At 38.8% G+C, this 123,276-nt stretch overlaps 6 protein-coding genes and 1 long non-coding RNA gene across 12 annotated transcripts; 4 read left to right on the forward strand and 3 right to left on the reverse strand.

Annotated features, from left to right (window-relative positions):
* Positions 1–5,495: 5,495 nt before the first annotated feature.
* On the reverse strand, positions 5,496–30,488 carry LOC137133361 (uncharacterized). The gene is made up of 3 exons (XR_010915229.1): positions 30,354–30,488; positions 6,575–6,803; positions 5,496–6,438 (listed from the first exon to the last, which is right to left on the reverse strand). It is a non-coding gene; the product is annotated as an uncharacterized lncRNA (long non-coding RNA).
* LOC137133360 (potassium voltage-gated channel subfamily H member 7-like) lies at positions 30,411–61,462 on the forward strand. Of its 3 annotated transcripts, none has more exons than XM_067516889.1 (16): positions 30,411–30,820; positions 31,173–31,403; positions 39,355–39,510; positions 44,133–44,570; positions 44,761–44,781; positions 45,608–45,819; positions 47,264–47,689; positions 49,510–49,909; positions 50,112–50,312; positions 51,180–51,434; positions 53,106–53,311; positions 53,415–53,493; positions 53,640–53,801; positions 55,381–55,537; positions 58,051–58,231; positions 58,900–61,462. In XM_067516889.1, the coding sequence occupies exons 1-16, from the start codon at positions 30,745–30,747 to the stop codon at positions 59,179–59,181; spliced, it is 3,483 nt and encodes a 1,160-aa protein (XP_067372990.1). In that variant the 5' UTR covers positions 30,411–30,744; the 3' UTR covers positions 59,182–61,462. The 3 variants fall into 3 exon arrangements, with proteins under 3 accessions (XP_067372990.1, XP_067372992.1, XP_067372991.1); XM_067516891.1 differs by having other exon boundaries at positions 30,414–30,820; positions 59,108–61,462; XM_067516890.1 differs by lacking the exon at positions 44,761–44,781 and having other exon boundaries at positions 30,414–30,820.
* A 1,967-nt stretch (positions 61,463–63,429) lies between these two features.
* On the forward strand, positions 63,430–73,979 carry ifih1 (interferon induced with helicase C domain 1). The gene is made up of 16 exons (XM_067516047.1): positions 63,430–63,956; positions 65,219–65,390; positions 65,556–65,684; positions 65,970–66,035; positions 67,621–67,847; positions 68,378–68,588; positions 70,228–70,445; positions 70,960–71,061; positions 71,159–71,282; positions 71,388–71,603; positions 71,922–72,178; positions 72,284–72,433; positions 72,523–72,684; positions 72,777–72,970; positions 73,101–73,194; positions 73,465–73,979. Exons 1-16 carry the CDS (start codon positions 63,522–63,524, stop codon positions 73,660–73,662), a joined length of 2,955 nt encoding a protein of 984 aa, XP_067372148.1. The 5' UTR covers positions 63,430–63,521; the 3' UTR covers positions 73,663–73,979.
* Positions 73,980–74,692: 713 nt separating this feature from the next.
* Positions 74,693–83,177, forward strand: fap (fibroblast activation protein, alpha). Its single transcript, XM_067516048.1, has 26 exons — positions 74,693–74,750; positions 74,898–74,979; positions 75,440–75,529; positions 75,641–75,735; positions 75,832–75,906; positions 76,027–76,079; positions 76,252–76,324; positions 76,574–76,694; positions 76,767–76,921; positions 77,131–77,225; positions 77,354–77,483; positions 77,634–77,672; positions 77,752–77,850; positions 77,946–78,016; positions 78,122–78,175; positions 78,425–78,549; positions 78,726–78,776; positions 79,709–79,807; positions 80,477–80,546; positions 80,635–80,829; positions 80,970–81,024; positions 81,117–81,216; positions 81,769–81,827; positions 81,927–81,999; positions 82,193–82,266; positions 82,460–83,177. Exons 1-26 carry the CDS (start codon positions 74,748–74,750, stop codon positions 82,559–82,561), a joined length of 2,238 nt encoding a protein of 745 aa, XP_067372149.1. The 5' UTR covers positions 74,693–74,747; the 3' UTR covers positions 82,562–83,177.
* A 423-nt stretch (positions 83,178–83,600) lies between these two features.
* gcgb (glucagon b) lies at positions 83,601–86,191 on the forward strand. The gene is given in 5 exon segments (XM_067516050.1): positions 83,601–83,628; positions 83,631–83,690; positions 83,809–83,914; positions 84,774–84,926; positions 85,542–86,191. Coding segments are annotated over 5 exon segments (468 nt in total). The 3' UTR covers positions 85,663–86,191.
* A 1,948-nt stretch (positions 86,192–88,139) lies between these two features.
* slc4a10b (solute carrier family 4 member 10b) lies at positions 88,140–107,042 on the reverse strand. 4 transcript variants are annotated; one of them, XM_067517038.1, is made up of 26 exons: positions 106,688–107,042; positions 105,688–105,729; positions 102,289–102,370; positions 100,669–100,821; positions 100,399–100,537; positions 99,787–99,947; positions 99,439–99,624; positions 98,298–98,386; positions 96,498–96,655; positions 96,252–96,339; positions 95,577–95,723; positions 95,366–95,469; positions 94,391–94,565; positions 94,088–94,221; positions 93,672–93,917; positions 93,454–93,559; positions 93,007–93,168; positions 92,709–92,822; positions 92,474–92,635; positions 92,097–92,348; positions 91,865–91,933; positions 90,918–91,091; positions 90,564–90,683; positions 90,426–90,490; positions 90,222–90,334; positions 88,140–89,242 (listed from the first exon to the last, which is right to left on the reverse strand). In XM_067517038.1, exons 1-25 carry the CDS (start codon positions 106,733–106,735, stop codon positions 90,259–90,261), a joined length of 3,252 nt encoding a protein of 1,083 aa, XP_067373139.1. In that variant the 5' UTR covers positions 106,736–107,042; the 3' UTR covers positions 88,140–89,242; positions 90,222–90,258. The 4 variants fall into 4 exon arrangements, with proteins under 4 accessions (XP_067373139.1, XP_067373140.1, XP_067373141.1 ...); XM_067517039.1 differs by lacking the exon at positions 105,688–105,729 and having other exon boundaries at positions 106,688–107,040; XM_067517040.1 differs by lacking the exons at positions 105,688–105,729; positions 106,688–107,042 and adding an exon at positions 105,094–105,249.
* A 2,634-nt stretch (positions 107,043–109,676) lies between these two features.
* On the reverse strand, positions 109,677–113,655 carry tbr1b (T-box brain transcription factor 1b). Its single transcript, XM_067517042.1, has 6 exons — positions 112,853–113,655; positions 112,492–112,646; positions 112,181–112,302; positions 111,743–111,901; positions 111,361–111,422; positions 109,677–110,790 (listed from the first exon to the last, which is right to left on the reverse strand). The coding sequence occupies exons 1-6, from the start codon at positions 113,542–113,544 to the stop codon at positions 109,947–109,949; spliced, it is 2,034 nt and encodes a 677-aa protein (XP_067373143.1). The 5' UTR covers positions 113,545–113,655; the 3' UTR covers positions 109,677–109,946.
* Between the last annotated feature and the right edge of the window lie 9,621 nt (positions 113,656–123,276).

Consider the following 123,276-nt stretch of genomic DNA (forward strand, 5'->3'; position numbering starts at 1 on the left):
ATTAATTCTCCACGTTTTTGAAGTGATTCCATCTGTAATGTGACAGTATCTGGCTGCTAGCAAGACAACTTGTTGTTATTGTTCTCCCTCCATTTCACCCATTTTATCCTCCACCTCCTTCCTTCTCTAAGCATATTGTTATTCTTACAGTGGCACTGTCTGAGTTTTTCTAGGGAAGAGAAATCTGATAATACTGGGTGTCCTTTGAGATGGAGGCCAATGGAAGAACTCTGAGCACTGCCAAAAGCAGAGCTCCATCTGACCAGGGGAGCAGATGGTCAGGTCTACCCTGGGTCTGAGAACCAAGCGGCGACGTAAAACATTAGATGTCATTTTGCATTTTTAAATACATATCACCTCCTCCCACCTGCAGGATGTCAGAGTCCAATAGTCACAGCCAGCAGTCGTGCAGAGTGCATGTGGCAATACTGGATTTGTTTGTAAAAGACACATGGAAAAAATCAACCTGAGGTAAAAGGAGGCCAACACACTTTTAAATACTCACTAGTGAGACTTTTTAAATGCACACTGGTTTTTATAAGGGATTCCAACTTTAACACAGAGTCTAATAAAGTCATTTATTAATTTCTAGGCTGCCTAATGCTTAATAGAGTGAGCTAACAACATAAAAGTGTCACTGTACAAATGTATATAAAGAAATTAACAATGTATATCGAGCCCATAAATGTGTTTGATAAGTGATCAGACCCACTATTTATTTTCTACACAGAGTTGATATACAGTTAGTGGACAAACTCAATCCTTGAGTAAAAGGCAAAGCATTTGCCTAAAAACATACACTGCTACAAGTAGAAGTATTGTTTTTTTTTTACTCATGATGAGATACTAAGTTCAGGCTGTGAAATGTACTGAAAGTATTCCACTAAGAAAACAATGCATTTTAAAAAACACTGAATTTGATGTAGTTGATACCAGCTTGATACAAGCCTGGTTCAGTAAAAAAAAATTAAATTATAAGTGTATTTCCTAGTTATTTTTTAATAAAGAATATGCAAAAAGTAACAAGTAACTAAACTTGTCAAATGTATGTTTAAAAAAAGTGCAATATTTGTTTCTGAATAGTTGATGATCTGAATAGTGGCGTAAAGGTAAAACATAAAATGGAAATACTGCAATATTGTTACTTGCAATGATTGTGATATTGCAGTACAGTTTAAAGCCAGCAATACATTCAGATACCACTTGGTTTTCTCAAAGCTGAAATGTGTTCTACGTTCCAAAAAATAAATGAGGGAAATAAAACACATCATTCCATCACTATTTTCACACCAATTAAACCTTAAACCTCCCAACCCATGTGATCGGATCTAATCTGTGCTCTCATTCTATATCTTGAAATAACACTGCATTTTCTTAGATTATATTAAAGTAAGGGAAAATGAATTAGCAATAGTTTAAATGCAAAGAAAGTCTTTTTTTTTTTCAATATCAGAAGGTTTGTGGATGGTGGGGCACAGCTACTCATCTCTGTTGGTGACGAATTCCATTCATCCCAACAAGGCTCCTCAAGATACAAGTGAAGTGTAGGATTCTGACATTTCTGAAGTGAAATGATAATTGCCTTTAAAGACCAAGGAGGGAAATGAGAGAGGAGATGAAAGCTAAAAGGTTGAAACTAAAGAGAACATTACGATGGTGAGAGGGAAAGCAAGCCACAGAGACCAACCACATAAATAGTCATGAAATGAGAACGTTCTGCTTTGTATTGAAGTTAAGAAAGAAACATTCAGTGAGAGGCCAGCAGGCCAGACTAAATAATCCTTGACTGAGCCTCCCATTCTGAATCCCATATTAGCTGCCCAGATTTTAATGTAAATATGCCATTACGCTGTCATTACAGTGATCAGACTGCATGGCTTACAGGTCAGCCCAGGCACTGTTAATTTTGCAGGCAAAAGCTTTTTTTCTGTCTTTTGAAATGTTAATAACTTTCTATTAGTTAATGTAGCATGACTAAAATTCAAATTAGACATAATTTATTTTAATATCTGTGACTAGCTTGTCTGACCATTTAGCAATGGTCTCCCGCTGAATACGACGCTCTAAATTGTGGTAATTTGCATTCGATGGTTAAGGCACGCCTTGTCTCACTGTTGTGCCATTGTGAAGTCAAGGATGATTCATTTTTGCTCCTTGAGGTGCAAGTATCCAGAATTAAATAATGCCATCCGTCACATTTAATGCATGTTCACAGGGCTGTAATTCCTACAGTTGTTTGAAAATAGGACGTGGTTAAGATTTATTTTAAGTTCCTGAGCCACTGTCCATCAAATGCAACAGAAATAGTTTTCTCTCCTTGGTACAATATTGATGCCTGCAAGGCTGCACTAACCTGTTAGCAGGCCCACAGGCAAACAGTTGCTTTTGGGCACTCACTGACTCTCCACCTATCCTCTGTGTAATGTGTTTATACCCTCTCATTCCCAAGGTTACACCATATATATACATGGAAGATATATAGAGAGAGCCTATAAACATTGACTTTGCTGGAGTATTTCGTCTTCCAAAAGTGTTAAAATTAGACTTTGAAAAAGTGCATTTCTGTAAGACCATTAAACTTAATTAATCCAATTTCTGAAATCAATTTACTTGCAATGAATCTCTGAACCTTATTGGTATTTCTTACCTTGATGCAGGTTAAAAGTGCGGTGAGATTTCTGTTTGCCCGTGTGTTTATATTATATGTATAATATTTTGTATTTATTGTTATTCAGCAATGTGACAGCATTTTAATGCACAAAGCATGCCACGGTTCTCTAATAAAATGACATGAATCATTTGCTTATACCTTGAAGTTCTGTGTGTGTGCGCGTGTGTGTGTATGTGTACTGTGAAGGCTCATGTTGGGTATATCACACCTTTTCTCAGTCCCTTGATCCTGTTATTATGAATGATTAGTACTGTTGCAGTTCTGTTTAAGAGACAAGGCCACTGGGCAAAATGTGCCAACTTGTCTCAGCCACTTTTTCTGTTTAAAGTTTAAAATCACAGTATCAGATTTACTGTTTTAGGTCAGGTTTTACACACAAACAATTCTATTATTGCATTAGCATTCACAATCTGAAAGCTGCAAAATCATGTTTCTACCATAGCTGTGTTATGCTACAGTTATATGGGCTTAATCAAGCTAATTAGTCATCAGTCATGCTGATGGAAAATACAGTCAGAGAGGTAAAAAATTACTGTCAGTGATTAACACTTTTAACATGCACAGGAAATGAATATGAGTTCAATATGAAGAGGTCAAGAGGAACAAAAACACACCGTGCAGTAGCTACAGAGTGCAGCCACCTAACATACAGAACATATAAACTCTCTGCTGTTTTACACTAAATAGAGATTTTGTTTAGTTTTTAAAAAACTGACAATGGTCCATTATCTGCACAATATTGTTTCAATTTAGTGGCTTTTATTTCTTTCAAAATAACTAGAAATGTGCCAAGTATTAAGGTGATGAGTCGCAGGGGGAAAAAATGCAAATTATCAATGAAAATGTCAGCACAGGTTTCACTTAATCAGATTTTTTTCATTTACTTTTCATAAAATGTTTAGAATGGTTGATGGTAGCAATCCAAATTCGGACGGTGCTGAAAGTGGGTGAGAAGGATAGGAGAAGCCCAGCTGATTGGAAACATCTGGGTGATTGTAGGGAGCACTCCCACATCATGCAGTGCTGGCTGAGATTTGACAGTGCCCTCTGAAGTGACAGCTTTGACCTCAGCCAGTGTGCATGCGTGCAGCTGCCAGAGACCGGTTTGGCTGAAGAAGAGGACAGAGGCAGACGCTCTAGGCACTGGATGGTACCACTGCTTTTGATTGGAGTTCTGTTGACAGCCAACGTTTCAGTTGGGGTGAAATACAACCAGCTTGTTGATGCATTTGGTACCAAAAAAACTGACTATACAACAGCTTATCAGAATATTTGGGGCACATTGTTAAGATGTCTGCCATAACGTGTTGTTTTCTTTCTGATTAGCTGCACTGTGTTTTTTGGTCTTTCGTAAGGGAGAAATAAATATACACATTGTGATCACTGCCTGTGGATATCAACATGTCAAGGAGCCTCATGTCAGTGAAATAGAAAGTTTTCTTTTTTTCATGTTTAGAAATGTAATAGTATTTTTTTCTATGATATACTTGTGTCACATTGTTTACGGCCATGTACAGAGTAAAATGTATCTGCTTGAAATCCAGTGATTTTCAGCAGATGCACATTGTTATTCCTTACAGATGTGACTGGGAGAAGCAGAAACATAGAGAACAGACAATGTCTTACCTGCCTGCAACTCAGTGACAGACTGCAAATTCCAAGTATGTTAATTATGATTAGTGGAACATGTTTTGCTTTTGCAGAAAAGCATTAGCTTTCCACAATTGTTGTCACAACTGTTGTTTTCAAAATTGCATATTTAAAGGAACAATTACAAAGAGTATTTTGCTTTCCTTTTTGGCACACATTGGTATATTGAAACACAGCATTAGATATTTTAGCTCTGCATCATCACATAATGACATTAATATTAATGTTTATGATAATGCATTCTTTGTCAGGAGGAACACTCATTCATATTTGATTCATTAATGTAATGAATGCAAGGAATGATCAGATAATTATGTTCTTGTGCCCTTGATATGAAATGAGGAGTATTAGAATGACTTAAATTTGAGATAGGTATGCCTAAGCTGTATTAATCTATGCTGGAATATAGAAGCTATAAACTCTATGAAAAAAGACTGCAAAAAACCTACAGTGGTGTAGATTAAACAAAACAGAGTGAAATGGAGTTCATTTGCATCACCCTCCTCTTTTCAGAGGAGTTAAACTGCTTACCATTATTCAAAGATAGCTTTTAAATAAGGCCCAAATATGCGGGTGAAACCAATTTAACGAATGGCCACCAAAGACGTTTGTCAAATGATCTATATTGAGATTTTGACTGTGTAAGCCTCTTATCATAACTGCTATAAAATACACACCATTCTGTTTCAGGACTGAATTTCAGAGATAGGAAAATACAATAAATGTGACATTTTAAAGCTTGGCTTACTTGTTAATTACAAACCCATTTCAAATTGAACTTGGGGAACTTAATAAGTGCATATTTGTGTTGAGGAATGAGTTTCACACTGAAGAGGGAATGAATCCTGGCTGATGTGTTCAACAAGAGATCAACCAAAGGTCTGGTATTGCAGGTCATTTGATTTAACTGCTAATCAAGTTGTATCGCAGGTGCTTTCTTTATTTAAGTGACTTCCAACCTCTGTGCTCTTTAAGTTTTATCCAAAAGTAAAAATAAAACTATTTAACTTCATGTGTGCATTGTCTCAGCATTTGATGGAATGTGCGCGAAAGGCATTTTAGTAAACGTAACAAAGGGTTAGAGGAAAATCACATTTGCATGAAGCAGGGGACAATAAGGACAACATCACTCATGCAGAAGAGCTTAATTACCTCAAAGAAAAACAAATTAATGCATCTTCTTTAATTGTCTGCTGATAACCAACACAGAGGGAAGCAATCACTACACACCTTGTTCAGCAGGAGCAGTTTGCAGCTTGATATAGTGTATGTGTAGGTGTCTCCAAAGCGAGAACATATAGTGTTATATCTTTAGCACACATTCATTGTAAACTCTAGCAACCAGCATCCCACCTACAGTAGCAGACACACTGTGACACAAACACTTTCAGGTAGCACACTGTCAGCTGAAGGTGTAGCATAATTACAGTGCAAATTTAACATCAGCATTTATTCTTGTGTGACGTGAACGAGTCCACAGCTGGTCAAACAACTGCTAATGACATGCTACAGTCATGGTACAATGCTGAAAAATACAGAAAAAATCCCACATTTTTTATGGTTGTTACAAAAGACACATCAGTTACTGCACTTGTTAAAAACGTACTGACAAGCGTAATATGATCAAATTGTGAAGACAAGAACTGTCTCTGTAAATGACAGAATTCTATTATTTCACATTGTACACTTTATGTCTTCACAATGACCGTGTGGCATTTTAGGCTCTGTGTCTTGTTCTGTAAACATTGGACTCTCTACACACCACACGGTAAAGATGGATGAGCAACACTCCTCGGTTACTACAGCCACATTTATTTAGAAACAGTGGGGAGAGATTTGGAGGTGAGGAATAATTCCAGCCAGCGGTTGGTGCCCAGTTTGAGAAAGAGGAGGAGGACCACCATGGGGCACCTGACAGTGATGAAGAGCATGGGCACATGCTGGCAGATTCATCTTGAGCCACGTTAAGAGAGAGAGGGGCAGAGTGAGAGAAGGGGAGGGATGGAGCTCTGGAGGGAGGGCAGACAATGGCTGAACACAGGTTTAACAATAAAAACAGCATAGAGTGTTGTCTTTGAGGTTCTGTAGCAGCAAGGTGCTATAGCTCTCTTTGCAACCTGCAAGGATTGAGGCAGAGAGAGAAGAGACAGGGAAACAAAATGCACAGAGAGAGCTCTCGATTTTATGTGACTTACAAATTGACACAGGGTTTTCAAAACATTACCTGCTACTTGGCTGGTGTTGGTCAATTACCTGTCACTCCAGCATTCTTTTTATTCCCGACTTCCTCCACTGTGTCCCCTGTGTGGTATTGTGATAGGGTTGATGCTGATCACAGCCCCCAGCTCTCTGCGGTCCAGCCAGCTGTCAGACAGGAGCTGAGCGGTGTGTTGGGAACCCAGGGATGTAAACGAGTGCGTGCTGTTGATGACTGAAAGATTCACCCTTCTAGTTTGTATTTATGTATTCAAGCTGCCCTCTGCTGTTCGCATTCCCCATGACAGGACATGAAACAAAAGGAAAGTTCTATGTCAAATCTTAACTATTGCCCAAAGTCTACTGTATAATCACTAGCACAAACCCTAGACTTTCATTCATGTTCATTTGCTCAGTGATTTCTATTTTATGATTCACGTTGCTGTGTTAAACCTATGTCAGTGTTTCATTAAACCATTGTATTTGAGGGGTTTTCATATGAAGATTTAAACAACCACAGTGTGAGCAGTATACTGTATATAGGTGATTAAAGATCTGCAGAGAAAGCTTTTACTTCTCCCTCTAATTCTGTTTTAGCAAATCCATGCATCACATGTGACCAACAAGTCCTCCACCCTTATGGCCAATATAGGTTGTTTGTCTCTACCCTGTCAAATGAGCCACAGATGTATTTGTCAAAAGACTGGCCCCATGTAGAGTGGCAGGCATCTGTTGAACTTGCATCACTTGGTCAGGTTTAAGCAAAAAGACATCGCAGGGGTTAGAGTAGAGGCAAAAATCAACGTGGTTGAGTGTTTTTAAAATGTTGTGATTTTGCATAAATTCACAGCTTCGTCACATGACGTTTGTCAAGTCACTGGTTAAAATAAGCAACAGGATATTATTTTACACTGGACTTGAACTCTGATTTCCTGTGGAAAAGTCGTCTGCTTTGTTGAACCATGCATACATCCCATGCATCCCTTGACAAGCGGTTCTGTGTCTAAATAATAGGTGACAGTGTTATGTCTGCCACACGTTTTTCCACAGTAATACATAGAGGTTTTTTCCCTGCTTGTACAATGACCTTATTTTAATGGAGGACAGTCTCTGTTTGACACAGACTGGTATTTAAAGTGGATGATACAGGTTCAAAGAAATTCCACCGTTTTGTTTTAATTCTTGCCTTAATTCATTCTTTGTTATTCACATGAAAAATGAAGAAAAACTTTTAACAGCCTAATGCACATGTATATCTTTTAAAAAGAAAACTATCTCTTCTCCTTTTTTACAACATTATGTTTGACCTTATTGTAAGAAATGATGGCTTTTTTTTCCCTACCTGACAATTAGATTATTACATTTTCAGACATGTGCAGTCTGAATCATAATACGTTTCTGAAATTCAAGTGGCCCATATGCTAACTAGGGCTACATATTTAGCCTTTATATTAACATATCATCTGAATTCAGTTACCTGACACAATTGCAGAGATCAACACAGATGATGTGTCAGCTTCATGTATGTGTTAGCTTGTAAAATCGCCTGCACTCAAAGTCAAGTGGATGTTAATGCCCCACAGACCCCTAAGTCTGATTTCCCTCATAAAGCAGGAGCGCATTGGTGCAGTAGCTCCCCTTGCATCTTTTAAGAGAAAATTGTGGAGTTTAACCTCCCAATATTATCTTTCTTTTTTCTTTGTGCAGGGGGACAGGCAGATATCCACAAGGAATTTGGCACAGTCCACACAGTCAAGACGCTGATAATCCCAAGTCTTTAACTGCTGATAAGACAGTCAATTTAACATAATTATAAACCACTAGTATGAATAGTAACGATTCATTAATTCACTACATAGAAGAAGATGATAATTCCAATCTAACATCCATTCAGAATTATCACTCATGATAATGATTTCATTAAATCTTGCTCAGTTTTTGCCATTATAAACATAATTGTTACACAGTAAAAAAAAAACAAAAACAAAAAAAACAGTTTAACATAATAAAATCGTAGAGAGTAAATTAAAGGATGTCTGTGCCGCATTAGAGAGGTGAGGCTGACAAATCCCTCTCTCAAAACAAATGCTGTTGACCAACACTATTATTACCTCCACACTTAATTACTTTTTGCTTTTTGGTTTAATTGCTTCAATAAAAATAATCTATAACGCTTTTTTAATTACACTTTCTGAATGACCTATGTAAAGAGAATTTTATTATGTGTGCACAGTAATTACCCTGTCACAGTTCAGTTAGGGGCTATTGTCTAGCTATCCTTTGCATAGCTGTTACTGGCATGACCAGCATGCCTAAATACCTATTTACCAAGCTCGCAACTTTTTCAGTAGTTGCACAATGTGAGCACATGTGGTCATGTTTTGTGCCTGATGTTCTGTCGAAGAAGAAAAAACAAGTAAGCCGCAGCTGCAACTCAAACAAATCTGAGCAATATTTGTGTACAAACCCAATGGAAACTTTAGGTAATGATGTATTATGTGAAAAAATAATGATCTCCCTTCACATTATTATTAGAGCCTGACACACATGAGGCTGGTCCACACTCCAGTATGTTTTGGATGTGGAATTTGTCAGCTAATTGGTGTTTTTATGATTATAAATGAAAATGGGGAGGTGTGAATGATGAAACCACTTTAATTAAATGGCTGAGGAAGTTGTACAATATGTATGTTGCTAATGAGTTGCTAATACATGCACAGTGTGATGTTTTGTCAGTCTTAGCAATGGCATGCTTGCCTAAATGTTATTGTGCCTCATAATTGCTTTTAGTTCAATTTGGTTGATCATGCGGATAGCAAACCACACATAGGCTGTAACTGATTTTAAACATCATTTGACTACTTGCTGGCACTGCTTCAGAACACTCTCTCCATGGTTACACTTTGAGAAAACCAAACGTTGTTTCAACTAAACACTGGTGAATGATTTGAGGTCTGTGATTATATTAGGACTAACAAAATACGTATCAAGACTAAACAACAAACAATAAGCAGAAAATCAGGTAATTGTGTGATTATTATTGTGGCTGTACATTTTCATCTGCCTCCCCTCCCCCAGCTGAAGACAAGAGCCTAACCCTTCCTTTGTATGGGTGGCCTTGTCAGTCCTCATCCATTTCCCAGCAGCTACTGCCTTCCCAACTCTAACAGCAGCACATCTTGAGAATGTGTGTATCTTGATAATATTGCACATTTGGCCCTTGTTACTAGCTAAAATAAATAGCTAAAAAAAAAAAATCTATTTTTGAATCATGTTTTTTCTTGGGTTCCTGTGGACAGAAAATAATTAATTAAACTCATGAATCAGACACAATACTACAAATAACCGATTGCATTTTTTGTGCATAATGTCTAGCTGTTTCCCTTAGTATATACATTAGATTAGATTTATTTGGCCTGAAAAAATATTTTTATGACAAAATGTTTTTAAAGTTACATATCACGTGTTCGAATATATATGTTATATAAATTCAAAACAAATATATAAATGAAAATACATTCAGTCTTAAATTTGACTTACACTCATGCCTGTATTTTTGTGCTCCAAGATTAACAGCCACAGCCATAAAACTTTTAAAGCTGAACAAAAAATAAAAACATGGAATTTTACCCTAAAAACCATAAAGACCATTTGAGCAGCTTGGCTATGCTATGACCCTGCTGTAACACTAGCATTGACCATGTTCAGAGAACTAACTATTTCCCACTGTACTATGGCCTCAGAAACCCAAAGCCTCAAAGCAGACATAACGTCCTCAGAATCTCTGAGCAAGGGCTGAGTTGGGAGCAGTGGGACAGCCTTGGGACTGGGGCCCTTCTTCATGCTGGCTTGCCAAAGAGCTGCCCAAAGCATAGACAATTAGAGGGGTCCCTGGTGCCTCTTTGCTCTCTGTGCACCTGGTGGGCTGCTCTTTAAGGCACCAGGGGGCTTGAGGAACTGACTGGGCCGACTTGGCTGGCTGGGCCAGAGGCATAGAGCTGGGGAAGGCCTGATCTCAATAATCCCTTTGCCCCAAGAGGCTGTCACACCACTCACACTGCTGGAAGCTAGAATGGAAATGGACCGAGGGCTTTCTGAAGCTTTTATCTGCTAGGAGAGCTCATCAGAGACACAAGACAGAGACATAGTAGGAACACACTTCGGTTTATAACAGAGTCGAATTGTTTGTATACAATTGTATCAAATTGCCTTTGATTTGATATGCACCACTGTAACACACCTTTCTCTAAGATGTTTATGAACTTTAATCCACACATAGACACTGTAAATAGACACTGTACTTAATTTGTATACACACCTTTATTTTGTGCTGACGCAGAAATAAAAAGTAATCATCACTAGTATTTTACACACTAAACATATTTGTTTTCAAGAGATCTTTTCAAAAAAAACCCTTTTTACTATTATTTTAATTAAATACAGTACCAAGCGAGTCTGGTGGATCAGTAGTAGTGCATTGGGTAGGGATCCAGAAGGATCCTCACCAGCTGTGGCCCTCTCTGCCACCGAAGGCCACCTTGGTGCCAGCTTCGAGCACGGATAAAATAGGAGGTTTGCAGCAGGAAGGGTATCCGGCGTAAAAACTCATGCCAAATCAACGTGCGGAACATGTTCTGCTGTGTTCCATTGATCTTAATTTAATTAAATAAAAGGAATACAAATTGATTTTGTTTTTGAAAAAGCTAGTAGTGTATGTAGTGAGTAGATGGGTCTCATTTTATAGAGTTCTGAGTCCAGCCTACTGAGGTTTACTGCATTGCTAAAGGTTTAGTTTGACCAAAACAAGCCCTGTAAAATTTTCTCACATGATGTGAGCAAAAGCACAAGGAGAAAGGAACTGCAGTATGTAGAGTTGTAAACATGACCTTCTGGAACTAGTAAATCTAGTGCACTCACGGCAACAGTCCACATGGCGTGAACAGCATTTCACTGTTATTAACATGTTCTCATACTTACAGCCAAACAGCACCTGATGCTCTGCTGCTTGTATTATTCTACCATCTAGTTATAAAACAAAGATATTAACAAAATAATTTCCTGAATGACAGCTCAGTCCAGACTGGAGTGTGACAGGACCCCGTTACCCATAGGATCGGACAGAAACTGAAAAGATATAATATTGTTCTGCATTGGGTTGGGTTATGTAGGATAAATTGGCATTACTGCAAATATTGTGAACTTTAGTCAGGTTTGGACACAAAAATGTGTGCCATCCAGGCCCTCTCTCAAACAGCTAGACATTGGAGAACCACACAACTTCAGAGTTCAGTCACGTTGTACAGTATGTACAACTAGAAGTGAATGTGTCTCACTATTCTTTCATATACTTATGAATGAGGAGTACATTTTGGTTCGCCTGCAGCATAACGAGTCCCAGCTCCACTGTCTGTCTTAGTGGAAGAAGAGGAAAACGACAGCAAACTACAGAAGAAAAGACAGAGTCAAGCGAGAGGCAGTCAGAGACTTTTTTACTTAAAAGATGGAGAGGAAAAGAGCAATAACCCCGTTACAGTTCTTCTTTGCTTTTTTTAATCTACAATTTCTTCTAGGAATTCCCTAGACTATGTCATAATCTATTGGCCTGTGGAGTATATATGATGTAGAATCACCTTGTTGTACAACTTAAAGTGAGCTGTCCCATATGAATATGTCCACAGTCAAAACCATTGGCCTAATTAGACCGTCATGCCTCAGAATGTGAGGGGAAACTTAGTGCAAATGGATAAAGGTCTTTCAGCACTGTGCCACTGGCTGTCTCAGTCCCTTAATGTATTACCACCTGCACCCTCAATCAGCACAGGAACATTTAAATGACTGCGATTCAGAGGAGACCAAGCTCCAAACTGGTGGGAAACACGCGAGAGGTGATTTAAGATATTGGCTATAATGAAGCTGACCGTTGGCAGCTCTGCTCTGAATGTGATGGGGGAAATTAGGGGTGGGAACAGGTCATAAACGTACATATATCGGGGGCAAGGCAGCAAATGAAATGCAGAGTAGAAGTCTACAGTCCAACATGCTGTTTACTTCGTGTCAGGTAAACATCAACCACAGTGAGCTTTGGGTGTCTATAAAGATGATATAATCAATGGTTTGTATTTGTTTTCCGGCAGCTGCAGTATATTGTGGCGTTCCCTTCCTATCACCTCTGACTGCTCTCTTCTCCAAGACTCCAGCACAAACACAGAAACAACCCTCCTTGATGTTGAAAATAACACTTTTTTAACCTTTTTTCTTAGGGTAATATATTTCTTTTAATATTAAGGAATAATGAATTACACAAAACCAACATGAAGTAAAATAATAATAAAAGTGCCTGTCTGCATTAGTTTATGATAGATAGGTAGAAAGCTCAAATCAAGGAGTAATGGAAAGACAATCTAGAGATGAGTAGATGGAAGACAGGCAACATCTGGGTATGGCTTCTCAGACTGATGGCTGCTAACTGATCCTTGTGATTGTGATTGACAGGCACTGACCACCACTCTACTGGCCCTGGCTTCTCCACACTGCTGAGCACAGCAGGTAGTGTGAAGGCTCGCTGAGATTCCCAATAAAATGGACATTACAGGGATAAACAACAGGCGGCCTCGCAGAGGTGAATGTTGGGCACGTAGCACTCCTCTATCACACAGTGTACCAGGGTTCACTGACTCTGCACTGTTTCGCGATTGCAGAATATAGAGCCAAACTCAGGCAAACATCTTATTGAGAAAGTCAAAAGGGCCTCTGGTTCTCTTCAGATAGGTTCTTTGGTTGAACAAGAGCTCACCCAAAAGGAAAGTGAGAATTAAATAGCTAAGCAGAATAGTTTGCATATTCAAATATACATGGAATTAGTTTACCAAAAAAACACAATTGATAGCTGCAACCACTAAAAGCTTGCTTTAAGTAAGTGTTTTTGTTTGTCCTTGAAATGGTCACATACTATTCGTGTGACTTCCGAAAATGAAAGTATATGTATAATGTAGGTTACATAAGTGTCGTCTTTATTCAGTAAATATTCCCACGAGCAATGAAAATAAAGGCTTAAAGCCATTTACATCTCTAATTTTCACATCCATTAAAGAGATGAATGCTTTGATACCATTGCAGTGTTTATCTGCGGTCTCTAGGGATTCATTAAAGTGAACACTCCTTTCAAAATATAATCTATGGCTTAATTAAACTTCGGAAATATGAAATTTGAACCCACATATCAGGAGAGAAGTTGCTGCTTTGTTGTTCCCTCATTTGCACAATATTTTAATGAACAAGTTGCTAAGATATATTGCCATTTGCATGTAAATAAAGCTTTTTCTCAAGCACTTAAGAGTTTTGATTTGGATTGTCTGTGTGTGTGTGTGTGTGTGTGTGTGTGTGTGTGTGTGTGTTTGTGTGTGTGTGTGTGTGTGTGTGTGTGTGTGTGTGTGTGTGTGTGTGTGTGTGTGTGTGTGTGTGTGTGTGTTGTAAGAATTCAGCCCCACTGACTGCTTAGTAAATTTCACAGCTTCTAGCTCTGGAGCTAGCTCTGAAGCACATCATTACAATGTGTGAAATTTTAATCAGAGATGTTGTGAAGAAACAGTGATCAGCCAACGAACATAATTAATGTCCTCTGTCATAGAGATTATGATGGCAAATTTGAATGTGCAAGTGTTTTAAAGAGCAAGGGGGAATGCATTAACTAAATTGCATAGCATGACATGAATGAGCCATCGTGCTTTTCTGTCACTTTATATACAGTATGCAGAGATATTCTTTATTATATAGGATGCCATTACTTCATTTTAATTGAACAGCATTTTGTTTGGCACAGGCCTACTGAACATTGCATTGGCCATGCATAAATTTTATACATGGCTACCTCATAGAGTACGTGTTACAATCAAAGCAGATTGCAAAGAGCAAGAAGCAACAAGTGATATGATGTATTTTGAAAACAGAGTAAACAAAAACAAGACTTTGTGTATGTACTACATACTGTATTTCTAATTATATGTAGTATATGCATTATAATGTGTGATCTTTATGTGTTAATAAAATATCAAATTTCAATATTAAGATGCAACTTTATTGTAAGAGTTGTTTTTCCCGGGGCATTTTTGCTTTATAATGCTCATTTGCTTATAAAAATGTTAATTGTGCATTTGCTTTTATTTTCCAGTGCAATAATCCCAACTCAGATTGGCTGTCCAATCGTCAGCTTTACTATAAAGAAAAGCAGAGGTTTATAGGGTGTTGCTGCTAAGACCAGGCATGTGCACAGCCACATTCACCTACTTGCCTTTGCACACACACATACTCGAAACCATATGCAATTTTATTTTACCATGCCTCACACACACACACATAGAATTATAGTTTGATGCTTAAGCCAAAAGTACTTAAAGTACTTCAAAACTCTACTTGACTAGACCATAATTCAGGAGTCATTGTCAAGGACCAAGTGTAATGCAAATCAAAGACTATTTCTCTATTTTAGAAATACTGTAAACTACATTTTTTCTTTAAAATGAGAGGCTTTACATTTAAAGAGTCCTTGCTCACAAGCTTTTTAACAGTACAATTCAAGGCAACACCCAAAGCTGGTCCCGTACATAATCACTTGCAAAGAGATAAAGCTGCTAAGTTATCCCAGTGGTCATATTGTGGGTGTTGTTAATGTGTCACTAATGTGTACATAAAAGAGAGAGAGACAGAGTGAGCAATGCTGTAAGGAAAGACTGTACACCTGGCTCTGTGCCCAACAGTTGCCAGGGCTGCACTCTCATTTCTGTCAGTCGGTTTTGTTTCACAAGCCTCCTAATCAATTGGAATGCAGCCCCTGAAATAGAACTTGGCACCAGACTCAACTGCTCTATTGTGTCTGCTGGTCAATGCTCGGAGAATACCAAGCGTCACTCATGTCACTTTCCAATTCCCCCCTTTAACAGGGTAAGCAGGGAGGACATTAAACAAATTTTACGTTATTGGCCTGCCAGCTTGTAAGATTAGGATTCCTACTGTACAGTAATTTACTCTGGAGTTGTTTGCAGTAAGTGTTCTGCCAGGTGTGTGTCCCTTTGTGTTTGGTTGACAAGCAATGTTAATGAAATCAGAGCTAATGACAGGGAGAATAAAGAGGAATTGTGAGGTTAGTTCGCCAATAGTCCCAGTGAGCAAAACTAGAGGAACCACATTCATTCTAATTTACTTAAGACAGCACTGAGTGGGATCAGCACCCAAGTACATTGTCATTAGTCCACTTGATACACTGTCAGGAGCCAGGATGCAAATTGCTTCTTTTTCTTACAATGGATAAACGGTGGATAAACAATCCCCAGCAGGAAATTTGAAAACTGATAGGCCATCGCCTCCATGACATGCCACTGCATCAGACTCTGCATGTTGCCATGTGTTCCCCAACTAATCAAGGGCGGCCTGCTTCTCATTGTCTCCATCTTAGCCTGCCAACAGTTTCATCACAGCCCGGGTTAACCAGGAATAAAAACACATTAGTGTCATGTTAGACTGATAAAGAGAAGTGTCTGGATTGGCGCTCCACAATGGTAAAAGTCCAACTGCGTATTGATTTGTGCTACATAAATCTTGTTTTCTGTCTGCACTAGTGAATCAGTCATGACCCCTAGGGTTAACAAACATTGTCGAAGCTTTCAGCTGCTGAGTGAGCCAACAACGCCCATGCATTGCAGTAGCCATGCCCCATCTTGTCATTTCTCAGCCTGCCTGGCTTTACTAATTGCTGGCAATCAACAGACAATATGATGGGGCTGAAAGAGGTGGTGGGTCTCTTGTGGTTTTTGGCTCTAACAAGGAGATTTGAGGCTCCTGCAGCCAAAAACTATCAACAATGGATGTGAATTGGTCAGCAGGAGTCTGCGAGCTACAACCTGGATTAATTGGCATAAGGGGATCCAGCATGGCTAGCGCCAGATCACATTAAGCTGATGAGATTTGACTCAGTAAACTTTCACAAAGGCAAATCCCTAGTTAAAGTGACTGAATGACAACATAGCATGTAAACATAACTACTTATATATTACGAGTCTACTGGAAAGACATTCGTGTATTGTATCAGCTGCTAAACAGTAAACTGTGAAAATGGGCAGATTAAACAGTCTTTTACAAAGGTCTTTTGTAGCTTTTTGATCAGAGGAGCTGAAAGCAACAGGGTACACAATGTGTAGGTTGAACAAAATAACAGCCACAGTATTTTGTGAGTCTCTCATGGCTACTATTTGTTTTAATAAGTCATGGAGACATCAGGTATTAAATTGTTTAATCTTTCAGTAGTATATGAAATCCATTTGTTTGTGGAATAATATCATTGAAGATATAATTACATTATCACAGGTGCTATCATCATCATTTATCTTTCTGACATTTCAAGACTTACTAAATGCCAAAGTGTTCCTCAGAGACAGGAGCCCAATCCTACATGACAATCAAATGCTTTTAATTATATGATCTTTAAATTCTAATAGTTTCCATCTGAAATCTCAAGGACAACAAGAGCTGAACTTAGCTTAACCTGGGATATCGTCTTGGCAAAAGAAATTGAATGGTGTGTTTCCTGTTCAATTTGCCCAAACTGCCTGAACAAGTGATCAAGCTAATTCTATCATATTGGACACACGTGGGTCCTTAGAGGCCATAAATGTTCATAAGTACAATTAGCTAACATTAATCAATACAGATGCTGAGAAGAAAGTCTGGGGTGTATGTCGGTGAGTTGGGAGACGCAGAAAGTTAAAGAGACAGATGATAACAGAATTAAACAGATAGATATAGAAAAGGGGGCAGGTGTGTCTCTGGAGGTCTCCACAGCAATGCTCACCCTGCTGCCAGGCACATTACACACACCAGAGACCTTATTTACCCAGCAGCCCTAAAGAGGCCTGGGCCCCAGCTCTTATTTACTCAGAGCCTGGGCAACCATCAGGTGCTGAGGGGATCTGGCCAGCAGCAAAAGCAAATACCCCAGATCAAAACCAACCATGAAGGAAGAAAGGGGCGTTCAGCCAAATTCCTGGTCAAGTGCTAATGTTTACTCTTTGGTCTGAAGGGCTATGGATGGACTCCATTTGAAGAACTCCAAACTGACACCTACAGCATACACCCTCAAATCTGATGGCTACCACTGTCTCATATCTATATATCTAGACTACCTGCGGTAATACGGACTTCTCTCGTCTTTTAAACCAGCACTGCCACCGGTCTTCAGGATCAGACATGGTGTCAGGGGAAAGAGAGATGAAGACGGAAAAAAAGGCCAGCTAATGACTAGCTCTTATGCATCAGTGCACTTACTAATGAGCTTCCAGGGAGAGGCTGGCAGAGCCAGAGAGAAAGGCTGAGCCGGGATGTGAGAGGCCTGGGCCATCACTTCCCCGCTGTGATCCCTGCCTTCCCACTCACAAGGAGCCAGGCTCCCAGCCACTAATGAGTGTTAGAGGGAAAGTCCAAGCTTGCGTCCACCTGCCAGCCTTCAGAGCCTAGCCTGCTGCAAGACAGTAGGGGTCAGACGCATTCCTGAGCTCTTAATAATTTACATCATATTGATTTCCTCACTGTTAGACACTCTCACCTGCATGGGCTCTCACTCCCACTTTCTCGCTATGCCTCTCTCCCCTCTCTGAAATGAGCACATTCCACCAGAGAGAGGAGTTAGAATGATACAAAAGCATGTAACTTTGCCCTGGCTCCAAACCAGTTAAATACAACATTCAATTTAATAGATTGTGCACAAGGTTTGTGTCAGTGGGGACAGTGGGTGCTCTGTGTATGTCAACCTCTGGAGCATGGGCCTTGGAATTGGAGCACTCATACTGGACCATTACACACTGCTGTGTGTCTGATGCATATAACATACAGTATTTGGTACAATAAAAGTTAAAACACACGTTCAACTTTATTTCACATGCTAAAAACAAATGACACCAATTATGCCCCATCTGCATGTTGTACCTTAACATATTTCATTTTAGAAAAGGAATGGACTTTTGCACAAAGAACACATAAAAAGCCAAATCAAAAGGTACAAAAATGCAAGAAAAAATAAATTATGCAGTTTGCATTCTGCTTAACCTCTAATCAAACTCAGAGACGAGAACATTAGTATTCTCCCTTTGTCAATATGATGATCTGTATACTCAATTCTTTAAATATTCATCAGCTCAGAACATAGACTTTTCCTCACTCTGATTCATAATTCAAATGATATGAATGTTACATAGGTATGCCACCACACCCCACCCCAACAAGAACAACTTTCTATCATCAGTACCACACTTAAGAATGACTTTTGACACCAGCCACCTCTTTTCATTGGAGAGGAAACTTCAGAGCATACTTAGTTTGCTCTTTAACACAGATTCCACACTAAGACGTAACTTCAGGGAGGAATAGAAAGCTTTTATGCGGCATTTTGGCACAGTTATTTACATTTATTTTATTCAGAAACAAAACCATATTCTATCACTTTAAGTAGGCCTATATTTTATTTTAATCTATCTATCTATCTATCTATCTATCTATCTATCTATCTATCTATCTATCTATCTATCTATCTATCTATCTATCTATCTATCTATCTATCTATCTATCTATCTATCTATCTATATATCTATCCTGTCTTCATTGTGTCATGTTTTGGTCTCTGGCTGTCTCTGTAGTTCTCACCCTGCCTCTGGCAGGCCTGGACAGACTTATAACCTCCCTCTGTTAATTCCCAGTGTGGTAATCTAACACACACACTGTGCCACAGGCTTGGTCTGTCCAGTGAGCATAAGTCTGAAACAATACAGCATGTTAACTTCAAGCTTGCCATGAGTGTCAAAACACAACAATGGTTGTTTGCATGTCTCTGTCATGATCCATAGCCTCTTTCATGCATAAATACCGAAACTTGCAAATGCCATAAAAGTGTTGTTCATGAGGGAGTCAGGTTCCCATAAAAATGCAATAAAGTGTTCTTACATTTAAAACACATTGCTTATTAACAATTCATAAGGACAAATATTATTGGAGAGTTTCTTATAATTAAGCATTTTAACTAAGAATGTGAAAGTATGAATGCAATTGGCTGACAATTTATATTCTTTGAATTATTTGTTATATCTTGGTAAACACTGCCCTCTTCTGTTTTACATGTTTGTAATATTTGTGTGCAACCACTCCTACAGATAACAGCTAAGTTACAATAGCTGACTATAAAAATAACAACATCACCCATGGAGCAGAAACCCCACAGAGGAGGGAACGCTGCAGTCCAAATTCCAACTCAGTGAGCTCATAAGTCAAACACGCACATGCCTTCTTGCACTGACCAGCCCTATCTATTCCTCTTACAAGTACATTACAGTAACCACTCTACAGGTTTTGAGTCATTTTATTTCATTTATGATGAAACTTCAACTCGTCATTACTTAAAGATACAAGAATACATATAAAGACTATATATTATTTTCAATGAAAAAACAAACAATTTATTGTCCGTGATAGATAAAGTGCAACAAGTAATTGATTGTACAGTGAATTGCATAGACCAGTGTAATGTTGAACCTATTTTTTCCAATGTTGGAAGAAACTTTAATAGGAGATAATACCACATATATCTGAACGTACCAACATTTTTGTCCCACTGGTAAAAATGTTATGCAATAACAAATTTCATTTCTGAGAATACTTAAAAAAATAAATAACTATAGACCATATGAAGCTATAACATTTCATTTGTTAATAGTCTTTTATCCTTGTTTACATAGCAATGATAACCAAAATCCTTCAACCTGTTCTACAGATTACCAGCCTCACATGAGTTACTTGCAAAGCCATCACCCATGGCTACATGGAGATGAGACGTAAAATAAGACTTTCATAGGAGTTGTAGATATTCTATCACTGGATAGGAATTATAAAATGGAGCATGAGAGATGTACAGTAAGATGCAAGATGAGGTTGTAAACTTGAATTATGCTAGCTATGGGGGTGCACATATAAATTATGATATTACAAATTTTATAATGCAAAAGCCAAGGTTAGATATAGATCAGTCTGAAATTGCCCCTATAGCTCAAACAAAAACTTCAGTAGGATTAGATCCATCCATTCATCCATTATCTGTAACCGCTTAGGGTTATGGGGGCTGAAGCCTATCCCAGACGTCAAAGGACGAGAGGAGGGATCCACCCTGGACAGGTCGCCAGTCTATCTCAGGGCAAAGAGTGAGACATACACAGACAGACAATCTTTCATACTCATTTACAAACCTATGGCAAATTTGGAGTCAACAGCTAAACTAACATGCATGTCTTTGGAGTGTGGGAGGAAACTAGAGTACTGTTTCCCACACAAGCATGGGGAGAACATGTAAACTCCACACAAAGGCTGTAGCTGCGAGGGGATATGAACCTAAGCTTAATCTTACATTAATATGGAGAAATATTAACATTACATTACCGCTTAACATTACTAACATTACTAATGTTAAGCGGTAAAAATGTCCTCCCCTATAAAAAAAATAAGGGCTTTTTGCTTTCAGTAGATTTATTAATAACCAGATGACAGGAAGCTCTATACAACAAATGTATGCAGTGTAATGTCATTTTACAATTACAGAGTGAGTTGTAGTGTTTCACCATGTGAACATCATTGTCTGCTGTTATCTTTTTGTGTCATTGTTGCTGTTCGGAAACCAGCCAGATTTTACAAGGAGATCACGTGCTTGTGTCATGTGTGGTGGGTGGTACAAAAAGGGAGCAGCGTACAGCTCTGGGTATAGGATTTACTGATGATCTTTGATGTAATTTACCACAATAACCACATGATGTCAGCACATGGCTATTTATTCCTGCAAAGTCTGGAACTCTGATGCCTTCAATTTAATAGTTCTTTTTTTTTTTGACCAATCCAATTATCTACCACATCATACAAAATGGTGAGATTCTAAGTTAGTGCTGAAAGTGTAATGCTTCAATTCCAAGTCCTAAGATCACTCTGCAAATTGTAACATTTCAGTGGAATGGAAATTCCATACTACCAATGTAATGAATAACTGGCATAAATGATAAATATTTTACAAATGAATAATTGTAAAAATTGTTTCATTTTTAGACAAAACATCCCCTTTTGTGAGGTCAGGGGAGAAAGAGATGTTTCTAGGATACTACAGCAGGAAATCTATGTTTGTTTCTGTATTTCCCACTCTTCCTCACTGACAAAGGTATCCCAAGCAATCAGGCCACTTATTTACCGGCTCCACAGTTTGAAAAACTTGCTGACTCCTCATGTACTGCATATGGTACATGTCTACTCAGAAACCCACTCCCTTTACAGAGAGTTATTCTCAGAGTGAAGTGTAATGCTGGCCTTGCATAAGTTGACATTTGCAGGATTTTGCAGGTATATACACTTTTATTTAAGACCAGGTTTTTTGTGTCACTGAGATACTACAGCTCACAAATATTCTTGGAACAGAAACCCATGCAACACTGCCTAAAAGCAGTAACTTCAAAAAATAATGCCACCTAATCTAGTTAAATATGATTCATGTGCAGAAAATCCTCAAGGGATGGCAAGATTTTGCCGAAGTTAGCCCCGAGAAGGTGGCAAACCTCGGTTTTATTTCTAGCCATTACAGATAATTGCATCAGAGATAAGTGCAATATAGCATAAGGCAATAAACATGTGAAAACTTGTCTAGCCTGCTGTGCAGTACAAAAACCTCACACTCCACTTGTGATTCGTAGCATACATGCACGATTTGTGACAGTTACATGCATTTGCTATTGTGGTAGATGGCTGTGACAATATGTGCATGAAAGTGTCAGTCTTCCTGATAATACTAGACTAGATCTTATTCTCAGTGCGGTCTCTACTACTTGATAATGTCCTGATTGGTGACAACATAAAAACAAAGGTGTTGGACCACCACATTACACCAGAGCAGCTACACTGCACCATGGCATTGAATCTTGGAGTCTTGTAAACAACTGGGCATTAAGACCTGTACCTTCTCTTGGTGTAAGCGATGTGCACTCACCCACTTCTAAAAGATGAATGTGTGACCATATCACATTTTTTCCACATCTCAGTAGACTAGTGCCTATAGTTTCTCCACCATTGAACTCTGAAATGTGTTTTCATCTTTGTAATGAGGGGTTTCCCTCTATGTAACTGTCAGCCCAATCACATCCTGTGTGCACATTCTCAGTCACCTGAAGAATAGTAGCTCATCTGTTTTTCTTACATATTGATCTGTGCTCATCAAATGTGCAGTGTCAACCCCATTTTTCAACCTTATTTACAGATGCCGTTCGCATCGATCTATATGCAGATGTCACTTTAGTCTTTGTGATAAAACTAACTCTCTTTTAAAGTCATTTAGACCCTTTTCTTTTGGTGTCTTGATCTAAAATAAGAATCATCTGGACCTGCTTAACATTTTTATGCATGCCACAGAGCATGATTAGATGGACAACAGCTCAGTTTTCTGTGCAGTGCAGCTGCATTTGTTATGTTGCTCTGCTCATGTCTTCACGTTTTTCCTTTATTTGTGCCTCATCTCTATGAGTGCAGCGACTCCGGTGCAGGAAGGTAGGAAGATAGAGGGGTCGTCCACCAATTCCACAATTGTTGGTTCGATCTCCGGCTTCTCCGGTCACATGTTGAAATGTGCTTGAGCAAGACGCCAGCAGCATAGCAGCTCACACACCCATTGGTGTGTGATTGTGAGTCCAAGTGGGTGAATGAGAAGCAGTGTAAAGTGCTTTGAGTGCTAATAGGTAGAAAACTGCTATTTAAGTGCAGACCATTTGTGTGTTTAGGAAAATAATACACATGCTCAGACTAATGTTATTAATCACAAAATCACCTCAAAGGTCATTGTTGATAACATTTCTGTCTTAGCCACCTTATCCTGTCAAATAAAAGTCAATTTATCTGACTTTCATTATGATGCATTTTCTATTAAAGCACTGACCCACAGGTAAGGCAATCGTATAATAAAACATTAATGTGGAAATCACCACCACAGCCACATATAAAAAGCAGCCCATGTTGCCGGGGGAGAGGAGTAGTGGCACATCTACAGGGGCACACCAGTTTCCATGGTAACCTCTGATAAGAGAGAGGATAACTGAAATGAGTTAAGCTTTCCACTGAGCCCTGCTAGCAGTGACAACAGTGGTAATGAACTCCTCCTAAAACTTGTCAGGGGCTTTTATAGATATTAATAATATCAACGTTACAACTCTCATTTACAACTCTCTTTTCACTGTCTCCTTTGGGAATATATTTCTTATAACCTTGACATAATTCAATTTGCATCAATTTCAGATCCCAGATATGATCCTACGTTTCTCCCTTTATTATCCTTTTTATGCCCACACCAAGCAAAAAAATAGGAGATCAAGCTGTAAAGACATCTCCATCCATTTATTATCTTTAACCACTTCTCCTGTTCAGTGTTGCGAGGGGCTTTGGCCTATCCCAGCTGTCATAGAGCGAGAGGTGTGGTGCATCCTTGACAGGTCAGCCCTCTATCTCAGGGCCAATACAGACAAACATACACAGACAACCATTCACACCAATTAATCTTTGGACTGTGGGTGTGTGAGTACCTGGAGGAAACTCACACAAGCACAGTGAGAACATGCAAACTGCACACAAAAAGGCTGCAGCCTGCAGGTGGAATCAACTTATAGCTATGAGGCAGTAGCACTAACCACTCCATCACCAACCTTGCCAAAAAGACATCTGCATACTCTAAAATTTGTCAAGATAGTGAGTGAATTCATCACTGTATGTTGTCAACAAAAACAGTGATAACAATATATAAATAATATTCAGTACGTTTTTCTGAAACAACTGTGTCTTTAGATTATTCACTGTAAGATTATTCACAGACTGAGAGCTGTTTGCTAAAACAGAGCAGAAGATATACAAGAGATGTTTTTTACATAATTAATCTGCAGGATCAGAAGGTCATCAGGCTAATTTAAAATAGCATTCTTTTGGTCAGCTTCAGATTTTAATTTGGGCATTTTAATTATTTATTAAGGTAAATTGTTACTTGAGGGGACAAAACTACAGTAGCAGTGTTCTTTGCATGTCATTTGGCATGAGAATAAAAACAGCTATTAAAGAAAATCTACCACAAAGAAAAGGCTTTAATGTCACTTCTAATAGTTTTACATGCACTTTTATCAATTCATATTGTTAATATGATCAGTGATGATTAGTAGTAACATCCGTTTTGATCCCACTTACAATTTGTTCATATAATCTACAAGAAGTCTATGCGGTCAAATGAACTGTAAAAACAATTTGCCCCCAGCAGGATCTGTGTAAGATATAAGGATCAGGCTTATTGTGTTTCTACTGCCAGTCTGATGAACAACAAAGGATGGCTGACCTGCAGTACAGTATAGAAGATGCCTGGCTTTATGATGATTCAGCAGTCACAGCACAGTCAAATGCAAATGGAAAAGCAAGTCACACAGGTAGTGAGTGGGTCAGTGTCAAATGACTCCGCACCCTATTTGTGGGTGGCATCATATGGAGCCTACAGTAGTGACTGCAGCTGCATTCCCATAGGGCCTTGCATTAGTTCCTCCAAAGTGATTACACAGGTCACAGATGCTGCAGTCTTTCTGACCCTGCAAATGAATGGAAACATGTGACATGGAGGAGTTTAAAATATTCTTTCAAGAGAGATCCTAGGGAAAATACCTGTTGAGGCAGTCATTTTGCATATTACATGGTTTTCCAGTTTGTTATTTTGAGAAACAAGATTTTAAAGCACGTTTACATTATGTAATAGAACTAACCTTTTTCCCTAGGCCCATAAAGACAAAAATCTAACCTCTCTTAGAATAAATGATATTGTAAAGTCACATATTGTACTGAGCCAGAAGTGCAGGGTGGCCTTTTTTAAATTTATTTATTTATTTTGTGTTCCATTTTTTCACTGAGGGCAGATGGTGAAGAACGTGTGCAGTGGCATATGGGGTAAGGCACAGCAGCAATGGCACTCTGGTGTTTTGCACTACTGGATTATTCGCTGAGACAGGACTGTAATAGTTTATATGGACAATGAGTAAGCCCTGGCACTGTACCTCATGGGTGTACGATGGGCCACAGCAGCAGAGAAAGTAGAAGGGCTGGGAGAGAGAAAGAGAGACAGAGAGAGCTGTACTGCCGTGAGATCTGGATTAGGTGCTGGATAGTGGATGCGGCTGCTGTGCCTGCTGCTGTTTTTCAAATTGCTCTAAATTCTAAGAGATTATGTAGAACAAATGAATGAATGACCAAATGAATGAATGGCAGTGTGATTTCCAAAGTAACCATACCGTATACAGAAAGGGTCAGTGCTGTAGCCCTTCAAAACCGCATTGTAAGGTAAAAAGTAATGCAGTTTAATGTCACACATTGTTGATCTTTATGAAGAAATTGTGTTTTCACTTTCAAGTAGTTTGGCTGTGAAGCAGCAGCTACCCGAGCAGGTAAAAAGAATAAATGTTTGCTGACAAAGAGATTTGAATCTGCTCCTTCTCCCCTTTGGAATCACTCATCTGAAGCACTCAAAAAGCTAAAATTAGTCCTGCAGACACAGGGTGATAAATATCATCTCCATTTTCAGCCAAAGACAATAAAGTCTTCATTGATGGAAGATTTGCTGTGACTATACATCTTGTTGGAGTTGCACCATTTGAAGATCAGGTACCATGCCATCGGAGACAACGGGGACACACCAGCATAATGAGACCTTCAGCATGTGGTAAAGGTTTGAAGTTTCACTTAATTTCATTCAGCATTGCTGAGTAGAGTGCTGTGTGCTCAGCTTATCTCTGATCTCAGCATTTGTCTCTTTACTGTAAATTGCACTGCAATGTCAGATATAATGTTTGAATGGGATGTTGTCTGTGCCATTTCTGGTGTTCACAAACAAACAACATATGTAACACTCAGCAGATATATGAATTACTTTTAGTCACAGCTAACAAAGACCTAAAGTCACACCTTTTCTTTTTATTCCTCACGAGTTGAGCTGGCAAAATATCTGTCAGAGAACAAAAATATTTTGAGTAAAAGTGTAATTCATATTGATTGTGGGACATAAGAGCATGGTGGTGTAGTCACCCCAGTATGTCTTTATCCAGTTTCCCATGTGTGCAGCTCTCAGTAATTATCACCCCTCACCCACCATTTCCTACCCCTTGCTTTTAATAGTCAGCAAATATGCCAGTATTAATCATGGGTGTTTACAGAAATCAGATGCACACAACAATTATATCTCTCACATTTCACACAAAACTGTAAGTAATAGTTTGGACACAGGGTTGTACAATCGAAAAGCTGTCATTTAAAATTTTATTCTACAATGTTTGGTCTAAAAAAAGTGGGAGAAAAACATCATGATTTTATACCTCAGATGTTAGCAAGTAATGGTTTTCCTGTGTGTTATGAGGAATGGATGTGAGCTGCATATTGGCTTAATGCAACAGTAATTTAATAAAATACAGCACACAAAGCACTATGGCCTGGGGAGGTCTGTGTTTATGGGTACAGACATGGAAGATTATCTTCCATGTTGCTTGGAAAGTAAAAAATTGCTGCCCAAGCTACCTTTTAAAGTAAACTCTTTTCCCAGAGCATTGCGAAAAAGAACACAAGCCTCAAGTTTTTGCCCCAATCTTGTAAATGTAGGTCAATAAAACTGAGGGGAAAAATAAATTCCTCGGGTGCCCAAGGCACCCGCACACCTGCAGCCCCACACATGGTCTCAGGAAGTACAGTATAACACAACAAATCACCTATTGCAACTACTGAGCAGGTGTATTTAAAGTGTAGAAAGAATAGAACCCTTTGTTTATAATATGTGAATATTACATGGCATGACAATTACAAATTACAACAAAATTAATCACTTATTAGGAGGTAATCATGAAAAACACATACACAAAAGCACTATGATACTGATGCAGCATGATCTTGTGTCATACAGTATGATCACGTCTGCATATGTGTATGTTCTGTGTTTTCTAAGCCTCACAGGTGATGACCTCTTAAAACAAACGTCAATGAAGTCGGTGCAGCATCTGGTTCTGAGGCATTTTGACCTAATAAAGACCAGAGTTGGATTGAAAATGTTTGCAGCTTAGAGTTAATGAGCTTTAGTTAAAATACTGGGACAGATGTTTCTAGACTGTAAGTGAGGTTTTACATTATTCATACATGCTTGGTTTTTCACCACCTGGCTGTTGGCTGAAGTTTTATTTCTCTCGTTTGATATCCCCCATTCATGAAAATCCCATGAACAATTGAGAAAAATCTGGTGTGTGTGTGTGTGTGTGTTCGCGTGGGTGCGTGTGTTTGTGTGTGTGTGTGTGTACAATATAAGCAGGCAACTGTACATCAGCAAAGTAAAAAAGTACAATGATTTACAGAAAGAGGTACTGAAACTGCAGCACCATGGACAGCGCCTCAGTCAACACTCACCTAATGCTACAGTGACATTAGATCTCAGCGATGTAATGGAGGCTTAAGGTAACTTGTTGTAAAAGGCTTAGAAAATTAAGGATACTCATTAAAATATAATTAGCTTGTATATCTGTCATACAATGATAAATATTGTGTTTGTATTAGGCGTTTAGTTTAAAAAGGTATTTGAGCTGAAATAACTGCATGTAAAACAGAGGCTTCAAATTGGAGTAACATAAAGCTGCACTTTTAGTTTCTTCGACAATTTTGCAATATCTAAAATCCACAGGTATGAGATTTTGTCAAAGTAGAAACAGATTTCTAGAAAATGATCTATAATAATTAAAAACAGTATTGCTGGCATTAATATTAAATTCATAAAATTACCTGGTACGGCCAGTTTGTGTTAAAAGCCACACGATCTCCATTAGTGAAATGGAGATCACCTGAGTGCAACTAATTTGTTGTAGTGATTGTAGTATGAATACACAAAAGCAGACACATAAGAATCTCGAATCTGGTTGGAGTACAGTAAAATCCATCATTAGGTAAAGTAAGGGACATGGAATATGTATAAATCTGCCAGGAGAGATACAATTAAAGAGAATTCCGCTGAATGAATTACAAGCTTCTGTGGCTGTGGTCGGAGGGACTGTGCCTATAACTGCTGTTCTTCACAAGTCAAAGCTTTATAGGAGAAGCATAAATATTGGCTAGATTGCAAGAAGGCATATGGGAGATTCTGGAGTCAACTGGTGGAAGGTTTTTAACATCAGAATGAGTCGCATTAGAATGGTTTGTTTGGTTAATGCTTGCATGCTTTGCATTAACCAAACACTGAACACAATCACAAACACATCATCCCTGTTGTTGGTGCATCCCTGTGGGGATGCTCCTCAGCAGGGGGCCCTAAAAAGGCTGGGAAGGAAGATCGCAGCAAAAAACGAGGAAACCCTGGGAAATCTAGGAAATGTGCCTTGGGAGAGAATTTGTCTTTCTGCAAGACGATGACACCAAGCATAAAGCCGAAGTTACACACAAATGGTTTAAAAAAATAAATAAATAAAATTTGTGTAATATTCTGGACTGTTCAAGTCAGAGCCAAGACTTTGACTCAACAAAGAATTTGGGCTGAACTTTAACAAAGCTCTTCACTTACAAACTTATATTTCACAGACATTTTGGAAATAATCATAGGGGCATTTACAGCTTTGTAGCAATATCTATTCACTTTAACAAATCTTTTTCTGTTGATCAGTCTAAGGACAACTTAAATTAACTATTATTTAGTGTTGTGAACATAAATAAATGAAGGTGAAAAGCTCCAGTGTAGGTGAATCTATTTCATGGGCATTGTTAATAATGGTGGTCTATAGGATGTGCTGCAGGGGATTTCTTTAGAGCTGCAGGGGATTTTCAATTAGGGTCCAGGCCATTCGGCCCTACATAGCAGCATGGCTGAGTGGCTGTGTCATATCCAGGTCTCTTAGTGCAAAGCCCATTTCCAGAAATCTTGGGACATTGTGTAAAACATAAATAAAAAAGAGAATGTAGTGATTTCCGAATCTGTCAACTTTTTAAGATATGTCACTGGCATTAAATTAAAAACAAGCATATATTCCTGATATGTTAATTTTGTATTTACAATCCCAATTAGATTTCAAATCAGGTGCACTCTCTTTTTATTTACATTTTCTACAATATCACAACTTTTCTGCGGGGGGGGGTTAAATAAACTGCGTCATCTAGAGAAGTTTTTTTACAGCATCTTACAACAAATTGTTCTGAATGACAGGGATCCTGTGACATCCACTATGAGGTACAGTAGCTACAACATATATATCTCAAATACAGTGGGGTTTAAAAGTTTGTGAACCCTTACATGTTTTCCTTGAATTCGGAACTACATCAATGGTTGCAAACCTGCCTGCTCCATTGCATATTCGAATCATGATGCGTGATAATATTCCTATGGTCTTCAGCGAACATAACTCTTCTCATTTAAACCGAATATTCTACTCTGGTCTCACCTGCCTGATAATTTCTCCAAGAGGCTGTTATGCATTATGAATACAGCACCTTTGAGTGATACTGTGATATGGTGAACATAAAAGTGTTGTATCATATTCAGAGGTTGATTCTCCTCTGCTTTGATCGTCATACGCCTACTTAATATGTTAAGTAGGCAACCCGTATTTCATTTATCATCACTGAGCTTTTAGAGCAAAATAGTAGATTTTTATAAAGGACTTTATAGAGGGCAACATATTGTAGGGTATACAATTTCAATTAAGAACACATTTGTACAGAGTTGGGTCTCGACGCACGAAGCTGTGACTGTGATCCTTACCGGAGGTGGGGGGAACCGAGCCCCCTGGGAGCAACGTCACTCCCCCTGGCATATCAACCACTGCCCGCTGCATGCGTCCAACACACACTGAAGAGGACGTCAGGATCGCATCCATCATCCACGCGACATGCTTTGCGAACCGAATCTGACTCAAAACAATCCTCCCCGAATCCTCGCGTTTCGGCGAGGAGGTATTGACACGTTCGGGGATTCGAGCGGGCTAAACAAGTCCCCGGCGAAGAAGTAGGAAGGTCATTTAAAGTGGGGAGCGCGCCCGCGTCGAGTATGGTCTGTGGTAAAGGGAACATCACAAAGAGCCAGGATCCGTAACTTCGGGATTCACTCAGAACGGCGCTTTCACTGAACATCGTGGGGTATTGTGTGAACAAACATGCCTGTACGAAGAGGTCACGTTGCGCCACAAAACACATTCCTTGGAATAATTATACGGAAATTTGAGGGTCAGAGTAAGTATGTAATTGATGTGCACATTAGATCTCAGCGATGTACCAGGTTTGGGAATACTACAAAGAAAGTGTTTTTTTATGTTTTATTAACACTGAGATCAACATGCGTGAATGAATGTACGTTTAGATGTTAGGATGAACTTTCACGGGAAAGCCACAGAGAGGATGAATTGTTGAGTTTCTGATATGAGGTTTCCTGAACATGTTCATTAGTAAGCTAAGTACTGTATATTTCTAGTTTTAATGAAGATGTTAAATTAAACCAGTTTGATTGCTGATTGGTTTGGTGTATGAGGAAACCCTGTGCTGTAGGCTCTGAGGTCAGATGTGTTTGCTTTTTCTCTTCATGCAGACCGGAAATTTCTCATAGCCAATGCCAGGGTGGAGAACTGTGCAATCATATACTGCAATGATGGCTTCTGTGAGATGACAGGCTTTTCAAGACCAGATATAATGCAGAGGCCATGCACCTGTGACTTCCTGCATGGTGACCTGACTGACAAAGAGGCCATCAACCAGGTGTCCCAGGCTGTGCTAGGGTCCGAGGAGCGCAAGGTGGAGATCACCTACTACCGCAAGGATGGTAAGTAACCTGGCACAACAGGATGGCTATCACTGCACGCTTGTAAATCAAGAAAGGATCTCTAGTGGCTTGTTGAAGAGCCCCCGCTGCATCTCCTCACATTTCCATTACATGTTGTTGCTTCTCCGTCTGATGTCCAGCACACCTCAGCCCTCATAAAGAAAACAGAGCTAGCAACTAGCCCTAAAATAATGTATTTCTGTATGTTTATGTTCTATGTGAGAGTAAACATATAACTCGGAGCCTTACTCATACATACCTCATTATGAGTAGGGGTAGGCACATATAAGCAATAATATATTAGACGTGTTTTATTTTGTCTCTTTTCCGATTCTTATTTAGTGGTACTGCATGTATTTTTGTGAAAATGGTACTGCATATGGTAATGTGTACCACACAGAGGAGATCTCGCTGTCAATGTGTCAGCTACAACAGTAAATAGCTCCACATGAGAACACTGTGAAACACAGAGGTAGAAATAGAAGACACATCTTTTTGGCACCTGCCTTGATTCCCAGCTTCCTGTGCCCGGGTGATACAGAAAAAACTATGGGCTGCCAAAATTACGGTGTGCAGCTCTTCTTAGTTAACTTGCAAACAGAAATAGGATGAAACAGTAGGTGCTGGATGAGGTGATATCATGATTCTCACTTCTTGGGCTTTAAAGGACAGAGAGAAAAAGAAAAGTAGTTGTGTTTATCTAATGCCTTGTACATTTTGTCATGTTTTTTTGACATTAGTATTGAGGAATCTGCTGGATGACTTTCAAATTAAATACACCGTGTATTTGATGGCTTTCAACAAAAGTGTACAGTAGCTTTAGTAGCCAGTGGATCAGTCCACTAATTCTTAAAATTGCAGTACATGTGATAGGGTAAGGCTTTGCCAGCTTTGCATAAAACTCCTCTCCCTGTAATGCTAGACTGGTGTTAGTCATTCATTTTTGGACAATCCCAGTCCTGGTATGAATGGTGTACTGCAGAGACAGCAATCCTGAATCAGAGAGATTTAATACGATGTTACCCATCAGGGGCATAAATCCCCGGATTGACCGCCTCCTGCCATGCACTCACATGAGCTTTTTTACGGTCAGCATGACATGGCTGTGCAGAGTCAGTTCATAAGTGCTCCTCTTGTACAGAAGCACAACAAGAGCAAGTCCTGCTCTTTAAATGTGCACCAAGAGAGCCCAACATTTTTATGTTGCATATTGTTGCTCTAAAGTCATGTTTGGCAATAATCTAAACACGTAAAACAGTATATGAGGAATATTCTTTACTATATTATATAGAAATATTTAAGCATAAGGAGAAAATAAGGTGAATATTTTTAATTGTGGGTTTGATTAGATTGTCGGCCATGGATACATGTTTAATCTACCATCAGCCTAGACTTGGGTTTTCTTTTTTTTTTGCGCTAATCATGATTGAAGCCAAGAGCCAGCTGCTACGCTGCTAAAATAGATTGTTTCAGAAACCTGGAAGACAATTACACAAAAGACTCTAGGGTCTGTCTGTGAGAGCACAAATAGCATGGTATTAGACAAGAAGGATTTTAAAGCTACTTGTATGTGCTATTACTCCATGTAAACGTAATTTGCCAGTTATGTTTGAAGCGTGGCACATGAGAGCTGCAGAGACCTTCCAACATAATTGTTGCTGTCTTGTCTTCACAATCCTCCCTAGAGTGCATCACACCTTCAAGACACAACTCCTAATACTCCTCAGAGGAATTCATAGTGAACGTGTGTGCTCATGAATAAAGATGTCAGAGCTGACAGTGCAGTGACTGGGAATGAGCAGCTTACAGAGTAAATGCATTGAACTCGTATGGATGACACGATCCACACATCACCACTGCTGTGGAGGAATGAAAGATTGACGGCATCCCTGAGAGCGATAGCGCTATTGATTCAAGTTTCTGTGCAAATTAAGGCTTACGCGAGGAAAGTGGATGTATTCCTTCTTTCGGCTACTAAATATATTTCAAGGTATCAGTCCAAATGCAAATCACTTAATCCTTAAAGCCCTTCATTTTACATTCACCTACTGTACGTCAGACATCACATGGGTATGTAAAAAAAAAAAAAAGAAAGGAAAAAAGCACAAAATCATGCAGGTACTAGTATTCTTCTTTTCTATTTTACACAGAGATGGAGTATTGGTTTCATCTCCCATTAATATGTTGGAAACATTTGTTTGTAACGTTAGGATTTGAGGAAGCTGTGGGCCATCAGGAGCAACAAAGCTTTGTCTCTTTTCACTGAAAAGGCATAAAAGTTAAGCTGCTTATGCATATGCTTAGAAATTAAAAGTAGTGGAACAATGGGGATCACGGGACAACTGCAAAGACACAAGGGCATGTTATTGTAATTTTTGCTCTCTCATCTTTGGGAACGACCAAGAAAGGTCGTGTGAAAAGATACCACATGTGCATTTTTCTTGATAATACATAATCAGCGAGATAAGTGCTTTCCCTTGATGGCTTTGTAAAGCTATCCTATTCCACGGGGTGTAATAATACTTTGTACCTGAATGTGTTTTAACAAAAGGAAGCTGACACCGTGCAGCACGCAGAGAAGTTAAATAGATAATGGCTAACAGTGGCAGCTTAGCTAACCGTGCTGAATGATCCAGGACATGTGGTATGCATAGGTGTAGGATTTCATACTGTAGATGACTCCCCATCGAGGGAACTGAAGGGCCACATACTGTACCGCCACTGCTGGTTTTACAGTCAGGGGAGCAAGGGCAGGGGGACACACAGAGCCTACAGTGCACAAGGTGTGCTGCAGACACTTGGATGACCACCCTCCAAAGGAGCACATCTATTTTTCAGCACGTGCAGCCCACCTTGGAGTCTGAGCTGAAAAACATACAGAGTTCACCTCAACGGTTTCATTTGTTAGAGAGAAAACTGCTTGTACAAGCAAATGTATCAAATTTAAGTTATCACTGTGGTGCTTTCTTTGTACTACAAGACAATACATCCATAGTCACTTCATTATTGCAAATTTTTCTTATTTATTTAAATGCAGCAGGGTGTGATATCATTTTTGCTCATAGCTAGAATGTGAAACAGTTTTACTGGTAGCGAGGAGGAGCAGATGGAGCTTTGAACAACGCAACAATGCAGGTCTCACTTAGCATTTGATAAGCTGTTTTCTTCTCTTGAGACACTTGTACCGGAGGTGGTAATTTAATTCCTCTCACTACCATCTGTGTATTTTTTTTAATCATGTACAGTATGATAACTTAATTTTTTTACTTAGATCGCTATCTGCCACCATGCGTGATAAATAAAACAGAATAAAAGATCGGGGAGCAAAACATCATGAATTGGTAACTAAACACAGAAGAACGTTAGTTTCAGCTGGAGCTGCTAGTTATCTCTGATGGCTCTGGAGACACTGATTGAAGATGAAATTAGGGCAGGCTGTGTGCCTTACAGCAGTCTTTACTCAGGCGAGCTATAGCCACAAGACCCAAGGACTCTAAACAAAGGGCTAGCTTGCACAGCCTCCCCCTACATGCCCTAGTCCCAATTGGCTATGCCCCAGTAATGTTGTGTATTGGCTTGAGCAGAATAGCCATAAATGAGAAGCATGTCAGATTTCATCATACAAGACTTACTACCAGGCGGTAGTTTGCGGCTGCACTGTTTAAAAGCTGGAGTTGTGGATAGGTCACTGGTAGAAAAATATAAAACAAAAATCAGTGCTTAACAATATTATTCATGTTTCTCCCTAAAGCAGATCAGCTTATGCAGATTAATAGCAAGCCTCAATACATCTGCATCGAAACGTGAGCTTCAAATAGGAAAAATAGGATTATAGGATATATAGCGGTATAAACACTACAATATATCTTAGCATTTTTAAGATATTTTACATTAAACTAAAACTCTGTTTGACCTGTGAGTCATTATTTTAGCACTGTCCAAAGTATCGCTGTTTTAATAATTGATGATGGAAATATAATCTACAGTAATGAAATTTCCATCTTGAAAAGGGAGCTTGCCTTAATACACTGTCCATTCATTCAAGCAGGTGTAAATAACATTTCTTGGCTCACAGGGATACATACACTCTATATAAAGGTCAGGGGATGAATAGATATCCACTCTCTCTCTGGTTCAAACTTCGCCACTGTCAACGATAGTAACCGTGTCCAGCAGCTATTTCCATGTTTGGACAGTATTATGTTTAAGTTTGCTGAGTTTAGTGTTTGAGGAGAATAGGAATGTTGGCTAGAAAAAGAAATCATATCTCATATCATATACTGTACATTAGAGCTTTTTATTGCTATGAAGCAGCATCAAATTTGAATCGTGTCAACTATAAAGATAGAGAAGACGTAAATCCAAAAAGCACTGAACAAAGCGGGCACCATTTTTCTAACAACTCCTGTCACATTAAGAATATAGCTTGCTGCAAATAATAATAATAATAATAAATAAAAGCAGCATAAAGAAAAATGCAGCACATGCGGAAACACTGCTAGATTGCACAGACAGCACAGAGCAGCACACTAAAAACAGGTAAACAACCTTCCTTGACTTATCATTTCAATCTTATTATTGATTGCATGGATTCTGGTATCACTGGATATATCTACCCCCACAGTGTTTGTTTTTTACAGTACTAATTAGCAACATGTTCATTAGTGTGTTATTCTACATGACTTGCAGCATTTCTCCATCTAAAAAGTGTCAGTATTTCCTCCAAGGTTTTACCATTCTATAACTATGTGCATCAAATGTACTGTAGTACTCATTATAGTTACAACAAGTTGTAAATAGGTCGAACTGCAAATGCATTATTATCTTCTTGTGTATCTGAAAAAGGCCATAGCTTCTCAGAAAACTGTCTGACAGTTCATCATTACACCTCAGCTGCGAAGTCTTATCTGCCAAGCAATTTGTTACTCAACGGGGGAGAGCAGCACAGATCCAGAAAATGTGATTTTTCCTTGTGAATTCAGTTTTTATTCACATATTCTATGGCTAAACAAAGTAAGACAATGACATTAGAGCTGTCTTAATCAGACCTTGGTATACATGTCAATGACATTGTAAATATAAAAATGATAATGGATTTTACATGGCCTTGATAATATACATTTTCCTAAAAGTCAACAATTAGTTAATTTATTTAACGGAATGCTTTGGAACTCCTTCGTTATCACTGATAGTGGGATAAACTGAACGTTTCATTGAATTCGAATATCCAAAAACAACGACAAGTGAACCTTTGAGTGCACATAATTATCCCCACCAAAATATCTCCAGTTAACTATTTGGCCAGGTCAAAAATAAGATGACTAACACAATTGTTCCCGCTCAATAGCGGAGCCAGTCTTTCCTCAGGTCATAAGTAGCTCTGCTGATCACACGGTTTGCTGTCCCTGAATTTAGGTGGAGGAAAGAATTAACCCGTTGTTTTATTCCAAACAGGTTCCCTTTGTTTATCAGGGTAAAAACACTGCAGGAAGACATGTAAAATTTCAAAATATGAAAAATATGATTAAATGATATCTTATCAGATTTAGAACTGTGAAGTCTTTGTTGATTTCACATAGTAGTTATAGAGAAGCTATCCTTTGATTTATTTTGGTAGAGGTGACATTCAGCAGGAGACCAGATGAGAAGAAACCCCCATGGCTTAGCTTTTCAGCATGACCATTGTTTCCCCATCTGGTAACATTAACTCCAGCCCAGTAATAATTCTCAAACTACCCACATAGTAGTAGTAAACTATAGAGTATAGCTCTGTGTAATGTACACATATGGAGTAATAATCAGCTTTTAACGCAACAAGACTGAAATGTTTGTTTTTTTGTTTGTTGTCTTCTAACTTGTATAGCATTTTGTTACTATTATTATTTTATCTCTAACATTTTAAATTTACATTCAGTACCTCAGTGTCAGCTCCAATGCTGTCACATGATTGCACATGGAAAGGAAGATGGCATTTAGAGAATGACTACTTTCAGCATGCAAACATGTGGTAATGCTCTTGAGAAGAACACATTTTTAATTGAAGCACTTATTGCAACATTCAGGAAACTTAAGGAGTTCATATTTAATACATGGCTTATGGCTATTTTTTCAGAAAACTTTGGGAGACCCCAGACACCAAGCCAATTTAGATCAAATATATTTGAATGCTTGAGCACATGGAGTGAAGGAGACATCTGCAGCTGTTTCCTCACATAAAGAGGATTTAAATTTGTATAAATACTTTCCATCTCACTTGCTCTCTATTTAGGCTACAGTAAAATATGATAAAATATTTTACTTTTTTATACGTCTTATATGTAATATTTAACATTTTATAGTTTCTAATATTATAAATTGGTCACCTGCAGCTCAGCAGTCAAGGTGTTGACGATGATGAACATGCCATTTACTATAACAAATACAGCTTGTCTTATTATATCTGAAGTGCTTAATGAATTTCTCTGTAGTTTTCTTAATATTTTATCACACCTAAATAAAAAGATCCATGGGGAGAAAACCTATCTGTATATACTTGTCCCGTGTGCCCAGTTTGAATTAAACTGAAAGTTTTATAGCTTTTCCACCAACTGTTCATTGTTGATATTGAAAGACTCACTCACTTTTTCTATACTCTGAAAAATGAGCAACCCAACAGATCATGTCACCTTTAACAGAAGGGACAACGTAGAATTAGGTGAATGATTTCTGGGAAAGTGCTTTTTTATAAAAAGGGGATTTACTGGGGAAGGACTTGCAGTTCTCCTGCTCTCTAAGCACCACTCTCATACTTAACAACGTAACATAACCAGATGCCTGCGATACCAGACAAGATGGGTGTAAAGTCCTCATCCACTGCTATCCCCCATCAAATCACATGGATTAGCTGAAATATTGAATTCTGCTTGTACTTGTATATTGTTTTGTTTTCTGTATTGAAATCACATAATCACATAATCATTTTGTCACTGATGACAATGCACCATTACTTCTGGGAGTTCTGATGCAGAGATCTGCATGAGAGCTCTGGCATTTTAAAGAAGACTGAGCTTGTTATATTTAGTCAGACAGCAAGTCTACTGCTAATGAATGTTGCTGGCAGGGTGTCTGTGAGCCCTGAGGAGATTACAGCAAACACTGGTAATATGTGTCCTCTGTGAGAAAAACAGCAAGCCAGACAGGAAGATGGAGAGACGTACGTAGAGTGACAAAGGGAGAGTTTTAGGATTTGGACTTTATAGGCCAGTGCTCAATGACAAACAGTACTGTTATCAAACTCTTTGGTCACTGTAATAATGTGTGTAAATTTCTACAGTGTTGTTAAGTGTCCAGTATATAGAGATTTTCATCAGCGGGCAGTTTTGCCTGCAGGCATCAATAGCTTTTGCTAACGCAGCTATAAGTGCAGTTGAGAAATGATGATATTCTAGGCTCAAGACTAACTTTAGATCACGGGCTGTTTTCTGCTCCACTGGCTCACATGATGCTTAGTCCTAGCGATTACTCCTATGAGCACAGCACAATCCTCTAAATTGGCTGCAATCTGTATTGCCTGTTCATCTAAACCATGTTTCCTACACTATACTGGGACTTTCCGAGTTCAGCAAGCTTAGTTATTTTTATACTGCACAATAAAGTGCACATAAATTATGTGCATTAGATACGAACTAACAAGCACATACATACGCTTTGTTTAACCTGTGGCCTTACTTATTTATTCACAGCTACTTCATGTTCTCGCACATGAAAGCACTGCCCCATTAATGAGCTGAAGTTATCATTAGTAAGCCATTAACCGTTTTTAGATTTTTGGTTAGTTATGACTCTAAATAATGGCCTGCACTCTGGCTAACTGTGTGCCTATAAAAGACAACTTGGGACAAGCTAAGCTGTCAGAGAAGGATAATGTGTGAGTCAGTTTTTTTTTGGCACTGACACTTTGCTTCTCTTTCAGGGTCCGACTTTCAGTGTTACACTCACATAATCCCAGTGAAGAATGAGGAGGGTGTGGTGATGATGTTTATCCTAAATTTTGATTACGTCCTGGATGAGGGGAGCGATAACTCCACAGAGAGGATAAGCCCCACATCCCCTACAAAGTCAGATCAAAGTAAGTATTTGATGTAACAAATTAGTGCAGGTATAAACTCAAGGCATGATGCTGTACCAAAAATGCATCATACTCCAGTTTGCTGTTTTGCACCTGTCGACGTGAGATAATCCAAATAGAAAAATGCCCTGTTCATCTGAAAATTTTGATTTGCTTCCCTGCAACGGTAACTGTAACTGTAACAAATATGTTGCCATCTTCTGTTGTTCTCAAAAACTGTGCATTATTTAGGTTGCCAGTTCTGTACAATACGACTTATGTGTGCAGCAATAGAATTCAGTGTGTGCATGCAAGGGGGGAATGGTCGTCTTATGTAACCTTATCTTGTTGAGAATGTTTAATTATTCATATCTGTTTTATGTCTTTGGGGGGAGCAGCATATACCACACGTCTTGTTTTTTTTTTTATTTGGATCTGTGTCAGGGGGTGTAAATGTCAATGAGTCTGTTCCTGCTTCATTGTGATTGGAGGCACTCAGCATCTCTGACCGGAGCTCAACTATCCACTTCACTCACCATCAATTCCTCCAAGGCACTGACATTCGGCTTCTGCTCTACTCTGTGTATGTGTATGTTGAATTCTGCCCACGTGCGTGTGCACATGCGAGTGCACAAAAGTCTGCTGATCTGCGCGCAAGCTGCTGTGCCTGTTGCTAACGTTATTAATCACCACTGATTGTTTGTGACTGTACTTCGGCAAGAGGACATGTGGGTAGATGGGCGAGATAAACATATGATGTGACTTGGGATTAGACAAAGTTTAGACTACATGCACGCATCACACTTTAGGTATGACCTTAACACTGTCTTTGAGAATCCCCTAGATAACAGCTGGGCATTAAAGTGTAATTTACAATTATTATTTATTATTATTTGACTTAAATAGAATTTTAAAGATACAGAGATTATTTTATTGAGGTTGCAAAGTATGAAATCCTATTATTACAGATATAGATTTTTGATTGATCATTTTCACGCAACACATTCAGTGTATCTTTAGATACATATGAAAGTTACATGTATAACCTGCATTCAGATCATAAGGATATAGTAAAAATTAGCATTGGCTCCATTACAAGTGTAATTTCTTTAAAGCTATCAGGTCTTCAAATTGAAAAGACACATTAACGGACTAAGAAGTTTGACATTTCACCACTTATAAACTATATATTTAGCACTGTACCTGAAGTTTTCCACATAGCCTAGTCCTACACTTTAGAGCAACAGCCTCTGAAATGTGATTTTTGGACATTGAGGGGCTAATTATGATCCAGCGTTGACAGGAGGGTGTAAGCCAGCAAGTGTCAGCTGGAACAGTATTAGGCATGGAAGAGAGCAACATGGAAGAGTTGCTTCCCGAGCTTCCATCTAGAAAACACTATTCAGCAAACTTCGCATGCCCTCAGGCCGCAAAACGAAAGACATTAGTTACAAATTGCACATTAGAAAGATACAGTGCCCTGGACTTAGGGATTTATATATACAGTTCAATCAATAACAGAATATGTATCATACATTGTGCAATGCAACAATGTGCTTGTGCAACTATGTAGAATGAAATTATGTTTTTGCCAACAAATAATAATCCTAAAAATGTTAATGGTACATATATAAGCACAATTAGCTAGATTCTGAGTACAGCATATTTTAGTTGTAGAGTATATGTCAAAATCTGACAGACGTCAGACACTTGACACTTTGTTCTATGACCCTTCATAATTATAAGCCAAGCCTAGAGGGAGCAACGCTTCTACTCTGAGCTCTCTGAGTTTTTAAGCATCCTCTGTTCCGTTTTTGTCTCATTCAAGTCTTATTCACAACTGATGAGCATAGCTGAGGCCTGAAACATAAATCAACTGGGAAATCAGTGGCCACAGGCACTGTTAGGCTTTTGTATCACAACAGCATGCTACACCATGCAGATTTCTGCCAATGCTGCATCAGTCCACCAGTCAATGTCATGCTCCATAGCTTGCCCTCACTTGTGGAGACTCTGAGATACTTTAACTCCTTCACTTGAAACAGCAACACACCTACAGCTACGAATCCACCAGTTTCTAGCATTGTACAAAATACCATACAGCCAATTCTCATATATTCATAAAGCATCCAACACATTTCTATATTTTTTGTCAATATCATTGGAAATAATTTAATAGATTTCAGTTTCATATTTAGATTATCGTGTAAAGTTAATCATTCTAGTATGATATCAAGGTGTGAAAACACAAGTGCATTAAAAAAGAAGTATTCAAGGTTGTTGAACCGACATAAGCACAGGAAGAACTCAAAACTGAAAAGCTAAAGCTCAACTGGTTCAAACCCATGACCTAAGCTGTAAGGCAGGAGCATCAACCATATCTGCACTGCTCCAATGAGAAGCAGCCCCTGTTTTACACCATGGGTCACTTTCATACCTGGAAGCTAAGCAGTTCAACCTCAATCTGACCTTCTGGCCACTGAGCAGCTCTACTGGAGCAGATACAGAATGTGTACCAGTGTCACTATCTTATCGTTGAATGACACATGCTAAGCAATCTAACCACATACGGTAATACAGCACAGGTTTATTGGAACACTACTGATTTTACAAACATATGCCAAAGCGCACGTGCCAAACTACTGAGCAATTTAGAACCTTGAACTGATGGCACCAAACAAAAAGTTATGTGATACAAAAGTTCTAATATATATGAATAAATGTGTTCATACTAAAGTTTTTGGATAATCCATGTATCAATCAACAAATATCTACTTGGAAAAGGTAGGGTACCACCAAAATTCATAAATAGGCTTCCTCATTTGGCCACAGTGAATATATGTAAAAATGAAATAGCAAACCATGCAATGCAATTGACTCCAAAAAGAAAGTTGAATATTTATAACAATGAAAATTTTAATAGGGCAAAGATTTAAATTCCCCTTTAGAAAATGTTTTAATGCTTTGTATGTCGTCCTCGCTTTGCCTTCATAACGTCTGTTAACCTCTTTGGGTACCTTTTGGGCAGTGTTTGTATTCTTTGAGGTGTAATTTTAGCCCTTTCTTTAAAGCATATTTGTCTACCATGTACATGTACAGCCTTCTTAAAATCTATCCACAGGTTTCCAATGATATTTAACTCTAGTTAATGAGAAGGCCATGGTAAAACATTCAACTTATTCTTTTTTACAACTCCTGTGTTGACTTCAGCTGTTTTTGACTGATGGTAGGAGGTTTTGCTTTTCAATCTTCTGATATTGGGCCAAGTTCATTCCTCCCTCTACTTTATGCAGAACTGCATTGCCTGAGGCAGAGATAAACCCCAAACAAGAAAAGCCTTTGATAGTGTTCCTCTCCTCTTAGACAATTTTTTCCCACCACATATACCTATGTGAATTATAACCAAATTATTCAGCTTTGGTGTCATCAGACCATATAATCTTGTTACAAAACTCATTTGGTTTTATCACAGTCTCCTATGTATGCTCCAAGTGCGCTGCCTTGTGTCTAGAAGTAAGCAATGTCTTCCTACCTGCTTTTCTCCCAAACAATCCAGACTTGTGCAGACTACACTTGAGTGTGTTGCCAGAACAACAGTAAAGGGGATTGACACAGTTGTCATACTGAGAGGAGACAGGAAGGTTGTCAATGCTGTATCTTCTGCCAGCTCAGGATGTCAGTAGGTTCCTGTCCAGGAAAACCGTTGAGCATCATGGCTCTACAGTAAGCTGCTGTAGCAGTAACCTCAGCACAGGGAATGAAAACAGATGGCAGTGATGTTATGTAAGGAGTGTGGTGCCTCACAAGTCTTTTTATTGTTAATGAGCTAAAATTTTCATTTTGTCCCAGGAGGTCATAAACATTTGCTACTGTGTCTATTCTGAAGATCCGGCTGTACACAAACATTAGGTTCTTGCCTTAACCACTGAGGCATAAAGGGTGAGCACAATCTGCTCCTCCTTATGCTTTTTGGGCACTGGAAAGAAATATGTTTCAGTATAGCCATATCAAATCTTCTTTTCTGTATGTAGAGTGAATCTATTTAATAATCACTAAAGCACAGATTATGCTATTACCAAATTTTGTTATTAAATGTCAGAAGCCTCAGTTACAGAAATTCTTGCAGACATAACGGAAAATCTGTACCCTATTTGCCTGGGGATAAATACACTATAGGCTCCAGCCCCCTTGACCCTGAACAGGATAAGCGGGTAAAGTTAATTTGTGGATGGATAAAAAAAAATACAGTATGGAAATATACTGTGTAACAGCTTCATTTAAGAAAAAAATGTGGTACCTGAAGTGCTTAAAAAGCTACAGCCAAAATCTGCTCATTTAATTGTTTAGTAGTAACCATGTTTTAGTATTAGCTGTTCTCAGCACAAAACCTAGCTTTAACAGGGTATGGTATGAAAAGGTATGAAAAAGGTATGTAAAGGTAATGTGGACGTGGGTAGTTTCTCGTCTCTTAACAATAAAGCCACATATTATAATTCATTTTGTGTTTATTTTTGCTTCAATTTACTGCTTCATATGCTTCAGAAGAAGAAAATGGATGGATTCTTTTTGGATATTTTTATTTTTCTGCGATATAGACTGAAAATATGAAAAGGACTCACATGATTGTATTTCATTTCTTTTAGGAAGGAGCAGATTCTTTCGCTTCCGACAGGCAGCATTGAGCCTAATGAATACCAAGCAATCTCTTCCACAAGAGGACCCCGATGCTGTAATGGTGGAGTCCCCCAAAGAAAATGAGGACTTAGTGGCCCTGCAGAGTCTTCCCTCACCCACAAAGAGTGTCTGCAGTCCTATTGAGGCGAACGACAGACATGCCCTGATAGGCTCAAGCCACCATTCTTCACAGGTTAGCATCGGCCCTGAACCAATTGACCATTCATCCCCTAAACTGCCCTGGGAGAAGCTGTACCAAACAGATCCACACCAGTCTTCTACCTCCCTGTCAAACACCTTCCCCAGAGGCAGCGTCAGCAGCATGAGGCGAGCGTCATCTGTCCATGAAATTGAGGGCTATAGCTCTAATTCCAAAAGCATATTCAGGGATCGGCATACAAGTGAAGGTATGTACTAGAACTTACGACTCCAATCTGTGATTTGGGGCCAACAAGGCAATATGCATCGATTGCAGATTTGTTTGACATAAAGATTTTGTTTTAGCTTAATTTTATCTTTACATTTGTTATTATACATAGATTAATTAAACTGTTTATTCTTTATTTTCTCTGTCCACAAAATGCTGCAAAATGCTAGACTTTGGTAGCCATGTCAGAGGTAATGCCATGACTTCATAGTTCCATGCTGTTTTAGAGCATGACTTCCAAGCAGGTCAATAAGCATAAAAGCTCTTATGCTCTACTAGATCTACTTATGTTGAATAGTGTCGGTTTCTCCAGTGTCGGCAGGCTCTAAAATGGTTTAAGCTTCAATCTCATCAAGTATTGCTTTTAAATATTCTGCATGAATGCATGCTTGTATTATGTGATACCCTTAGTTCTGATTGCCCCAGTCTGCCATGTTGGTAACATATTACATGTGTGTTAATGCATCCATAGAAAGTAATAATGATAGTAGCACAGTAGTAAAAAGCATATACAGTATATCTAAATTAATTCCTACTTTTTGTACGTTTGTAACTTGTAACACAATAATTGTGGTAGATGGCCTTATTCCCCACAGCATAGCTATAACAGCTTTAGTGGTAAAAACAAAAAACAAAAAAAACATTGGCTTTAGTTTCTCAACTATAACCTGATTCCAAAATAAAACAGAAAGATCAATTTGACTAAGTTGTTTAATCCTTTAATCTGTAGGTCCATGCTTGCCAAAGTTAAAACCGATATCACTATTTCACCCAATTAATAATGTTTGCTAATCAATCAATCAATCAATCAATCAAGTTTTTGATTATTGATTAGCAAATATATCATATTGTAATAAAATAATATCTATAATGTGATTGTATTTCAAAGTCTTTCTATTGATATCAGTGGATGCATTAGAAATATAGTGACAAGTCCTGTAGAAAACATTTATCTTAAAGATAGAATACCTTATTTCCAAGGGTGCTAATGTGACTGCAATTTACCCAAACCCTCAGGCCCTTTCAACCACGTGAAGTCCAGCTTGCTTGGTTCTACCTCTGATTCTAACATCAACAAATATAGCACCATCAACAAGATCCCATTGATTGCACTCACCTTCTCTGAAACAACTGAGAAGAAGACCCATTCTCCACCCACATCTGAGAAGACAATAATAGCACCAAAAGTTAAAGAAAGAACTCACAATGTTACGGAGAAAGTCACACAGGTGAGTCAGTTTTGATGTGTACAGTATTGTGATATGTGTGTATCTGTAGTCATTTTGAATTACAGGTAAAATGCAGCAGCCATCCTGAGAAATGAATAATGTCCTTGTCACTGCACTAATGATACCTAATTTAATCAGTGGGGGGTGTGCCCCCAGGGAGGGTTTTGGGTTAGGGTGATACACTGATACACAGCACATGCTACACAGTGCTTTTGACATTTGTTGCTGGCAGGTTAAAGGAAAAGCAGCTGGTGATCTCATGTGTTACGTGGGTCACACATGGCTGTTTACTGCCAGCTTGAGTCAACAGCGGACCAGTGACATTAAGGACAAGATAGAAGGGTAATTTAGACAGTTGCAAAATAATAAATGATAAATAACAGGGAGGTAAAAGGTCAAATGTTTATCCATCTTAAATAACGGATTCACAAGAGAGACAAGAAAGTCAAGTGACCCTCAATAGATTCATATTTCTGTAAATCAATTGCTCAAGGACAATGCAACAAGTAAAAAACTTACATTAAGGCTGCAACAACAGCTTTCAAGTGTCAGAACTACTCATTAGCGTTCAAGATGAATCACTCTGACAAACAACAAAATACAGATCAGTAGGAAAATTGTTTGTAGGTTACACAACTACATTAAAAATGCTAGTACTGCAGGCAACAGTTGCAAGAATCAAGCAGAAGTGGGGCCCCAGAAAGCTTACATTTTAACTTCTGTCAACACAGCTTTCTCATTCATAAATGAAGACGACTCACCATCATGATTAAATACTCTTCTATCTATTATTAAATATTAAATCTATAATTCACGTATTGAAGATAGAGGGATGTGCTGCCACTCTCATCCTCATGCCTGCAATATTTTCTGCCAAAAGAGAGCCCTCACTCTTTGTCTGTTACTGCTTATTAAGCAGAAAACATGGGACAACTCTGCCTCACAGAGCACATTGAATAATTTATCCTATGGACAGAGTTCATATGGGGGAATTCTAACAAATGTTTGCCCAGCAATGTATATGTGTGAAATATCTAGTAGTGCAAATATAGCTTTTCTCCACTTTATCAACTAGTCAGTGAAGCTCTTTCTGTTTTTTATTTTCAAAGAGTATTCATGTACCTTATGCTAACTGTGAGTCACACACCATGGTGCTAGGAAATAGGGAATCTGGTACCAGTTGTTTCCTTAACCTAATACAGTTTGACTGCAGAGCACTTACTGTACAGATTGTCGTAATAATTTCTTTCAAATCACTCTTCGGATTCTGTGAGAAACCCTAAAGGTTTCTATGATCCAATTATTAGAAAGATGGTCTGCAGCGAGAAAAACAATATGTATCAGGTGACAGAAAATACATCTATTTTTATGGGAAATCCAAGGCAACTAGGACATTGACCCAAACATTTCCCTTTCTGTTTGGACCCTCTTACCACTCCTCCAGGTCCTGTCACTTGGAGCTGATGTGCTGCCAGAGTACAAACTCCAGACAGCCCGCATTGATAAGTTCACCATCCTCCACTACAGCCCCTTTAAAGCTGTGTGGGACTGGCTGATTCTGTTGCTCGTCATTTACACAGCAATCTTTACTCCTTACTCTGCTGCTTTTCTACTCAATGACCAAGAGGAGCAGAAGAGGCGTGAATGTGGATACTCCTGCAGTCCTCTTAATGTGGTGGATTTAATGGTGGACATCATGTTCATCATTGACATTCTGATAAACTTCAGAACCACTTACGTAAACCAGAACGAGGAGGTGGTCAGCCATCCAGCTAAGATAGCAATTCATTACTTTAAAGGCTGGTTCCTTATAGACATGGTGGCGGCAATCCCCTTTGACCTTCTTATCTTTGGCTCAGGATCAGATGAGGTATGTTATCTCTAATGCATGTCTTACCTGTTTTTTTCTCTCAGGGAGCTTTTGTGCACATCTCCAACCCATGCTTGCACTATTATCTGTTTACTAAGTCCAGACTTGTGCCCTTTGGCCACTACTTAAAGCCTGAATCTCTCTGTCTTGGTTCTGAAAGGATTACTTTAAATTGCATGTTGTTGTATTTTTTTTTCTTTTTCTATTTTTTTTTTCTTTTTTGTATGGCCCTCATTCTAGAATCCATTTACACGGATTAATGGCTTACCAAATGGCAATCAATGATGCATTTATGTGAAGAGCAGGCCAACAGGGCTGTTTGCACAGCTTACATGCAGATGTGAGATGGCCATTGGTAGGCTGCCTGCCAGACTCGCTGGCGGGTTTGTTGGTAGGATATGTCCCCTCAGGCTCTGGATCCACTTCAGTTCTTTATCGTGCTTTGTACGCACTCCATTACACCAGAAAAGCTCCTGATTATAAAAACCATAATCATCTTTTCCACTGCTGCTGCTGCTGACTCAGTTCAGTGAGTGACAACAAATAAAAAATTGAAATGTTTCTTTACAAGACAGTAATAAACAACAAAAAGGTTCTAACATATTTACACATTAAGTTGCATGTAAAACCAATTCTCCTTTTTATTAATATGAATATTTTTTTATTTTATTTTCATTTTAAAATGTGGGAACACTAGTCATTTCCCTTTATGGACTATAAATAGCTCCACATGTGCTGCAGTGACAATCTGATACGTTGTTACTATGTACAGTATAACTTTACAGCTTGACTTTTATATTAAAACTGACAGTCACACAAAGTCCTGCTCAACTGCATTCTCATTCAGAAAAAAGAAGCAACTGAGATCCGGCAGATGGTTCTCACAAGGCTCATTTTATTCAGCAGCTTAATAAGAAGGTTTTAACCTAAAGAGCACTTGAGTAAACCTTTTAATTAGAGGGGAGAATATATTTCAAATACAGTAGATTTAAATCAGTGTATGGCTGCTTTCAAAACAACTTAGTCTTGCAAGAAGATTGAAGATACTGCGAGAGGTCTTACGCAAAATGGGCACCAGTATTTTGTTCAATATAATAATTATAGAAATGGATTTAAAAAAAGATCTGGCTCACATTGTTTCACTGAATATGGTGGAGAAGATGCTTAGGGTTTTTTTTTCCCAACTTTAACTCTTAAATGTTCTCATTAGAAAGGAGAAAGAAAGAGAAGAGCTATGAAGCTATATCATGTAATCCCTGTTTAGACTAATTTTTAATGAATTAGAAATTTTCATTAGATTGTAGAGTGGAGTGTTTTGAAGGTTTGTCAGATATAATATTTATATTAGATTTTTTTATATTTTGTATGCTAATAATAGAAAAACAATATATATACCAAGCAGTAAAACATCTACATTACAGTCAGTTGAGAAGCACAAGAGCTTTTTTGTTTGTTTGTTTTTATTTTATCTTTTTTTTTTCAAATTATGTATTTATGTACATATATAAAGTATATCTCTGTCTCATATCTATGTCTCAATATTTGGACAGTAAAATCAAGACAGAAACACACCAAACTGTTAGAGATTCCAGTTCATCTGCCCTGCAAGTCTAGTCGAATTACTGAATTTTGTGCAACTTATCTGTTTTGCGACTATTAAGAATGATCTGAGAACTCTGAAAACTGTAGCAATTTATTAAGTGACCCAAGTTTAGTTGTCATAACAAAACTATCAGGAAATATGTGGTAGATGAATTGACTAACTCTGTAGGGTTATAAATTGTCTGCTATTACAACTATAAACTGTAAATTTTGTTCAGACAACCACTCTGATTGGCCTGTTGAAGACTGCTAGGCTTCTGCGATTAGTGCGTGTAGCCAGGAAGCTGGACCGCTACTCTGAATATGGAGCTGCAGTCCTGATGTTGCTCATGTGCATCTTTGCCCTCATCGCTCACTGGCTGGCCTGTATATGGTACGCCATCGGCAACGTGGAGAAACCGTACTTAGAGCACAAGATCGGCTGGTTAGACAATCTGGGTGTTTCTATTGGGAAAAGATACAACTACAGTGATCCTAGCTCCGGTCCCTCCATCAAGGACAAGTATGTCACAGCACTTTACTTCACCTTCAGCAGTCTTACCAGTGTGGGCTTTGGAAATGTTTCCCCAAACACAAACTCAGAGAAGATCTTTTCCATCTGTGTCATGTTGATTGGCTGTGAGTATGTTCTGGTCTTTTTTCTACTATTTTGGTTTGAACAAAGCTTTTTTTACACAGCGCTGAAACTAGTTTGAGTAGTTTAAATATGTTATTCCCATTTGTTCACCCTCATCTTAGATACCAATGTTTCTCTGTGAAAATGCCAAGTAGTCAGTGGAATGTAACTCACCCCATTTATTCATCATTGTCTGTGTTTCAGCTCTCATGTATGCGAGTATCTTTGGGAATGTCTCTGCCATCATCCAGAGGTTGTACTCGAGTACAGCCCGCTATCACGCTCAAATGTTGCGGGTGAAGGAGTTTATTCGATTTCACCAGATTCCCAACCCACTGAGGCAAAGGCTGGAAGAGTATTTCCAACACTCATGGACCTACACTAACGGCATCGATATGAATACGGTAAAAATCAATAATCAGCACATCTATATGTCACTGTAATAGAAGCTCAGCATTTATCATAATTTTTAATGTGTTGTTTGATATGTTCTAAAAATAGCTTTCTTTCCTTTGTTTGCTTTTTTCTGGACTTACACATCTCCACTGGTAAGAGCAGGAGGTAAATACTTCTTATTACTGCTTAACATAAAAAAATTTCCTTATCATTATCATTACTCAACATGCTGTATAAATATTTCACTCATGAAGAAAAAACTACAAGTATGCATTACTAAATACTACTACTACTATTAATAATATTAATGATAATGAATACAGTCAGTTCTTTTCTCCAATGTGGATACATGCCTTAAAATCAATCATTGTTTCTTACAAATGAATGGACGCTGCAAAAAATTGGTGGCTTCATTTCTGCTTGCATTTATCAGACAATGTTCTTCTCTATTCTGTGTTACCAGTTCATAAATTCAGAGTTTAAGCCCAGATTGAGCTGGAATAGTTTGAAAACTCAGAGGGTAGTTACATAAACCCAAGTATCAGTTACATTTGTTATTAAAATCCCACAATATTGGCAATAGTTCATTATTGATATAATTTTTATCTGTGTATAAATGTAAGAAACGTAGAATTATCTATTATTTGCGATTGATCGTTTTCTTGTTTTTAATGGACACATGACTCGATATCATGTTGGTTTTCATTAAACATGTTCTCATCTGTTTGCCACTATCAACATTACTTACAACTGTAATTTTAACACGTTTTCTGCTTGCGGTGTCCAGTGGGTTGTGGGATTATTATCTAAACAATCCCTTTCATAATATCACAGCAAGATTGCATGCCTTTTACTCACCAATTTTCTCTGCATCACAGGTATTAAAAGGTTTTCCTGAGTGCCTGCAGGCAGATATCTGTCTTCACCTCAACAGGAACCTTCTTCATAACTGCAAAGCTTTCGAAGGCGCCACCAAAGGCTGTTTAAGGGCATTAGCCATGCGCTTTAATACCACACATGCCCCTCCTGGAGACACTCTGGTCCACTGTGGTGATGTGATCACTGCTCTCTACTTTCTGTCGCGTGGCTCTATTGAGATCCTGAAAGACGACATTGTGGTAGCCATTCTGGGTAAATACAGGCTCTTGTTAATTCAGTACTTCTGTGTTGCAACATTCAGGGGCAGATTGTTTGATTAATGATCCATGCATATTGCCTGAAGTATATTATTAAATCATAAATTCAACCTCTGTTGAGACAAAGTAAAAACCCTTCTACTTGAAATAAGGGCAGCTCAATGTGACATAATGGGAGTCCTCTCAAACCTGAATAATTGTCAAGTCATTACAGCAGCAAACCAAACCATATCATGTTCACTCACTTTGACAAGAAAAGCAAGGTGTGCCTACTGTCCCCCCATTTCTGTCCTCTGGGCATTAGGGCTGTTCATGTGACAGGTTTACGACTTTGACATTTGTATTAAGTGGCCCCAAGAAAGGTCGTTTGGCAATTTCAACGCCCATGGCGAAATAGCTGCCACATTTTTGACAGCACAAGGAAATGAGTTAAAGCTGTAGAATATAGATTATTTCAAAAAGTGCAGTAAATGACAACTCTGACTGCAACAAATGCAAGCTTTAAAAAATGAAAATATTTCTTTGTCATATAGTGATACTAAACACTCATTACTCTTAGAATAATGTGCTTTTCTTGTTGAGTGAACCACAACCAGGTGCCTCAGACCAAGCTATATATGGAATTATTCATGAGACGAATGCTCTCCATAGCAGTGCCTGACAGAATGGGGTTTCAACTTAAGAAATGATTAGGAAAAACTTTGGGGGGAATTAGCTGATCTAATAAATTAGCCCATTTGTATTTGATACCAGCATGAAGCTTCATAAGCAAATGTTGCTGCTGTTGGATTGTAAATTTATGTATGTTGCCCAATATCTGCTAGCAAATTGCCCCAGCTAGTGGTCAGCCAATAGTGCTAAAGCATTTCTCTCCTAAAATGATATCAAGTCTAACAAGGCTGGTAGCATTGTTCCTCAGGTGAGAAATTAGTATCCTACTCTGCCATCCAGGCTAATGACTATCTAATGGTTGTGGTGTGAGCTGTGTGTGGTGGAGAGAGACACCCACTCTGTGTGAGGCTGTCTCCTGTGGTCCAAAGGTGTCCAGTGCCTGCTGTGAAAGGCACGTGTGCAGCCACGTTATCACATCTCTTTTTCCTGAACCCCTGCTTGCAGTGTTGGCATTTAGTGAGGCCTGGGACCAACAAAGGGATTTTTCCTGATGCCCTTTAAACTAGCTCGCTAGTTCTTTGCAAAATGGACTCTCATATCACCAGAGAATATTGTAATCTCTATAGTTTGAAGCTTGTGAATGATTTCAGGAAGTACTAGGAGTTTGCTGAAGGACTGGCTTCATTATGTTATAGCAATTATCAACACAAATATTTTCTTTGAAGTACCTGCACAACAAGTAAAAGTATGTCAGTTACAATCAAACCCTCACACATCAAAGTTGCTTTGAGTTAGCGGTTATTCCTCAGCATGAATAATGGATCAAAGATTGAAAGGGAAGTGATCCACAAGCCTAGGGAGAACATCAACAGTGGAGAGGCTGTTTGATTTTCACAAAAAACAAACACATCTGGTGCCCTTTATTGAGAGCTGGGGAATAGACAGTAAATCCCTATAGAAAATTTATTATTTTCCATGGCTACTTGTAGAAGTTCATGCAGGTGTGTGTGTGTGTGTGTGTGTGTGTGTGGTTGTATATGTCTTTCACAACCAGGAAAAAATGACATCTTCGGAGAAATGATCCATCTGTTCGCCAAGCCTGGGAAGTCCAATGCTGATGTGCGAGCTCTGAGTTACTGTGACCTGAGCACCATTCAGAGGGAAGATCTGCTGGAGGTGATAGATATGTACCCAGAGTTTGCTGACAGCTTCTTTAACAACCTGGAGCTTACCTTCAACCTCAGAGATGAGTCTGCACAGGTAGTAATTTTACACTGGTGCTATGGGGCCTACAGGTTGCTTTCTTAGAAATGTACCCTTAATTGCATTAATTATTAGACAAATAACCATAACATTGTTGCAGCCCCCGAGTCCCCAAGGTAGCAACTCAAATGGACAAGGCACTAAAAGAAGGATCTCCTTCACACCAGATCTACGTATAGGTAAGTAGTAACTGATGTGCACTGGTTTAGTACAGGCCTTACTCAGCTTTGCAATTCCATATACAGTCTTTGCTACTGTTCACAGAGTCATCAATTTTTTTGTGGATTAGAGAACTGTGTTATTCCACTTTGTTGTTGTTCTGTAGGGGAACACAAGGAAGTGGTTAAGGACCTGGGGAGTGAGAGACAATCTAACTCATGCCTAAAGACTTGTTCAGGAGTCCTGCATCCCTCTACACCTAAACCCCCAATCAGAGAATCAAATCTTATTGTAAGAGACGGTTTGAAGAGAAGCCCATCGTTTGAAGGTAACATGTCTTGTTTTACGATTAGTTTTGCTCTAACTATATATACCAATAATAATAAACATTACCCGGATGAGGGCAAAAAGACATAATTGACAGATTGGGAAAGGTGATTGGGACTAGTGAGCTAGTGTTGGTCACAGCATTATGAAGGATGACAATGGCATTAGCCATTCCAAATTCGAGAGAGTTCTGGGTTTCAGGTGGGTTTCAGGTGTCTAATATTAACACATCTACAACCCCAATTCAAAAAAATTGGGACTATGTGTGAAACCTAAAAAACAGAATGCAATACAAATCGTATCCACCCATATTTCATTCACAGTAGAACATAAACAATATATCAGATGTTGAAATATTAAATGCGCTTTGGCCCAGAGAACACGGCTGTGTTTCTGGATCTTGTTCACATAAGGCTTCTTCTTTGCCTGATACAGCTTTAATTTACATTTGTGGATTGCACAGTGAACTGTGTTCACAGACAGTGATTTCTGGAATTGTTCCTGAGCCCATGCAGTGATTCAGTAGAGAATCAGTCCTGGTTTTAATACCTTTTGTAACAGATTGGTGAACCTCTGCCTATCTTTACATTCCAGAGGCTCGGCCTCTCTGAAATGCTCCTTTTATACCGAGTCATGTTACTGACCCATTGCCACTTAACCTAATACCAATGCTCCTTCATTTGTTTTTGATTTGCAGCAATTACTTCTTCAGCCTTTTGTTGCTCTTCTTCCAATGTGTGCTGCCATCAAATTCAAAATATTTACCATGAAATGATAAAGTATCTCAGCTTCAACATTTGATATATTGTTAATGTTCTATTGTGAATAAAAATATGGGTTGATGAGATTTGCAAATCATAAAATTTTGTTGTTTTTTTGCATTATTATTTAGTTTTACACAGCCTTCCAACTTGTTTTGAATTGGGTTGTATAAGAAAAGTCAACTTTCCACAGTAAATACATTACAGTATGTCTTACTGTAGTACTGTACTTAGTTGTTCTAGTAAAACAGAGAGCAATTTATGTTCTTTTTCTGGCCTAATAATCTTAAATACACAATAATACTACACAATAATAATAATAAAAGTGTTTAATTAACCATAACTGAACTTATTGAACCTATTGTCAATCTCCACTCCTTAAAAGGGAGAAACTAAACCTGCATGAGGGTAAATATAAGTGCTGTCTATGGTTAGGGGCCACACAACAGCCAATACAGATCCTCATATCTACATGGCTTATCATGGTAATACAAAGCCTCCTGCACAGACTGCTGCACCAGATAGGTACCATCTCTGTTTAAAAGCACAAAAGGCGTTCAACCCATATCACAGGACAGTAAACTGCACACCAGGTGCCAAGCAAAGATAACAACAGGGTTAGTTTGCTGCTAGAAAACATAGCATTAAGCAATTCTCCTGGTGCAAGAGCTTGATAAATTACAATTTTTAAAAAACGACACACAGCTCTGCTGTAGAGATTAATTGCATTCTATTTCAGTGGGTTTTTTTGTTCACTGATGACGTCGTACTGACCCACATATGTGGATGTAAAGCATGTGTGTTGCTTTTGCTGTCCAGATCTGTGCTATGACAAATGGGCCTGTAAGAAGCCTGCAGACTACCTGGATGAGTCAGCACAGTTACAAAACCTGAGAGAGGACGAGAATTCTGCCAGCGAAATCACATATGGAGAGGTGGAACAGCGCTTAGGTCAGCTTCAAGAGCACTTAAACAGGTATATATCTTCTGAAGAAATATTTAACTGGAGATTGTATGGAATCTTTGATATCATTTTGCTTCACTTCAGTCCACTAGGCACATGGCTATTTTTGTTAATAATATAAGTTTTCCTTCTTTTGAGAAAGCACACACAGCAAGGTGCAGACTAATGCGAATCTCAAGACAGATCTGTCAAAATGACATGTCGCACAACTCTTTTCCAGTTTATCACAGCTTTAGTTATGCTACCTAAATGAAGTAAATTAGTACATGTTGGTGATGAGTAGGAATTTAACTACAGTTACATTATTCCCATTACTTAGCTAATGGGAATACTTAGCTACTTTTAATTCTGTGACTTTGTTTATTACAGTTCATTATTCAAACTCAGTTTTTTGAAAACTTTATGCATTTGTTGTCTTTCCTTGAATGTGCTTGGGTGTACATTGATAGACGTACTTGTTTCAGGAATTTTATGGCTTTTGAAATATGTATGTACAATTATGTATACGCGCCACTTGAGGAAGAAAATGCAAGGATGCCTGGAAAGCAAAGGTCATGTAACAAAAAAAAAAATCTGGACAATTAACTGGAAGAAATATTGTTGTATTTCTACTGGGGTGGCTTAATACTAAACAAGAAACATGCGAGATGGCTTGGAGATACAGGACTAAGTAGGATGAGTGAAACTAGGTGTGTAAGTGGGCAAAGTCAAGTGACTTGGGTCAGAGAGCAAGGGGATCTGGAGGCAGACAGGAGAAAAGGAAGGAAAACCCAAAAACAAGACAAACTGAACAACCAAACTGTGACATAAAGCTCATGTGAACTGAACAAAGAGTTTTGATGCTGCTTGAGGGAGTATTAATACAAATAAATACACTTGCCTCCATGCTAATTCTGATGCGTAGACAGTTCTGCTGATCTGAAGCCTGAAAATACAGTAGAATTTTTTGCACTACCACAGCAGCTTATCTTTGGATACATTTTTTTAAATATTGGGTGTTTACACTGTTCACATGAAGGCACATATTTAGAAACCAAGAAAGTTTGTTATTAACAGCAGTCTATACAGAAACTGGAAGGCAGGAGAGCAGGTTTTTTTGTTGCACACTAAAATTTGGGATTATATTTATAATTTTTTTAATATCAAAATTTCAGTTGGTACTTAACGATCATGCAGTGCTTTTTTAAGTTGTCGCCTCCCACACTGTTAAAAGTAAGCTAAATTTTCACTGCGAACACTGGCAGCGTGTAGTTCATTTTTTAATGTACATGAGTAGGTGGAGGAAGGCAACCAGTTGGCAGAAATCTGTTGTTGGACACGGAGTGGGAGGCTGAATCTACTGGAGGCAGGATGTACCAGTGTAGAGTCGGAATATTTCAAACTTGGGAATGAATTGGTATAAAATGTTTGTTTGTACAATTTTGCATAGTGGTGTTGAGAATCTGACCCTGAGAATAAGGAATGCCAGAAACACCTTGGAACAAGAGCCACTCACAGTAATTGAAACTCTATATACTGTCTAATGTGCAGCAAATATGATACCTTTTCAGAATAAACACATTAGACTTTTATACTTATTATATTCTGTGGCTGAATGGCTGACCATAGTTTTAATGACACACCTGCTTCCAACAGGCCACTTCACATAGACAAACAATACAAATGAACAGCAGGTGATATTTTTACATGGGATTGTCACAGTATGAAAGACATCATCAGGGTGCCTGGGATAATAGGCCAGCTCATTTTATTAAGACAAATAAAATATTTTATCAACTGCACTGTAGCTGACCTTGTTTTTTTCACTATTGCTAGCTGGCTGCAGGATCCGCAATATTTCTCTGTCTTTTTTGTGTGTATATGGCTTTGACTAGTCTGAAGAGATATGATAGGAAAACTGTTGGTGCAGCGGCCTCTTCAACAAAGCCATTTATATAGCCAAGAAAATTTTGTTTGCTGCTCCTGAATTGAATTTCTATTGTGCCCTTCACTCTCACGCATCTTCACACATATCCGAATTTAGCCTTCAAATGCTTCCTCACTGCAGTACAGGAGCACAGTAAACCAGGAACGTAATCAATTTGACATTGTCTATGTATATTAGATAGAAAAGAGATAATTAAAAGGTTATTCAGCACTCCCCATTTCTGCCTGGAGCTCTAAATATAGAACTTGGAAGACATCTAGCCATAATTAGATTGACCAAATGAGTGCAGTACAGTCATTTCCACAGTAAACGCTGAATTCACACCTCCTACACAAAACTCATTATCACTCCTAGCAGAAGCAGCGTCTTTCGTCTACTACTCTGGCTGGATGTGTTTCCACCTTTTTACCATCTCTTAATTTATCCACTGTTGAGGGGAACAAGCTCCATCTAGTGCTCACTTCAGCACAACTGAGTGTGTTTTGAGTGTGAGGCTTTGCATGGCCACACTTATTATCAGAATCAGAATTATGCATGTATCTCCTATTCTCTCGAAATATCTCTCTGTCTCACTCTGGTCCTCTCTGTATGTCTTGAGGCTGGAGTCTCATCTGTTGTCAGATATTCAGACCATCCTGCAGCTGCTACAGAGACAACCAACTCTGGGACCTCCAGCCTACAGCGCTGTGACTTCTAGTCCAGACTATCACAGACCTGCTGGGAAGGTTCAGCCAGTTGTTCTGACTGCAAGCCATTTTTTCAGCCATACAGGAACTCAAGTAAGGATGTTCTCACCTTATTTATTAGAAGCTTTTTTCCACACAGTGATTGAGGTTATTTCTGCACATACAGTGCACAGTACCGTAATCATTGTATTTTTGTCTACACTGAAGTTGTGCAACAGGTGGTTGTTACAATCACAAGTCATGTCATCACCAAGAAAAATCTCTATAATCTGACAGTTTCCCACTGTTGCCTGATGCATTGCTCCTATCTGTTGCACACTGTTATTAATGAGTGTCTTAATTGGTTCTCTGCCACAGTGTTTGCTGCATCCGCCAATCTAATTTTTTTCCTCAACTCACAAATTTACCGGAGACCATCAAAGCTGTCTAAATGATTTGTCAGTACACGCTGACATGAGTACTAAAGATTTTTAAAGGTTTTACATATTTATTTATTAACTAAGGCTTATGTTAACATACAGTAGTTTGTAATTTTTTTTTTTCCTGATCTTAAAATTATCTTTTGGCTGTTCAGATTTTATAGCTCACACATGATTCAGAACCTTTTCTTCTAAAATACGAAGCTACCAGATTGATTATTTTTGATATTAATCGAATTAATTATTAAACCTTATTTGACTTTTATTACATAGCACGACATAGGTCAACTTAACCCAGTCGAGGAAACTAAAATGTACATGTTCTGCCACTTTTCTTGTTAGGGTCCTAACCATAAAATGGAGAACACCATTCAGGAATCCAAAGACTCTATGTCGAGCTTGGCCAATGCGAATACACCCATCGAGGACAGCCTTACAGCATCGCTTGTACAAAGGCATTTAGAGCCACAACAGCAACAACAACAACAGTCTGCAGTGAACCTTATTCCAACTGAAACCTCTTCTGTCTGCTCTTCTTCTTCCTCCCCAGTCTCTCCTGATTCCATCCTCAACACCACTGGACACCACAGACCTGTCTCAGATCTAGAGTTTCCAAGGCCATAAACCTTTCAACAGCACAGTGTTCTACTATCTGAGTTGTAATTGCTAAGTAGCAACTTTTTATCAGCATGCTGGCACAGACAGCTGTATTGTCAATATGTGATGCCTTTGTAATAGGAATAAGTTTGTTTTTTTTTTTTTTTTTTCATTATGCATGTGGATAAAACACTGTTCTCCATGGTCAACAATGTCATTGCAGTGTGTACTGCAGTCATCAGTATAATGACAATGGTTACATATTGTAATTGCAGTTCTATCAACATAGAAGACCTCTGACTGAATCAATCATTTTCATTCTGACATCTATGTTGATGCCCAACCAGCCAGGATGAATGTAATTCGACTGGCCCTGCATAAGGTCAGCACCTCCTCAATCAATCCACCGTCACCTTGTTTTTATAGAACTAGCATTACAACACCAAAACGCATGTCTGTTTCACTGGGGCTATTTACTCTGATGGGCTCTGTCCTGTGACTTTGCTGAAGATGTTGTGTCATAACACAAACGGTTACTGTAGTCGGTCGCCAGGCTAAAGTAAGTCAGATTCAACATTGGTATCAGTGCGTAAGCTGAGACCATAAGTACCAGTGCACCAGTCTACATTCACAAATGTATTTATGAACTCAGAACAAATGATGGCCACGTCCTTCCTTGCATAAGTTCTTGTGAAGCAAGAAGAGCTAACTGACCTACCTCACACTTCCCAGGTCTACCATTACCCAACACTCCAGTGCATCACATTACGTAGGTTGCTTCCTGGTGTCAGCTGCAGAGCCAGGGTAAGCCTGGCTTCCCAGCACTCAGGCCACAGCCACCACAGCTTACCAGTCTGTGCAGCAGATGGAGGGTGGCTAAACAAACCAGGAGGTGCAATGGCCTACCACAGTATGTGTGACTCGAGCCAGCTGCTCCTCAGCAACCCCAGGTAAGGCATCTGTGAGTGCTGAGCATGATTGCAAGGATCCAGGGATACACCAAAAAGGAAATTTGGGTAGGACTTTGCCAGCACCCCCGTCAAACCTTTTCCACCTTCTCGTGGTTTTAGTAAGCAGATGGAAAAGTTATCTCTCCAGAGTCAGTCATTACCAAACACAATGCAACTGATCACTCAGGTTCCTATACCTCAGAGTAACAGGCAAAATGACTTCAAGGGATAGATTTGTTTTGACTGTGCTTCGAGACAAACATGCAGCCTAAAAGTTGGTAAAAAAAAAATGGGTTTGAGTCAAAGCTTGCCAAACTCTGTACTGCTTTTAGTCTTCATTACCACTATAAATGCATGAAAATCTTAGCTGCATAGCTGAAAGACATATGGTAAATTTACTCGATGGGACAGAAGATCTTGCCTGGTAATGGCCACATGAACACCCTCAACAGTAACAGAGGAACAGTCACTGCTGCTGCAGAGCCTGTTAAGAGTCTAAAGCCTATGTGGAATACAGATACACACTCTAGTAACAGGCTTTAAAAATTGTCTGTGTAGCTTTTAGTGAAATAGAACATTATTACAGAGATCTACAAAGAACAGTTTTCTTATCCGTAGTTGTACGCCTGTCTTCTCTGAAGTGTGACTCAGGGGTTATGGACAACTGCACTGCAATATACAGAACAGTATCCAGTATACTGTAGTTTTCTTCTTTAATGTGCATTATTTCTGCTGTCACTGATGTGCACCTACTGTATTACATTGAGCCAACAGAACACGACATACGTGCATGTCCAGGCAGATAGGATAACATGGAGAATTAAAAGCATTGCTGCTGTTATCCCACAGCTGGGGCCTGACAAACAAGTGTGATGTAGGCATTTCTATGAAACAGTGCATGTTTTATAATTAAATATTTATGGGTTTTGCACTGCATATGAGCCCAAAGTAGCACATTACAATATAAAATGATGTCAGCATACTTGTCTCTTTTAGGGTGCACTTAGACATTGTGAGGGGAGGGTGGGAGAGGAATAGGGAAATGCATGGAAAGTTAGTTCTTTTGTGTAAACAGGCCCCAGAGAGGGTCATGTGCCTATACAACCAATTCAAATGCTAAGTCAGCATCTTCATGTATAACGAACAAAACATAATGTTTCCCATGTGCTGTTTTTGTTGGTAATCTACATAAAACATTAAATATTGTTAGATATTTGTTAGAAAATATATACATCACATTGCCAGATGTAAAAAACTGTATTTTTTTTAACTGAGCAAATTATATGAGAATCTCTTTATCAAGAAAGTATTAGTATGTTTGTTTTGAAGCTGTGGGAGCAATAAATTAAAACACAGTGCTAGTTGTGTCACTGGCTTTCCCCTTCTTACGCACATACAGCACAATTTACAGTTATCATAGGAAAATACAGTTACAGTATGTTGTACAATTGTTGTACTGTACTGCACACTTGTTAGAGGGACTGTTGTTATTATAAATTGGGAAAATAATGTGTAGTGTTGTGTAGTTTATATAGCACATATATAGCTATAATGTCATTAGGTACACTTTTGACCACATATATTCATGATTGTTGCTATGCAAAGATTGTGTGGTAAAGTAAAAATTGGGATTCTAGTGGGAATACCACAATTGCAAGATACTGTAATACAATTATTTCCCTTTGCTTTTGTAATACTTGTCAAAGATTTAAATTATTGATAAGGTGACCTGTAAAAAGTCCTTTCTATACTGTGTCTTTAACAATACTTTCATTTTTTTATGAGGTTCTAGTTTGATATCCTCATCTTCAAAGGTAATAGTAATAGCCAGGGGTAGGAAATTGGTTCATTTACTCAAGTACTGTGCTTAAGAACTGTACACTTTTAAGGAATTTCTGTTTTATGTTACTTTTACTCCACTACAAAAAGAGTGAAAAAATGTCCTTTTTTTTAGATACTATTCATTATTTTTGCAGATGTACAGTAGGTTGTCATAATCAACTAATAAATCATTAATTATTATTGCATTTATAGTATTTTAACTACAGTGGTAAAAATTATCTCCCCCCTTAACAGTGGTGTCATTGTTGTTCAAAACAAGTTGCTATACAAAGTGCATTAGTAGAAGATTTCTTTGCAATAATTCACTTTTCAAAGTTTTCTTGGACCAGTTTAGTGTTTTCAACAGCATTAAATTCAGTACTGTTTAAAATACATAGTTTTCTAGGAGTACAAGGTATAACATTACACTGTGAGTGTAATGAGTGGGTTTCTAAAGTTGGCCAAAATAAAAATGCTGAACTATAACATGGCACTTACGGTTAAAGTCCCTGTACACGAACAAAGGCTGTTTCATTTACTCTGGCTGAGTGTACATCTCCTCAGGTTGATGCTTGGGCCACCTGAATTAATGGACGTGTAACAGTGGTAAACTGATGCAAGTTGTAAAGGTGATAAATACTTACTTAGGTACAGCACTGAAGTACAATTTGGTACTTTACTGGACTATTCCAATTCGGAGGGAAATATTGTAGTTTTGCTCCATTACATTGTTTTTACAATTGTAGCAAGTAGTAAAATTGTCCATATACACTCACAGGCCACTTTATTAGGTACAATCTTTATTATGTGTACAATCTAATGCAATCCAATACAGCAACTTTGCCATGAATTCTACTTTTACAACGTTATAATTTCTCAGTTTTTAGGTTTAGGCATTATAAGAAGAGGTGGTTCTAAAGTTTTGTCCCCATGGTTTATTTTAAATAGGGTGGCCAAAATATTAGAACCATCTCTTAATATCATGCATTCCCGTACACCTCCACTACCCACTACAACCTCAATAATAGAGAGTAGAATTATCTACTAGATTATCTAGTAGATTTCATGGCAGAGCTGCTGTATTGGATTGCATTAGATTGGACAGGTGTATCTAATAAAGTGACCAGTGAGTGTACATTATAAAAAATAAAATAATCAACTAATCGATAAAGGCTGTCGTACTATGGAGAAGCTGTAACTACATGAAGTAGTTCAAATAAGCTCCACCATTACCATCTGCTGTTCTTGTTTGCACACTTATTTTTTTTTTGTCAATAATTTTCACCTTTAAGTGAACAGCAAGTACTTGCACTTTTACATGATTATTGATTTTGTGTACTTTGGGGAAACACATGTACATGATGAAAGCAAACCCATGACAATGTAGGTCATGTCGTACGTGCAAAAAGCTACCTGCTCTGCCCTAACATCGACACCTAGTGGTCGGTTTCGTTCTTGGGCTTTGTTTTTGGAAAAACGAAAGTGAAAGTTTCGTTTTCCTCGACACTAGCACGGCGACTCATTACTGTTGTCGGTGTCTTGTCAGCACACTGCAGTGTAACAGCCCAGTGTAAACCTGGACCCGGGTGCGTCGTGATGGCGTCTTATGAAGATGAGATGTGCGAGCGTTTCATTGAAACTTTTAGGCCCAGGCTGCGACAGCATATTACCGTGCAGTCGCTCCTGGACCATCTACACTTTATCGAAAGCGAACAAAAAGAACTGATCACCCAAAAGCTGAAGGCCGAGGGTAACCGGGCGGCTGTGAGTTCCCTGATCGACGCAGTCGTCAGAAGACCACACAGCCCCGGCTGGTTCACGGCGTTCGTGGACGCGCTGTATCATTCGGGCTGTGAATATGCTGCGGAAATTATGCAAAACAATCTCCCCAAGCCTGAGGAGGAGGCTGCGAACGACTACTACGTCCGGCTTATCGAAATACTGTGCCCCATGCTGGTTAACATGAATACCGAGGAGGTGTCGGTGCCGTGTCACTCTGAAGGCCTACTCACAGAGGAAGATCTGCAAATTGTAAGTACATACTTGTGTAGTTGAACTGTCTAACCACTGCAGGTCACTTTTCATTTGATTTTGCACCTCGAAACGATTCAGTCTCAAATTACCACAGTATGTAGAGAGAACAGTCAACGCCTCTATTTTAAAGTGCGTGCTTTGTCTATTTTAACTGTTTAAATATACTTCTCAAGTCGAGTTCGCTTCTAATTCGGTAGCAAAGTTAGAGAAACATATAAACAAACAGTCGTCCTTAGTTTCTAAGACTTGGGAGTACGGAAGCCACGACGTTATGTCACATGGCCAATCAACGCGCCGTGCGTGTAGCTCAACAGTCCGCAACGTCGCGGGTGGTTGGGTAAAATGTTGATATTATTTCAGGTTTCTGTGGAACCTAAGGTTTTAAGTTATGTATTATAGTTTTATTCCATATACATAATTAAATCACTCTAATACTGTACTTTGTCACTCTACTACATGGATTAAACAAGCGTAGTTACTTTTCATATGAAGAACATTTAAGTCTGGGGGGGCAACTTACCACTGCGTCTCCTGATTAGTGTCACAGCACGTTGATGCCACAGACTAGATTGCGATGTTTAGCTGCAGGTAATCATCCATCTGAACCTGCTGTATGTTTATCTAAAAAGTGACTAGAACTTGTAGATCAGAACAGAGAAATAACAAATACCGTATTTCCCAACAGAGTTTGAAGTAAAAGTATAAAACAGCACAATAATCAAATACTTAATACTCCAATCTCCACAGTAACCATTATTATGGCAACTTCTAGCCAACCATTGATGAGCTTCAGTTGCGTCACTAGTTGGTCATGTGACGTGGTTACTTCCGTACTCCCAAGTCTTAGGAACTAACGTCTGCCTTAAGCAAATTCTCCGTTTAGCCTCTTGCGCCACCTATTGTCCTGAACGGTGTTAATAAGTAAAAGACGATGTTATTGTTTCTCTTTATCTTAAAAACTATTTACCAAGCCCCTACCGACGAGGTCTATCCATATAAAGCATGCATGATATGATGAATACAGTACTGTAACTCCAGCTTAAAACACTGTGTCAGATTTTGTAAATCCTAAACAGGTTGCATTTATTTCGTTTTTCTAAAGTCACACACCTGACCAGGTCTAGATCCAATTTTAATCTGTATGTCTTTGTGGTTTTTCACCACAAGATGGCAGACAAATGCACTCTTCTGTGCACTTTCTGAATATTCCACTCCACTCTGGACAGAAAAACCTTATGAACATAGTTGTTATGTTTTAGGTTAAAGCTGAAACAACAAACAGAGGAGCTAGGACTGGAGCTCGTGAACTTTTGAGAAGAATTGTGAGAGGTCGGCCAGTGTGGTTTTCTACATTTCTGAATATTCTGCGTGAAACTGAACACCTTGAGCTGTACAGGCTTCTTGGAGGATCAGATGAGTGTGATAAACAAGGTGACTCACTTTATAGCAGCTCACACCCATTAGTATTACAGCTTTATAGGGTTAATTAATTTGGAGATAACTCCTTATGAGAGTAACAAGACTTCTTTCTTATTTTAGTTTTGAATAATGATTATTTATTTCCAAAATGTTTCTTTTATTTGTTGTTACACTCAGATGAGAAGATGTCTTCAATGAAAGATGAACCCACACAAAGTGAAACTGTCACAACTGAGAGTCCTACAGCAGCTGAAAGCTGTGATAACCCAGAGCCTTTATCAGAGGATCCCCAGGATGAAGCCACAGGTCTTACAAAGCACCTTAAATCATCAGTAAACAAAACCATATACAGATATCAGTAATATCAGCTGAATTTGAAAATTCCACAGTGGACAGAAGCTCCGCCTTAGTGCTGTCTGTCCATATAGATCTACAGTTTGTTTTTTGTTTAGTTTTTTTTTTCAAAAGCATTGAAAATGTCCATAACCAACTATATGTTGAGATGAATAACTGGGACTTTTCTTTTTAAAAAAGCTTTAGGTTCCTGGCTTTCTTGACTCTGATTTTGAAACTTGGTCGATATCTTTTCAGACATGTACGAAGCAATGAGCACTAAATCCACACAACTGCCAAACAGCTTGGAGCTATCCAAATCAGGTGGGACCAATTCACTTGACTGATAACCTTGACACTACTGTCTCGAAGTATTTAAAGCATGTTAGAAATCCAAAAACCTTGTTTTTGCTCTGCCCCGCTAGCCCACACAAACATCACACTCACAGCAAGAAAAATTGATGTTGGGTCCGTAGTCATTCTTTAGTATCACAAAGCCAGAATGAGTGTAACTGGGACGTGCTGCAAGCGGAAAATTTTTGTGTCCTGCCTGTCTGACACCAAGGAATATGTTCCATGTGTGTACCACAATGAATCACACGGAGGTCTTAGAGGACAGAGCATAGCTAGCGCTTCAAATGAAAACCACATTGCTGGCTGTATTGGCAGATCTTAAAGAATTCTAAAGAGAAGTTTAAGCTGTGGAGTGTTCTCCCCTCTACACTTTTTATAGTTTATATCATACTTAATTTGAATATTATATTGCACTGTTTTGATGATACGTGGCACAAAATTTGGGCTAATGAGGCTGTGGAAATAATTATCTAAAGTGAAGAAACAGAAGAAGTCTCTCTTATTTTCTTAATAGGGGGTTACAGTGCAGTTTGTGGATCTTAAATTTTGTTTTACTAATCTAATACAACCTGAATAACAGGTTCTGTTTCTGTTCAAATGATATTCAACATAGTCTACTAACCTCTTTCAAGTTTAGATTATAGTAACTGCTGGTAAAAGCTCACAGGAATAAATAGGCCATTGTTTATTTCCTATTGTTGTTAAGGCTCCATGTTTCCATTGGTACAGACACGTTTACTTTATGTAGTTGTTCGAATGAGGATTTGAACTTTGGCATACTAAGTCTGAGAAGGAAAATTAAAAGCTGTCTCCACTAAACAAAAAAACTTTGTGGGGGCCTGAACTCATAAATGGGGGGATGTAGAGCCCTTATGCACACATGAGCAGAAAGGCAATAGTGAGGAGTACACAGTGTGCACAGTTCCTTGGTCATTTTTTATCCTTGGCCTAGACAGAGCAAATGAGTTATAACATGCCAACAACTTAAAGTCAGACTGAAGTACGTCATTAAGGATGCTGCCCATGCAAACAGGAAAATAAGACAAGAGAGGTGATGAAATGATGCAGTAGTAACAATCTGAGAAAATCAAAGGGACTGATCCAAAACATGCAGGTGTGTGCTTGAAAAGTTAAGAAGGTGCCTAATGTGTGATTATTTTTGGAAGATTCTGGCCATTTTTTTTAAAGGCAGCATTAAAAAGGAAATTCTATTACAAGACCAAAACCACCAGTGCCAAGCACAGTCTTTCCCTGCTAGTGATGGTAATTGTGGAATGCTGACACAGACAGCTGTTGGTAAGGCAGTTGACCATGGACCACAGAGTCAGTGGTTCAATCCCTGCTCCCTGCTACATGTCGAAGTGTCCTTGGGCAAGACACTGAACCCCAAGTTGAACTCCCGGTGGGTCAGGTGATGACCTTGCATGGCAGCCACCACCATTGGTGTGTGAGTGTATGTGTGAATGGGAATCAACATTGTAAAGCGCTTTGGATAAAAGCGCTATATAAGTGACTATTTACCATTTACAAAAGTTTTGTCTGCCCTGCATTACAGATGGAACTGACCCAGAAGCAGCAGCTGGAGGCCCAGAAAAAGCTAATATTGTTCTTCGAGATTATCAGATGGATGTTGCTAGACCTGCCTTGGAGGGGAAAAACATCATCATATGCCTCCCAACAGGAAGTGGTAAAACCAGAGTTGCAGTTTATATTACCAAAAAACATCTGGACTGCGGTAGGGCAGAGGGGCGATCGGGGAAGGTAGTCATCCTGGTGAACAAGGTACTACAACCCAAGTCCACTATACCTAATTTCTGGTTTTGCCCAGTTATGGTAACATACAGTACCTCTTTCCTTTTCAAGTCCTTTTTGAATTTCAGGACAAAAAAACAATCTTCCAGCCAATTTGCACATGTGGGTCAGCTCACCACACATTATGTTCCATATGGTTTAGATATTTCCCTGCACTTTGTTTCTAAAATGCGTTGCACTGCAAAAAAACATAATTTCTTGTTCCAGTTTGGATTCAAGATTTTCCAACTGTAAAATAATTTAGTTGAGATTTACAGCAGTTGAGGAAAAATGTATGTGACTGGAACTCATCATTGTGGGTCATTCTGTGGCTCTGGAAGGAACTTGTCATTGAATTCATAATACTGCAGTTATTGTAATGATAAATAACTCAGCAGGAGCTTTGCAGTAAAACAAACAATGAGACATTATTTTTATAAAATAAATGACGTGTTTTTGTCAGATTTTGTCACTTTGTTGCATCATCATAATAAATATTGATTTGCTCTGATATCCTACAGGTTCCTCTCGTTGAGCAGCATTATTCCACGGAGTTCTTGCCATTTCTAAAGCCCACCTATAAAGTGGAGAGAGTCAGTGGAGACTCCCAGCTCAAAATCTCTTTCACAGAGATTGTGAAAAAAAATGACGTCATCATTTGCACTGCCCAGATTCTGGAAAACTACTTGGAGAGGGATAACAACGGAGAGGACGAAGGGGTGAAGCTAAGTGGTAGGTTTTATGTTGTTATATCACTTATAAAACAAGGTTCAATCCTGTTCAGGAAAGAACAGTGTATCCGTTACACAATGCTATGACTTCCACGTACATTTATTTTATGGAGGTTTAACTTCATACAATTTCTAATTGTGTTTACATTGTTTTTCTGGGTAATTCTGGGTTAGATGTAAACATAAGTGGATGGGGGAAAAGAAAGACTGAAAGCAGGTAATAAAACAAAACTCAAACATTTTACAAGAAAAGGCCCAACAGAAACAAAGAAGGTGGGTCTTACATCCCACTTTGTGTTAACAGACACTGAACATGTGTGTATTGTAACCCCACTCCTATCTTAGTTGTCCTATTAAAATGAATGAACTGAAAGTTAACCCTTTACAAATCAGCCAGGTGCTTTAGGCAACAAACAGTCAGGAAGAGGGCGTATAGCACACACAATGACAAACAAAAACATGTGCAGGCCAGTCATACAAGATTACTACAGTAAGTGGGAAGTGAGATGTGCCAGATGCTGAATGAGTGAATTTCTCGGATGTGTGTGTTGAAGTGGGGGCTGGATCTAAAGTTTGCACCATTCAGGAAAAAAAGAACCCATAGTAAAGACTAATAGAGAGCAGACAAAGAGGGAACACGAGCCTTTCTTGTCTCAATAGTTTTAAGTTTAGTTTCTGTAAGCACGTTTATAATTAATTATGACCATAATATATCTCCAACCTTCATCTAAAATCTGTCCAGGCTTAAACCAAAAACCCTGACAAGTTTTGGAATAGAAAGCCACCCGGAGGACTCATGGCAGCATCTCCCCTGTTGATAGCTGACAGGATCTTGTCAAAGTCTTCCTGCTCTGCAAATCCTGTTGGCACTCAGCAGTCCAAGGTGGAATAGCCACCTCAGTGGAACATATGCTGTTTATTGAAACGCCTGAAAGCATGTACTCCCCCAGCCCCCCACCCCCAAAATCTCCTGGTTTCCAGGCCACATGTCTGTTCAAGCCATCAGCGTGTGGCTGATCAAACCCTCATGAGAACTTCTATCACCCATACTACATCAAGCTGCCACTCCATACTTTTTTCCCCTAGGGACACATCTTTATCACCCTGGGCAAATTTGTTCATTTGAGTGATTAGAAATTATTATAAACCACCTTTCTTTGTAAACTACAAATTGACTGGAGTAGTTTTTGAAGTACACCATTTTTACCAGCATATGTTACTGTGTGGCCTAAAGTGCTGCGTCAAAAGTGCCTGGAATGTGCTGGTTTGTGTGGGAGGGTTTCTGTTAGTGAAAGATGCTATAATCTGTGAAGCAAAATCACCTCTGTTTATTTAAGAAATATAAATAAATAACATAGAAATAGAAAGGCTTGGTTAAGAAAATTGTTGTCTTTCTTACAGAAAGCTGTAAGCAGTTTAGTCCCTGGGTGATAATGTTACAGTTACAAATGTCATTGTTATTGTTTTACTAAACAATATGCTTTACGAAGAATCACTGAACATTATCCAGCAGTCTTGATACTGCCACAAACTGGGTCTTTGTCACCCTGCTTTGCTTTGCATGACAATTTCATCTTTCAGTACTTCATTTACAGTCTACATTCTTTATTTATTTATTTTTTTGTCCACTGCTCATGCAGATCTGACGCTGATCGTAATAGATGAGTGTCACCATACTCAGAAGGGAGGAGTCTACAACCACATAATGATGCGCTACCTGAAACAGAAGCTAAAGAATAAACGCCTGAAAAAGGACCAGAAGGAGCCTATGCCCCTCCCTCAGATCCTGGGCCTGACTGCCTCCCCAGGGGTTGGGGGAGCAAACAAAATGGAGAAAGCAGAGGAGCACATTCTGCGAGTAAATACCCTTCTTGTCTGTCTGTTCCCTGTGTAGACAGAAGTGTTAGTACATGTGAGGCTTTATGCAAGTAATGTTAGCCAATGCAATCTGAAAAATATATAGCCAATTCAAAAATGTATCCTCTTTGGCACAGTCTGAACAACAACCTATCAGCATAAATAAATATATTGCTGTGTTTTTGTTATATTGGATGAAATTTTACAGTTTTAACTGTGTCCACGCCTTTTATATTTATGTGTAACTATAAACAGCAGTCTCTTATTCATCTTTTGTTCATCTAAACCCTGCCCCAGTTTCTCTGTCTTAGCCAGCGAGGAGCCTGTTGATTCTGCCAAGATATTTCCACTGTTCCACACTACCCATGCACACAGGGCAGCCATAACATTTCCTGTACCTCTAGAGAAAAAAGAAATTGAAAACAGCATTTTGGCTTTTACTCTGTGTTAGGCAAGCAGAAATCTAAAAGGGTGACGACACACTCTAACGCTGTAAATCTGTGTTCCTTTCATAGATTTGTGCAAACCTCGATGCTTTCAAAATCATGACCAGGAGCCTTGGGGAATACAAAAAGGATCCTAGGAAGATCACTCTAAGTGTTGAAGACAGAAGAGAGGTACATTTGTTTCTTAGATAGCCCCATAATACCATTTTAATAGCTTACAGAATGACAAGAATGATGCATTTTTGCATAATCTTATATATATGTTTAGGATCCCTTTGGTGATGTAATTAAGAATATTATGAATGCCATTCATACCCATGCCAAGCTGAGTCCCACCTGTGACCTTGGCTCTCAGAATTATGAACAGTGGGTTGTTCAATTAGAGCGAAAAGGTGAGCACAACTTATAGCCCATTATTCTCATTTTATGGAATATTAACTACCTGTCCATCTTAAGCTGGCTCCCAGTGATGTAAAGCCATTCTCAATCCCTTTTAGCCTCAAAAGAGGAAGACCAGACAGTGCGGGTATGTGCGGAGCACCTTCGACAATACAGCGAAGGCCTGAATCTCAGCAACACCATTCGCATGCATGATGCCTTTCATTTCCTGAACAAACACTACGAGGAGGAGATGAAGAAAAAAACAACTGTAGACGAGGAGCATGAAATACAAGTCACAGAAACTGAAAGATTCCTCTTCAATTTGTTTAATGGTATTGTAGTATTTGACATCTCATTAATTAACAGTTTGTTTAATTGCTCCATTGTATAAAATTGACAAGTTGCTGTTTAATGGAAGGGTTAAGTGCCAAAAATGCAGCATAATCATTTGAAGTGCTAGTAGGTGGATTTTGGCTGTCATGTTTTTGGTACGATGGGATAACCTGCTGCTTGCTATAGCTACAGTAAACATTTACCAGAAAAACAAGAGACTGAGAATAAAACAAATTCCCAAAATGTCACACAATTTCTTTAAATTCAAAATAATACAAAGAAATGACCTCAATTATTTATAATCCATTTTTCTGCAGAAAATAAGAAAGAACTGGAGAAGCTTGCAGGCAATCCCGATTTTGAAAATGACAGCCTGTCAAAACTGAGAAGTAAAATTCTTCAAGAGTTCAGCAGCAGGGAGGAGGCCAGAGGGATAATTTTCACCAAAACACGTCGGAGCGCTATCGCTCTAAGTCAGTGGATTCAGGAAAACCCCAAGTTTGCTGACATTGGAGTGAAGGCCATGTATGTCATCGGAGGAGGAGACCAGAGTGTCGTAAAACCAATGACCTCCGTGAGTGCACAGTACTGAAACTACCCTACATTTGCCTCTTGCATCATACACACTTCCAATTCAGTTTGAACATAACCATAACATAATCCAATATTTCATAATCAGGCAGAGCAAAAGGAGGTGTTGAACAAATTCCGTAGTGGAGATGTCAACTTGCTGATTGCTACAACAGTGGCAGAGGAAGGTTTGGACATACCGGCCTGCAATTTTGTTATCCGATATGGCCTTGTGACCAATGAGATCGCTATGATTCAGGTCAGTGATGTCAATGAAAACAGCACCCTGTTGTCATCAATGTTAGGTTTAGTAATTCTGACACTTTCTTTGTATCGTTATGTTTTCAGGCTCAAGGCAGAGGCAGAGCTGAGGACAGCAGTTACACTCTGGTTGAAGTGAAGAACTCTGGGGTGGCTGAAAAGGAGTCCGTCAATGAGTACCGCCAGAAAATGATGAACAAAGCCATTGATAAAATCAGAGCCTTAAATCAAGCTGACTATGAAAAACGGGTACGTTCACTTCAAACTTGTTTGTGTTCATCAAACTGAAATCCCAAATTGCTATAGGACTATTGTCAGTGAGGTTTTTTTTCTATCATTAGATCACAGAGTTTCAGATTCAGGCTATAATGGAGGAGAAGGTGAGAATGACAAAGAAAAGGCAGAAAGACATGAAAACCATGAATCCATCTGAGGTGAAGTTTAGTTGCCGAGGCTGTAGCACAAAGGTCTGCACCGGTGAAGACATCCAGATCATCGAAAACATGCACAGAGTCAATGTTACATCACAGTTCTGGTACGAGTTGCATTTTTGAGTCTTAACTCAAGTCCTAACTGGACATTATTCTGAGGCTTTTGTATGTTTAGTGATGTACAAACTGTGTCACTGTGATGATTAGTTAGTTTCTTTTTTGTTTTTTTTACAGCAAACGTTTCATTCGGACAGAAAACACATCCCTTCAAGAGCGACTTCTAGATTATGAGACTCAGGGCTTTATAGCATGCAAACAGTGTGGGCAGGTAAATGCTTGTGTTTTTAGATTTTCCTTTAATTTCCAAAGTTGTGAATTTCAGATAAACTGTTAAAAACTGTGGGAAAACTCTGCATTCTGCATTGTTATACAGAGAAGAGCAGGAGATGAGTCAAGGTCATAAACAATTATATACATTGTTATATATTAGCCCATTGCCTTACTCTTACCTGGGAGCATTAAGTCATGTTTCTGAGTAACCCTTTATATACTACCATGTCATTCTTTGTGCTGTTTTAACTCTTATCCCCAATTGCAGAGATGGGGTTCGATGATGTCGTATCGCGGGATTGAGTGCCCGTGCCTTCACGTGAAAAACTTTGTGGTGACCTTGAGCGGGAAGTCCATTAGCAAATGCACTAAGTGGAATGAGCTCCATGTGAAATTTCCTGCCTTTGACTATGCTGAGCATGCGAGCAGGGTGGCACAGAGCTCAGATGATGAGGAAACAGAGTAAATCGCAACAACATAGTCACCAGTCATCAAGAAAACATTGACCTGTTTTGTTCTTAATTGTGTGGCGTGTACAGCATGAAATACATATCCCACTGATCCTTACACTACACATAATAATATCTGGTGTTAATGGTGGATTTGAGCCTGCTTTGCAAACATGTTTATCTTTAAACTCCTCAAAGGGTTTTTCTTAACTTTCTATTCTCTCAGAATACAATATGATTTTGCCATGTGATTGTTGTGACATGGATTATATAAAATGTATGTTTTGCATTAATGGCAAAAAGATGGAAATAAATAAAAATTTTAAAAAATTCCTCTCAAACCTGTGCGGCCTCTTGGGATGGGAGCAGCTGAGCCTGTGATAGCCCCTCAGAGCCCACCTGTCAACACACATGCCCACAAACAGATGCTGATGATTTTCCTTAAAATCCAAATGTCAGTGAGTCACATTGAACTATTTATAGAACAGCCTTTTTAATAATTGTTTAGCCTACAGGTGGAGGCTGTAACCTATGACCTGATATGGGGTGTGTACAAACATTCAGAGCCTAAGTGTTTAAACTGTCATGTCTTGCTTTTGCTTTCGTATTGTAAAAAAAATGATCCACAGTATAATGAAACTCTTCCGCTCCTAATTATGAGTGAGAAAAACAACACTGATGTTATGGTTATTTCCCAAATTGGAAAATAAGAAAAAACGGACTGAAGTGGCACTTTTTTGTGCTTTCGTTTGTTCCGTGACTTGCGCGCCCTCTCAAAAAAAAAAAAACACTTCCTATATACCAGCAAGTGATGCGCTCTTGGAAAGTTGTGCTGGCTGCAGTCTTGAAGGAGTCATCTCTGTGTGGTGTCGGGCTGCTCTGTGGAATGCTGCGGATCGTGTGAGAAACCTTCATAAAAGTAGGAGGAAGCTGAGTTTGCTTTTGTTGCCACTTGTGTTTAAAGTCCCGATGTTGTGTAGTGAGAGTACGTTGACTACCCTGCCCGTCCAAGAAGTCACTTTAAACCTAATGTCAGGAGGATTTAGGAGACTTTAGAGGATTATTAAAGACTGAGAGCTTCACTGCGACTTCATCAGGATCAATGGTCAGTAATCGATTTCTTATCATGTTGAGGAGTAAAACAATATTTGCAAAATATTTACTGTGGACAGTGTGGTGCTGAAACAAAAAACAGAAGCGGTGTTGTGTGTTTTAAGAGGGTGTTTGCAACTTTTTGTTTCACCTTTTCCAGGGCTGCGGCAAGGTGCTGTGGGGGGTGGTGGGGGCGGCTGTCGTCACCATATTAATAACAATCCCAGCTGTTTATATCAGCAGTAAGTTATAGATCAGTCCTGTGTGTCCCTCTCTCTTTCTCTGTGTCTGTGCTGCTTGATGGAGTCCAAAGATAAAATAATCAAAAACAGCTTGTGTAACAAGCTGTAAATCATAATTAGGCCTGTGTGTGCTAGATCACTTTCATGAAGACTTTTGTTCGCATTTCTGTCAGTTGCTTATGTTTTTTCTTCTTGAAATGTGTGTATATTTTGTAGTTATGAAATTTACTTGTGTTAGTGACAAAGTTGTGAATGGACGGAAATCATTGATATGTGATGATATGATAAATTGCTCTTATGCCTATGAACAGTGTAATGACATGCTGCTTGGAATTCAAATAGCGCCACCCAGTGACACACTGATGTATGATTTCAGATTTAACAGCTACAATTTCCCACTCGGGTTCTAACATATTGTTGTGATACACATTAAAGTCATGTAACTTTTGCATAATTTCAGAATCTGGTGCAGCCCAAAGGCCTTTCACACTTGATGATTATTTCAATGACACCATTAGATGGAGATCCTACAATTTGTACTGGATATCAGGTGCTGTATGACTCCCGTCAGATCACCTCTGTTTTAAGCAACATAATATATGAATCTTCATATTGTGTGCAAATCATACACAAGCGTATTTGTTGTCCATCCTTTCTGCAGATAAGGAGTTTCTGCATAAAACGAGGGATGGGAATGTCTTTCTTCACAATGCTGAAACGAAAGAGGAGTCACTATATTTGAGCAATTCAACCTTTGTAATATGCATATATCTTCAACATGACCATTTGGAAACCATATATTCTGATTTGTGTTAGATTATACTAATATTTGCCCTGTAATGGTCAATGTAGGCCCAAGTGGATGCCACAGATTATTTGCTGTCAGGTGATTATAAATACATCGCATTTGAAAGCAATTACACCAAGGTGAGAAGCCCGTCATCTCCTACCAACATAGCTTTGAATGTCTGCCTTAATAAAGTTGTAAATGTCACCTAAAGTCTGAGCATAACTAGGTCTGTAAACCAGTTTTGTGTTTGACATCAGAAATGGAGACATTCATTCACAGCCTCATACTCCATCTATGATAGGGAGAGCTCGTAAGTAGCCATGTTTTATTATGAAAGTATGATTTTTAAAAATCAGAATTTCAATGTAAATGGGGTGTCATCGTAGCAACATTAGTGCTCATTAAATTGAGAAACAAACTGACAGAAACCTCCACATATTTGGCACTGACTATCATCCATTAATGTGTATGTTTTGTTGCAGAACCTTCCTTACATCTGCGAATCTTCCAAGTGTTGTACAGTACTTTACTTGGGCCCCAACAGGAAACAAATATGTGAGTTTATACCATTTTGTCCCATACCCTCACATTCAGGTTAAGTAGACAGTATTGCAGATACTTCACCAGTTTGAAAGAATAATTTATTTGTAGGAGAGACAACAGTGGACTTTGCATTTGGCAAAATAAATATACATTTATGCAAGTTGGAAAAACGATCTCTGATGTGGTAAATCTGAGGATGAATTTAGATCATATGAGTTGTTTAAAAAACATAAAACACTTCAATTAAATGTTGTTTTGCAGGCTTACGTCTCAGACTTTAACATTTTCCTCAAATCTGATGTCACTGCCAAAGTTGCACAAGTGACGCACAATGGGAAAAAGAACGAGATCCTTAATGGTGTCCCAGACTGGACATATGAGGGTATGTATTGTTCGTTGTTTTAGAAATGTTCATCTTTGTGTCTGTAAGTGCCTATTTTTCCAACAATTTCAGAGGAAGTCTTTGCATCCAATGGGGCATTGTGGTGGTCAGCAACTGGAAAATACTTGGCCTATGCAGAGTTTAATGATACAGAGGTTCACAAAGTGGAGTTCTCCTGGTATGGATCCGAGCAATATCCTGAAACAGTGGCTGTTCCGTACCCAAAGGTGGGATTTTCATGTGCCTTTCTCAAACATGGAACGTAGTTATTTACAGGCAGGATGCCCATTAAGAGATCAGATGCGCTAAAAGTTAGTATATATTTATAAAGCACAGATTAAATGGGCAGTTCTGAACTCCATCATTTACTGTCTTCGTGCTTTGGTGTTGTATAATTATTCATGAAGAGCGTGTCATATTATTGTATTTGCTGTAGGCTGGATCACCTATTCCCAAGGTGAAACTGTTTGTGGTTGATGTCACAAATCCATCTCGCCGCACACAGGTAGTTGCTCCTGCATCCCTTACTAGGTGTGTATACCCTATTGCATCGTTCACAGTATCACTTAAATCATACCACATTTAAAGCAGAGGCAATACAGTAGATTCATAGCCCATCTAATGTGAAAACCTTGTCACCTTCTGTTGCCTTTACTCAGGGATCACATTTTGTGCTCAGTGACATGGGTCACGGATGAACGTGTCGCTGTGCAGTGGCTCACAAGAAAACAGAATTTCGTGGTTGTACAGATCTATGACTTTGATGGAAGCAGCTGGATAGAAAAACAGGTTGAAGTCAATTTTGCGTTTTTTTTTTTTTGTTTTGTTTTTTTTGGTCTGGTCTACAAAACTTAATGGTTTCCAATTAGATAATCACAAGGATCACTGACATCATGTTCATGTAATTAGATGCTAATAAACCGTCTCTACTCTGTACAGAAATTTGATCAAACAAGCACGAGCGGCTGGGTTGGTCATGTAAGTTTCTAAATTCATTGTAAATTGTCAATGAATTGTTTAATCTGGTGCATGACTATAAATATATCTTTTCTTTTAGTATGTGCCCTTACCTCTTTTCTTCGCTGAAGATAAACTTAGTTTCTACAAAGTGATGAGTGACACTCAGGGCTACAAACATATTCATCATGTGAAAGATGTAAGTAACATTAATTGTTATGCATAGTTTACTGTCCAGTTATTTTTCATATTTTTCATTATGGTGTTGAGTGTTACACTGGGTGTTTTGTGAAGGGCAAAGCAACACCTGTCACCTCTGGGAGGTGGGAAGTCATCTACATATCCAAACTAACCAGAGATGCCATGTGAGTGACATTACCACAGACTCTCAAAGATATTTTATATATTCCTTAAATAAATGTTGGATGACCAATACATGTAAATGTGATGTGTAAAATTGTTTTCCACAGATATTTTGTAAGTAATGAGTACCAAGGAATACCAGTAAAGAGAAATCTTTACAAGTAAGAAATTCTGAACTTATATGTTCAATTGTTTTTTTTTATTTTGCAGTACTTGCAGTTTCATTTTTCGCTTTTGTACCAGTTAATGTCAATATTTGTATGCATTCACGGACCCTGGGAAGGGTCCGTGAATGCATAAAGCAAACACATTAGTAGGTGTAAACTGGGATCAATAGAAGAGTGATGGCACAAAATATAACAGCATTAACTGAAATAACTGAAGTGAGTCGCTACTTGTTTGTTTTTCAGGGTCATGATTGGAAGCAGCCCATCTGCCCGTCAGTGCCTCACCTGCAATCTGAATAAAGACAGGTGTCAGTACAACTCAGCCTACTTCAGCTTTAACGCCTCCTACTACCGAATGGATTGCTACGGTCAGTTACCCATTGTTTTCTCTTAGGCAATAACTCATCCACGGTTCATGCTTAGATATTATCTGTGCTGGGGAGCATCTGTGAACAATAATCTGATAAGACAATGAGTGTGGAACACTTTACACATTTGATGTGTACTCAACTGTTAATTTGTTCTCTGTTTTTGTTTTTACCAGGCCCTGGATTGCCCATCTACACGCTCATGGACAACAGGGGCCCGGGAGCACGTACGTATATAGAGGGACTTCATTTCCTTAATAGAAGTAAAAAGCGGTAAAGGGAATAAAAACACAAGGGGCCAGCAGTAAGGTGGGGAATCCAAAAGGTTGATCCCTGAACCATAAATGAAGAGCATTCTCTTGGTCATTGTGGTGATTTTAGAAAATGTTGGAAAATTATACAGCCTGAATAAGGCTGAAAGCTGAAAATGCAAAGAAAATTTTGAGCATAAATAAAGGTAGTAATTATTGTTTATATTGAAGTGAATTTTCACATAGTAGTTATCCCAGGTGAGCCTTTGAGCCTATTTATTGCAATTGAGTCATTTTAATTTGATCGTATATCACCCCACTTTTTGAGCCATTCAGTTGTGTACAGATACAGATTTATTAAAATTTACATGTATAGTTTTGTTTTCATAAAATGAAACTCTGCAATTGTACTGTTGCACAAAACTTATTGTGCAATTAACCGAACTGAATTCTGCTTTTCGTATTTTCACATCTTAAAATGCTTGGAAAATGTATACTGCATATTCATCAAGAAAATAGATGGACCACACTTTGAAGAAAGGGTTCAGGGATTGTTTGCTTTGAATTTGGCGTTTTGCATCCAGGGACAGAATGTGGTCTGTGCATTTACATTCCTTTCCTAATCATTTGTTGCCCTTTGTAAGTACAGGTATGAGTCAGTATAGCCTCATTGATAACACTAAGCGATTTCTGAATTGTATTTTATTTTGTAAATTGTAAATGTATTTTGTAAATATGTTTTAAGTTTTTTATATATATATATATATATATGTGTGTGTATATATATATATATATATATATATATATATATATATATATATATAGAGAGAGAGAGAGAGAGAGAGAGAGAGAGAGAGAGAGAGAGAGAGAAGGAGAGAGTATAATTTTATTTTATTGTCTTTTTCCAGAACTCTCCATCCTTGAAGACAACAGTGCACTGGAAAATATTCTGTCAGAATTCCAAATGCCACAAATGCAGTATGGCACACTAAAAATTGCAGGATTTGGTGAGGCCTAACATAGTCTGCTTTGAATCATTTTATTCTTGCGTGTTTCTCCATAAAAAAACATAACAGCATAGTTAAGTATCCAGTCCTCCTTTCTTCTACCACACTAAAAAGAAAACTAAGTATTACATATACCTCACTAAACTGCACAATGTGTATTATTAGTTTTATTATTATTCTGTTTAAAATTATGACTTTGTATGTATATTTTTATGTGTAACGGCTAATACAACACAGACATTTCTCTTTGGGGATTAATAAAATAGATCTATCTATCAAGCACAAGACCATGCTACACTTGGGTACACTGAATATTGGATAATATTATTACAGAACAGTATTTCAGAATCACAACTTTATGTGTGCTCATAAACGCTAAACTGAAATTTCAAGTCAACACAGAAGGACCTTTCCTTTATCCTCATCCAGATGAATGTCAAAAGAGTCATCTGGTGTAACACTGTGCACACAGTACATTATTCTGAACTGAGAAGGTTGTGAAGTAACAATCAGCAAAACACTTGTATGAGTGGACGGAGACTTTAAATTTAGATACATTCATTCATATGGGTAGTTTAATAAATACTAATAAACTTACCTTTATTAGTGTTGATATTTATCAGAAACTTTATTGGATGGACATTTCATAACTTGTTTTCTCACCAACAGATCTTTGGTATCAAATGATGTTACCACCAAATTTCAAGAAGTCTAAAAAATATCCCCTTCTTATTGATGTGTAAGTAAATACTCCTCAGTGCTCCCTCCCGATATTAACCAAACAGTTGTTAACGTTGGATGATACATGCTGTCGCTGGCCTGTGCAGGTATGGTGGTCCTTGTAGTCAGAAGGTGGACTATCGTTTCAAGCTGAACTGGGGCACGTACCTCTCCAGTTCGCATGGGATTATCATTGCCAGCTTTGACGGAAGGGGAAGCGGTTACCAAGGCGATGAAATACTGCACTCGATCTATAGGCGCCTTGGGACATTTGAAGTGGAAGATCAGATAACAGCTGTGAGGTAACATGTGTCCGAACATTTAATCATTTCTAATGATTAAAGGCTCAGACACTCATTGTTGACTTTACCCTACTGGTTATGTTAACTTAAAGAATTATACAGAAAAGGGTTTTCTGAGACAATTTACGTGTGCCTTACAGGAAATTCATTGAAATGGGTTTTATCGACAAAGACAGAATAGCAATATGGGGCTGGGTAAGTTGCACTGTGTCTTCTTGCTCTCTGCATTTCTGGTCTTTTAAATAAATATTTTTACTTTCAAAAATGTAATATATTCTCGTCCTCAGTCATATGGTGGCTATGTGACATCAATGGCCTTGGGTGCTGGAACTGGACTCTTCAAGTGTGGAATAGCTGTAGCCCCAGTGGCAAAGTGGGATTATTATGGTGAGTACACAAGCTTGCATACTGTGAAATACTTTTTAAAGCCTACTTTTATGTCGAGTGTTGTATGTCTTCGTTGACATGATATCTGCTAAGTAATTAAACTGCCCTTTGTCACTTTAGCTTTAAGTTTTTGCTGATTTGCTGGCTACCTAACATATCATTCAATCTCTGGGACCACAAGTTGTGCAGGTCCACAGAAATTAAACACTAGGTGTTTTCATCATGTGAGATGAAATTCAGCACATTACCAGTGCCGGAAGTATCAGACATTAGACTTCAGACAATAACACAGCAGTTGTGCATCACCTGACAAGGGCTTTTTCCCTCAGCTGTGAAGAGAAATATATAAAGTCTTCTTTTCATATAATTTTTATTAATAATTTTTCTAATTTTTCACTAATACTGCACCTTCTGTTACACTAAACTTTCCTGTGGACAAGCAGAAGGTCGTACAACCAATATTGTTTCCCCTTCTACTTTGCTATTTCTTAAATTATGATATATTTCTTTCATGTTGTACAACTGTGGTATTAACCGAGTTTCCTTTTCCAGATGCAGTGTACACTGAGCGCTACATGGGCCAGCCATCAGAGAACTCAGATTCTTACAAAGTAAATATCTTACAGATCTGCTCTCTTACAGTTTTTTTTTTTACAAGTGACTGCCTGACTTTCTGACTTGAGGCACACATTTCTCCTTTTCTTAAACAGAATTCCACAGTGACAGCCAGAGCAAAGAATTTTAAAACAGTAGACTATCTACTGGTTCATGGCACAGCAGACGGTACGTTCAGTCATTTCATTCCAATACTCTCCTATTCAGTTTTAGATTTTCTGTCCTGAGTGTATGGAAGCCCTGTTCTCGTCAGAGTACCCGCTAACATAGTAGAGCCTTGTACAAACAAACTCTATTTGCCATGATAGAAACTTGAGCTTTGGTGTCAAGTCACGTAGTGAAACCATCATCTTTCCTGTAGACAATGTCCATTTCCAGCAGGCGGCACAGATCTCCAAAGCACTGGTGGCCGAGCAAGTGGAGTTTGAGGCAATGGTAAATATTGGCTCAGGGAAGTAGGATGACTATTGACCATGATGGTGTTGATTTAATACAGGTTTCAAAAGAAAAATGTGTGTCTTATGTGTGTCAAAGTCCAAAATATGTATAGTTTACAGTGCATTCATTCTAATAATGTTTGATAGAATTAAAAATGTTTGAGTTAATCTGATTCTGCTTTTGATTTCAGTGGTACACTGACAAGGACCACAGTCTCAGTGGATCAGCCTACCATCATACATACACCCTCATGAGTCACTTCCTGCAGAAGTGTCTCCTTAATCCCAAATAGATGTGAAAACATTTTCATGGGTCTAGCGCATGCCCTGTAGAGAATAGGTGCAAATTTGTTATTACACACTAGAACCACCAATTCTATTCATTTTACCATCCAGCCAGCAGAATAGAGTTGTTGTTGTTAAGTTGTGTGGACAGATTCAATGTAGCCGATAACCCTATTAATACATTTTCAAAAACCATTGTCAAAAGGATACTTACCAAAAAAAATAGAATAATATATTGAAGAAGTTTATTCTGTTTCTATAGAAAATAACTAATAGTTACCACATTACCACAATGTTACTTCTGTTCATTGCATTAGTTTTTTTTATCTTACTGATAGTTTTGACATGTCAGGTTGAACTTTTTTGAAGATATTTTTATGTTAATACTTGATTGCTCGTACAATTGAGCATTTGTATTTTATGTGGGACTTTTGCCAAAATATGTGACATAAAAATGTACTAAAAATCACTGCATGCAAATATGATGAAGACATTTTTATTTGATGATGATAACATGTTAAAGCTAAATTGCATTGCAGTGATTGGTTGGGGAATGATATCATTTGTGCTGCAGTCATGCTAATGAGACTCAAATAAACATTGTTTTAAAAAATAACAGTTTTGTTATTTTTTTCCTATAGATATATAAAGAAGTTGTATACATTTATTTGCACCAAATGAGCTTTTCACACACCTTAAACATATTCTGCATTTTTTCTTCTCTCAACAGGCAACACATTTCTTAATATAGTCACATGAAGTAACACATAACCATATGTGCCAGCTATGTTGAAAGAATAATGGATAAACATTTTAAAAGGGCAGGGTAGAGGTCATGTTTGATTGTGACACCTGAAGTAGCAGCTTTTATCACACAAATGTTGGTACTTTTTTATAAAAGTCAAATACATTCAGTGGAGTGAGACGGAAGCTGACTAATGGGTTGAGAGTAACGAAGGGAGTGCTGAGGTTTCTGTGACGGGGGAGTCACCTGGGAGAGTGCTCTTCAGCTGCACTATATAAGACTGAGCAGATGAAGGGAGGTCCATGAAACAGCTCTAGAAGCCACAAAGGACGGGGCACCAATCAGTGCACTTTGCAATCCCTCCCTCAGACGCTCAACAGGAAAGAAAACAGGTAAGAATATATGGACTTTGGTCCTTTCCAAAATGTAGAATTAAATTATAGACTCCTGCTCTTTATTTTTTTTAAAACTCTCACTGTTTTTCTCCTGCTTTCTTTAATCACCTTTCAGAAGCTCAGACAATGAAAAGCGCCCACTCTTTTGCTGGACTCCTGCTTCTCATCATCGTCCAGAGCAGCTGGCAGGTGCCTGACCAGGACACAGACCGAAACACTATGTAAGACTAACTTTCTGCTTTCTTTCTTATTCACACTGGTGTTTACCCTCTTCAATTCGATTCATTGCACAGAGAAAAAGCAGGTGTTACCATCTGAGAATTTTTTTGGCCCTGTGCTCTGCAAATCTATGTAAAACGTAGATTTTAATTTAATTCATATGTGGCTCGAGCATGTGCCTGGTGAATGCAGTGTAGTGTAGAACTTTACTTCAATTGGTAGTCAGGCTTTTGAGTGGCTGTGATTTTATTTTGAAAGTTGTTTTAAAGATTTTTAGTTTCTAAAAAAAATATCTTAAAGAACACAAGCAGATATGATTTGTGGCAACTTACTGACAGTTCCACATTTTCCAGTATCATCCTGAGTATCAGCTGCTGCCTTTAGGGAGCACAGTGCAAAAAGACATGTTATGTAGTTTAGCATCATATCAAATAAAATTCTTAATTAGACTTTTTTAGTTGATATTTTTATGTTTATTACTTTTTAATTCCTCCTTTGTACTGTTATTAAATGCTAAAGGGTCAGCTAGTGCATGCAATGAATCACAGCAACTGAACAAGACAAATGTATTATTATATTTCTTCTTTCATTTTGCTTGACATATTGTAGAAGCTCGTTAGCGATGACCTCTACATCAATGAGATCCAAATTTACAGTTATGATAATAATAATAATGTATGCATAGAATAACCAGTGTATGACGAAGACTCCAACAAGTAAAAACTCCCCAGGGGACCCATCAAGAGACAGAGAAGGACAGAGAAAGGTATGCAGATAGGCAGGTTTAAAAATGATGGAAGGGCTTGAAATGAGAGTATGTCCTACTCAGTGAAGTTGGCTGGATAACGTGTCCTTTTCTAGGTTACTGACTGAAAACATGATGACCGAACCCATTGAGCCCCCAAACATAAAGAGACATTCAGAGGGAACATTTTCCAATGACTACAGTAAATACCTGGAGTCAAGAAGGGCACAAGACTTTGTCCAGTGGCTGAAGAACTCAAAAAGGACTGGGTAAGTTTGTCCTGAATGTCTTGAGCTGGCCTTCAGGCTTTGGACGTTTTCAAATTTACAGAAAGTCAGTTTTGTGATATAGAGAGAAAACCAAAAATCTGGCTTTAATTGTTTTTAATAATGTAGATTCATTTCTGCGTCAGATTCGTGATTTGGGCAATTTAATTCCATATATGCAACTATCATACAGTTGCATATATGGAATTAAATCTATCTCTCTATCTATCTATCTATCTGTATATTTATATACTGTATATAGATATAGATCTAGATAGAGGGCGGCTGTATCTCGGTTGGTAAAGGCAGTCGTCCACGGACCACAGGGTCAGTGGTTCGATCTATAAGCTACATGTCAAAGTGTCTCTGGGCAAGACACTGAACCCCCAACAGCCCATTCCCATCCCCAGCTATGCAGTGCCGGTCCAAGCCCAGTAGAAATTGGCGAGGGTTGCGTCAGGAAGGGCATCCGGTGTAAAAACTGTGCCAAATCAACATGCGGACCATGATCCACTGTGGCGACCCTGAACTCAAGGGATAAGCCAAAAGTACAAAAAAATAAAAATAAAAATAGATATAGATAGATATAAAATATTCAAATGTTTTCTGTTTTTACAGAAGTCTATTTAGACGCCATGCAGACGGCACCTACACCAGTGATGTGAGCTCCTACCTGCAGGACCAGGCAGCCAAGGAGTTTGTGTCCTGGCTGAAGACTGGCCGAGGCAGAAGAGAGTAGACTCAACCAGAGAAGCCCACCACCCCCTGAAATAATGCAACACTTCTGACTGACATTAAACCATTATGTATTTCACCAAATCTTTCCTAAGTCATGCTATTAACATGCCCTCAGAAGAAGCCCTGTTGGCCGGCATTGGACGTATATGTCAAATCCAAACGTTACAGTCTGTTGTGTTAAATGCTGTGTAATTTTTTATCAATCATTGTCCTCATGTTTTATTTTTACATTTCACATTTTGTCATTTCTATTTTTTCTCCCCCATATATTTGTTGATCTGAATTGCAAGTTCCACAATGAGATCTGTAGATAGTCTCGATACCACTTCTTATTAATGAGAAAAGTCATATTTAGTTTTCAATAAAGAAATGTGTACAATGAGTTTCCTCTTTAGAGAAAATCCATTTTGAAATATTGGTTGGGTCAGGATCATCAAACATCAAAATGTACAGTCGGTGCATGGTCCACAATGCAAAACATACTAGTTTTACAATACGGGTTGTAAAATTCTGTGATACCAGCGTTTGTGTTGCCCATTGTTTTCTCTAAGCCTCCACTCATGTCACATGACACAGTTTTAAATACTTTCAGCATTAAAATGCACTTTGTTTTAATAATCTTCGTTTAGTGAAACTATAGGATGTTTCATTTATTAGTTATTAATAACATTTTGCCAGAAGAGTGTAGGAATGCAAATTGCCCTTTATGTTGCTATGGTAGTTGGTATAGTCAAAACTAGTATCATGGCTTTTACCAACTTCAGGCCAGAGTAGCATCCTCAGCAACCACATAGCAACAGATGATAACATAGTCAAAAAACGCAAAATGTTCATAATAACTAATAACCTAAATATCTTGTCCACTGAACAACAATTATGAAAATAAAGTGAACATTGCCCAATAGAAATGTGAAAACATTGAAATAGGTCAGGAGTGTCAACTATTGTCTTGGCATGTGAGGTGGCAACTGGCCAACTGAAAAGAATAGGCAACAAAAAATGGTCTCTCCCAATTTTCCTGCACATGTTTTGAAACTAGTGGGTTTTGCGTTGTGGACCAATGTAGCTAGTGTACTTTTGGATGTGAGACTGGGTTAATCACCACTGGTGTGGAGCTTCAACTCTCCCAGAGTATATGTGAAGATGATGTTTTAAGCACAAGATCCAGGTGTTGATGCGTTTTATTAATAGAAAAAAAGTAGTAGTTGCAACAAGAACACATTTTATACAGGGAATACCTAAATAACCAAAGGGTGTTGACAATTCATCCTAATCTATGATGACAAGTATCAGACCTAAATGTCAATATTAATGTTTCACCAAGAAACATAATTCGATAGCATGTATCACTGATTTTTCTGTCACAGTCTCTTTAGCCTCCTGCCTATGCAGGAAGAACAAACATCAATGAACACATCACTCTCCAGGGAGAAATGCGATTTGAAATTTCTACCAGGTAACTAGATGCTGTGTGTCACCTGTCAGCTGTTCACTGGAGTGCCCCGACAGCCTACCATGGAAGGTTATACTGAACCAAAGAACAGGAAATCATGTCAATCAAGTCAGACTCATTGGGAACATGGCTGGGTCAACGCTCTTGAGTTCCTCTTGGCGCCGGGACGAAACAATAATTCACATGGGCCAGCAGCTTGACATGCTCAGGGATGTGCCACCTCTCTAAGCTGTCATCCTTTGCATATCAGACCATCTGTTGATTACAAAGGCCCTGCCTACTCCAGTCTGGCCAAATCTCTGAGGGGTTATGATACTGCATGTTTCCTTCATTCCTTCATGACATTCCCCATGAAGGAACTACGTCAGTGTGTGATTGGATGTGTGCACCACAGCTGATCGGATATGTGAAATGACATGAGATACTATGGAAAGATTTGTGTTCACTGACGGGCAGATCTAGTTCGAATTCTTCATTGGGCTGGCCAAACTGGGGCACATATTTAAAATAGCAGCCTATTTTGAGAATAGATTCTGTGACAAAATATGTGAAAAAAAAGTAAATGTACATAATGATATATTTGAATCTGTTTATAATGTTCAGATATGGTCAGTTCTCTTGTGCTGAAGGTTCTACAGCAGGAACTACCACCCTGTCACTCTGGCAGTGGGTGGATTTTGGGGGTGGGCAGCTTCACCTGAGGCCACCTTGCTGACTCTAAACCAAATAATGAGCAGTTGGTTTTTAGTTTGTTTAGGGTTGTTAGTTTTTCCAAAAGTGGACTTTCATGTTTGACAATGGGCTATTTGAATAAAATGTGTCTAATCGGTAAAGCGCCTACTAGGCCTTAACGGCCATGAAGTTCCCATTATTGTCACCTTGTTAACTTGTGTCCTCTCCTATGATGTCGTGTAAAAACATGTAGATACTGTTCTTGCTTTCCGTATTTTGTAACCTTATTGTAGTTTTACCACATTTCCATTGTTGCTGTGAACACGGACAATGACAAGACAAACAAGTGTGCTTATACAAATTTATTAAGTTAAAACAGAACTGACAAGATATAGAAACTAAATTTGTTTTTAAGCTTTTTTTTTTAAGGTAAGCCCATCTCCAGGTCTTTGTGCACTTTCATATAAAAAATTTATTGTGTTATTGGTTATTAATCTTAAATGTTGAATGTGTTATTTATTAAACTTATGACAAACAGAATTTAATACCACAATAAAGTACATTATGAGATTATTCACATTTACATGTACAACACTAGCACCACACTGATACTGGAAACAAAACACTCCAAGTCTCCTTTAGGCTGCCAATTTTCCGGTAGCAAACATGGACTATTATTCCAAAATATAAATATAGATAAATACATTCTAAACAAATTTGTATTTTAACAGTGATAATCTACCAAAAAGTGCTATTGCATTTGGTTCTTTAAATATATATTGCCCTTCATTAAATACTTTAAAGCTCATGCTTATCTTAGTCTTGAAGACTCAATAGGTAAAATTCAAAATGTTCAGGTGTTTTATGTTTGTACACATTAATGTATGGTTTTCACTGTGTGGTCAGGAGTGAGTATAAGCTTTTAAAATATACAGTAACTACAACTTAATATTTCATTTCCCACCATATACGTTTTATATATGTCTATATAAAACTATGGAATGGAACAAGTAATTGGTATATAAATAAATAAAGAAGATATGTAGATGTGAAAGTATTTTAAAATGCAAAGTGTACATAAAATATAAACACACTTATCCATGAACTAAAACTTAAAAACAGCCTTTTAACGATACCAGCCTTTTACATTTTTGTGGTTTAATGTACATTCAGTGTTGCAATACAGTATCTAGGTTTAGAAATTAAAATGTGAACTAAACAACACATAAAAACAATAAAGTAGGTTTTACTGGTTCATTAAGAGGCAGGATAATTGTGACACAGCCAATAATACAGTCATTAATTCACACACTAAACTTGAAGGAGTGATAAACTGCAGCACATAATACAGATTGGTTTATGATACAGACTTACAACACTGTCCTTCATCTTCTCCTTACTTTTCTCATCTTGCACTTGCAGTGTGTCGATGCAATGCTGTGGGCATTGTGGTGCACTGTTAGAATCAGGAAAGAAAGCATAGATGTCACTTAAGAAATATCTATGTTGTGTTTACTAACCATTTACTATAATTTCTCCTAAGGAAAAAGTCAACAAGTACTAGACTTTCCAAAAATTGCAAGCCAAGGTCCCCGAGAATAAGTGAAGACATTTTCAAAGCAATCTGCTTATAGTAATGACTCTCATTGTGGAGATTTAATAATATATACTGTATGTATGTCACTTATTACATTATATGCTATGAATGAACAATCTTAAAATATGACAAGTAACTACAGCTAAACAAAATATGATGTATAGAAAATACAAAGTAAACATAAAGTTATTCCATTCATCCAAGCTACAGTAACTTGTTGCTGGCCAAAGCTTCATATTTGTCTCATTTGTCTCCCAGAAAGTTGAATAGCTTATTTTAGTATAAATCCTAAAGCTTAAGTCAGCATAAAGGCAACGGCTTCTGTTCTTGTTGAAAGATCGACAAACTAAACGACTGCCACAATTTACATTATGTTTTGTGACATTAAATACACATGAATCAGGAACATTATTAAACGTGTATATAGTGACTAATTAACATGTATTTGAGTTAAATATAAAAGATGTAACTGGACTCTCACAATGCTTCCTAGAAAGAAAACAGTCCCGGATAAATATAAAGCATATTTATCCACCAGAACAAGAAGCCAAAGACTTAATGAGCAAATGGCAGCCAACCTTGTAAATAAATTCTAGCACCGCTTTGTTACTGAAATGTTTACCTAAGGTTTTTCGTGCCCACGCATGATGGAGACACAATCATTATTTTATTATTAGATTAGAAGTTTCTGCAGATTCCCCTATAGTTGTCCATATTAGAGTGAAATGAATCCTGCTTTTGTTATTTGTAATAATCCACTGTAATTTTGTTTCTCTCTGTGAGCACTAACTTGAGTGAGTTTATATTTTTTCAAAAATTAAAAAAAAATAACTTTTACCCTAATGTTTTCCAGTTTTGACCCATTCTCAGATGTCTTAGCTGTTGGAGTTCCAAGTATTTCCAAAAGAACCTTTTGACATTTCATCTGTGATATTGATGATGGGTATTCCTCTGTGGTAATATAAGCCAGAAAATTATTATTAAAAATTAATTATCATTAAAATTACTTTATAAAATAAAGTTAACATTTATTATGTCTTACTTGTATCCCTCCAATGGCACCTGGACCACTTTTTCATCTTCTGCCAGTATGCTCTGCTCCTCCTCCTGGAGATTGAATATAGTTTCAATTTATGTGAATATTAATATGATGAAATTAATTATTTGTGTGCAACAATACCTCTTCAGCATCCTCAAGTTTCTTTTTCTTGCTTTCTGGCATGAGGTCATCCAGCCAGCTCAACTCTCTCTTTGTGAAGATACAGTCCATTAGTTTTCTGATAAACACCAGAGCCAACACCTGCAGCATGGACGTAAAGAAGGAGAAAGCCAAAAAAGTCATGCATGAGCTAAGGAGTATGTAAGGATGGGTTTTATTTAAATGGTAACCAGGCAGTGTCAAGTTTAAGTGAGGACACGTCTTCTGCATCAGAATACCAGTGCTCACACAAAGACCTGTTAACCTTCTAGTTAGGTGTCTGCTGAAAGGTGTGCTTCATGTGGGGCCATGCAGATGGAGGAACAATTTACACACCATCATAGGAAATACGATGGCAGCCTTGGAGGTCTTGATGACCCAGAGAAGAACCAAGCAGCTCAGCTGGATGGTGGTGAAGAGGTGAACCTTCCTTAGGGGTACATGTCGCAGATAAATGAAATCTGGCTGGTGCTTGGCTGGCATACCAAACAGTGTCAGACGATCAAAGAACTGGGGAGGATAAATGATGCAAAATTACACAAGTGATCTCTCAATTGCAAAGGGAAATTTAATTTCAGTAACAACTTGTAGGTCGTAAAATTCACAAACTCACTAAAACTGTCATCTATTAGCCATTTGAATCAAAAAAGGTCCATTTAACCTACAATACACAGTATGACATCTAGCTGGCAAAAAGTAAAAGGAAGTCTGTGTTTGCTCTGCATACCTACAACTCGCTGAAGCTCCTGAAAAGAATTTGCTTTGTCTTAATTTAAATATAATTTTCAAACCCAATAATAAAAAGTAGTCCAAAGTGAAGCAAATTATAAGTAAACAGGGCAATTAAATACCAGTCAGGTGTTCTGTAAATGCTCGGAAAACACTAGAGGCCAATTAGCACTTTTTATCTGGGCAGCCAGACAATATGAAGGCACTTCTCTATCATGGCTTGATGAGTAGTAACAGTGTACACAGATTATGGTAGATGGGTCTACAAATTAACAGCACTGAGGAGCTCTAATTTCAACCACGCAGATAATCTCTGTAATGTTGGATATTTACAAACCAAAATCTGAACAGGTGCATCAGATTTTTGGCGGTGAACGTCAAAGCTTTCATGCCTGGTGTGATTGTTTAATCTGACATACAAAAAATCTATATGAATAAACGTTTTCCATTAAATTCATATCAAATGTCAAGTTAGCCAAATCTTGAATCAGTACGCTTACAGTACAATGCGAGCAAAACAATTGCCACTGAATACAATAAAGATACAGTTTTACCTGGATGCCTCTGAGAGAAGATGCTCCCATGTAAAGAAACACTCCATACAACACAGGCATAGGAATGAACTGAAGAAAAAAAAAAGTGTTACACAAAGTATGTAACTGCTCCTTTTTTGCAGACGCGCTGAATTTAGAAAGTAATGTATAGTACTGGATAATTCATATTCTATAATATATAATATAGAAATATAGAAATTAGCAATGTTAGACAAAAAGGACAGTGTCTGACCTTGAGCACAGATGTCATGAAGACAGAGCAGCCCATGAGGGTAAAGATCATGAGGCCAGTAAAGCGTTGCTCTCTAATGCCGAGGAATTTGGGTTGTTCCCCAGGAGCTGAGCACTCAGACTCAAGCTTCAGGCTGTTGACGTGGGAGATGGAGAGGACGGTGGCTGCTACAAACCAGGGCAAGCCCATCAGAGAGCACACACCAAGCATCACCCCCACAATAAACAGATCCAGGTGATACCCACAGCCTTTCTGGGGGGAGAAAGGACCTTTAAGTTGGTGAATGAGCATTTGATGGACCTTCAGCACATCTGGCGTAAGATGCTACATGCAGTTTTACCACTGCAGTCTAGTTCAGCGCTTGGACAGAAAAGTACCTTGAGTTTGTGTTCCTTCCTGTTGATGATGACAGCTGTGATCTGCTGGTCCATGAAGATGAGGATGGTACAAAGCAGAGCTGGGACTACAGTTATGACTGCTGTCCACCAGGGATTGGGCCCCAGTGGGTTAATGAACCAGCCTCGATCATCTCTGGTCGGCTGATAAAAAGTTACTGGTTACATGTAGTTTGTAATTTTTTGAAAATTACTGTTATACAGCAATTTGTCTCACCTTAAAAACACTGGGAACCTTTAATTTTGGAGAGGGAATCCCAATGGCATAGTCGATTAAGACCATGGTAAGGATGGTGAAAAAAACAGCAAAGTCACTGATGATGGACCTCACCTGACAGAGATGAAAAATTATTCAAATGCATCCTTTGTTTTGAACTCAAAGAGAAGCAAACGAAACTAATAACCTATTTTCTCTCTGTCATGCAGTACATTAGCTAAACCACTAGAGTGCACCACTGTACCATGCGCCTTGTCTTCACGTTAGAAAGTTTAAAGAAGGTCATGTAGTGCCGTACCTTTGTAGGAAAGTAATTGCTGAACTTGAACTCCTTGAGAAAAGCGGACATCAAGACAGTAGAAAAGAAGAGAATGACACACCAGAAGAGGACATCAGGAACGTAGGGTCCATGAGGGCCACAGGCACTCCCCACAAACTCCCCTCGCTTTTCAATACAGTCCTGCAACATCAGACAGGGGACAGTTGTTTGGCATCGTATCATCAGCAGTACACTCAAGGTTTCCACAGACAGGGTTTTAGAACCAGTGGCATCCATGATAAACTTGTTTAACTATACAAATGTGCTTTTTTGCCATGAGTAATCCTGTAAAACCCAAACCATGTGCCCTTAATCTCCTCTTTTCAGTTTCCTCCATCTGGGAGATTATGGCACTTAAAGGTGGAAAAACTAAAAGTATTCTTTTCAGTCTGTCACTGGGTTGTAACCAAATCATGTGAGTCATACCTTGACCTCCAGGGCTTCCCAGTAGACTTCTGATACAGTGATGTTGTTGAGCTCCCAGTATTTCAGGGTACCATTGGTGGGGTCAGAAGGCTCAACACATGAACATCTGTGGAAGCACATGAACATCTGGGTGACTAAATAATCCCTCATCTGTCAGGGGTTTACTGTACTTTCACTTCTTTAAACAGTACACAGTGCAAAGATAAGGGCCCACATACGAGTACATGGTGAGCTCGTTGAGGTTGAAATTCTTTTTAATTGGATATTGTTCTCCCAAATGGATAAGTTTCTCCAAGGCCTCGTAAATAAAGATGATGCAGATGAGCGAGGCGAAAGCTTCCTCTGTAAAACGTGTGATGTAACAGACAAGGGAACTGGCATCTGTAGCTACCAGCATGATACAGAGGAAAGCTGTCCACAGACCAATACAGGTTCTCAGTGACAGATAGGACAAGTCATATTCCCTGCGTGGAGATAAAAGAGAAAACAACCCCTTTGCAACATATTTCAGGTCAAACTAAGTCATGTATTGGATTTTTACTGTTGGTAATGTCATCATCAGTATGAATTCTATTGTTGTTCTAAGGGAACAATACATCTTTTAAGTGTACAGTCACACTAAAATAAAGCATACTTGCAAAATTTGAACAATATCTTTTCAAATACAAGCACTGGTCCTGTACTGCCAAGAATGGTAAGGGGCTGCCCAGCAAATAGGCAATAGGCAATTCCAGTCAGTGAAGCTCCAAAGAGTGACTCAATGGCACTCTGGGGAATGGAAAGAGGACAGAATGATTATTGACCCAGTCACCATAATAATCTTTACCATATCGAACTACAATATTTGTCCTGTTTAATGTACTGAAAGGCTACTACAGTGCACAGTTAGATTTGGCAGAACACTCTGGACTTTTTGAGAAGAAAGCAGGTGATTTACTATGCGTCCTTCTGTTGCCTCGCCTAGTAGTCCTCCAAAGGTGATGACAGGAGACATGCAGGCACAGTAGAGGAACAGGAAAGAGGCCACACACTGCAAACTGATGGCATCAGTGTAGTCGGACAGGTAGTGGGGTAGCTTTCGCTTGATGTCTAGAAAGAGACCACCGAACCACCTGGGCAAATACAAAGATGCTTGTCACTTATGCTATCAAAGGCATGAAATATTGTCTACTAATAATGCTGAAGCCAGTTACTCCCCTCCTCTGCCCTTATCTCAGTGTGTAGCTCGCTGTGTGGTTTAGTGTGAGAAGTGTGTTAGACAGGGAACTCTAGCTGCGAACACAGAGTTCAAGGCAGGATGTTTCTATGGAAACCACTGACTACAACTACACAGCAAGTTTTCCCAGAAAAAGATGATCAACATTGCAGCATAGTTTTCAGAAAAGTGGTATTTTTCTATAGATGTATTAATACTTGCAGTATTGCAAATCATGTGACATATAAAGTTGGTGTTGAAATGCATTTATTTACCGACATTTCATCCAAATTTCCAGGTAATATTTAGAGTTATGTAGCAACATAAGTGTGTTTTTAATGCCAAGCCTTTTTAATATAAAGAAAAGAAAGCATAATAACAAAATCTCCTTTACACATTATATATTTAATTTACTTTGTTTAACATCCTCTGTTATTTATATCTTACAAAACGAAACAAAACAAAAGTGTACTACAGTGTGAAGCTCAGCAGGCTGAATACTCCAATGGGAAGAAAATACTGAGTGTAGCGAGTAGGCTGCATGACGCGCTGGCACAGCACTGCATTTCCACGATTTGGCACAAGGTACTTACTTAAAATATTATTTCCTCACCTCTGTATATAGACTATGCTATTCTACTGCTCATCAGAGTTTGCTTTAAACAAAATGATGGCACATTCATTGATTTGATTTGATTTGATTTGAGACTATCCCACCTTCCAGTGCGTTGCAGTTCGGGACCCCCGTGGCCACTATCCTCCTCTTCCTCATCACCCTCTACTAATCCGTTAGGCAAAACATTACTTTTCTTTCTCTTCTCCTGTTTAACAAAAAGTTCAGAGCAGTTTTTCAATCACATGTGTTTAGGACTCACATGTTACACAATTCCAAAGAAGAAGACAACCGGATGACTAATGTCCTACTAACCTGGGAAGGTACGTTTTTTGGTGGCTCTATTCGTACCGATGGGTCCCACTCTCCTGGAGGCAGGACCGTCACTTGATCGAGGAATTCATCAATCCCAGCAATCAGGTCATTTCGGTCTTTAGCTCTATAGGCAACATCATGGAACACCTAGACAAAAAAGCGCTCTGTAGGCTAAATGCAGGACATGTACATGTACAGGATGTAAACCTTAACCACAATGATCGAAATGGGAGCAGGACACACTGTGAAACTACTAGGATATTAAAACCATCCTGCAAAACAGTTAATGTTGTCCAATCAATCATTCTTCCTTCTAGTAAATATCCAATTTCCCTACATCCAGTCATTTTAGACAGTGTTTAATAAAGTTTTGATTTCCTCACCATAATGGGAGGCAGCCTAAATTCCAAACAAAAAACTGAGGACATGAGGGCTGACTAATCGCCAAAAGCATGTCATAAAATGTCTGTGCTGCATTTCATGCTGAGAAATGTTCCATCACTTTAGGAATTTGTTATGTTCTTCTGGACTGTGAATTTATGCAAAGTGCTTGCAGAAAATCCGAGTTAGAGCATCTGGTTGACATTCAAAGCAACCCACCCTCTTTTTGAAATCATATTAACTAAAGGAACGCAAGTGGATGGTCACAGGCATAAGGTGCAGGTGAATTATTACCTCATCTGTCATAAGTGTTGCAATAGACCTTCCAATCTCATGATATTGAGGCCCTCTCCCCAAGGGCCCCAAGAGAATGAACAGAAACCTAAAGGTGACAACCGATTGTTTTTTTTTTACTCCTTTATACATGCATCGTCATAACAAAATTTATTGGCAACATTTACTGTAAAGGTCAGAAATGACTGAGCGTAATTAGTATAAGACAATGAGCAGTACGCTACAGCAGTAAAATCAGCCAGTAACCTTGTGGCAATGGGGACTTCAGTCAACCCACTGAGCAGGACCGCTGGAGACAGGCGGACAAACGCCACCACCGGCTTGTTCAGGAACTCCAGTTCTCCCACTAACACATTACACGCTTCAGCACCTGCTGGGATCTTCTTCATGAAATGAAGGTCTATCTGGAAGAGAACGCAAGTACGGGGGTAGGAGTATCATAAAAACACCCTTTCCAGTTAGCTTATTGTCTAAGCGGCTTTGACTAAGAGCATGTTTCGTTCCTGTCCCAAAGTGCATTCTATAAATATGCCTTTTTTACAGTTTATCCTCATATTAAGCCCCAGATGCAATGGGATGTCTGGATTGCAGTCTAAATATAGCCCAGCTATCCAGACGTTGAGCACAAACAGATGTAACACTCAAATAAATCACAGATTATTATGATAAAATATTACTAAAGCTAACTGAAATATACGTTTTACTTTAAACTATTGCATCATATTTCATAAGGACGGTGAATCTTTCATTTCTCATAAATGCATACAAAAGCTGAACCATTTCCAATTGTTCAACCCAGGATAACTGAAGTTTACAGACATTTTTGGAATATCAAATGTGTTGTGTTGATGTTTCTCATAATTATGTGGGCTTGACAAATGTTGAAAGGGCTGTTTTTTGTTGCATCAAAATGTTTTGTTCAGTGTTCAATAAATTAACATTTTCAATAAATGTTCAATACATTCTGGATAACTTGATGGGTCATGACTTATAAACACTGAGACATTGCTGATTTGGAAGTTTTGGAGGTAAAATGTGTTTTTGCTAACGTGATGAAGTAAATAATCTGCAGCTGTTCTATAAAGCAGTAATGGTGAGGAGTAAGTTTACTTTACTTAAACACTGTACTTTAAGTACAAGTTTTAACTTACTGTTCTGGACTTATGGACTTAGTATTTTTACTGTTAGTGTTGTACTCTTGCTGTACTTTTACTACATTCATTTATCCAATATATTTACTTTATTGAATCTGATTCCACTACTAATACTGTGTTTGGTAGTTCTACAACAAGACTTTAAAGTGGCAGTTCTACTTGTAGTGGAGTAATTTTTTTGGCAGGTACCTGCATCTTTACTGGAGTGTTGATTGTTTGAACATCGCTTTCACCTCTGACACACAGGTCACAATTTAGAATGAACAGTTCAAGCTTTGACAAAATGTGAAGTTCATATACATTATGCAAAGAATATAAAAAAGGGTTTTATCTTTGTTGTCTGCGGTTGTCATGTGGTTGACACTGCAAAATGACTTTTATTTTACTTATGGTTGTAATCTAATCTTTTATAATAGATGACATTTCCAATAAATCTAACAACATGATGTTTACTGTTTAAAACACAAAACTTAAAAAAAAAAATATGTGCTAATATTCATCAAATATGACAATTGCATGCATGCATGGTGCTACGTGCAGACTCCTGTGACCTGAGAGCTGCACACTACAGTATAATCCTCAAGAAACTGCCATTTGACATTGGAATAGGACCATTACATTAGTAGGAATTGCAATACAGGAAATGTAAAAACACCTAATTACAAGTGGAATTCCAGCACTGACAATGTTTGGCACTTTATCTATAACAATGCATTGTGTTTTATAAAAGACTCTATCTTATTATTTCATTGACAAATAACTATTGTTGTTAAATTAATGCAGAAAAGAAAAATTGTCATATTTTGAAGAAATAAAAACTGCATTAAATGGAAACACTAAAAGCAACACTATGCAAATATTAACATGTGACTGTGCAATATGTGCACCATACCTTGCTGAAGTCCACAGAACTGTTTTCTCTACTGACATCCCCTTTCCCGTCTGGACATGCTAACTGAGACTGGGAAGCCGTCATCTGACCTGGAAATTCAGGTAGAGCAATTATGAATCTCTCAAAAAATGTCACTTAAGTAACCGATGATGTCACTGAATGTAAAAAGCCCAACCAAGTAAACAGAATATCTGTAGAAAGAGAAATGACAGTGAGCATCACACACAGACAGTTCACTTTCTGTTATTTTTCTTCACTGTCATTGTCCCATAAAATCCAGGCTCATGTTATTGTGATTACCGCCAAAATAGTTGACAGGTTTGGCCTAATTTCTGTATTCATTAAACGAAAGTTTTAAAAATGAACACTAATTATATTGTTTAATATGCTCACATAGCATGGAGCGGAGCTTATCGAAGAGTGTTGCTTTGAAATTAGCTTTAAAATAGCACAGCAGTGAAATTAAATTGCTCATGATGTGCCACCAAGACTTCTTGCGTACTAGAAAATTACTCAGTCTGGTGTGTTCTGTGTACCTAATTTTGATATCTAGAAATCTGGCAAACCTGAAGTTTAGAAAATGGAGTTGGCAATAATATACTACATTCTTGCCTCCAATTATAAGCCAGTCCTGGACTAAATTTATCCCAGAATTCAGTTTTTGTACTGTGAAAATCAGCAAACAAATTTATTTATTTATAGAATGTAGTTATTAACATTTTGGTTCAACCTTTACTCAACTTAACAAAAACAACCTGTTTTGAGTTGCCAATGTCAACACAAGCCAGGAGTATACTCTGCTCTACAATATGTTTTTTAAGTATAAGCTGGTATAAAGGCAGAGGCAGGCTGGAAAAATCAGCACCTGTTGACATCAGTGGGACTGTGGCAGGTGGGTGGGCAGATGGTGGGTGTTGGATGGAATCAGAAAACATACGCAAGTTAGGCCCATATGTGTATAACACATAGACATATTTCACATTTTAAAAGTATCTACGGTGGCCACATAGAATCTAAGAAAGCAGTCAACCTGAGTCCCCTTCTCATAGTTTTGGAGCAATAAAAAGATAAACAATGAACCCTTCCACATATCTTGCAACACCAAGTGAGACACGACTGCTATACTGAATGGTTTTCTCACCATTTTTGTCCAAGTGGAGCTCAGAGGACCGCCGACCCATGTCAGCAATGGAGCGTACAATAGGCAGGCGATTAGCCAGCTTCTTCTGGTTCTGGTGATGGTGCTGCTTCAGCAGTGTTTCCCGCACTTTCTTTCTAAGCTCAACCCCTAGGGGTGAATATAATTCCTGGTGGTCCAACACCATGTCTAATGTATACATAGAGCAGATACAATGTGGACTGCAATGAAGAAACTCACATTCCCAGAAACATTAAAACAATTAAAAAATCGAAATTACAATGGTTGTTCTAGATCAGTGAATGTTACTTAACACATTATATATTTTATCACTTGTTACCACAACGTTACCTGCGACCTCTTCAGTGCTATTGGCCCTCATGTCCAGCAGCACAGTGCTGTTGATAATACAACTGCGCAGCTCAAACAGGCTGTGTAAAGACAGAGTGGCTACATAGGGCTTACTCCATCGCTCTCCTCCATCCTCAACATCCTCCTCAAACTTCAACCACCTGTAACAGGAGCAGGAGTTACAGTCAGGAAAGGCCAGCAGACCATAAAGTGGCCAGCTACTGTTCAACATTCACTTATTCATTCTGGGTCCCTCTCTCCTCGCTTTTAGTTCTAAAATTTCTATATCACTCGTGTTTACTCATTCAGTCTACTTGCTTATTGCCTCGCGTCATATTATCACTCTAAATAAAATATTTGAACCATAAAACTACAAGTGAAATGACGAATAAATACTCCATGTTGTTGACCGCTGACAATCAAAGGTAAAAAAATAAAGTGACATAGAAATTAAAACAATGAATTGCAATTACTTAATGTAATGGAAACTCAAACATTAGATGCAGCTATATCTCTCATCAGTGTAAGTGGGATCATGGGTATGACCGGTCCATCAAATCAGAGCTTTCACAGCTGTACATGCGATGTAATGACATGTCTGTCTCGCAGTACCTCGCACTTTCTCTCCACTCAGAATCCTCTCCCTCCCTGACACAGATCTCATCCATCTCTGTGAAGAGGTCATGAGGTATATGCTCCTCATCATCATCCTCAGTGCCCAGCAGGAACTGTACTCTCTGAGAGGGAGTGTCTGGAGGATAAGGAATTGCACATGACTGATCCAAACTGAAGTGCTCATAGCAAGAATCTTAATGAGACACAATGAGCAAACAAACATCTTCCATGCTGTAATTAGTGCAAGTTCATTCTTTTGGCCAGTACCATAAATAGGAGACTCTCTACCCTCAACCAAGGTGAGGGTCTGGTCCCTGCTCCTTCTCTTGTGTTTGTTTCCATGGTGACGGTGCCTGCGATGGCTGTGGTGCCTGGTACTTCCCAAGGGGACGTGGACCCCAATGTAGAGAGTCCTGTGGCCTGGGGACAGTCCCATAGTAGTTAAAGGCAGATGAGCTGTAATGATGATCTCTGTGTGTGTGCGTGTGTTTCTGCGCATGTGTGTGTGGTTGTGGTGTGGCTGTACATTCAAACATTACTAAAATTTTACTGTAAGGTTTTCTAATAGTGATATTTGGCTCTGACAAATAACAAAAAACAAAAAAATGTGGTTATTTTACTTTTCAAATATCATGCATAAATTTATATGCATAAATGCTTGTTTTGTGTTTGTGCAGGTACCCGACTGTGTGGTGGAAATAGTAACAGAGGGAGTATGTCTGTTTTTGCACTAAAAAGTCAGCCCACTCAGCTCACTGCAGTATGACATGAAGATTCATAAAACCACACACAGAAAATACAGTGCTCTCCAGTACCGACACTGTGTGCCAAAGTCTTAGAAATAACACAAATATTTATGTTGTTCTTCAATAAAAAATGAGATTACTTCTCAGTTCATGTCTCAAAAGAATTATCATGTTTTGTAGCTCTTTAGTAGCCTAACTCACTAAGTGCCAGGTTTCCAGCGAAACATTGCCCAGATCATCACACTGCTTCTGCCTTTTTCCCATAGTGCATCCTGGTGCACTTCCCCAGTGAAACAACAAACACGCACACACACACATACACACAAATACACAGACACGTACATAATGTACATGATTTATCTGACCAGGCCACCTTCTTCCATTGCTTAATGGGCTTGTGTGTTCTGTCTCCTGTCAATCACAGCCGGTATCAACATTTTGCAGCAAATTGTGCTAGAGTAGATTTTCTGTGGGACCAGATCAGATGGGCTACCTTTTGCTCCCCACAGACTTAATTGTGCCTTGGGTCCCGATGATCCTGTGGCCTATTCTCTGGTTTTACTTCCTTACATCTGGTATGTGGTGACCATTATATAGCCAAAGTGTTCTGCCTATCATGCCTATCAAGGTTAATGCCTATCAGAAACTGTAACCCAGCTCTCTAACCATCACAATTGACCTTTATCAGAGTTGCTCAGATTGTTTCTGGCCAAAAGTGAACAAATCACTATGTGTGTACTAGTTAGTGATTCCAAAAAATAACAAATCTGTGCTTTTTATGTTACTTATGCATTTTATGATTAAATTTGAATAACGTAAAGAAAGGTTTCACTAAAAAGCTGTTAGTCATTATGTGTTTCTATGAGCACAGCTGGGGAAACATCCTTCAGATACACAAATTACTCTGTACTGATACTGTTTGCATCTTTGTTTTGTTTATCAATGCGTTTCAGGGATTGTAAAATTATTGATGTAAACTCAGCTCACCCACAGTTTCTGCCTCCCACTCTGCTCTTATCTTTGAAAAGCTGTTGAGAGGAAAGCAGCAGTTGTAAGGACAGAGTGGGAGGACTCAGCTGCAGCAGCCTTTTAGTGCTCCAAGCTCTTTGCGTTCAGAGACATTCAGCGTCAGTCGACGTACCTTCAAGATCTTCCTGCTCAAAGTTGGTACTCTGTTGAGACCGAGTTCCTCCTCTGTCCACGACTGCCTCATCATCATTTCTCTGTGGTAAACAGACACATCCAAATTATTAATTAGGTACAGTCACACATCATCTCATCAAACCATGATGCTGGAGATACAGAGTTCTTTGAGCATGTATATTGAAGTAAATGTTTGTTGACTTGAAGTTCCCTCATTGTCATGGGCATCATGCAAGACATTATCCAAATAAATAGCATGGTTGCCTTGGAAACTAATTGCAGGCTCATCTTGAATAGGAAAGGATATCATCCCAAACGGAAAACTTTTTATAAGAGTAACAATTAAAGTTTTACTTCTGTTCTTTGTTTATAGGACACCAAAGTAAGTTTGTATTTTTTATGTTGTTTGTTATCCACTTTAATACACTGAAGCTTTGCCATCTTTATGTGTCCAGTTACAACGATAGATTTTTATAGATTTGTTTCCTGAATTGAGAACCTTTTTAATCATTCATTAGAACAAATTAAAAAAATGAAGTAGTGATTTCTTTCTACAGCACTGAACAACCACACATGTGATATATACTGTATGTTTAAGGGCAAATGTTGTAGGACCAGTAAGTATTGCCAAAGCAGGTCGGCTTAGAGCACATAGATGTAGTTTGTTAGAGTCACTGAGAAAACAGGCTTTCTGTGGTGTGAATGTTGCTCTGCTTATGTAATAACTGAGAAAGACGATGACACTGAGGAGGTGGCAATAGAGACTCAGTCAAACCAGCAGAAATCCTTATTTGTCATTTGGATGCAAGGTACAAACTTAAACTGGGATTGGCCAAATTTATGAGAGCACCAGGCTGCACAAAAGTGACATGAGGACACTTACTATCTTTTTATTACCTCATTTTGTTAGGGAACCCAACCAACACACCCAATCACCACCTGTGAAATGTGCTAAGGTGATTAACTGGAGAAGTTAATAAAATAACACTTATTCGCCCTCTTGCCAAAAGTTACGGTCCATGAGAGTGTGTGTCCTTTCTGTAACTTACAGCCAGAGGACAGTTAGCTTAGCACAAAGTGGGTGCAGCAAGATTTTTAAGTACAAAACCTGGAGTTTTACAAGAAGTTATGATTTGGGTATCTCTTGCAGGGTGCAGTAATTTTATGAAGTCTCTGCTGGTTGCCTGGCAACCTCACAATAAAAACAAGAATCCAATGTGTCATTGTGCTCGGCCAAAAGACAGTTTGGCATATAACTCAGCACTGAACCACAAATTTTCATTTTTACAGTTATTTTATGATTGTAGCATGCTAATGTTAGCATCCTATTGTGATAAAGTCATTGTGCTAACAAGAATTTTAGACATCAGAAGAAGGCTTGAAAGCGTAAAACTCACAAAGAATCACAAAAGTCATGAGGATGGACTTACCAGAATCCAGGGTATTGGGGGTGTCTGAACAACTGACTGCAAACTTTAATTATATTTACTTATTGACATATACTGTAAATATTAAAAATGAACGCATAATAAAATAAGGTTAAACTCAAGAAGAGCTATTTTTATTGCTATCGATTTAATGTTTCCTGAACAAATACTGTAATTACTTAGCAGAGATGGACACAGTGTTGGTGCTGATTGGTGTTTTGTGCTGTAAATCCAAGCAGCGACAGTCAGTGTTTAGCAAGCAAAATAAACTTACAACAGTCTTTGATACATGCTGTAGGCAGTTCGGCTACATTTCCAAGGACTATTTGTTGCTTAACAGAGTCAGACTCAATGCAGTTATTACAGTAGGCATTTTTATCTTGCAAGATCACTTGATATCAGCCTTTTCCTAAACCATCTTGACCACCAGTTGACCATCAGAGCATTATGATAATGAAGGGCAGCTGTTCACAGCTGCAGTGCTCATGACGCTAATGCTGATAATCTGTCTGCAAATAAACAGGGCATGGATCCACTTCCCTGCTCAGATTAAACTGCCCCTATTTGTTACTAAAACACCAACCACATTAGCCTATATTAAATGTGCACTGTGCTCATGCAACACAGAACATAAACTGTAAGTCTGAATATCTGTGATATTCCCAGTGAAGAGTACAGTGGCAACTGATGTGACTCTTAAAGAAAGTTGTTTTTTAGTTAACTGTTTCTGTGTCATTTAAAGGAGTTGATTAGACAAAAAGATGCTACATGCCACACAACACACACGAGACAGATAGCAGATTGATATTGATTAATGCCATTTTCAGGCATGCATGCTGCAAAAAGGGCTCTGATCAGAACAAGATCAGATCAATAAATGGTTCTGCTCAAAAAACAGAAATCTTAGGAAAAAAAGCTGTATAGTCCCCACTGATGCTTTTTAGACTCATATTCAACTACTAACCAGACAAATCATGTTAAAGAACAGGCAAACCACGCAGCTGAAGTGATATCACAGGATGTGGCACATACTTGGACCTGATCCCTACAGATGGCAATGTTGGAACCATCAGTGGCAGCAATATCATTAAACGCACAGGCTTTCATGTGGCACAGAATACACCGTAATCCTTAAACATTTCTGCTATAAAACTTCAACATCCTGTGAGAGGATACGTTAGTGCTACATTTATGTTTTTCAGAGCTGCTGCTGTTTAAGGTGTTTTACAGCACTGATTCCTCATTGTGATGCACTTAATATCTGCATCTATTATAAGTGGTTCAGAAGGAAAAAAAGCTCTTTTTTTACTTTTGCACTAATGCATTGCACAATGACTCTTTGGGCAGACTTATCTTCAACAAAAGTTTTATCCTACCTGACATCTGAAGTGCCAAGGAGCCTCCAAGGTTTCAGAAAGCATGAGTTTTCCCTCTGTGTCCTCTGCTATACAGTCAGTGGAGTCAGAGTGCAGTGCAATCTAAAAGCCGAGCTCTGTGGCACTTCCCCCTGCTGCCCAGCTTCACACCATGCCTGATGCATGCTGATTCCCTTCTGCTGTGTCAAACAACTGTAATTTGTGATTGTGATCTATCGACAGGGCCACCAGTCTCATCGTGAGATTATAGCTGTGACATCATCTCTGCTGCCCAGCAATATTTTACTATAGACAAAGCTTCATTCATCCCATGCCTCCTCTCTCTGTCTCCTTTCTATTTAGATGTTTATGGAGTAGAACTATAACTATTGTCACGTCACATTATATCAACTGCATCACCCTTTGGTGAATGTTTCTGCAGCTCCACATGTGAGCTCCAGTCATGTAGTCCATTCCATGTTGATCCATTCTTTAGAATTTGATCTATTAAAACTTTTTCTTCTTAAAATAAAAACAAACAATAAGCTTCATGTTTCACTTTTTAACTTTGATCCCCAGTGATAGAAGCCACAAAATCCAGGGAATGTAACTCACCAAACTTCTGCGCCCAACTGATGAGGCAAGGGAAGTATTGAGCTGTAAGATAATAAGTCATCATTTTTACATCACACAGTTCACCAGAGAGGTTCATGTGACTTGAATCATCCACTCAAGGCGTTTTCACAGTTTCAAAAAACACATTTGGCTCCAAATCAGATCAGACCAAAAGATTTTATCTGAAAAATTATTTTTAGATTCTCAAAGGTTGATTGACTTCTAAGATAAGGTTGTGACCCAGCATTTGGAATCCAAAGCCACTAAGAGCAGTGCTAGATCAACGAAACTCTCAGCTTAAACCTCCAGCTAAATGGAAAAATCTGTTTGGTGTAATGTCAACTAATCTCTTCTGAAATGATCATGAAAGACCAATGGATGCTGGTCCACCGCTCTCTGGGAACATCCCACGGGTGACTTTATCTTCTTTTATCTGTTTTGGACCTGATCATTTTCTAAAAAGAACGTTTTAAAATAGTGTTTGACTTTGTGACTATATTTGTGTGTGACCCAGTCGCTTGAACGTACATTTTTGCAGTGTGTGTTCTAGCAGCATCTCCTGATGACACAGTTACACATGTACCTGTCACTGACCAGGTCACTGCTGTCTGAATTAATATTAATAGGACATACCTAAACATTTATAGCATATAGAAGTAATGGGACATCAGCTAATCACATACATCCATGTAGAACAGCTCTTTATTGATACATAAAGATGAAAGCCTGGTGAAAACAACTTTTGCATCCTGCCTCTAAGTCACATTTCGTCACACAAGCCGATGAAAATAATACATTTAAATAATTTGACCAGTGATGCGCAGACCTCCACAGGTACTGCTCCTCACCTGTAAGCACGCTGACTTAACCACTCTAGCACGTTTTAAATTTTCTAACATTGGCCTTCACAAAGTAGGCTATACTGATTAATCTGGACAGGTGTAATGAAATATTAATCTACGTAATGAAATATTTGTCCCAAGAGATCAGTGTTCTTTACCCCAGGCAGCAGTGGCTCTATCTGTGCGCCCGGCTCCTTGGTGTCCATCGCCTTCTCCGAGCGGTGGGATAGACGGAGCAGAGACCTGCGCTGTGTGTAATCCCGTCAGGTGAAACAGGGTCTGAGCAAGCGCCCAGCGGTCACATGTTTATATGAGAGTCGGACGGTCAGCAGCCCAGAGACGATTAGCGCTTCTCACAAAAAAAAAAAAAAAAAAAAAAAAAAAACATGCGCATCTCTGCTGAGGCGCACGAGTCCCTCTCGAAATGTTTCGCCTTTGTTAGACTCAAACGTGATGAAGAGCGAGTGACAGGAACAACTACGGAAATCAGCAGAGACTTTCTGCTGTGATGTGCACTATGAGTTTTACAAGTTATGCAACAATTTGTTTGCTCCTGGTTTTATAAGACTCTTGATTGCGTGAGCACTGGACCGCTAGTTAGGACTATTATAGCAGACAAAGCTGCAGCCCCACTCTCTGCCTCGCCATCTGGGTTTGGTATTTTTCCCCATACATTATTTCACCCATTGGTCACTTCATTGGGTCCAATTCTACTTTTACAGGGGTGGAATTTCTCAGTTGAAACTGTCATAAAGGTGATATTTCTATGTGTTTATTACTGAAGTGGGAGGGAGTGTGGGAGTGGTTCTAATGTTTTGGCCAGATTGTACCTAATGAAATGGCCAGTGAGTGTAGGTAATTAAAATTAAACTCCAAAAGCCAGACACTGACTAAAATCAAATATTAGAGCACTGGCATGGCCTGGACATATGCGGCACCTCTCCAGTTTGAATCCACGTCTTTCGTAGTTACTGTGTTGTCAGCACATTTGCACTTCTCCTCCCTTCTCCCTCCCTCTGAGCCCCAAAATCTGCAGTGCCAAATCTCTGTTAAAAGACTCAATCGCCGGGAAACGTATAGGGATTATTGAAGTTAATGAGCTTGAGAATGAACGGGCCTGGGCCACTCAGTCACCAAAAGATTACACAGTTGTAGATGTGTTGTTTTATAACGCTGGTATTGAAATTGTGAGTCCATGGTTTTAGCTTTTGATTGTTGCGGAGGGAGTGTTTACAAGCCTGTTTGTGGAGATTGCTGCTAAAAACACATTTGGCACTGTGGTTTGGAGTCTTGTTAACAGCAGGGATTCTTTTAATAATAGTAAAGCACCGCCATCTGGTGTAGCTCACAGTCCATGTGTAGCTGAATCCAGAGGAAAACCGCAGTTAGAGTCTTTAATTGAGCCCTACAAGCCCATTTATTAATAAAGATTTTTTTTTATCCATGCGCTTCGGATTTCTCGTAGCTGTCCCTGTCTGGACTGACCTCCTTAGGGCTCCGAGCTACAAACTGAGGAGCTGTTTGATTACAGGGCCTGCATTTATTTATCGCCATCTGCTGTTTATCCATGGAAAAGCTGACTGACTGAGAAACTGAGCATTAACACACACACAGACACACACACACACTGCCACACCTTTTACTGACAGCTGTGAGCTTCTCCTTCACATTGAAATTCCAATTAAGCGCACATTGAAATTATTATGCACACGGTTTAATTATATACGTTCTTGACGTCATTAATTTGATTTTATTATTGAATGTTCTTTTCATTTGACGCAATTAAAAATCAGATTATTTGGAAGAGTAGAATAGAGGTTGAATCATTTAATCGGCAATTACCAGCCACCAGCAGGCTTCTTAAAAGAAAAGAAGAAAGCTTTCTCTCACCACATAGGCCTACTTCATCAAACCAACTGTGGCTCTGCTCTGTCGCTTCCTTTGGATTCTGAACAAAAAAACTTGTCAGCTTCACAGTTTTTCAGTTTGTGTGACTATAACTAAAGAAAAGTTTTCACCCTCCTTAATTTCTTGGCTTAATGCGTAAAAGGCAAAGTCATTCTGCTGCAACGCTCCTTAATGTTGAGTCAGAAAAACAATCAGTCAGATAAATTATCTCTCAATTTTTCAAACGTTTACTTGGATCAATTTGAATTATGAACGATATAAAAGTTACACATTGGCAATATTTCCCATTTTAATTAGCCATTGGTCTATTATTGTGCCCTCTGTAACTGATTTTTTATTTAATTTTGTAGTATCGGCTTTGCTACGTGGAGGTCCTAATTAAGGAACCTTAACAAGGAATCTTAGAACCTATTTATTATCTATAATATTTCCAAAATTATATATTTTAAATCGATAAGCCTGGCGTGCTTTAAGCCAATGGGCTCGGTGTCTTTTTTTTTTTACACCATCATAACTGAGGCAATTCTGATTCTTATATTGAGATAAAGCTATTTATCACTTGCTGAATTTTGTGTGCCGCCCCTCTCATCACGGGAGCCCTCACCTTCACGGTTTCCTGCTGTAACCGCTTTGTAGACTGTTTCTTAAGCGATTCTCCACGTGATGCTTAAAAAATGCGAAAAATAGGCAGACATTTTCGTGTTTGTAGAGAGAATTTTAATGCAAGCATTTTTTTTTATATTATATTGAATAAAACATTGGTTACTTGTCCTGATGATCACATCATTTATTATTTTTCAGTCACATTACAGCAGATACAGAGATTTTCACAACAGCATCGCATACAGGCTATGAAAAATGACCGGCTGAAATAATCGAATAAAAAAGACTGCAAGTCTACATTAGCAACATTAAGAACTTCTTTAACCACGTCTATCATGGAAGTAGCAGTGATCGGTAACGCCATACATTTTTTGGTAGCCTACACTTTGATAGAGTACAAAATACATTTTTTTCCACTGACAGGGATTATTATGCCAGTAAATGCTACACAAGAACATTTCATGTACAGATTTTCAATATCTTTTTTTCTTCACTAACAGTTTAGGCTACTTAACAGAGGAGGGTTTGTTTTTTTAACACTACTTATGAATCAGATTAAATCTATTTTGTGTACATCCAATCACTATCACCAGATGTTCAGTATGTACATTATATTCATAATTACAGTGTTTTGACTTAACAGTTTGGAAGGAAAGCGCCCAGAAATCAGCAGTGGAAAAATTTACACTTTGGCCATGTGGATGTGGAGTTTCTTTCATCTTTTTTCATTTTTATTGATTAACCTGTAGATAGATAGATAGATAGATAGATAGATAGATAGATAGATAGATAGATAGATAGATAGATAGATAGATAGATAGATAGATAGATAGATAGATAGATAGATAGATAGATAGATAGATAGATAGATAGATAGATAGATAGATAGAAGAACTCGTAGTAGTTTTAGCTGTGAGGATAGAAACTGTAATAACCAATGTCCTTTGTGCAGTTCTTCTCACACTCTCTCGGTGCCAGCAGCTCAGACTTTAACGGGGACACTGTCTCTGAAACCGGCGTGGCAGAAGGTGAGATTCTTCTCCTTTTGGCCTGTTCAAAGATACCAGAATCGCTTGAATCGATGGATTTAATGGAGGACGGCGTCTCTATCCAGCTCGATTCTGATGTCATGTCTTTAGGTTTGGTCTCCTCAGAGGCGCCGATCGGTGACCTCTCTGTTGGGATGGAGTCACCCTCCTCGGCCAGGTAGTTAGTGCCCGCCCTGCCACCGAGAGAGTTAGTGGGCCAGCAGGAAAAGACCGAGCTGGATTTGCTATTTACACCACAGTACTGCGGCGGCGTGCGTCCTCCCCAGCCTGACGGGTCTGCGTAATAGCCAAGAGGCCGGTTGGAGCAGCCTGCAGTCGGCAGGGGAAGAGCCTTCACTCCGGCCGCTGCGTAGGACAGCAAGGTGGCCGCGTTACCGGCGAAATCAGCGGCGTCGTATGCCGAGGCAGCAAAGTCCAGTCGGTTGTTGGCAGGGGTGACAAACCATCGCTGCGGGGGGGTGGCAACACTGGGCTCCTCGGTTTGCTGCGGGGATAGCAAGCTGTTGCCGAGTGGGACGCTGCGCTCTGTGCCAGGACCAGTCCCCACGCCAGGGTGAAAGCGAGATTTGGCATAAGTGCTGACAAATTGGTCCTGCAGGAAAGAGCTAGGCATGGCATATCTCGCACCCGGCACGATCTGTGAACGCGGAGAGTCACCCGGTGATGGAGTTAGGCGGTCAATGTCGCAGCCTGTGTAGACACTGAAAAGATGGAGAGTAAAACAGAGAAACAATTCAGAAACTGTGCTGGTCATCAGAAAACCAAAGAAATGCAGGGTAACGTCAATTTCACCATCAATTATTTTGTAGGCTATATGGGATATCACATCTCCTGTCAAAAAATCCAACCGCCTTAAACGAGGAATAAATATTGAATCATGAAACGATATGTTGCCAAAAACGTGTAGTTTTGTTCAATTAGAATTTCAACAGGCTGAATCAACGAATCCAACGAATATTTTCATAAAACAACGTTTAATTTTGTTATGCTGTTAACCACTTACATTGTTAAAACAGAAATCCAGTGTTCCAGTTGCAATCGATCGAAAATTGATTAATTCACGATGTCTTTTTAGGCCCATTTTGAACAAATATCCAGGAAATATTCAGCAAAAATATTGAAATGCATTCAATATTTTGTTGTAAGAAATAGCCTGATTGTAAATTAGGCTTTATGAAAATTAATTACAGCAATATGTAATAAAACACGACAATCAGCATAATTACAAGTGCAGGCATGTAACACCAAAAATTTAAGAATAATAAACTTACGTGTCATAGTTGTCCCGAAATCCTTTAGCAAACGGATTGTGGTCAATTTTGAGTTGCGTGATCTGTGGAAAAGGTAACGCATTGATGAGAAGATAAAATACTTGCACAGAGAAATCCACCTGTAGCGTGAACTGCAAACATTTTGTTTAGTACTGAAAAATTGTGTGTGTTTGAGTCTGAAGGTTGAGATAATTTACACTACACTACTTTTTTTTTAAATTGAAATCCAATGTGTTTGGCTTTTGTGATAATGATAAACAATTCACAAAACAATTGAAAATAATATAAAATTTTATCTCTCATTCTAATAATATTAAAACCGATGAAATTGATGTGAGACGTCAGACTTTGCAGTGTTGTGTCAAATATTAAAAGGTCCTACGTCAGTGTTCTGGTAAGCTGTGACGGCGATGAACTGCGTTTCTGTGAAGGTGAAAGTCTGGACTCTTCCTGGTTGGCTGGTGTCCTCTGTCCCATCCTCGTTTACTTCCACCACATGGAGCCTGGGCTGGTACTTGTGGAGAGACTGGAGAACCACCATCTGGAGATTCAATTAAAAACGCACGTCAGAAACTCAATTTCAACTTTGGACGGATGATTGAAGCATGATCTATAAAAGCTGATCTATCTTAATGTGATCATTGTTAGTAGCACTGAGAGCACTGTTGCGCTCAAAACGACTGAGGCAGATACTGCAAATCAAAACAAAAAATAATAGTCTATGCAATAAACAAGTTACGAAAAGTAAAGCAACGTGTCTGCCATTGCACGTTTTAAGCTCACAGAAATAATCCAAACTCTATATATAGTGTTGCATTACCTGCCCTGTGTTGTTGGAGGCACCTTTGTTGTTTGTAAGCTTTAGCTTTCCAAATGATATTTCTTGTCGCATCCAGTGCGCACCGGTGTTTGGTGAGTCCGGGTGCATGTAAACCCTATTTCCTTTAAGGCATATGCAAAGAACAGAAATAATAAATCGTATTTATGACTGATAGCAGTTAAAGGACAGTTATAAAATTTAGTTTGCCATCAAACGTGTTAATCTGAAGGTCTAGCTGCGATCACAAACTTGAAATCACATTTTTAAAAGTAGTAATGCGCAATAAATATGAAAATAGCAACAAACAATACCTATTACATTTGTATCTGCTTTCCCACACGGAACCCATTTCCCTCCTTGAAATCGCCAGTGATTTGGATCAGCAAGTATTACATCCACAAATATATTGTAGTGCGCAGTTGGGTCAAGGCCAGAAATGTTGAAGCTTAAAAACGGGAACATTCGTCTGTGGGAAATAAAGAAAAGCAGATATAGAAAAGCATTTTATATAAAATAAAATTAGATTCCCAGTTTTTATCACTTGGTCTTGGTCTCATGCTAAGTCCATCTGAATACAACTGTGATTTGTAAATACATTTCATTTCTCAACCTAAAAAAAACCTTGACAGTAAAACCCGACTAATTCTTCAGGTGTATGACAGATGCACTCACCGCCCTTGCTTTGTGATGATCATCTCTGTTTGGTGCCTGTGAAACTTCAACCACAGGGCCCTGTTGCACAGATACACCTGCGCTTTCCCCGGAACCAGTCCTGCTTGCGCCGAAGAGAACTGGTAAAAAGCCCCTCCTTGGTAAGTGTGTCCATACTGTTGCGCATAAGGGTAGCCCGCTGCCGGGTAGGCTTGTGGAGAAGTGTTGGTGAGAAGGCTGTTGTAAGCTCCATTAGTTATGACCGGGTGATGGGCCATATAACGACTGGGACTTCCAATGGAAAAAGCCGGGTGCGCTGGTCCGTGCTGGCTCGGGTACGGGAACATGGCAGTAGGAGCTGCTGAGACTGGCTGTGGCTGGGTAGATGGAGAAAAGATGCACCTTTCTCCTGCAGATCCATCGAAATTATGACGGATGTCAGAGACTCCGTGAAGATCAGGAGAGAGTTTGCCCCTCTGGACGTCCCCTGATGCGTCCTTGGAGTCGGGAAAATTGTCTGCCTCTGACTGATTCGTCATCTCCCTAGAGTTTTTTTTCAGAGGTGAACTTCTCTCCAGGTTGTCACTTGCAGATATAATAGGATGGTCCTGCAACGAAAGCTCTGATCCATCGGAGCTCGAAAAGCCACTGCCCACATTCATAAATTTCTTGGAGAGATCACTCGCTGGCGAGATGCAATTCTCGACTTGCATAGCTCAATAGGAAGCCACTATTAGCTCAACCTATATCACAAGCTTTTGTACACGCCTTTCCTAATCTAACACTATGAAAACGCCTTGCTATGACTTGAGGTACCGAAGGCAGCAAATTAGACAACTGACACCATCCTGCAATCAGGAAGGATTTTCTTTCCATCACTCTCCCCGCTTTGCTAATGAAACAAGTATTGCCATTGGTTAACTCAAGGCTGTAATTTAATTAGACAGCTCTTAATTAGGACAATATGAGGAACGCTGTGACTAAAGTGATTTGTTTGTAGTGTGACATGGGCCTACATGTGATTAAAGCACACTTACTGACTATTTCTTATAAAATACAGCAACGAAAATAACCTAAATATGAAAAAGTGAAATGGTTATAAGGTCTGGTTTCTACTGTCAGCTATAACGCCGGCTGCGTTATTTACCTATTTATCCATGTTGTTTACCTATTTATGTGCTATGAGTGGCAAAGTATGTTTGGGCTAGAAACCAAGATATATTATTAACACGCCAAAAATGACAGTCCATAACAGGCAGTGCATCGGATGCCTTAAAATGTTTGTGATATAGCGTGAAATCATGGCGTCCCACTGAAGATGTGTTTATGAGTCCCAGTGCTGGTAAATATTTTATGCACTAAAGTTATGAACCAGTGCACTGATAACAGAGGCTGCAGTGACAAGTACAGCCTGTAGGTAGTAAAAATATGTTTGAGCCTCTGATTGTAATTTTTTAAACTATTTGGTTTAATTTGTTTTTGTCTTTGGGAGAAGTAATTAAGTGCCTCCTATTAAAACTCGTGAAAAGCGTGTTGTCACTATTGAGTTGTGCTCAAGAAAACTAAAAGTAGGCTATTAAAAATATTGAATTGGGTGTCAAACGAAGACAGGTCTCTTGACCAACAATTAGAACAAGGAGGGTGAATTTATCGTTAGCGCAGTCAATTAAATTTAAAATAGAAATGTGCAACGATAAAAACCCTTCATTTAATTACACGTGAAGTTCTCAGAGTACAGTAGGTTTATGAAACTTTTTCAGAAAGATGTCGATTCAAAAGGACTCGGGTCCTGGTGCATTGAGTGGCTGCAGTTTCGTACTTATTTTCCTAAAAGGATTATTATAAAGTTAACACAGGCTGCTGTCCGTGGAGGTGCTTTCATATACACACACACACATTCTATGATTGTAAGACGTCTCTAAATTACACTGAATTTATGAGGTTCAGTCCAAATGAACAATAATGATATTCAGTGCGACATTTATGAGGTATATAATGTCAGAGAGGTGTTAATTCAACACTATGGTGTTTTTTATTGTAATTTATGGACATTTATTCAGTTACATTACTGTATATTAAATGTGTTGTTTTGTTCCTTGTATGTAAATGAGAGTAGATAAAATACTATAAACAGATAATAATAAAAAGATGGACATTACCACTGACTGCACTTCCCTGAATAACTTTTGGCTTAGTTTTACTGTAGTGTCATTAACCTGCAAGTGTGCATAGAACAGTCTGATCCAGACAAGGTTAAGAGAAGACAGATCAGGGCCTATTTCACTGCTGGGTACATCCACAAGTTTGTATCTCTAATGAACAGCCCGGATTCTCTGAAAATAACAAGAGGGGTCATTACAGTAGGGCTATAGGGTCCAGCAATCTATTCTTGTGAAACATGCAAGCACAGGCTTGCCTGAGCCAAAGGAAAGGAGGCCACTCTCTGCTCTCCTCATTACAGGATTATGGTTCCATCACTGATCTTTAATAAGCAAAAATGAGCTTGCTTTTTTTTCCCCTCCTGAACAAACCAATTGTTGAGTCACCCGCACAGCAATTCAGCGTGTTTCCCCAGGTGCTCTTGTGCCTGTTTATCAGACTAAGTCCTTTCTTTCTATCGGCTCAGTCAGCCAGTGGACAAGACCAAAGAGGTGGGGGCTGATTTGTTATGCCCGTGGCCAGCCTTGTTCCTCTGGGAATAGTGCAGGTTAGGGCCTCTGCTTCCTCCAGGTTTGTGCTTTGACCAGCTGAGCTTTGTGGCCCACTGAACAGTGTTTATGCTATTTATACATTAGGATAATCATGGTTTTTAATTGAAATCCTGTGTATGTATTATGTCTACAAGATATAAACAACAACAGATTTCTTTGAAATATTTTACTTGAAAAATTTTTCCATTACCTGCAACAAGAAAAAAAAACATTTAATTATAAAAAAAACAACATGTTTTTCATCAAAGCACTTTTGGTTTACAATGTTCACCTGAACCTAAAACAATGTGATTCATTTTTAATTTTTTTCAAATGCTGTATCACCATTTTTTTTATTGTCGCAGCATAAGAATCTGCTTTCCACCTGGGTCTAATCTAATCAATGTGAATGACAAGGAGAGAAAAAGCCTGAAAGTGAGCACCAGCTTAGGGACTTTACCTAATGCCCAGTACTGTCACTTCAATGATGTGATCGCAGCACACAAAATGACAACAAAATTATAGCCAGCAAGGATATGGGGACATAGTGTGCTACTCCAGTCAGGTGAAATTGCTTTTTCCGACTATGAAATGGCTTGTCTCTTGTCGGATGGGTAAACATTTCCTTGTCAGGCTAGTAATAAGAAATGAGGCACACTGGGCTGAACTAAGAGGATAGAGCCAAGGTTATTTGGGATTCATGACAGGTAGTGGCTTATATTACAGCGACACTAAAAATTTCATGGGAATGCATTTAAGATGGCCTTTAAGTTATTTATATGTTGTTTGCCAGATGTCACATTGCAATTTCCATCAATAAATCAAAGTGAAGGATTTCTATCCTTTTTCGCGGGTTTTGATGAAAAAAAAAAACAGAACAAAACAAAACCTGTATTTACTTCAGGTCTTTAATTAACTAGAGTGACTAATCTGATCAAGTGTGGTGGTGCTTTGTGCTATGCTACCATAACTATTGCCCCCTGTGGTTTGCTGCCATCAGTGATCTGCTCTGTCAGAGGGAATCAGGGTGCTCTCTGACAGAACAGACAGCAGGAGGGCTGCAAAGGGGCGGAGTGGACAGTTGTGGCTTTTAAACCCTTATTAGCAGTCCTCCCTGGACACACCAAGACACGCGTCTACGCAGAAGTGCACTCCTACACCTGCTCATTATTGATGGCCTTAAAGGTCGCTCAGCTAGACCAGACCCAGCCGTGATTCTTTACCACACAGCTCACAGCAAATTAACCTCAGGACAGGTGATCATGATGCTTAGTGGAAATACGAGTGACATGACTCCTGTGCCAATACCATACCTGAGCCTGCAATGGAGAGATTGTTCGCCACAAAACAAATGTTTCTACACATGCTTGCTTATCCGAAGCCGAGCACAATAAAAATAAATGTAAATACTAGCTTATTAAAGTTGTAAATTTGCATTTTTGTAAATTCTATTATTTTAATTACATTTTGTTCGCTTTACTTTTCATTTATTTACACAGTTGTTGTTTTGTCATCTTGTGCACTTCCAAATATTCTACTTACTAAGTCACTCAAATCCATCTTTTTTCATGCAGTTTGTTAATACGCACAGCACAGTTCTGTGTAATGGTTCATCCACATTTGTTTCACATAATAATGTTTAAATTAGGCAGAGAACAAACAAAAACTTACATTTTATTTGATTTTGCTGTAATAGTGCTTTCTGAACTTCTGTCCCTGTCAGTTTTTTCCACATCATGCATGTTATGGAAATAATAGGCCATGAGCTATGAACTCCACACTGCTCAGCTGAGCTCTCCCCTTTACAAAAACTAGGATAACGTGAATACACTCGATGGTGTGTAAAATTCACGCATAATTATAAATGTGTGAATTTTATCTCTTACCAATTCTTTAGCAAAGTAACACATGAAAAATATAATAATCCTGCAGGTACTACGGTGCCTGAGAGTAATGTCTACAACTGCTGTTCTTCAATGTGTATCATTTGGCCTAACAAATGGTGGGGATATAATATCCAGAATCACAAAGTTAGCGGAAACTTCTTTTATCACCTGCTTCTGACCCGTTATCAACTGTTTGGTTGCTTGCTAGTCTCTTTAAATTTTTAAAGCACCTGTGTGTCACGGGGAGTGCAGTTGGGGTTTGTGACCATTTTGTTATTTCTGCTGCCATGCACTGTCAGAAGTCTGCAAGTGAAGAACATGGCCACTGTCCCTGGTAAGCCCTCTGCATAAAAAATTCAGACTAACTCTACTTTTTAAGCCATTTCCGATGAAAAGCACACAGGAATGAAACTGACTTATGCCAAATGAATATCATTGAATTGCTGTGATTGTGAGCTTGATGTTTGTAAGTTTGAAATTATTTATAAACATCAGTTCCATTTGAAGAGTGGCCATGCTATGAAGTGTGCACTTACTCCATTGAGAATACTCTGAGGTTTCCTGAGCACTATCAGCCTAAACCTGAACAATAGAAAACAGAAGGCTGCAATCCAGTAATTTAAGCTTTGCCTTTTTTGACGGGAGCCTACATTGCTTAGACAGGATGAAAATAAGTACTAATTATCCAGTCACAGCTGTGTCTGCCAGCATATTGTTTAATCGATAACTAGGTTGACATAATGATGAATGTTTAATCTAGAAACAACAACTCCAAAACCTGTTATCTGATTAATCAACATCCTGAGTTTAGTACTTAAATATCTTTAATTATAGCCATAATAAACTGTTGGAGCTATAAAAGGGATACATATACAATAAAACACAAATGCTGCACAGATCCCTTAAAAGAAATCAAAATTATCCGTTTGAAGAGAAAATATTTTGGGGAGAATAGGAGCAAACAGGCGACAGTCGTGTTACAAGAATAATCTTCATTAAAATCACAGGCAACAACACCAGGCCAACACACAGCTCATTGGGAATGCAGTGTGAAAAGAGAGGCCCACAGATTATCACTCTACGTAACTCATGTTTAATTTATCCAGGAGCAATATTGTCAAGAGCCCTACCATTCCAAAGAACTAGACTCTGATAAAAGCTGGAATAAGAGTTAGGGAAACCCAAAAATAACACAGGCTGTGAGTAAAATGTCGCAAAATGGAGAGAACACACTTGAGAGTGAACACATTAGAGACATCTCCGATATGTTTAGCACAGCTTCACAGCAGTGTAATATACCTGCTTTAGGATTGTTAATATTTCAAAAGATGACTTCTAAATGGAGTTGACTATAAAATGTTCACACAACAACCACACATGATACACAGCACTTAACCTTTGCTCTGATTTTGGTCTTTTCTAGAAAAACTTGCACCATCCTAACATTGTATAATCCTCTAATCTGTCCAATATGAGTAGAAAAACACTGGACCATAAGAAGTTACCCTAAACCAATTTCTGTGTGCTCAATGGTGTGTGTTTCTTCCTCCTCCTCTTCCTCCTCATCGTCCTCCTCCTCCCCATGGCTGAGAGTGAAATGGAATTGCCTCTCACATTCAAAGACAGCTCTAGGAAGGTGATAATAGAGCTACTCCCTGCTGTCTGCAGGCAGGAAATAGGAAAGTGGCATATGGGGCCAGGAACCAAATAGAGAGGAAATGTGACCAGGCAAGGGAAGGAAATAAAGGAAAGGTTAATGATCAGTTCTGAATTCTACAGGGAAGAGAACCATGTTCCAAGTTGAGAGGAAAAATAAATGTGACATGATTTATGTCTCGTCCGCTCACAAACAAACACGTGGAAACCAGTTTATTTTCCTGAAAAACTTTCAAGCCAATGGTAAGGCTGACAAAAAAAAAACCCAAATGTATGATAGTGACGTTAGCAAGAGGAATGTTTTCTCCATACGGCCGCACAAATGGATGTGCTATGTTTCAGAAATGGCACAGCGAAATGAACACATCACACAATGGCATTATTTCACACTGATTAGAAAGATGAGAAATGCAGACAGTACCGTATAATCAAGAAACAATCCATCTTCACAGCCTCACCAGTATGCTCCGACAAGTGTGAACTACTGGCTGGTGTCCTACTGTTGCCTTTATAGCAGCCCAACGCGGTCTCCGGCCTGCAGCATCTCCAAAAGTCTTTAGGAACTAATCCACCCCGTAAATGATCAGGAAAGTAAGCTGTTACTTTGGAACTAAATTAGACATTGGATACCATACACACATTCATGTATGAGAAAATAATGGGAGGGGGGGGATGAAAGGATAAATCATAGAGGCGTTTGCTGCAAATGTGAGTGAAAACATTCAAATTTGTGCTGTGAGTGCAATACAGTGGGTGTGTTATCATGAGGGACAGTGTGGACTACATTAGCAGGGGGTGAATTTGCTTTCAAATTTTCACCCTCTTACCACACCTTGGTTGAAAGAGTTTGTGCCCTTTCACCACAAGGCCGGATTCCCACCCTTTTCACCATCAGTTACATTTGCTGTAAAGACGGAATCAATTTTGAAGCAATTTGCACTTGCTTTGTGCCCCAACTGAGCTATGATAGCGTTCATTCTAAGTTGTCTTTTTAATTGTCTGTGAGGAAGTGGGTGACACCAAGGAAAGGATAAGATGAAATGTGACGGAAACTGTGGAATCAACTGTCATGCATAATGTGGAATTTAATGGTATTCCACAAGTCTAAATTGGTATATTTGTTGACACATGACACATGACTCACAATCAGCTGTAAAGTTATGAAGACGTATGTAATGAGATCAGCAGATTGGGAATAAATCCTGACGTACACAAATGAAAAATGAAAACTCAATTCAAGTATTTTGCTGTTGTAGCAACAGCTGGACACTAGATACAAAGAAACATCATACAGGCCGGCCTCTTCCAGATCTGACAGCTAGATCATTTGAAGCTGACAAGATAACACTTAAATGCAAAGGTGACATGACAGTGTCTTCAGAGCCAGATGGATCAATACTCAGTTGGCTCATCAGGATCTGAGCAGTGGTTCTGCAGCCATGTTTTTTTTTTGTTTTTTTTTTTAAACGCTGCTGTTTTGAAAACAGGCTAGCGCTGTCTGGCACAGTGTCTGCTACGTTATCAATGAGCAGATTTGCTTTCTTATGTTGCAACTGAAATATTGATTCATTCAATTTAACAAAACAGCCCAGGATTCCAGAGGAGACATAGAACTGAACATTTGTTTTTATTTTAGCATAGTCTTACTAGCACATCACCAGAACTCAAGATTGAAATTCTTTGCAAGGTGTAATGAGAGTAGCAGCTGGTACACTTGGGAAAGTCTGATCAAACTCTAAACTAGCTGGTGGCCATAATTAGGAGACTAAAATGATCAATGATCCGTCAACTTGTAGTCGCAGTCAAAAGGCGCTCAAAGAAGCCCACTTCTCCAAAACGTCCCCCAGTGAGACGGCCAAGAAGTCCCGTAGATCAGATAGAAAAACTCGGCAAGTTGCCTTGGTGACCATCCAGGCTGCACCGACTGGCACTATCTCTATTTTTTTCCCCCTTCTCCCATCTACATCTATACACTTAAATAAAAAATCAAATTCTATCTTTCAAATATTCAACAGTCCCTTTTCCATGGGAGAGGTAAGGAGTATTGTTGAATTATGCAGCCAAACGGGGATCTCCCAGAGCTGGTCTCTACAGGCATCGCTGAGTAGGTCTGATCCCAGTTGAGTAGCATCTATCATGGTGACATCATCATTCACACAAGGAGATATGATAAGACAGTAGTACACTACGATACTACTTGAGCCAACTCTAAAGCAGGCAGTGGTGTTACTCATTTAAACCAATCTACTGGCCATCTGTTGATGCTAAAATCATGGTCTGACTGCCATCTCTAAATCAAATACCATCAGTGTGCATATATTGCTATCTGAACCCAGACATGTTTTAGAGAAGAAAAAAAAAAATTGGTAGCTCGCGAGACACTCGCATATTCTCTTTTACCTTGTGCGATTCTGGTGGGTGTGTAAATGTAAAAACCACAGGGACAAGCAGCTAAGGAAGATGAAAACAACATCTACATGCAGCTGCAGCAGCAGCAGCAGCAGCAGGTCCCTACCTTGCAGATTAGGGCACTGGGAGCACTTTGCAGGTTGTTGTCACAGGTATGACGAGAGAGAATTGCGCTTTATATCCCCAGGTTACACAAGGTGTGAAAATGTGCAGCCAATTTGTTTTGTGCAGAATTAGAAACGAAAAAAAAAAACATTACAGGATTAGGCTTTGATTTATCTACACCTGTCTCCTATTTGCTTTGGTTTAGTTCTCTACTATGTCTAATTCAGATTCATTTTTTTAAATTCAGCATTTTTTTAATTTGAGGTCCAACGTTTGGAGTGCATTTGAACACGTATGCTCCGGTTCAGTTGTTATTTTAACCAGACTGCAAGTGACATCAAATCAACAACTAAACATCAGACACGGCATCAAAAAGAAATCCATCCCATCCAACAAGCTCCATCAAATCACAAGGACAAAGAGAGAGTGTGAGCATTGGCACAGGAATTACTGATCTTGGGGGAATTGGCAAGACCAACAGCAAGCAAGTGTATTACATATGGCGTGCCATTTTCACAGCTTCCACAAAGAGAACACAAAAAGTGTTACATCTAAGATATCTATCTAAGACAATAAACAACAACCCAGATATGTTGAATCTGTTCAGCACTGCAACAAAGACTTGAAGTACGTGGAGCTTGTGGAAGAATTTCCAGTTTGTGTCTGAGCTTAGACAACAGCAAGAGGCGAAGCTGTGTAGTCTGAGCTAAGCAAAGACAGTAAATGAAGCTGTCCTCCCACTAATTCTATGAGGTGTCAGTCAGGAAACTGGCCTGCCGGGATGACTTTCAGCTCTAATCAAGCCAGATGGTTTCTTAACACTGAATAAATGAATTGATTTGTATGTAGCATCTCTAACAAGGTTCATATCTTCTACACATGGTGCAAAGGTGGTCAGCATGAGAATAAGAGAGCTATGATCTGCTAAACTCGAGGAGGTATGCAGTGAACTGCTTCTAACCCGCTAGCATGAACATGACTAACATCTTCGCAGTGTTTGTATCTGTTATGTTGACAAAGTGTTAGGACAAGGCCTTTGTCGTCACAGTCGTGCTCAGCTCACGTCTCAAGTGTTATCTTCTGTCCTAACCCACTACACTTTTTTACTGTCATTAGGTGGATCAGTGCACTTTCCCTACGGTGTGAACTGCCATCAATTATGCAGCCCTCTTTCAATTATTGTATATTGTTTAAATACCTGCTAATGAATCGTGAAAATACTGTGTCATGGTGTGATTGTACCGGGCAATAACCAGCTACTGTACACTTAGGCACCTTTTTCAATTAGATCTGGGTCGCGGTTTTTCAGTCATTAAGTCATCTGGTGTAAGGATGTCCACCTTACACTTAGCCAAAGGTGTTTCTGCAGTTGCTGTTAGCCGGCAGCATCTCAGCCCCAATGCAAACCCACCGCTGTATGTAAGAGGACTCCGAAGACAACACAAAAGTGCCCACTGTGATTTACACAGGGGATTTTGATATTCACACCTGTACTAGGTGTTGTTTGGGAGTCTGATAAGCATGTGTGAAGCCAGAGGGGTGAGTAGAATGAGGGCCTTATTTGAAGGGACAGATCTTTTCAGATACATCTATTGAGGACAGCACTGTTGTTTTTTATTTTCATGTATAGCTATAACAAGGGACAAAGCTAATCAAGCACGGTGTATCTTAGATACCAGCCATGTGTCTAATTGAAGCT

Source organism: Channa argus, chromosome 9 (genome assembly GCF_033026475.1).
Source record: "Channa argus isolate prfri chromosome 9, Channa argus male v1.0, whole genome shotgun sequence".
Classification (NCBI taxonomy): domain Eukaryota; kingdom Metazoa; phylum Chordata; class Actinopteri; order Anabantiformes; family Channidae; genus Channa; species Channa argus.

Coding starts and splice junctions, on each gene's coding strand:
- LOC137133360 (XM_067516889.1), top strand. CDS start 30,745: ATGCCTGTACGAAGAGGTCACGTTGCGCCACAAAACACATTCCTTGGA. Junction 51,435..53,105: donor CATTGTGGTAGCCATTCTGG/GTAAATACAGGC, acceptor TTTCACAACCAG/GAAAAAATGACATCTTCGGA. Junction 53,802..55,380: donor GAGAAGCCCATCGTTTGAAG/GTAACATGTCTT, acceptor TTTGCTGTCCAG/ATCTGTGCTATGACAAATGG.
- ifih1 (XM_067516047.1), top strand. CDS start 63,522: ATGGCGTCTTATGAAGATGAGATGTGCGAGCGTTTCATTGAAACTTTT. Junction 63,957..65,218: donor CAGAGGAAGATCTGCAAATT/GTAAGTACATAC, acceptor GTTATGTTTTAG/GTTAAAGCTGAAACAACAAA. Junction 72,179..72,283: donor TCGTAAAACCAATGACCTCC/GTGAGTGCACAG, acceptor TTTCATAATCAG/GCAGAGCAAAAGGAGGTGTT.
- fap (XM_067516048.1), top strand. Junction 76,080..76,251: donor ATCTATGATAGGGAGAGCTC/GTAAGTAGCCAT, acceptor GTTTTGTTGCAG/AACCTTCCTTACATCTGCGA. Junction 80,830..80,969: donor GATCAGATAACAGCTGTGAG/GTAACATGTGTC, acceptor TGTGCCTTACAG/GAAATTCATTGAAATGGGTT.
- slc4a10b (XM_067517038.1), bottom strand. CDS start 106,735: ATGGACACCAAGGAGCCGGGCGCACAGATAGAGCCACTGCTGCCTGGG. Junction 94,222..94,390: donor AGGCAACAGAAGGACGCATA/GTAAATCACCTG, acceptor TCCATTCCCCAG/AGTGCCATTGAGTCACTCTT. Junction 93,169..93,453: donor GGGAAGCCCTGGAGGTCAAG/GTATGACTCACA, acceptor CTGATGTTGCAG/GACTGTATTGAAAAGCGAGG.
- tbr1b (XM_067517042.1), bottom strand. CDS start 113,544: ATGCAAGTCGAGAATTGCATCTCGCCAGCGAGTGATCTCTCCAAGAAA. Junction 112,647..112,852: donor ATCATCACAAAGCAAGGGCG/GTGAGTGCATCT, acceptor TATTTCCCACAG/ACGAATGTTCCCGTTTTTAA. Junction 111,902..112,180: donor CCTCCAACAACACAGGGCAG/GTAATGCAACAC, acceptor TTGAATCTCCAG/ATGGTGGTTCTCCAGTCTCT.